Source organism: Primulina eburnea, chromosome 12 (assembly GCF_022965805.1).
Source record: "Primulina eburnea isolate SZY01 chromosome 12, ASM2296580v1, whole genome shotgun sequence".
NCBI classification, from domain to species: Eukaryota; Viridiplantae; Streptophyta; class Magnoliopsida; order Lamiales; family Gesneriaceae; genus Primulina; species Primulina eburnea.
Window position 1 is genome coordinate 6,178,819 of NC_133112.1, and position 144,179 is coordinate 6,322,997.

General features: G+C 34.6%; 11 protein-coding genes across 17 annotated transcripts; 4 read left to right on the top strand and 7 right to left on the bottom strand.

Moving 5' to 3' along the window:
* Positions 1-2,710: 2,710 nt before the first annotated feature.
* LOC140808442 (DET1- and DDB1-associated protein 1-like) lies at positions 2,711-10,854 on the bottom strand. The gene is made up of 5 exons (XM_073165585.1): positions 10,720-10,854; positions 6,400-6,548; positions 4,272-4,332; positions 3,487-3,548; positions 2,711-3,064 (listed from the first exon to the last, which is right to left on the bottom strand). Exons 2-5 carry the CDS (start codon positions 6,508-6,510, stop codon positions 2,957-2,959), a joined length of 342 nt encoding a protein of 113 aa, XP_073021686.1. The 5' UTR covers positions 6,511-6,548; positions 10,720-10,854; the 3' UTR covers positions 2,711-2,956.
* Positions 10,855-34,875: 24,021 nt separating this feature from the next.
* Positions 34,876-53,623, bottom strand: LOC140808050 (E4 SUMO-protein ligase PIAL2-like). Of its 2 annotated transcripts, XM_073165054.1 has the most exons (16): positions 53,377-53,623; positions 49,153-49,225; positions 48,489-48,554; positions 47,982-48,047; positions 47,813-47,895; positions 47,058-47,109; positions 46,898-46,969; positions 38,777-38,844; positions 38,619-38,667; positions 38,455-38,539; positions 38,267-38,368; positions 38,033-38,084; positions 37,629-37,680; positions 36,935-37,051; positions 36,039-36,857; positions 34,876-35,785 (listed from the first exon to the last, which is right to left on the bottom strand). In XM_073165054.1, the coding sequence occupies exons 1-16, from the start codon at positions 53,529-53,531 to the stop codon at positions 35,111-35,113; spliced, it is 2,586 nt and encodes an 861-aa protein (XP_073021155.1). In that variant the 5' UTR covers positions 53,532-53,623; the 3' UTR covers positions 34,876-35,110. The 2 variants fall into 2 exon arrangements, with proteins under 2 accessions (XP_073021155.1, XP_073021156.1); XM_073165055.1 differs by lacking the exon at positions 36,935-37,051.
* A 9,756-nt stretch (positions 53,624-63,379) lies between these two features.
* On the bottom strand, positions 63,380-64,933 carry LOC140808179 (probable membrane-associated kinase regulator 2). Its single transcript, XM_073165234.1, has 2 exons — positions 63,710-64,933; positions 63,380-63,611 (listed from the first exon to the last, which is right to left on the bottom strand). The coding sequence occupies exon 1, from the start codon at positions 64,831-64,833 to the stop codon at positions 63,712-63,714; it is 1,122 nt and encodes a 373-aa protein (XP_073021335.1). The 5' UTR covers positions 64,834-64,933; the 3' UTR covers positions 63,380-63,611; positions 63,710-63,711.
* A 3,056-nt stretch (positions 64,934-67,989) lies between these two features.
* Positions 67,990-68,955, top strand: LOC140806595 (uncharacterized). The gene has a single exon (XM_073163157.1). It carries the CDS (start codon positions 67,990-67,992, stop codon positions 68,953-68,955), a length of 966 nt encoding a protein of 321 aa, XP_073019258.1.
* Positions 68,956-75,350: 6,395 nt separating this feature from the next.
* LOC140808257 (uncharacterized) lies at positions 75,351-77,383 on the bottom strand. The gene is made up of 3 exons (XM_073165330.1): positions 76,901-77,383; positions 76,022-76,151; positions 75,351-75,818 (listed from the first exon to the last, which is right to left on the bottom strand). Exons 1-3 carry the CDS (start codon positions 77,324-77,326, stop codon positions 75,598-75,600), a joined length of 777 nt encoding a protein of 258 aa, XP_073021431.1. The 5' UTR covers positions 77,327-77,383; the 3' UTR covers positions 75,351-75,597.
* Positions 77,384-78,013: 630 nt separating this feature from the next.
* Positions 78,014-91,492, bottom strand: LOC140807688 (uncharacterized). Of its 3 annotated transcripts, XM_073164647.1 has the most exons (17): positions 91,023-91,492; positions 89,776-89,897; positions 89,604-89,692; positions 89,483-89,518; positions 89,219-89,312; positions 82,821-82,863; positions 82,649-82,746; positions 81,742-81,806; positions 81,175-81,671; positions 81,006-81,093; positions 80,829-80,918; positions 79,939-80,507; positions 79,539-79,677; positions 79,395-79,463; positions 79,195-79,323; positions 78,443-78,563; positions 78,015-78,333 (listed from the first exon to the last, which is right to left on the bottom strand). In XM_073164647.1, the coding sequence occupies exons 1-16, from the start codon at positions 91,232-91,234 to the stop codon at positions 78,450-78,452; spliced, it is 2,454 nt and encodes an 817-aa protein (XP_073020748.1). In that variant the 5' UTR covers positions 91,235-91,492; the 3' UTR covers positions 78,015-78,333; positions 78,443-78,449. The 3 variants fall into 3 exon arrangements, with proteins under 3 accessions (XP_073020749.1, XP_073020747.1, XP_073020748.1); XM_073164648.1 differs by having other exon boundaries at positions 78,014-78,563; positions 79,195-79,320; XM_073164646.1 differs by having other exon boundaries at positions 78,014-78,563.
* Positions 91,493-108,764: 17,272 nt separating this feature from the next.
* On the top strand, positions 108,765-114,245 carry LOC140807861 (cation/H(+) antiporter 18-like). 2 transcript variants are annotated; one of them, XM_073164820.1, is made up of 5 exons: positions 108,765-108,952; positions 109,369-109,478; positions 109,573-109,826; positions 111,785-112,786; positions 112,877-114,245. In XM_073164820.1, the coding sequence occupies exons 3-5, from the start codon at positions 109,632-109,634 to the stop codon at positions 114,068-114,070; spliced, it is 2,391 nt and encodes a 796-aa protein (XP_073020921.1). In that variant the 5' UTR covers positions 108,765-108,952; positions 109,369-109,478; positions 109,573-109,631; the 3' UTR covers positions 114,071-114,245. The 2 variants fall into 2 exon arrangements, with proteins under 2 accessions (XP_073020921.1, XP_073020922.1); XM_073164821.1 differs by having other exon boundaries at positions 109,393-109,478.
* Positions 114,246-114,745: 500 nt separating this feature from the next.
* Positions 114,746-119,062, bottom strand: LOC140808324 (cation/H(+) antiporter 18-like). Of its 3 annotated transcripts, none has more exons than XM_073165417.1 (4): positions 118,876-119,062; positions 117,488-117,735; positions 116,171-117,172; positions 114,746-116,086 (listed from the first exon to the last, which is right to left on the bottom strand). In XM_073165417.1, exons 2-4 carry the CDS (start codon positions 117,683-117,685, stop codon positions 114,881-114,883), a joined length of 2,406 nt encoding a protein of 801 aa, XP_073021518.1. In that variant the 5' UTR covers positions 117,686-117,735; positions 118,876-119,062; the 3' UTR covers positions 114,746-114,880. The 3 variants fall into 3 exon arrangements, with proteins under 3 accessions (XP_073021518.1, XP_073021520.1, XP_073021519.1); XM_073165419.1 differs by lacking the exon at positions 118,876-119,062 and adding an exon at positions 118,231-118,385; XM_073165418.1 differs by lacking the exon at positions 118,876-119,062 and having other exon boundaries at positions 117,488-118,186.
* An 8,948-nt stretch (positions 119,063-128,010) lies between these two features.
* On the top strand, positions 128,011-132,027 carry LOC140807732 (BTB/POZ domain-containing protein POB1-like). Its single transcript, XM_073164694.1, has 6 exons — positions 128,011-128,462; positions 129,283-129,444; positions 129,679-129,797; positions 129,887-129,950; positions 130,335-130,614; positions 130,911-132,027. The coding sequence occupies exons 1-6, from the start codon at positions 128,261-128,263 to the stop codon at positions 131,740-131,742; spliced, it is 1,659 nt and encodes a 552-aa protein (XP_073020795.1). The 5' UTR covers positions 128,011-128,260; the 3' UTR covers positions 131,743-132,027.
* Positions 132,028-133,581: 1,554 nt separating this feature from the next.
* LOC140806597 (uncharacterized) lies at positions 133,582-134,876 on the top strand (the record flags this gene model as incomplete). The annotated part of the gene is given in 2 exon segments (XM_073163158.1): positions 133,582-134,037; positions 134,039-134,876. Coding segments are annotated over 2 exon segments (825 nt in total), but the record flags the coding sequence as incomplete, so codon positions are not given.
* Positions 134,877-135,024: 148 nt separating this feature from the next.
* LOC140807733 (6-phosphogluconate dehydrogenase, decarboxylating 3, chloroplastic-like) lies at positions 135,025-136,863 on the bottom strand. Its single transcript, XM_073164695.1, has one exon. The coding sequence runs from the start codon at positions 136,727-136,729 to the stop codon at positions 135,251-135,253; it is 1,479 nt and encodes a 492-aa protein (XP_073020796.1). The 5' UTR covers positions 136,730-136,863; the 3' UTR covers positions 135,025-135,250.
* Positions 136,864-144,179: the final 7,316 nt, after the last annotated feature.

Genomic DNA, 144,179 nt, shown 5'->3' on the forward strand with positions numbered 1-144,179 from the left:
TATCATCACTGTTAAATGAGTCAAATGAATTTTTAGGATCTAAAGCTGTACTAAGAGAAAGAAGTTCCACCGATGACTCATTGAACCGAGTATTTAACTCCATCAAAATGAAATCTATTGATGCATTAAAAACATCAAAGTGGTAATGATAGCGACTGTTATTAGCTGTACTAATAGCGACTGTTATTAGCGACTGTTTGAATAAACCGTCGCTAGTAGCGACAGTGTAATTAAAACCGTAGCCGATCTACATCGGCGACGGTTTTACTAAAACCGTCGCAAATATTAGCGACGGTTGTTGAAAAACCGTCGCTAAATTATTAAAAAATAAAAAAAAAAGTGGGCTGGGCTACAACCCAGTACAGCCCTAGAATACATCCGTCTCTGACTGTAACTGAGACTAACTTTCCAATAAGCGTCTGATCTTTGTGACAATGGTTCCATTATAACCGAGATCCTCTTTAGGCCAAGTGACTGCTTGCACTGCCAGTAAAAGAATCTGAAGTAAATTGATGAATCCTTAAGTGATGATTTTGTGTCATTTGGATTCCTTCCTCAATGGCAAAGAGTTCCGCGGCAGTGACAGATGGTGGTTTGATAATATGCTTTCCAAATGCTAACACAGGCTGCCCATCATGATTCCGCACAATCCCCCCAATCGCATACATGTTTGAATTAATGTTGTAAGTCGCATCAACATCCAGACGCAAGTGATCAACTAGTGGTACCGTCCAAAACTTTGGTGATTGTTGATGTGTAAGCAAATTGGACAGATGGTATCACCGAAGCTCTTGCTGTATGATATACACATAGCAAACTATCACACCAATCAACATTAACCACACTTGTCCTAGCTTCAGAGCTATGAATAATACGATTTCTTTCCATCCAAATAGCATAAGTTCGTATGGTAAAGAATTCAAAGTCCTCTCGATTGAGCTTATCCCTCATACAAAGAGCAATTTCAAACACATCCAACTTACATACTTCTTTTAGCAGATGCCAAAACTTAGTACCCTTCCAGCAATGTCTGATAGCCTGGCACGAGAATATAGCATGGCTCGTTGACTCACTCGAAGCTCCACAAAGTGCGCATACTTCAATTGTAGGAACATGGTGATCCTTCAGGTTCCTTGTAGTAGGGATAATATGATGTAAGGCACGCCACCAGAATATGCGGACTTTCGGAGGGATTGAAAGAGACCACAAAAATTTCCACCAATTCTTTAATCGAATTTCCGAACAAGTAGCAGGAGGGTCATAGAGCCCAATAGCCAATTTATAGCCATCCCTTACAAAGTATTGGCCTTTTGGATCGAAAAACATGTACCTAATATCCTCTCCTCCCAAGCCATTAAGAGGGATTGATAAGATTTCTGCCACAACATGAGGAGAGAACTGTTCCCTCACAACTTGTTCATTCCATTTCCCTTGTCTGAGAAGAGTACTCACAGTAGGGAAGCTAAGATTGTTTTGTGTGGTGTTTTTCTGTAGGCCTACACCCGGAATCCATTTATCTGCAAATGTAGCGATCTTCTGGCCATTTCCCACACGCCAATGCAGCCCCTTCTCCAACAAAGGTCGGCTCCACAATAATGATCTCCATATATAAGATGGGTTACTTCCGAGATGGGCATCCATGATATCTCGATGGCGGAAATATCTTGCTTTAAGGACTTTAGCAACCAACGAATGGGGTTTAGCAATAATACGCCAAATTTGTTTAGCCAACATAGCCTTGTTAAAAGTCTCGACGTGGCGAAAACCCATTCCACCCAAGCACTTTAGGCCGGCAAAGCATTTTCCAAGATTTCCAGTGCATTCTCCTCGAGGCTTCATCCCCACCCCACCAAAAATTAGAGCACTCCCGTTCTATAGCAAAGGACGTATTTTGTATGTGGGTAACGAACTTGAGTGTATTATAAATATTGATACTAAATTTGCAAATCAACGTAGACACGTAATTTTTCACAGATTATTCAATAACAAATATTGTTTCACATTTTTTCTATCATTTCAAACAAACATGATTTAATTTCTCTAATATTTTTCTTGTTTATTTTTGAATCATTCATATCTTTTTCGAATTTTTTTGTTTGATTTCTTTTTCTTCATCTTTGTTCTATTAAATTCAACAATCTCATTGTCATATATGATTTCCATTTTTATTTTTCATCATTGGATTTGATGTTCGTTTTTTTTTTCGTTTATTTGAGTCGTTCACATTTTGAGTCTCATTCCATTTTATCTTCTCTTGTTTTTTTAAGTATCACTTGGAATTCCCACATTTTCATCACCATTGACAACACATCATTGTTCTTAACTAATTTGGTTAATTTAAGTGTTAAGTGACGGTATTTTACAAGTTCAAGTTTAGCATTTTTTTGAATTATATGCGAAAGGATTTTAAGAAAAAAATATTAAATTCATGCTTTTTTATATGTATGATATCTCTTATCTCCACAAAAACTTGTTGGACCTCTGTATTCACTAGTTTTCGCCAATGAATGTTAGAAAGATCGGGGTAGTGTTGGCTAGTGAGGATGACCAGTTCGTAGTGGACACTTATTCGAGCCATTTTAGTTTCCGCAAAACTGAATTTTATGGAGTTATCAAGGAAATTATGTAGTGCTGAATTCTTATTTCCCGCATTATATTTACGTTTCTGAAAATTGTTGATCAGTTAGTGTCTTTGAAGTTAAAGTTTCGAGTCAAGTTTAGACGAACAAATGGCACATCACTTTGATAATTTTTATTGGACTGTGATGACGAAGTTTGTAGCTTTTATGTTTCTATACACAAGATAAAGAAAATCTGAAATGGAGACAACCAAGGCCCCTGCTGTTCCTAACCAGTCAAGTTATACATCTCTACGTTTACAAAAATGCAAAACAGACAGACTTATTCACTGTAGTTTACCTCTAAATCCTGATGGCATTACAGACATAAAACAACCTCATGGTTCATATGCATGCTTAAAAGTATCTGAAGCAGAAGATGACCTCGGAAGCTTAGATGCACGCTCTGGGGTTGGACTGTCGCAAGAAGCTCTCTTGGGTCTCAACTGCAAAATCATATTATAAGATAAACAATCTTTGGGCATAAGATTCTTTAAACTAAGACGTAGACTTTGGCGTGAAATTCATGACCATAAGAATGGAGTCTTACATAAAAATGGATTGATAATGGAGTGGTTTTAACTAATGAAAACAAGATTAGAAATCCGTGTTTAACATGGTTTCACTTTTGATACAAACCGCTGGAGACACTGAAGTACAAAGGGATAGAAATTGTTGTATCAAAAATAAGAATACAGTTGAAAAATCAACTTGACATGAAGGCATTGAGCATTATTTGGCGATTAGGGATCACCAAGACACGGGTTTTTTTAGCACACCGTTAGAACTAAGGCTCAAAATAAAGATGATAATCAGAAAGCCATCTCATCACAAGATATGAAAAAGGAAAATCATGAAGTACGCTAACCTTTTCTTCAGCATGCTTGTAAAAGTGTCTTAAAAGTATGTTTTTTGCTTCGGCAGCTATCACTGCGAAATGAAATAGAAGAAAAGTTGAGAATACAGCGTGAAGAAACCATATTCATCCGTTATCAAAATTGCAAAATATTTGTGCAACCTACTCGAAATCACATCTATTAGATCGAACTTTCAATATTATTCTTGGCAATGCTAAAGCTTTCAATCACTTCGATGTATATTTATTTGATATAGGAGAAAATGGTGCAAATGTGCAGACTATGCGAATTCTCAAGAGATACAGGCTTTGTTTAATTGGTTTCTCATGGAAAAAGTTATCTGCTCCAAAAACAAAACCATTCTCACGTTATTTTCGTTTGTCTCCTTCAAAAATATTTTCACATTTTACATCTCTTAATATATCATAATGTTTAGTTCAAATTTTCATCGCTTATCAAAAATATTTTATTTTTGAATTATGCTCTAATATAGTATACTAAATTTATATATCAGTCATACTAGTAAAAAACTAAACAATTACATCACATTCTTAGATGATACAATATCTGCAGTAAAAATATCTTGCCGGAAAATAAAGTCATATATAAATTACGTCACCAAAAATATATTTTCAAAATAAAACTCCGGAAATGTCGAATATAAAACTAAACACTACCATGCTGAAATATTGGTTGTGGAAAGAACATGAGAAAGATGTAACATGCAAATTAAAATAAGAAAGATGGGAATCCACTCTCAAATGTGGAAAAGAGGTACGTCAAATTTTTTTATTACCTTGATTAGGCGGTGGAAGGGTGCGATCATGAGTTGGGTGATAAGTAGCGGGTGTCATTTTCTGGAGACACGAGTAACACAGCCAAAGTATATGAGAAACAATTGTTCGAGTTTCCCACAAACATGGCACAACTAAAAGGAAATTCGATATAGCTCTAGAAAATAAATAAGCAAATCATGCACTGCTAAGTAAAGGATAAACCTAAACATTAAAGTAGAAACATAAACTAAGTTGAAATCATGATCTCTGAGAACAAATGAAGTTCATTTCGCATTCAAATTTTTTGGGGAAGACTGAGAATCATAAATTCTAGGTCATCACAGACTTCATACGTAAAATAATATTATGCAAACCGATGAACCCAATGGTGAAGCAGTTGGTTTCCCAGGATTGTGGTCTCAAATGTAAGCCACGCCTAGTGCATGTGACAGAGACATTGAATTAGAAAAATCTATGAAAGAGTGTGCTTAGATACAATAGCTTGTCACATCTGTGCCCTGCAGTCTACTACAATGGAGGTGGACTAACCTACATTCTTGGGTACCTCAGGAAAAGAAAGGAACAAAAGAAAAACATGAAACACGTATTATGTATAAGTGTGTGTTTGTGTATGCAAATGTACGAAGACAAGCAGAGAAAGGAAAGCCCATAACCGACGACAACCATTTAAATGATATCATTTTAAATTGATTTTCTCTTTCGAATGAATTTATCTTCAACTGGAAAAATAAGGTAAATTTGCACTTGCTATAGAAATTTGTGCAGATTTTTCATACTAGACCAATCACCAGTATGTCCTATTTCAATAAATGAGCATCAAACATTAAATATGTAGCCAATGAAGTGGTGGACTGCGAAACAAGTTTGAATTCAAAAGTTAACTGAGGAAAATATTACTCATACTCTTGAAATTAGATCCATCTGAATATTGCATATTTTAACCTATCAAGTTAGAGAAGCTGCCTGGCGTGGCTTCCGTGAAATGAGGAAATGAAGACAACCAAGAAAAAACGTGAAAGACAATGCTTTCTTCGACAGTGTGACCCAAATCTTACAAGAAAGTTGAATCTTTAGAGAATCTTAAGTGGTTAATTATGTTTGCCAGTAATTACAAATGAACAAGGTGATGTGGTAGACAAGCACAATTTTCCATCTTCAAATCTCAGTCCAAATCGACCAAGTGAATGCGAGAGGGCAAGAAAAGTACGACACTTTGGGGATTTACACCCTGAAAAACAGAAAGAAACACTACTAATACCACACAAGAAACAAAATACAGAACGACGATGTTGTCTTATAGGCAACCTGTTGGTATGCAATTCTCATACACCTATGAGCTTCTAGATATGTACCCTTACTCGGTTTGTTAACCGCAAATTACGAAAGTGATCACAATTGGAAAACATTCACCACAGTTATCATTGGCAGGAAAATAGCTAGAATTGATATCCAACAACTGCCGTGTCCGTTATAATAAAAAACCAGTATCTAAATAAAGGAAGCCAATCCTTTACACAACAGACAACAATTCCATTACGCGACAGCCTGTTATAATAAAAAAAGCCATTATCTAAATAACGGAAGCCAATCCTTTACACAACAGACAACAATTCCGTTAAGCGACAGCAAGACACGTGCTCATCTAATCCAACATACACATCTCACACAAATCAAATTCCAATAGCACAATAAAAAAACATAAATGAATGCCGATCAAACTACTAGCAAACAGAGATAAACAACACAGTAAACTAAAATTAAGATCATAGAACTAAGCACAGTCCACTCGATAATTCTTCACCAAATCAAAGCTTTAACTGTCAAAGGCCACAGCATTCTTCCATAAAACCAAAAAACCCCAATTCTTGAACCAACAAGGTAATGCAGTAACACAACTCAAAACAACACTGTCAAAGGCAAAGCTGAGTCTTATAAAACGACACCGATGAACAAATACGCCCCAATTGCAAAAGGGACGATAAATCACAGCCTCACGAGTCCACTAAACAGTTAAAGATTCAATCATTTCAGCAAATCCATGTCTCAAACACTCACGCACTTAACTGATGGGATTCTACTAAAAAAACAAATGAGGTGCAACAAAAAGAAAATTGAGTCGAATATTACCGATGGGTTGGAAGGATCATTCGGTTTGAACTGGCTGAAGTTGTGAGGATCGATACAAGGCCAACTACCCAGCATTGGTGTCATCCGTCGTTCTACAAGAGATCTACTCATGTATGTATTGCTGTTTGTTGCCCGCAACTATTTTTTATCTTTATTTTTTGCGAAAACAATATAATTAAATAAAATTTCAGACATAAAGTTCCATGAACATTTTTAAGTGAAAATTTAGAATTATATTTTTCTATCAAACTTGATGTATACACACATACATGTCAAGAATGATTGGTATTATATCAATCCCGGGAACGTTAAAGCTTAGTTTGGAAGTTCGAAAGGAAGAGAAGATTATATAAGATACGAGAAAAGAAAAGAAAATAAGGAATGAGGAATGCAGAGGAGAAAAAAAAAATTTTTTACATTTTTAAGTAGGTGTATTGATTCTAGATTTTTAATGATTTTTATGAAGTTTAAAAGTTTAGAGATATTCAAAGTCTAAAGATATTCAATCTTGATCTATATATACTCTATAAAAATTGAGTAGATCTCATGTGAGACCGATCAACCCTACCTATATTCACAATAAAAAGTAATACTCTTAGCATAAAAAGTAATACTTTTTCATGGATGACCCAAATAAGAGATCCGTCTCACAAATACGACCCGTGAGACCGTCTCATACAAGTTTTTGCAATAAAAATTTAGTACTATTTAATGTAAACTTTTGTATAATTTTAAAAAGTAATGTGATATTTAAACTTAACTTTTAAAAACTCTATAAAGGTCTATACATATTCAAAATGTCAATAGAATTTTAATGACTCCATAAAATTCTTTTAAGTACAAGAATTAAAGCATAAGGTACCAAAATAAAATATCAAAAAATGTTTTTGATTCAACCTAAAGATTTGGATATATATTTATGTGATTAATATATAATTTTAGAAGTTTATCAACACATATATATAAGAATAACTATAATAAATTAAATATATTAAAATTTTATAAATTTACACTAATTAAAAATATTTTAACATACTTATTATTTATTTTCAGGTACAAATAATTGTCTTTTTTTTTGTTTGATATATTGTAAAAAACAAAATTGATATATTTTATATAAAGATTTATTTAAAATGAATGAATTTATTAATATTAAAAATATTATTATATATTTTTTAAAAAATATTAATTATTAAAATAAACGTGTAGAATTGACTTGCTTAATTAAAGTTTAATTGCAATAAATTTAGTATTGATTTATTTGTTATCTTTAGTAAAATCAATATATAAAAAATATTATATTGAGAGAGAGAAATATTTGAAATAAGTAAAAATTATATACGTTCATATATAAAAAATATTATATTGAAAGAGAGAAATATTTAAAATAAGTAAAAATTATATACGTTCATTTGTTAGTTCGAATAAATTTAAAAAAATCAAAAAAATAAATTATAAAATCCATAAGATTTTTTGAAAAAAAAAAATTACAAATATCAATAAAATTCATGCAAAATAAATCTACAAGATTTTATGAAAATCTTTAGAAATCTATGAGATTCTGTAATAGTCAATAAAATCTATAAAATGCACAAAAGTCTGTTATTTAAAAAAATAAGCAAATCTCTGCAACGAATATACCCCTAAATTATTACTTCTAAATTCTTTCTTTTCCTTCCTTTTTAACACTCCCAATTAAATGAAGCTTAAGTGATTTTTTTTTCATCCACTCGAGGGTACTCTACATATTCAAGAGATATAGATATGTAAATATTATTTTACATGAAAAAAATTTTATTTGAAAATTAAGAGCAAAAGTTGAATATTTATATTGGTGATATATTTTTAAGAGAAAATTATGGTCAATGGACCAACCTTATACTTAGGCTATGTTTGATAGCCATGATAAATGAATGATTATTAAATAATCATTCTTTATCTTGTGTTTGGTTCATTTTTTATTTAGTATTCAAGCCTTTGATTATGATTGAAAGCCCCTCACTAATCATGTTATTTGTGTTATATATCCCTCCTCAAATGTGTGATAATGTATATTTCTTAAATAGTGATCATGATAAGATTATATATTGACCATAACATCCTTGAATTGTCTTCTTCAATATAATATAAAAATTAAAATTAATAAAAATTTAATAATTAATATAATATTTAAATTTTTATTATATTTTTTTATAAATTAATGTCATATATTTTATTATTAATAAATGTCAAAATTAATTATAAATATTTAATTATCTATCAAATTATTTTAAGACTATTTATAATTATTTTAAAAAAACAATAATATTGTAATTATTACTAAATTTTATTTAACATAAACATTCAAAATATTATTGCTATTTTAATTATTAAAGAGAATGCATATCTATAAATTTATTTCTAATAAATAGATTTAAATTAATTTTAATAAATGTAAATTATAATTATAAATATTTAATTATCTATCCCATTATTTTAAGAATATATATTTAATTAGCATTTGAGAAATTTTGGTCATTACAATAAAATTTACAAAATTAATCCATCATTTTAAAATCATACCAAACACCATGTTATTTATCCCACCATACTATTAATCCATATATTTCATTTTTTAATCACTCTAATTATTAATCATTTACTTATCTCATCATACGTACCAAACGGAGCTTTAGTTAACTATTAGTCCTTGGAGATACCACAATTCTACGTATTCCCATGAAAAATGTAAAATTATATCATGAAAAGTTGAAAAGCTAAATTGACTAGAACAAGATTATAAACTAATTATAGTTTAAATGATTGATCTAAAATGTGAAATGATAAAAGTTGAGCAACTTTAAGTGGAGAAGAGAAATCAAGGTTCAAAGGCCTGCTGGTTCTAAAAGTTCATCTTAGAATGATAAGACAAGTCTCGGTAGCAAATCCAACCATATCTTTCTTTTAAAAAAAAATCCAACCATATCTTCCTACCATAAATTTTCTAGGAAGAACGAGAAAGAACTGCATTTTCAGTGACTTTCATCAACATTATAATCAGGGACGGATCCAGGAATAAAAGTTGGGGGGCTTGAACTCAATATGATAAGTTATATATTATTAAAAAAAAATTACATTATATCGTTCAACGAAGTTGTGCCCTACGAGATTTTAAAGCATAAAATTCATCAATAATAGATTTTACATCAATATGTTTAGCTAAATCTCATTCAATATAGAGTGTCAAACAATCGGCAAGAAAGTCATCCTCCATTTTATTGCAAAGTGCCGTCTTCACATGCTTCATTGCTGAAAAAGCTCGCTCAGTAGTGGCAGTAGACACAAGTAATGTCAAAACAAGATGAATCAATCTAGTCAACATAACATAAACACTTGACCGTCTACTCTCGGTCAATTGCTGACACAACTCAACAAGTGTAGAAACCTTTAAATTCTGCATCACATCAAGTTTATAATGTATCAATTCATACTCCAAAACAACAATTTCTTGAGCTGTGAAATCTCCAGGATAAAACTTCTTCGCAAGCTTGCAAATATCATCACTGTTAAATGAGTCAAATGAATTTTTAGGATCTAAAGCTGTACTAAGAGAAAGAAGTTCCACCGATAACTCATTGAACCGAGTATTTAACTACATCAAAATGAAATCTATTGCTTCATTAAAAACATCAAAGTGGTAATGATGTTCTATTGATGTTCCATTTTGAAATAGTTCAAGTTATAATCCTAAACAAGAATAAAATAATTATTAAACAAATAAACAAATAATAGTCAATCAACAACTCAACAACAAACAATCAAGAAACCACAAATCACGCACAGAGAAGCTATAAAAAACAAAATAAAAAATGTATAGCCGATTCTTACCTGGATTGTTGCCTTGCCGATGAGCAATTCGATTTCTTCGGGAGTCCGCAATTCTATTTTGTCGCTAAAGGGCTTGGGACTTGGGAGAAAAATTTTGTAGAATTGAGGTGGGGCGGATCAGAGGATATGGGATGAATTTGGTCTCATCTTTGTAAATGGACGGGACTTGATTGGACTAAGACATTGATGTACGACGGTTTTTGAAACAACCGTCGCTATTAGCAACGGTTTTTCAAAAAACAGTTGCTAATAGCGACTGTTTGAATTAACACCGTCGCCGATCCACATGGGCGACGGTTTTACTAAAACCGTCGCAAATATTAGCGACGGTTGCTGAAAAACCATCGCTAAAAAAAAAAGTGGGCTGGGCTACAGCCCAGTACAGCCCTAGAATAAATCCGTCTCTGATTATAATCACCTGACCTACAGAAAACAATTGTACAGAAATTTTACCAGCAAAATTTCTGAATTTTCCGAGCTTTTAGCTATTTGATGATCACGTGTCTTGAGTTGGATCAGTGATTCGTCAGGTATGAGTTGTTCAACATCATTCTTATGAAATCCCAGCCACTTGATATTGCAAGCTAAATTACAGAGATTAAGTCAAAGTGAAATATGTTAAAATGGTCACATCTTTGTACCTGACAGCAATGGCAACTGTGTGGCCATGTGGATAAGTACTCATTCATCAAATCTAAAAACAAATCTCAAATGCTACAAAACAAGTGCGATCTGTTGGTCCCACTTACGGTAATTTGAGATAATAAAACCCGAAAATAAAGAATAAACTGGACATCGAGATTTACATGAAAAACTCCTAAAAATTATTAGGGTAAAAAACCACGGGCAAGATGAAAAGAATTCCACTATAATATTTTACGGTGTACAACCACTCATTGTGTTTTTAAAGAGAACACACACTCTCTTAATACAGGAGAACAAACACATCACAAATATTATAAAACTAAGCACTCAAATGCTTATAAGATGAGAGAAAACTCGAAGAAGGAATGATTTCAGAATGAAAGGATGAGCTCTATTTATAGAGCCTTTGTCAGTGTGAAAACACGTATAAAAACGAGTTTTATCTTTTATCTGAAATTTCCACGAAGCTTCCGCCAACCACTTTCTTAGACCGGATGAATTCAACAAATGTGTGCTAATTTGTTTAGCTGACCCCATCAATAATTGTTTCCAACTTGATCTGCCGACATTTCTCCCACTTGGAGATTATATTGAGAATCAAACATATCTCCACACATCCTTTCAATCTTGTCATTCTCTGCTGCTTACGTTTCTGCTAGACCACTTGAGGGTCTACATCACTAAAACTTATCAGTGTTCACTGGCTTGGTCATAAAATCAGCTATGTTTTCTTTCGTATGGATCTTCTGCATATCCACGCTTCCTTCTTCTACTACTTCTCGCACAAAATGAAATTGTACTCCAATGTGTTTCGTCCTGGAATGAAAGGCTGGATTCCTTGCAATGTGCAAGGCACTCTGGCTGTCACAAAACAAAAGAACATTCTCTTGTTTGTGTCCGATCTCCTCCAATAATCTTTTAATCCATATTGTTTCCTTGCAATCTTGAGTAGCTACCATGTATTCTGCCTCTGTTGTAGATAACGCCACAACTGTCTTCAGTTTTGAAATCCAGCTTATTGCTCCCCTCGCAAGTGTAAACACATAACCACTAGTAGATTTCCACTTATCAGGATCACCTGCATAATCTGAATCGACATAGTCCCTGAGTGTAAAATCTGATCCTCCATAACATAATACAGCATTCGAGGTACCCTTAATGTATCTAAGAATCCTCTTAACAGTGCTCCAATGCTCTCGTCCAGGATTCGCCATATACCGACTAACTGCTCCCACTGCTTGAGCAATGTCCGGTCTTGTACGTATCATAGCAAACATCAAACTTCCCACTGATGATGCATATGGTACTCGAGACATCTCCATCATATCTGCTTCACTGCTAGGACACATCTCGGAGGATAACTTGAACTTAACAGGAAGAGGGGTCAAAATTGGCTTACTATCTTTCATGTTGAAGCGTTGCAAGATTTTCTTCAAATAATTTTTCTGGGAAGCCCAATCTTTATGTTACTTCTGTTTCGGTGAACTTGCATCCCTAGAATCTTGTTTGCTGGTCCCAAGTCCTTCATATCAAATTCCCTAGCCAACTGTGCCTTAAATCCTTGGACCTGATCTTTGTTGGGGCCTGCTACCAACATGTCGTCCATATACAACAACAAAATGATATAATCATCAACAGACCTCTTGAAATACGTACAAGAGTCTGCACTCAGTCTGTTGTATCCAAGGCTCATGATATAGGAACCAAATCTCTTGTACCAACACCTCGGCGCATGTTTGAGACCATACAGAGATTTGTTCAACCTGCAGACCAAGTTCTCTTTGTCCTTTTCCGCAAAACCTTCTGGCTGGTGCATATAGATTTCTTCTTCAAGATCTCCGTGAAGAAACGTCGTTTTCACATCTAGCTGTTCTAGATGTAGGTCAAACATCGCACACAATGTCAGCACCACTCTGACTGTTGTAAGTCGAACCACAGGAGAAAATATCTCACTGAAGTCAATGTCTTCTTTCTGAGAATACTTTTTTACCACCAATCTAGCACGATACCGCTCCACTTGGTTATTGCCATCATGCTTGATCTTATAGACCCATCTTTTTCTAATGGTTTTCCTCCCTTGTGGTAGTGTAACAAGATCCCAAGTTTTATTCCTATATAATGCCTCCAACTCTTCTTGCATTGCTATCATCCACAAGGATACATCTGAGCTTTGAGTAGCCTCGTGAAAACTCGATGGCTCACCATCCTCTGATAATAGATAATATGCAATATTGCTTTCAGTAACATAATCTGAAAGCCAACCTGGTGGTCTTCTGTCTCGAGTTGACTGCCTCACATTGGAAACTTCAGACTCAACGTGTTCTTGTTCTTCGTGCTCTGGTACTGCTTCACAAGAAACTTGACCTTCATCCGTCTTATTTTCCACCTGAAAAATAGTAGTTTCTGAATTTGATGTGCCTTTGTCTCCCTTTACTTTATCTTCCTCGAAGATAACATCTCTGCTGATACAAGCTTGTGAACAGTAGGATCCCACAAGCGAAACCCTTTACTCCATCAGCATAACCCAAGAAGATACATTTTCTGGATTTCGAATCCAACTTTGATCTTTCTTGCTCATTGTACAGAACGTACATCGGACTTTCAAATGTATGCAAATACGAATAATCTTTCGGCTTCTTGGTCCACATCTCCATCGGAGTCTTCAGATCAATCGTCACTGAAGGAGAACGATTGATAATATAACAAGCGATTTTGAATGCTTCTACCCAAAATTACTTGTCTAGACCTGCAGTCCTCAACATAGCTCTTATTCTGTCCAACAAGGTTCCGTTCATCCGCTCCGCCACTCCATTCAGTTGAGGTTTGTAAGCCGTTGTGAACTGTCTTTTGATGCCCTCATGTTGACAATATGCATCAAATTCGTCACTGGTACATTCTCCTCCATTGTCAGTCCTCAGACACTTGATTTTCTTTTCTGAATCAAGTTCAACCCGCGCTTTGAAATCTTTGAAGACTTGGAAAACATCTGATTTCTTCTTCATTGGATACACCCAACATCTCCTAGAAAAATCATCAATAAACGAGACAAAGTATCTCGCTCCTCTTAGGGATACAACCGGTGCTTGCCAAACATCCGAATGAATCAGCTCCAATATGCTTTTGCTCCTGGCAGTAGAAGTGCCAAATTTAATCTGTGTTGTTTACTTGTAACACAATGCTCACAAAAGGGTAGTGACACTTTTGTAAGTCCCGGCAGCAGCTTCTGTTCTGAGAGAATTTTCAACCCTCGTTCTAATATATGCCCGAGCTTTCTATGCCATAACACTGTTAATTCTTCTCCTGAACCAATTGATGCAACAGCTAATTCCGCCTCTTTGTGTGTTTCTCCCAAAAGTACATACAGATTTGCAGCAACTTTTTCCGCCTTCATAACCACAAGCGCACCCTTCACAATTTTCATGATCTCGTTCTCGATCCGAGTTTTTCACCCGATGTCATCCAATTGCCCCAAGGACAAAAGAGTTTTCGTCAGTCCCTTCACATGTCGTACCTCATGTATGGTGCGAATGGTTCCATCAAACATTTTGATTTTGATAGTACAGACCCCAGCGATTTCCAAGGCATGATAATTTCCCATGTATACAGATCATCCTGAGACTGGTTCATAATGATCAAACCATTCTCTCCGAGACGTCATGTGCCACATTGCTCCTGAATCCATAATCCATGTGTCACAAAATCTGTGTCTGCCTTCTGCAACTGTTGCCGCTTCGCTGAATAATATTTCACCACTGCCTGAAATACTGGCCCATTTCCTTGAGAACTCTTCTCGATACTCGTACACTCTTTCTTGAAGTGCCCTTTACCGTCACATTTAAAGCAGTAAATATTTTTCTTCTTACTTCTCGACTTTGATCTACCTCGTCTTTGGCTTCATCTGGAGTCACGGTCCATAAATCTTCCTCTTATAATCGATAAGGCTTCTGCCTGCTTCGATGTTACCAACCTATCTTCCTTATTCTTACGACGGCTTTCTTCTCCAAGAACCGTAGTTAAGATATCGTCGAATTTAGAAAGCCATAAGAATATTGTTGGTAATGTTGATGATAAGTTGATCATATGAATCTGGTAGACTTTGAAGTAGAAGCTCCGCACGTTCATTTTTCCCTATTTTATGCCCCATGGAAGCGAGTTGAGCAAATAGGGTATTTAGTGTGTTGATATGATCGGTTATCGATGAGGATTCCAACATCCGAAGAGTATAAAGCCTTCTCTTTAAGAAAATCATGTTGTGTAGCAACTTGACCTCGTTCATCTTTGTCAGAGTATCCCAGATAACTTTGGCTGTTTTTATCTCAGAGATACTTGACAAAACTTCGTCTGCTATTGTCAAGTGTAAATTGACAACAGCATTATCATTCATCTCATTCCATTTTCTATCATCTATAATCTCCACCGGTCTATCTCCAATAGCTGCCAAGCTATTCTCCTTTCTTAAAACTGTTTGTATCTTTAATTTCCAAAGCATAAAATTGCTTCCATTGTACTTTGTTATCTCGTACCTTCCCGCTATTATGTCTACAAAAATTTTAGTAGATCGGACAAAATAATCTCGTCTTAAATAAAAAATCTCAAAAAATATTTTCTGATGTGGAAGATCAGTCTAGGCTGCAACCACAAAGCATACTCAGAATTTTAAGAAATTTTAAACCAAGGCTCTGATACCACTTGTTGGTCCCACTTGCGGTAATTTGAGATAATAAAACCCGAAAATAAAGAATAAACTGGACATCTAGATTCACGTGAAATACCCCTAAAAATTATTAGGGTAAAAAACCACGGGCAAGATGAAAAGAATTCCACTATGATATTTTGCGGTGTACAACCACTCATTGTGTTTCCAAAGAGAACACACACTCTCTTAATACATGAGAACAAACACCTCACAAATATTATATAACTAAGCACTCAAATGCTTATAAGATGAGAGAAAACTCGAAGAATGGATGATTTCAGAATGAAGGGGGAGCTCTATTTATAGAGCCCCTGTCAGTGTGAAAACGCGTATAAAAACGCGTTTTCTCTTTTATCTGAAATTTCCACAAAGCTTCCGCCAACCACTTTCTTTGACCGGATGAATTCAACAAATATGTTCTAATTTATTTAGCTGAACCCATCAATAATTGTTGCCAACTTGATCTGCCGACACAATCAACAGGCTAGTTTCTTGAATAAGAAATCAATCCCTCTTGGAAACTTGGTATCAAACCCCAACACCAATTCATTTGGATAAAAATTATTCATTCAACTACCAAAAAGGAAGAAGGTTACTTCTACACAAAAATGAAAAGAAATGCATTTGATCACCTTTAAAGATGTTCACTTCATGAAAACAATGGATAAAAAGTCTTATCACTGGTCATGAAAATATAGTTTCACTGCCGCAAATGACAATTTCCAAAATTATGAACTATGGTGAAGCCAATATCTTCTCATAATCAAGTAAAATTATAAAATAACTCCAGCAAATCACAATTAAACTCGGGCAAAATATAAATGTATTTCCTAATTTCATGGTCACATTACTAAATTTTTATCGCTCTTAAATTTTTTAATTTTTTGGTTTTGGATTTGTTGACAAATTGGAACCACTAACTGTTGATTGCTTATGCTTACGTCGAATTGTTACTTGACCAACCATCAGGAAAAACAAATATGATTAATCAATAAGTTTAATGAAGTAGCAACTAATGCAAAAACAAAATTTGATGAAAAATATTCAACTTGATAAGAAAAATTCAAATAGCATTAATTTTGCAGACAAAAGGATTGAGATTTCCAAGCAAATAAAACAGATCACAATGGAGATGAAAACACAAGTAAATAAATTGCTTTTAATGACACTCTTAAATCGCATAAAAAAGGAATCCCATCAACTTCTCCTTCTTCAATATTGGTGATTCATTGTATGGATAGTTTTTGAGATGAGAGGAGAGGCAAATTCAAGATGGGCGGTGAGTGTGAGAAGAGAGCAATGTGTCTTTGTTGGATTTGGAACGCGTTGGAGACCGTATCAGAAAATTGACTAATAGACGGCCTCGCTTTCTTAATTTGAATAATACTTTTATTATCTAGGGAATATAGTAATTTTTTTAAAAAAGCATAGATATTATAAAATTTTAGTAGCTTATTCTTGTATATTATTTTATTGTTTTAAATATTTTACCTAACACCTATTCATATATTTTGAAAATAAATAGCTTTAAAACATACTCTAAATTACACATGGATGTTCCATGAACAAATCAAGACAAATAGATGTCTTTCTTATTGTTATTGCTACTTGTTATTCATCAAAAGTTTATTTCAAAACATTTAAAATGACGGGATAGAAGTACATTTGAAAAACAAAATTAAATGGGATTAATTCTTTGGACGTTAATTGTTTATTCACTCCCCTCTAAATTTATTTTTGATCATAACAAGTGATATCAGAGAGGTTTATTCTTGTCTTTAAACACAATATTCTAAATAGAATCATTCAGCAAGATCCCGCAGTTCTCTAAAGAAAATTTTGATGACTGAAAGATCGGGATGCAAGCTCATCTAGCTGCACAAAATGATGATATGCAGTACATTATCACAGACGGACCAATGAATATCATGAAAGCAAACATTGTTATTGTCATTTCTGATGGTTCTCCTCACATGATTGGAAATCTAAGGATGGAATGGACTAGTGAGGACAAGAGGAGACAAATATAGACAACGTGGCCAATGACATATTGTACAAAACTTTGAACAAGAATACATTTATCAAGATTAAAATGTGTCACACTGCCAAAGATATATGAGATAAAATGATACAATTATGTGAAAGTAATTATCAAATCCTAGAATTTGATAGTATCTACATGAAAGATGGAGAATGGATGTCATACTTCGATGAAAGAGTGAGCAGTATGATTATTTAAATTGATGCTCTTGGGAAGGAATATAGAAATAGAGAGATAACCTTGAAAATTATGAGGGCACTTCCAAGAGAATAAGATGTCAAAACAATAGCTATGCGGGAATCAAATGACTTAACAAACTTGAACTCTACGATCTGTGTGTAGATCTCAAAGCTTATGAATTTAAATTGGAAAAAAGAACTAATAGTGAATCTTCAATCAGACTGACAAAGGCTCTAGCTGGTGCAACTATAGAATATATTGCCTCAAAAGAGAAGTCGGCTGAGCAATTGAGCAGTGATGCAGTGTCGTTGTTTGTAAATAAATTTGGGAAGTTCTTAAGAAAGAATCAAGGTAATTTTCAAAGCTCAAGAAAACAGAATCATCACAAGAATGAGTTCATCAGCGAAGAAAATTCATGTTTTAACTGTGGGGAAATCAAGCGTTTCATAGCCGATTCTCCCGAGCTAAAAAAGGATGAGAGGAGGCCAACTGACAAAGAAGAATGACTTCATGAAAAGAAGAAAAATTCCAAGGATGACAGGAGGTCATTCAGAAAGAAAGAAAATTAGAAAGTGCTTGCTGGTGAAGATAGTAGAGTCTAGTGGGCTGACTCTGACACTAACTCATCAGAGTCAGACTGCTCTACCAGTGAAAGTGATGAAGATGTGGTTCAATGCCTCAGGGCTGATGCTGAGTTGAAATCTACCTATGATGAGATATTTGACTTTAGCTCAAATGATTTTGAACGAAATGATCTCATCACTGCACTCAATGACATAGTAATAGAGTACAAGAGACTTTTTCAATCCTTCAAGAAATTGAAAGCAAAGCAAGCAAGCAAGCAAGCCAAACTGACAATGATGATGAGCCTAACTGGGAACAGTCAAGTGAAGTGTTAGGTCTTAAGGCAGAAATTGCGAAGCTGAAAACCTAGAATGAAATAGTACTGAATGAGCGTCAACTTATTTCTGAGATTAAAAAACTTGTTGAACTAATTAGCATTTGGAATAAGTCGTCAGTAAGTCTTGAGAAAATGCAAGAGCTATAGAAGCACCCAGGATCCAAAATGGGTCTTGGCATCAGCGGTAATGATAGCAATCGTAAAGAGTGTAGTACAATCAAAACTAAACATGTGCAAAAGGAAAAATATTTATTTTGTAAAATCTATTACGATATATGAACATCAGAAGTCAACTGATCAATTTGAGATACATGTCAAACTAATAAACAAAGACAAAAATTTCGGTATTAGGGATACACCAGAGATTTCATTTATTAAGCCCAATTGGTCTGATTATATATTCAGTCAGGCAAGACACAACTAAAAAATGGTTAAATCCTATCAATACTACAACTGCAAGCATGTTCAAAAAAGATACAGAGGAACTAATTATGACAGAAAGACTAAACAACATTCCATTTCACACACACACATGTTTCTGCACAACCCTTCCAAAACAAACGACGAGGTCGTCCTATCAAAATGATCCAAGTTTGGGTTCTCAAGGGACTAATCCTCTTTGGACCCAAATGGGATTAGATAACAGTTGATTTAATTTTTGTATGCAGTACAATGAATGAGAAGAACTAAAAAATTCAATTTGGTACGTGGACAGTAGATGTTCAAGATACTTGACTGGTCAAGCCAAACAACTATCAAACTTTATCAACTGTGAACGACACGAGATCACTTTTGGAGACCATGCCAAGGGTAAGACCGTGGATAAGGGTAATATTACCCGTGAAAATATGATTATTAATGATGTTTTACTGGTTGAAAAATTGTGCTATAATTTTATAATTATTAGTCAACTCTGTGTAATGGTTATTTAGCTTAATTTTGTAAAAAACAATTGACTGATCAAGGATGCTAATAATCAAATATTATTAACTGAAATTGGAAAGGATAACACTTACAAAATTGATTTGAATAGTAATTATTTAGTCTTACCAACCTGTAATCATATTGGGAGGAATGAGATATACACTTGTGATTGTTGATGATTTCTCTCTGGTTACTCGGGTGATATTTCTTAGTAGTATCAGGAGTGAATGAGGTACTAAGTTCACTAACAAATATCTGGATGAGTTATCATATCAAGGAATTCAACATGAATACTCTGCACCAAGAAACTTAGTTCATCAATGTGTTTTTTAGGAAACTGAGTTGATCCATGTTAAAACTAATCTAGCTTATTTGAGCAATCAGAAGAAAGTTATTAATCTGGCAGATGACAGAGGAAATCAATATAAATAATAGGGTTCATCAGTCACGTGAACCAGAAATCTCATATCAGTCAGCTATGCAAAGAAATGAACAACTCGCGAACCAGACTGATCTAAACCAATATGACATGAACCAAACTAATGTTATCCAAGCTGATGAGAGTCAAACCATTGGAAACCTAGCTGAAGGGAACCAAACTGAAGAGAACCTAACCGATTCTACTCAACTCAATTCCGACAATAATACACTTGGACCAACTTACAAATGGAGTAAGACTCATCCACATTCATTGGTGATCGGTAACCCTTCTATATCTCTCAAAACTAGACAACAATATTAATGAATTATTGCATGCCACTTTTATTTCACAATTAGAACCTAAGAAAATTGATGATCTTTATTAGATAACAGTTGGATTGAAGCTAGGAACAAGTTTTGGTGCTTCGTACCTAGACTATCTCATCACAATATTTGAAACCCAGTGGGTTTACAGGAACAAACTTGATGAAAATGGTATTGTTATCAGGAACAAAGCTAGACTAATTGCATAAGGTTTCAGACATGAAGAATGAATTGATTATGACGAGATCTTTGCTCCAATAGCCAGATTGGGGGGTATTCGAATCTTTCTTGCTTATGCTGCATATAAAAACTTTGAAGTATTTCAGATCGATGTGAAGAATGTCTTCCTGAAAGGATAATTGCAGGCAGAAATATACGTGGAACAACCTATAGGTTTTATTAATCATATTTACATGATCAGGTGTTTAAATTAAACAAAACTTGTATGGATTAAAACAAGCATCATGTGCCTAGTATGACATTCTTTCACAATTCTTACTTGATCATTATTTTACAATAGGCTCAGTGGATAAGACTTTATTCACATTTATTAAAAATTATCAATTTGTTAGTTCAATTTTATGTTGATGATATAATATTTGGATCTACTTGTAACATACCGTACTTTTCATACTCAAAATTTGCGGAAAAATTAAAATTTTCTTGAATGTAAAAATACTTTCAACGTCTGCCATAAAATATCTCAACCAAGTCCCCCATAAGACATGGTTGTTCAAAATAACTACAATAAAAATTTGCTCACAAAAGGTTTGCTCAAAGTATTCCCATCAAAATATGAAATCAGAGTAATTTAACTTTTGCATAAAACTTAAACATGGCGGTCCTCGGGTTTAGCCTCCCGCTCAGTCCAAGCATGCCCCTTGGTCACCACCTCCTGTCTCCTAATCAAAATACTCATCTGCATCGATCAAGTCTAGTGAGTCTAAAGACTCAACACGTATAAACTGGTAGTAACGAGTAGTACATAATAAAATCACATGCAACTTTAAAATAGGACATACATACTTAAAACTTGAACTTGCATAACGAAACTTGAACATACGTACATACATACTTAGACGTGCCATCAACATAAACTTTCTTAAACGTGCTTGCATACATGAACATACTTGAACATACATAACTTCATCATTTTGCGTAGAGGATGTTTCAAAGCAAGTGACCCATAACATAATAAATGTCTGATCAGACAAACCACAGTACTGGGCCGACAGGGACGTATCCACTGCCACATACATGATATCCCCGTTCATAATTTAACGGGCTGGTTGGTCCCCGTTCATAATTTAACGCTTTCCAACCTCGATCTAACCCGTTCATAATTTAACGGGCGGATTGGTCCCCGTTCATAATTTAACGCTTTCCAATCCTAAACATACTTTGGTCACAAGACATTTAGCATACATCCAAAACTTAAAATATTTTCTTTGCACGTCATCATACTTACTTACTTGGCGTTGAGTGATTCGTTGGACTTCGACTGGGACAGTTGCTGCACATACTAACATGAATTTTTAAATACTTAACTTGCATGTCTTAGACGTAGGTACTCGAGCTCACCACCAAAGTGAATAAGTAGCTTATGACATTCTAGTTCGCTCAGGACTTGACCTCGCATAATCATCGTACTAAACCATGGCATAAAACCACAAAAAAAATCCTATATTTTACATAAATAAATTTTAACCAAGGTGTTAAACCATGATATAAAACCCCGAAGCAAATCCTAAAAATTTGTTTGAAAAGGGTGTACACGGACCCCGTGTAGGGGTCCGTGTACGGGTCCGGGTAGGCTCTGAAAATTCGTATTTTTGAAGGAAAAAGGACACGGACTCCGTGCCAGGGTCCGAGAAGGGGTCCGGGTACCCTCTGGACTTGCAAACTCACGAAAATTCACTAACTTATTCATTCACCCTTTCACTCCAAGCCTAAGGACCATGAACCAACACCTCAAAACTCATCCTAGGATGTTATTACATTGATTCAGACCCATACAAACACCTCGAACGTTCCCAAACATCGGCAAGTAACTTCAATACAACAATAACACGTAATTCGGCATCGTTTCGCTTCCTACGACTTCTATTATATCCCAAGCCAATCCCGACCCAAACGAACCACCAAATAATACCTAAATACATTACATAACATATCTAAATGCAGTAGCACAATCCCGTCGATGCCCAACGAAGCCTGCAACAAATAACTTCAAGAACACATCAACACATAATTTTCTGAAAAACGAAGTTTGAGCAGTCCCACAAAAAAGGTCATAACTCACTCAATATTTATCCAAATATTTCGAATTTACTGTCAAATCGAAGGTATCGAAAAGTTCTACAATTTTTACGTTTAAAGTTTTCTCAGAATCATGACCGACAAGTCGCAGTATTTAAAAATACAGTAAAAACGTGATTTTAGATCTAAAATTAATTCAAAACTGATCCGAATCGTTTTCTGCTCAAACGACGAACGTCACACATATATTTTTACGCATAAAACAACGCAACACATAATATGACATGATCGATGCAGAAAGAACAGATTATACGTGCCTTTGATGATTAAACAATACCGAAACGACGACACCGAAGCGGAGACGGAGCGAAAGACGATCCGGGACGAACGTGGCTCGATTTTCTTGAAATAAACTCAACCAAATTTTTCTGGAAATATCAGAGAATAGATGCTTGTTGAAGGAAAAGGGGAAGAGGAAGAAATGGAGAGAATAATTGAGAGAGGAGAGTTTTAAAAAAACTTCCCTTCTCTAGTCAAAAACTTTGAAAAAATGTGTTGTGTTTGGTGTGTGTGTGTGTGTGATACGTGTATGAGTGTGTGTGAAAGTGTGAGTGGGTGTGAGTTTAGTTAATTAGGGGAATATAATATGCTAAATTAATAATTAAAAATATTATTAAAAGTTAATCTTCTCTATTTTACAAAATCCTCAAATTTAACAAAATAAAATACACAAATACTAAATTTATAAAAGTTTTAAAATTATAAAATCTCCTAATAATTAAATTAGGCTTTTTAAATGCTAAGAATTAAATAAATTATTTAAAATGTCCCTTCCTCAACTTAAAATAAAATGTCACAATTAAAATCACTAAAAATCATCCTGGTCTTCTTTCCTCGATCCCGCCTCGAGTAATCGTCTGAAACATAAAACTCAAGAAAACATTTTAACGTGCATCATATAAACATAAATAATTAAAATAATGAAATTTCATAAATTATGCATCTCTAAAAATCATTTTAAATTTTAATAATTAAATTTAACAATTTAAATAAATACATGTGTTTTACGTGTACTGATTTTGGGCTCTACAGTTTCTCCCCCACTTATAAAAATTTCGTTCTCGAAATTAAGTCTTACTGAACAACTCCGGGTAGCGAAGTCTCATGTCTGATTCAGCTTCCCAAGTGGCCTCCTCCACTGATTGATTCAGCCACTGAACTTTGACTAGCTTAGTCGTCTTGTTCCGAAGCCTACGCTCTTGCCTGTCTAAGATTTGAATCGGTCTTTCCTCATAAGACAGATTTGGAGTCAACTGCAATGGCTCATGGCTTATAGCATGCGAAGGATTAGCTAGATACTTCCTCAACATCAACAATGTGAAACACGTTGTGCACTCCGACCAAATTCGGCGGAAGGGCAATACGATAAGCTAGTGTCCCAACTCTGTCAAGAATTTCGAACGGTCCAATAAATCTCGGACTTAGCTTGCCTCTTTTCCCAAATCTCATAACACCCTTCATAGGTGCTATCTTGACGAATACTTGATCACCTACGGCAAACTCAAGATCCCTTCTTCTCTTCTCAGCATAACTCTTTTGACGGCTCTGGGCGGTCTTCATTCTATCACGAATCTTGACCACCACTTCTGCAGTCTGCTGAACTATTTCTGGACCAAGTTCTGCTCTCTCCCCAACTTCATCCCAATGAACTGGTGACCTGCACTTGCTTCCATACGACGCCTCATAGGGAGCCATACCAATGGATGCTTGGAAGCTGTTGTATTATGTGAACTCCACTAGAGGTAGTCTAGACTCCCAAGTTTCTTGAAAATCAATCATGCAGGCTCTCAGCAAATCCTCCAAAATCTGTATCACACGCTCAGACTGGCCGTCTATCTGCGGGTGAAACGCTGTACTATATAGCAAATTCGTCCCCATAGCTGCATGTAGGCTCTTCAAAAAGGACGATGTAAATCTCGGGTCTCTGTCGGACACGATAGAAACTGGGATTCCATGTAATCGAACAATCTCCCGGATATAAAACTCCGCGTACTGCGTCATGGAGAAAGTCGTCTTCACTGGCAAAAAGTGCGCTGACTTAGTGAGTCGATCCCCAATAACCCAAATGGCATTAAAGCCTCTGACTGATCTAGGCAATCCGACGACGAAGTCCATCGTGATGTTATCCCATTTCCACTCTGGGATTGGGAGTGGCTTAACCAATCCTGCTGCCCTCTGATGCTCTGCCTTCACCTCCTGACAAGTGAGGCATTCAGACACAAATCTGCGGATGTCTCTCTCATCCCTGGCCACCAATACAGAATCTGTAGGTCCTTATACATCTTGGTACCTCCTGGGTGAATAGAATATGGAGATGCGTGCGCCTCTGTTAGAATATCCTATCTGATCGAATCAACACTAGGCACCCACATTCTATCTATGTACCTCACAATACCACCTGACACGGTGTAGATAACACTGCCCTTAGCTTCATCCTTCAGTCTCCATTTCTGTAATTGCTCATCTGAAGACTGACCTGCACGAATGCGGTCTAGCAGAGAAGATTGGACTGTCAGATTAGACAGTCTCAGAGCTCTGCCCTTGCGGTAAACTTCTAAATCAAACATCTGAATCTCAGACTGAAGAGGTTTCTGTACTGACAACTGTGCTACAACATCCACTTTCCTGCTCAAGGCGTCTGTGACAACATTAGCCTTTCCTGGATGGTAGCTAATCTCGCAGTCGTAGTCCTTTACCAACACTAACCACCGTCTCTGTCTCATGTTCAGTTCTTTCTGTATGAAGAAATATTTGAGGCTCTTGTGATCCGTGAATATCTGACATTTCTCGCCGTACAAGTAGTGTCTCCAAATCTTCAATGCAAAGACGACGATGGCTAATTCTATGTCATCCGTCGGATAGTTCTTCTCATGCACCTTTAGCTGTCTGGAAGCATAAGCTATCACCCGACCCTGCTGCATCAACATTGCGCCTAATCCGAGCTTAGATGCATCGGTAAAAAGCACAAATTCGTCTTGCCCTGTCGGCATGGCTAGCACTGGCGCTGAAATAAGAGCTTGCTTCAACGTATCAAAGCTCTTCTGACATTCATCACTCCACACAAACTTAGCATTGGTCAGTGCCGTGAGTGGCACTGCTATTGATGAAAATCCTTGGATGAACTTACAGTAGTAACCGGCTAAACCCAAAACACTGCGGATTTCTGATGCATTCTTCGGTTCAACCCAATACTTAACTGCCACTACCTTGGTTGGGTCCACCTCAATCCCACTGCTAGAAATAATATGACCCAAAAACGCTACCTTCTCCAACCAAAACTCGCACTTCCTTAACTTCGCAAACAACTTGCGACCCTACAAAACCTGCAACATTGTCCTCAAATGCTAGCTATGCTCCTCATGGCTCTTCGAGTAAATGAGAATATCGTCATTTAATACTATGACGAGTTGATCAAGGTAAGGCTGAAATACTCGGTTCATTAGGTCCATGAAAGTCGCTGGAGCATTCGTTAGTCCAAATGGCATCACTAAGAAATCGTAATGTCCTAATCTAGTTCTGAAAGCTGTTTTAGTTTTACTTTACTATGACCTCGAGTTCTGACTTTTCTCACAATTCCCAATATTAGAAATAGAGGTTTAAACTTATCTTATCTCACTTTCCTTATACTATACCCGTAATGTTCATCGATCTATTACCTTAGCATTTATGTAGTTCAACATAAGAAATCTTAGCACCAAAAGTTACTGATCAACTTCTATCCTTGGTTCTACCCTCAAAAGTTAAACCTTATCTTAACCCAGTAATAACATTGAACTACGATCCTTGAATCGAATCTTTATCTTACGACACCCAACTTACGTAACTTAGCCATTTATAAGTACATCCCAAATAAAGATTGTTGCAAATCTTAAATTTCGAGTAACATGAATCCATAAAACCCCAAAATATATATTATCGATATTCTGCTTAGATAATAAAACCTTCCTAGCATCAAACACATGCTTGAACTATTTCCTTCCCAATTACATTATAGTTGAGGCCTAAGAAACTTAAACCTTCCTCATTAGAACGAATGTCACACTTTGACGTATCCTCAATACTTAATTCATTCTAACGTATAGAGCTTAATAAGTTTCCCCATGTTAATGATGGACTAATTCTAATAAATAAACTTCATTTATAACCCATAGAATTCTAGAATCCTCATATAAAGATTTTAGATTTCGAACTCGGTAAAAAAAAAAATTAATATTCGACAATTGATAACCTATTTTGAATAAAACTAATTCTCTTTTGTTTTTATTTAACCCAATATCCCCGTATGAAAATCTATTTCATAAACTTGAAATTAAAACTTACACAACCTAAGTAGTCTTATATAACCTAATTCCAGTACTCATATCCACTTAATCCTAAGTTTCTTAATGACTTACAAAGATTACTCAAGACAAGGTGCCTGATAGGGCCTCTTGCAATGCCTATCGACCTCAATGTCCCTCTGGTCCTGCCCTGCCGCCAAAGCTCTCGACAAGGCAACCGCATAAATTGTAGGACCAGCAACCCTGACATCGCGATGCAAGATCGGCCGCAACCCATCAATAAAATGCCTCAGCTTCTTCGGGCATCATTCGCAATCAGGGGTACAAAGTGACACCCCTTCTCGAACTTCCTCAAGAACTCAGCTACGCTTCTGTCTCCTTGACGTAACGTCATAAACTCCCAAGTCAATCTGGATCGTACTTCTTCAGTGAAGTACTTGGAGTAAAAGACCTCCTTAAAGCCATCCCAAGACAGAGTCTGCATATTAACTGACATGGACGCGCTCTCCCACCAAAGCATGCGTCCTCTTTCAACAAAAAGGTGACACATCTAACACTGTCTGCATCCTGCAGCTCCATAGAAGCGAAAATCACCTCGATGGACTTAATCCATCCTTTAGCTATCATCGGGTCAGTAGTCCCCTAGAAATCCTTAGGATCCATCCTCCTAAACCTTTTGTACACTGCCTCCGGTATGGGTCTCACCCCTGTATCATCTATAGCTTGATTCCCCGCAAAATGTGCGAAGAAATGAGTCATCCCTGCAAACATCTGAGCCTGCATATCTAGGGGTGGACAAGGAGGAGTGGCCCTCTCCCCTTCACAAGTCTCTCTGTCCTCATCTCTTGCTTCACGGCCAACCAAATGTCTAGGAGGCATATCGTTCTAAAAACTTTACCCAACACATAACCCAGCATACAATAACCTTATATCAGTATCGTTGGATGCACGAAATTTGAAATTAAAACATGTACATGCTGAAATCGTAACTTGATGCTTACTACATAAAAGACTTTAAAATTTTAAAACTTACTGACTTAAGGTGTGACTTCGTGAGCTTCTCGCAACTGGCAGAAGGCATAACCCTTTACAAGAACACCGCTCTGATACTAACTGTAACGTACCGTACTTTTCATACTCAAAATTTGCGGAAAAATTAAAAATTTTCTTGAATGTAAAAATACTTTCAATGTCTGCCATAAAATATCTCAACCAAGTCCCCCATAAGACATGGTTGTTCAAAATAACTACAATAAAAATTTGCTCACAAAAGGTTTGCTCAAAGTATTCCCATCAAAATATGAAATCAGAGTAATTTAACTTTTGCATAAAACTTAAACATGGCGGTCCTCGGGTTTAGCCTCCCGCTCAGTCCAAGCCTGCCCCTTGGTCACCACCTCATGTCTCCTCATCAACATACTCATCTGCATCGATCAAGTCTAGTGAGTCTAAAGACTCAACACGTATAAACTGGTAGTAACGAGTAGTACATAATAAAATCACATGCAACTTTAAAATAGGACATACATACTTAAAACTTGAACTTGCATAACGAAACTTGAACATACGTACATACATACTTAGACGTGCCATCAACATAAACTTTCTTAAACGTGCTTGCATACATGAACATACTTGAACATACATAACTTCATCATTTTGCGTAGAGGATGTTTCAAAGCAAGTGACCCATAACATAATAAATGCCTGATCATACAAGCCACAGTACTGGGCCGACAGGGACATATCCACTGCCACATACATGAGATCCCCGTTCATAATTTAACGGGCTGGTTGGTCCCCGTTCATAATTTAACGCTTTCCAACCTCGATCTAACCCGTTCATAATTTAACGGGCGGATTGGTCCCCGTTCATAATTTAACGCTTTCCAATCCTAAACATACTTTGGTCACAAGACATTTAGCATACCTCCAAAACTTAAAATATTTTCTTTGCACGTCATCATACTTACTTACTTGGCGTTGAGGGATTCGTTGGACTTCGACTGGGGCAGTTGCTGCACATACTAACATGAATTTTTAAGTACTTAACTTGCATATCTTAGACGTAGGTACTCGAGCTCACCACCAAAGTGAATAAGTAGCTTATGACATTCTAGTTCGCTCAGGACTTGACCTCGCATAATCATCGTACTAAACCATGGCATAAAACCACAAAACAAATCCTATATTTTACATAAATAAATTTTAACCAAGGTGCTAAACCATGATATAAAACCCCGAAGCAAATCCTAAAAATTTGTTTGAAAAGGGTGTACACGAGGGGTCCGTGTACGGGTCCGGGTAGGCTCTGAAAATTCGTATTTTTGAAGGAAAAAGGACACGGACTCCATGCCAGGGTCTGAGAAGGGGTCCGGGTACCCTCTGGACTTGCAAACTCACGAAAATTCACTAACTTATTCATTCACCCTTTCACTCCAAGCCTAAGGACCATGAAACAACACCTCAAAACTCATCCTAGTATGTTATTACATTGATTCAGACCCATACAAACACCTCGAACGTTTCCAAACATCGGCAAGTAACTTCAATACAACAATAATACGTAATTCGGCATCGTTTCGCTTCCTACGACTTCTATTATATCCCAAGCCAATCCCGACCGAACGAACCACCAATTAACACCTAAATACATTCCATAACATATCTAAATATAGTAGCACAATCCCGTCGATGCCCAACGAAGCCTGCAACAAATAACTTCAAGAACACATCAACACATAATTTTCTGAAAAACGAAGTTTGCGCAGTCCCACGAAAAAGGTCATAACTCACTCAATTTTTATCCAAATATTTCGAATTTACTGTCAAATCGAAGGTATCGAAAAGTTCTACAATTTTTACGTTTAAAGTTTTCTAAGAATCATGACCGAAAAGTCGCAGTATTTAAAAAGACAGTAAAAACATGATTTTAGATCTAAAATTAATTCAAAACTGATCTGAATCGTTTTCTGCTCAAACGACGAACGTCACACATATATTTTTACGCATAAAACAACGCAACACATAATATGACATGATCGATGCAGAAAGAACAGATTATACGTGCCTTTGATGATTAAACAATACCGAAACGACGACACCGAAGTGGAGACGAAGCGAAAGACGATCCGGGACGAACGTGGCTCGATTTTCTTGAAATAAACTCAACCAAATTTTTCTGGAAATATCAGAGAATAGATGCTTGTTGAAGGAAAAGGGGAAGAGGAAGAAATGGAGAGAATAATTGAGAGAGGAGAGTTTTAAAAAAACTTCCCTTCTCTAGTCAAAAACTTTGAAAAAATGTGTTGTGTTTGGTGTGTGTGTGATACGTGTATGAGTATGTGTGAAAGTGTGAGTGTGTGTGAGTTTAGTTAATTAGGGGAATATAATATGCTAAATTAATAATTAAAAATATTATTAAAAGTTAATCTTCTCTATTTTACAAAATCCTCAAATTTAACAAAATAAAATACACAAATACTAAATTCATAAAAGTTTTAAAATTATAAAATCACCTAATAATTAAATTAGGCTTTTTAAAATGCTAAGAATTAAATAAATTATTTAAAATGTCCCTTCCTCAACTTAAAATAAAATGTCACAATTAAAATCACTAAAAATCATCCCGGTCTTCTTTCCTCGATCCCGCCTCGAGTAATCGTCTGAAACATAAAACTCAAGAAAACATTTTAACGTGCATCATATAAACATAAATAATTAAAATAATGAAATTTCATAAATCATGCATCTCTAAAAATCATTTGAAATTTTAATAATTAAATTTAACAATTTAAATAAATGCATTTGTTTTACGTGTACTGATTTTGGGCTCTACACTACTAGCTCAAAGATCTACGAGAAATTTGCTAAACTAATGCATGATAAGTTCGAAATGAGCATCATGGGTGAACTGAACTTATTTCTAAGTCGATGTAACATTGTATCGATGTTTGATAAATTCACGATTGTACTTAACTGTTAGTCAACCTGATATCATGTTTGCAGTTTTTATGTGTGCACATTTTTAGTCTGATCCAAAACAATCTCATCACTCAACCAAAAAAAAATCTTAAATATTAAAGAAACTCAAAATATTGGATTATGATATGCTAAAAACTCATTGTTCAATCTAGTTGGATATTCTGATGCAAACTATGCAGGGTGTTAGCCTGACAAGAAGAGTACAAGTGGATCATGTCAGTTTCTCGGATACCGACTGCTTTCTTGGTTCAATAAGAAGCAAACATCAATTGTCACTTCTACTGCAGAAGCTAAATACCTATCTGCTAGGAGCTGTTGTGCTCAACTGTTGTGAATTCAACAACTAAAAAACTATTGAATTAATGCCAAAGAGTCACCAATTTTCTACGACAATACAAATGCAATAGCCATCACATACAACCCAATTTTGCACTCTCGAAATAAACACATTGACATATATCATCACTTCATTTGAGATCATGTATTGAAGAAGGATATAAATTGGAATAACTCTTAAATGAACTACAAACAGTGGATATTTTCACCGAATCACTCTTAAAGAATAAATTTTCTTATTTCAGAAATATTTTAGGACTTAATGATTTATCATGAATGCATTAATTTAAGGGGAATGCTGAATCACTAATCTCTATTGATAAGATAATTTTCAGTTAGTCTTTGAGTGTTAAACTAACAGTTAGCCTCACAATCTAACTGATAGAAAGTGCCCTCAATCTAATTGATCTTATCATTTAGTATTGTTTTTTAATAATTCATTTTAATTTTTTTATTAACCATTATGAGCGACTTAATTATAAAAACCAGACCAGTGCATACACCAATCAAGGCATTACCTATTACAAAGAAGGGAAGCAAAGTAACAGGACTCAAGTCAAAAGAGGAAAGTAATTCTATAATCGAGCGACTATGAGGTACCAACTTTTTCTCCTCTTTCAAAAAAAGGCCATAACAACAAAAATCAGGCCATTACATACACTAATCAAGGAATTAACCATTTCTCACGTACAAGTGGTCGAGGACATGGCTACTGACCAGCCAGCAGGAAAACTGAAACTGATAACGGCGACAGCTCCACTCAGAAAAATCAGTGCGCCAATGGATATATCTTTTCAAGACCAACAAAATAAGTAATCATCTGAGATCCCATCCAATCCACCATGTCAGGACTGGTCTCTACCTTCTCCACAATCAAGGGGAAAGGAAAAACTAAGTGACTGAAGCTCAAGTTTCGGAACCAATATCAGCAATTCAAACTCAAATAAACCTGTTAATAGGTAAAATTAATGAATTTGCTACATAAAAGATAAAATTCTTTGATGAATGGGTGGAATTCAGAACAATCATCTTTGCAAGAAAATTGAAGAAAGTGGATTTGCTGAAAAGGTACATAGCACTATAAAAAGTTGTTATACATCAAGTCAAAATTGTGTTCATAACTGAAGCTCTTCAAGGACAAGATTATCTTCTGGATCTTCTAAAGATTCAAAAGCTGACAACAGTTTTTGTGGGACAAAGATCCAACTATGATCCTTCATGCCCACTCGCATTTGATGACATAGTTGTGCTCAATCAACTTTATATGGACCTGATCTCCCTGCAGATGAAAGTTAAATTATGGGAGAATGATCACAAATTGTTTGAGACAGTGGATTCCAAGGAGCATAGAGTGGGTGGTTCTTCATCTCAGTCTGTCTCTGAGAAGCCAACTGACATTGACTCCAAGGAAGCCAAACTGCCTTCTCAATCAAATCTTATAACCTCTCCACCACGGAAGCAAATCACTTTAGCCAATGTTGAGGAAGTTGTGCAATTCATTGCACAACAAGAAGATGATGATGATGATGATGATGATGATGATGATGATTTTTAATGGAGCTGACCACTTTCCACATCTCCCTTGACTAAGAAAACTGATGCAGTGATATCTAATGCAGAAATCATCATATCTGAGGATCTACTTATGATTGAATCTAACGAAGCTTTTTTTGTTGGAGTAATTATACATGAAGTAGTTGAGAGAGATAAATATGATTGAGCAAGATGATCCGGAACCTGAAGAACAAATCAGTCAGACCATAGATGAACAGGTTGAGGTACCTATCAGCCAAACTGAATCAAAAGTCCTAATGATTGGACAAGCAGGACCTTTTAGCACTCAGACTCTTGAACTACCAGTTACTGCATCCAAAGAACTACTAAGAGTATATTCATCCTCTCCTGATTTGGACTTAACTGATGAAATGACTCTGGATAAGATCAGTTCAAGTCTCATTGGCATATCCTCTTATATAACAGTTATGAAAAGAAGCAATCTGAATACTAAGGAAGCCTTAGAATCTTTCAAAGATAAAATGCTCAAAAAAGTGTTAGATCTATCCAGGGGAATGATCGACATATTTAACAGAATGGAGCAGATAAAAAAGGCCGAGACAGCTTGCTACTCATCTTGGTGGGAAAATGCAAGCCAACAACTTTCAAATATGCACAAAGATAGAGAAAGTTAAAGCAAATTTTAATGACAAGATTGACAGCATCGGTTCTCAGTTAGCTTCTTTTCTTGCCTACCTAAGCCATCATCTGGTGTTGACAAAAAAGGAGAAGAGAATAGGTCAACTGGCTCCAATCAGCCTAAAACAACTTACGCGCAAAAGAAGCCCACTGAAAAATACTTTGGTCAATTTAGAAGATGATACATGAATAACAATGTCTACATAGTCAATTAGATAATTAGTTTCATATATTGTCGAGAATAATGAATTCAATTTTTTTCCCGCATAATTTTGTCAAACACAAAAAAGAGAAATTGTTGGAACATTTTAAGTTTGGTGATTGAATAATGTTGCTAATCCAACGGAAAATTACAGAATCTAAGCGAACTGAATTCAATGAGAAAAATTGAATTTTCATAAGAATATGTTTTCTAAGAAGCCTAGCTGATTACAAAGACGGACTAATAAAACATAATAAGGATACCAATAGCCAAACAATTTAAAGTTGATTGATAAAGCCCAATTGACAGTCTATCTAGTATAAGTCAGTTCAAATCCATACATTCCCTGAAACAATCAGTATAATCAGTGATTAAAGATCAGAGCTTAGCTGAAATAACGGATAAAGTTTTCCGTAACCGTTCTAACAATCATTGAACATTAACAGAATGTCAGGTTTCGGAGCACTACTAGAACATGTCAGAAAGGATGATGATATGGCAACGACGACATATGCATTTAGAAACGGATACATTTTGAAAAAATTACCATTGTAGATTAAACAATAAATAGATCAATTGGACAAGCTTTGAAGATTACAGAGTTACGCCATCTATATTTGGAATATCAAAAACAAATTGATTTTCTCTAAAGAAATTTTACTTGAGTCAAACTGAAATAGTCAACACACGCTTATAAATCATTATCTGCTCATTTTGAGAAAAAAATTTGTGCTTAAAATTTCGGTGTGAAATGTGTAACTGAGATTAAGTAATTGTACTACTGAAAGTGTTTAGATTGAAATTTTACTAAGAGTTTCAGTTAGATGATTATAATTCATACCCAAATAAGTGATTTCAAATTATTTGTAATTATCGAAATCGTTTAATGCAAACCTTTTGTGAGCAAGAAAGAGTAACATAAAAGTTTTGAAATCTCTATCATCCAAAAACAACTTTTGCTTGTTTACTTTTAACTCTACATATCTTTCTACTATTCAGCAAACCCCAACATTTGTTCAACATGTTTCAATAAGCATATTTCTGCATAATTAACACTTATTGATTTATTGAGAACTCAACTAACAAGAACAAAATTTCATTATTCATCCCTGTCTAAATTTATTTTCGATCCTAACGTATACATTACCCGCTTTTGTAATTTTTAAGTCAAAAGATGTTCGTTTTCCTTGGCAATGAATACATCCCCATTTTTTGAATATCTAACTAAAATATACTGAAATCCAAGTATAATATGTAGGCGACAAACAGACAATGCACACACGGGCGGAAGTTAATAAAAAAAACTACAATAATTCACGTGCATAAAGGCCTCAAGGGGCAAAACTGGCCTCTCTACATGCAAGCTGTACAACTAACTACTTCCCTTCAATCTTGCAAATCACTTTGTCCCGGATGATACCTCTGGTAATTTGCTTGAAACCTCGGGCCCAGCAACCGGGGCTCCAGAAGAATGGCTTAGTTCTACAGGCTGCTCAGTTGTATCGGTCATCAAGGATTGCAAATGTGCTGGGACATTAGCTGGGAGTGACGGCCTCGCTGCCTGAGCTTGCTGGTTAGGCCTAAGAATGTACTGGTTTAAAGCATCAGCGTAAGCCTGACCTGATAAGGCTCCACGCATACGGCCTGCCGGTCGCCAATTCTGCTCTGCTAAATCGATAGCAGCAGTGGTCTGACCTTGAGAAGATGTAATTTCTGGATTACTTACCTGGTCTCTTGATGGCATCCTATGACTATTTGGAATCATGTATGAGGGTGTTGTTCTAGATGCCTCGACAGGCCTAGCCATCTGTCCACTTGCGGGCACAGATAACGACATACCAACTTGTTGACTAGTGACTGCCCCTGCCGGGAGATTGGTTTGGTCCCGTGAAACTCCAACTTGGCTTTGAGGCCTAGAGAAGTTCGCAGGTGACTGAGCAGATGATGGCATCCTCGGGCCACCAAGGTGAGGTGGAGTTGAACTACGACGTTCATTCAAAGCACTAAAAGAATTCCCGCCTTGATCTGGAACACTTGGTTGAAATGATTGAACGGAAGGAAATGAGTTATTTTGCTGCCCACAATTCCAAAAAAGAGTTTGAGAAGGGTATAGATGTTACAGAATAAGTGTATTTGTGGGTGTATGAGCCTTCATACTGTGTTAGAAGCATAGAACACAGATCCCATTTTGAGCCCATTTTGAGTTGAAAAATCTCCCATAGATTTTTTTAATAATAAAAACAATCTGAACTATCAGGAAATCTATAAGGAAATCACTTGGCTACATTGCAAAATACTGCTAAATCAGGTAAAGAGCACAAGTTTACCTGCATACCCATGTACTGATGCAATGGAGATGAAGACCTCTGTGAAGCGTAAAATGGATTTATATGAACTGAGTTGGGAATCATTTGGGCCCGTGGTGAGGCTTGAGAAGTTGCTAATGAACTATTCTGGGTAAATGTGCTCCCATTATTTCTTGGCCGTTTTTGAAGGACAGAATATAATGTCTGCGCAGGAAGGGCCTGAACCGCTGTTGCTGTTCGGGTAACATTCCTGGTTAGAGACGGGAACCTTCCATACTCGTTAGTGACAGATGAATTTCCAAATTGGTGCTGCTGAAATGGTGGAGTAGTTGATAAAGAAGTTTCACTTTGTGGCACGGAGGATGTAACAAGTGAATTGCCATAGACAGCCTCAAGTTCTTGATTTGGAGTATTAGGACCAACTGGATGGATTAAAACAGGAGTCTGCACAATTTTGTTTGAAGCGGTGGCAGAAATACCGTCAACAGGTGCGTTTGATAGTGATGACACCTGTCCAAAGTCTGGCAGAACGAATCCAGACCAGAAGTCATCATCAAGACATGCATTACTTTGGTTAGCATCATTTGTTGGGGTAAGTATCCCGTCTTGAATTTCATCATCAGAAATAGAACATATTTCATCAATGGCAGTCAGATCAAGAACATCTACAGGAGCTTTCGACAATGGAACAAATTCAAATAGTGTATGCTCATCCTGCGCATTATCGGAGATCTTGGCCACTGATTTCTGTAAAGAGTCATCTGTTCCCGCCGCAACATTCCAAGATCCATCTGAGGCAAAAATTACCTCGGTATCATTTGTCCCAACCTCTTCCAGGATCTGAAAAGGCTCCAAACATATAAACCTAATAATAAAACTATTCAAGAATACAACAAAAATGCAGATAATATACTTGCCTTGACCATCTTACTGTCAATGCGTATATCAGTGAAGCAAACATGTTGATTACAATGAGGGCAGCGCCAGAATGGTGCTCTTGAATTCATGCTCACATAGTTGTCAAAATCAAAACACTAGCGCAAAATGAAAACGCAAGACTTCAAACTTACTAACAATGTTAAATCAAACTTACTAACAATGTCAAAAACTTAGATTTTCTTAGCTCAACAGAATTATGGTTTCACCTCCCCACGTTATTAATCTTAGATTTATCATTGCATCAAATGACCGCCAGTTGCACACATTTTAAAAGTTACAAATCAATTATAACAAACACATCAAACAACCACTAGTTGCATACATACACAGGTCTTAAAAGTATAAATCAATGGTAACAATCATCACAAAAATCAACAAATCAGAAGTTGTAAATGGTACAGCATATCAGATAAAGGGGTCAAAGTAGAAACTAGACCAATACTGTAATGGTCTGATAACGTTAAAAGAAACTCAGTATCCACGAGGTCAAAATGGGATTAGAGTGGAGAAATTATGCTTGTATATTAAACTATCACACAACTTTAAAAATAAAAGGTACGGTCTTTGTAATGACATTTGTCAGTAAGTGCAACTTCTTTCAACTAACTTTGTGATCACATTTGACAGTCAAGTGCAACTTCTTTGAACTAACCATGTGATACTTAAAATTACCTGAATATGTTTGCATGAATATCCTTTGACAGGAATTTTAATTCGCTTGAAGCTGTTCAAGATTAAAAGGGATGTAAGAAATCTGCAGTGAAAAAGGTGCAGTAAAACCTGAAGAAAAATGTGAAAACAAGAAAGACGAAGGTAGTTTTTAGAGTTGAAGTCAAAATTCAAATTCAGAACCGATTAGCAACATAGATCAAAACTGTAGATGATACATCTCATAATGTTTTCAACGATTGGTGGTGTTGTGACCAGATATCACATTGTGTCTTTTGCTTTGTCGCGATGAATAAAAACCAACAAAAGAATGAGGTGCCCGGTGAAATTGTTAAGTTCCATGTAAATGGTGCATGAATGAATGTTAAAGAACATTATTGAGTTGAGCAACGAAAATCAAGGTTTACCTAATAGGACAATTAAGCGATATCCTTGATGGCCCTTCAATTATTTCAGAATCTACACAGAGGAAATTAAAGTTTGCAAACTAACATGAGCAGTTAAAGAGCACAGGCATTCCACTAAGGAACAGATGTTATCATGCATGTTATTCTAGAATGAATGCTATTCCGACTAAAAAGTAGCAAAACAATGGCCAACTTGACACCAATAATAAGTTCCAGAAATTTTACTAACGGTACCTGAATCCACAGCTGTGAGAGCATGCTGCTCATAATCTTGAAGGGCACTACTCTCAAGGTTTGGCATCTCACTCATGAAAGCAAGTGCTATAGTATAATTCCCTTCACAAATGTCGACATTGGGTGTAAACACCTTTACATATTGAACTCAAAACAAAATTTTCAGACATACAACCTGAGGCTTATACCATTAAATTCACCCACAGCCTGAAGAAGATTCGACCCGTATTTCAGCATTTGTGTCACATCTGTCGGGATTTGAGGTCCTGTATCCTGGTTGAGAGAAAAAATACAAGTTTCTCAATACAATTAGCTTAAATATAAAAGATTGTCCAAAGTTAAGTTAAACAACCATGGAAACAGTAGTCCTCTTCTCCACTCCCTTCCCATTCACGAGAAAGCTGCAGACATAAATATAGAAAATGCTAAATTATTTCATTTTGAAGAAAAAAACAACTCTAATTATGCTCAAAATGAAAATATTGACGAAGTAGCAAAAGAATAAATTACTTGACTTTGGAGGGGGTAGTGAGGCAGGAAGATGTCATTATATTATCTGCTTGCGCAACAAATAACATCTGTAGATAAAATGAATTATCATCCAGAAAAAATTAAAGATATCTCTGAAACTTTATTCATGATTTAAAGAATAACATAATACAGTAAAAGAAAACATCTCGCTTCAACGAGTTGTGCTCTACACTTATGAATGGATACTCTCTGTCCACAAGATGTCCTAGAACAAGCACCAAGAACAAGATAAAGGACTTCAAAACACATATTCACCCTGTATTTTATTATTGTGCTGAGGCTTAAGCTGTGTACTTCATTATATAAGTGGATTATAATGAACTGCTAATAAATTACAATTGGTCAAATCAGTAAATCAGAGAACCCTGTTGTAGCTTCAATTATTCAAGCAAATGAGATTACCATTCCACAGCTTTAAGATGGTAATTAAATAAGGCCGGGTCCAGCGGATCAAGTTAAATTAATAAATGACTATAACAAGGTGGGTTCTATTTAGGGTCAACATAACCCAAAGAGAGTCACTGAGTAAGCTCAAAGCAGGTTCTTTCTGTTGCTTCCAATTACAATAGAACTTTCAAGATCTTTTGATATATAGGCTACTCATGATATGTAAAAATAATCTTGAGAAGCAAATTTGTTGATGCTCAGTAAAACAGGTAGTGTGAATAACAATAGGAATAAAGCTCGTCTCAAAGTATCAGGTCTTAAAGAGCTCAGCTAGATATTCTAAGTTCCATTTTTCTTCAATGTCAGCATTTGTGGACAGGATGGGTCTTCAAACTATGGAAGCAAATTGAGGGGAGGGGTTGCAGCTCTACAGATATACAAAATATATTTATTGGTCCAACCGTGCCACCCCCACCCCCAAATTAGCATATCATTATATAAAGGTCTTATACATGAAATATGCAGAGTAAGCACTATCCCGCTAAAAAGTTCACAAGATCGCAAAACCAAAAGATAAAATAATCTCAAATATAAAATCTATTATTTTTGTGAATTCACTAATTCAGAGTTGCACAAGGTGCTGTTTATGTCACCAAAAACAAGATGGCGAGTAAGAGAAACCCAAGACAGAACCAATAGCATGATCATACAGATTATTTAAGTAGATAATTGTAATATCGATGCACACTAATAAAGGGTAAAACAATTAAAAGTTAAAGAAAAAGTAGATGCGGAAATAATTTCATCAATACTAGGTGCACGGAAGGAAAAGAAACTCCAATAATGATGCAAACCAGCAAAATTGTAAAACAATTAAAAGTTATAAGAAAAACAAAAGAAGGCACAGAAAGAATTTTATCTATAATAGTGCAAGTAAGGAATAAAGACTATTTGTGTCCCATAATTAAACTCTATAGGAAGATACCCTTAGGTATTTTATACTCTTCATTCTTCGTCATGCATTGAAGGAAACCCTTACTTTGGTCGCTTTACTTTCCGATACACATCATTCCAAAAAACCCAGGGTCAAAAAGAAAAAAAAGTATTTTATGGTCCAGTATAAGGTAAAGTCACAAGTCACCAGCCATTAGTGCCTCGTGAAAGCTCAAACCAGCAAAGATTTAATTAATGCATCCCTAAGAAAGTGTTCTGACAAAAATGAACAACATATGCTGTAGTTAAGGTTGAAGGGAAAAACTGTCGATTATATCACTAGAAGTTAGGGATTGGTATCTTGGTAATCTAGGCTATATTTAGCATGTGTATATTTTATTCAAGGTAAGTTAGCGGTCCCTAATTTTATGGTCTATCAATTAGGGCTAAACTTTAGGAGTCAGATTTTATTCTTCCTGTCAATCTCTGTGTATATATATTCTCTTGGTTTAATCAAAAAGTAAGAAGAAGATTTCTGATAATTTAAATCTTCATGGTATCAGAGCTACGGCTCTTTTCTCTCAAATCGCAATCTCCTCCCCTATAGCCTCATTCTCGTGTAGCCATCCTCAACCATGGTGAAACATGGCATGGCAACCGAAACCTCAAAATCAGAAACTCTAAACCCTAGCCCCACCGAAAACAATTCCCTTGTCATCACAAGCCACAAATTAAATGGCCACAATTATCTTCAGTGGTCTAAGTCGGTTAGAATGTTTATTTGCGGTAGAGGGAAGGAGGAGTACTTGATGAGCGAGTCGGCCATCCCAGAGAAGACGGATCCAGGCTTCAAGAAGTGGAACATCGAGAATCACATGATTATGGCGTGGCTTATCAATTCTATGACAGTGGAAATTGGAGAGAATTTCCTGTTATATGAAACAGCCCTTGAGATGTGGCAGGCCGCAAGGGAAACACACTCTAGCTCAGATAATACCTCAGAGCTATTCGCTGTAGAATCGGTACTATATGACTTGCGGCAAAGAGATCAGCCAGTCACTCTATATTACAACGCCCTTGTCCGACAGTGGCAGCAGCTCGATGCATTTGAAAACCATGAATGGAAGTGCGCCAGGATGGTCAGCGATTCCTCAAAATTCAGGAGCAGAAGAGGACATTCAAGTTCTTACTAGGTCTCAACAAAGACTTAGATGAAGTCCGAGGCAGAATAATGGGTGGAAAGCCACTCCTGAACCTGAGAGAAGCATTTGCTGAGGTTTGAAGGGAAGAGAGTAGAAAGCGGGTGATGATGGGCACTCAGAATAGCTCGGTCAGCGTAGAAGGATCTACACTTGCATCATATGGTGAACATCCTGCCAGCCAACAGGATACTCGTTCTCAGCGCAAAACTCGACCATACTGCGATCATTGTGCCAAGCCAGGCCATACAAAAGACACATGTTGGAAGATTCACGGGAAACCTGCTGATTGGAAGCCTTCTAGATCGTTCAATGAGCGAAATAGCCGCGCAAATTCAGCCACTTCCACGGAAGTCACTTCATTCTCAAAGGAGCAGATCGAGGCCTTACAGAAGGCATTAGCCACCACTCTAACACACCACGATACCACGAGCCAACATGTCAGTTTGCATGCAAGTAAAGGTAACAAGTATTATGCTTTGTCTACTTGGAATACTCTATCTCGTCATTGGATTATTGACTCAGGAGCATCAGACCATATGACGGGAGACCGGTCCCTGTTTCAAGAATACCAACCGAGCCAAACCCAAGTGACCGTGCGGATTGCTGACGGTTCTAAATCCCGAGTTGCCGGGATTGGAAAAATCTACCTAACCTCAACTCTCACCCTACAATCGGTGTTGCATGTTCCGAAATTAGATTGCAACTTGTTATCAATAAATAAGTTAACATCTGATCATAATTGCTCCGCTGAATTTTTCCAAAATATGTGCATTTTTCAGGAATTGGGATCGAGGAAGATGATTGGCAGTGCTAGGGTGTGCTCAGGACTCTACTTGCTTAACTCGCCAACGGAATCCACATCAAGCCATGTCACCCTTAGTCAGCCTAATCATGAGTCAACCAAATCCAAGGTTTCAAAATCTGTTTTAGTTTCTAGAGTCAATAAGGATACTGAAGTCATGTGTTAGCACTATCGACTAGGACATCCAAGTTTTTATTATCTTGAAAAGTTATTCCCTCAATTGTTTATGAATAAAAGACCACAACATTTTCATTGCGAAATTTGTCAACTTGCAAAGCACACACGCTCAGTTTATCGAAGCATTCCTTACAATCCATCGCAACCCTTCACTTTAATCCATAGTGACATATGGGGAGCATCAAGGATAGCTAATATAAATGGTGCCAAATGGTTTGTCACTTTTATCGATGACCACACTAGGCTCACATGGGTATTTCTCATGAAAGAAAAATCAGAACTTGAAAAAGTCTTTCTAGCATTCGAAGCCATGGTTCAAACTCAGTTTATGTCAAAAATCCGCGTACTAAAATCTGACAATGCCAGGGAATATTTCAACCTAATTTTAGGAGACTATTTCTCTAAACATGGGATAGTTCAAATCAGTTCATGTGTAAATACACCCCAACAAAATGGTATAGCCGAACGAAAAAATCGTCACCTATTAGAAGTTGCCCGATCCATTATGTTTTCAACTGGTGTCCCAAAATATTTATGGGGCGAGGCGGTGTTGACTGCTGCCTACCTTATAAATAGGATGCCATCCCGAGTCTTGAAGTTTGCTACGCCATATCAAACCCTAATCAAAGCTTATCCCCATGCAGCCATCCTATCCTCCAACTTACCAACAAAAATCTTCGGATGCTCCGCATTTGTTCACATCTATCCACACGACCGTAGCAAACTCGATCCTCGATCCACTAAGTGTGTCTTTATCGGCTATTCTTCCAATAAGAAAGGGTACAAGTGTTTTTGTCCTAGGACTACAAAGATCTTTAACACTATGGATGTTACGTTTCTCGAAGAGACTCCCTATTTCACCAAAACTGTTCTTCAGGGGGAGAACTCGAGGGAAGTACAGCCTTGGTCTTGGGATTCTCTCCTCATTACTATACCAAATATGCCACAAAATGACTCGAATCCACCTCCTACACTTGTTTATGACCAGGTCCAATCCCCACAGCCCCAACCAGACATACAAGTATACACCCGTCGGCCGAGACCCACTCCAAGAATAAGTGAGCCACTGACACATCCTACTGTTGAGCCGTCATCAAACTCGGTTCCGATTCCAAGCACGGAGCCACACACCCCGGAACTTCCACCTCTCGAAGAGTCCGAAGAGTTACCTATTGCTCTACGAAAAGGTACCCGGAGTTGCACTAATCATCCAATACAGAGGTTTGTTTCCTACGGTGGTTTGTCACAGAAATACAGGGCTTACATCACAAACCTTGACACGGTACATATTCCGGGATCAATACAAGAAGCTTTGAAGCACCCGGGATGGACTCAGGCGGTCCAAGAAGAATTGAGGGCTATGGAAAAGAATGACACGTGGACTATCACAGATTTACCTCCCGGGAAGAAAACCGTGAGTTGTAAGTGGTTATTCACCGTGAAATGCAAGGCGGATGGAAGTGTTGAACGGTTAAAGGCCCGACTAGTGGCTCGAGGATTTACTCAATCCTACGGAATCGACTATCAGGAGACATTCGCACCTGTAGCTAAACTTAACACCGTGCGAATTCTCTTGTCCGTGGCTGCGAATCTAGAATGGAAGCTGCAACAACTTGATATTAAGAATGCATTTCTTAATGGGGAATTGGAGGAAGAAGTCTACATGGAAATTCCAACCGGGCTTTATGTCAATGAGAGTAGCAATAAGGTGTGTAAGTTGCTGAAATCGATTTATGGGCTGAAACAATCACCAAGGGTATGGTTCGGGAGGTTCTCTACTGTGGTAAAGGAACAAGGGTTTCAGCAATGTCAATCCGATCACACCCTCTTTGTCAAACGATCTACCGATCATAGAGTTGCCATCCTCATTGTCTATGTGGATGACATTATCTTGACCGGGGACTATGAAGTGGCGATTGTGAATATTAAACGGTCATTGGCTCAGTCATTTGAGGTGAAAGACCTTGGGTTGCTGCGGTACTTCTTGGGTATGGAAGTATCAAGGTCAAAGAAGGGAATTGTTTTGTCACAACGCAAACATGTCTTGGATTTACTCAGTGAGACAGGGATGCTTGGCTGTAAACCAGCAAGTACTCCCATGGAAGCTATCAAACCAAGGGAGAAAAAAGATGAAGAGATCTTGTCCGATAAAGAGAGGTATCAACAGCTCGTAGGGAGGCTTATTTATTTGTCTCATACACGGCCAGACATCGGGTTCGCAGTGAGTTATGTGAGCCAATTCATGAACTGTCGCACTCAGAAACACATGGAAGTCGTATATCGAATTCTCCGATACTTGAAGAAGTGCCCGGGTAAAGGAATCTTATTTGGGAAACACGAAGATAGAAGTGTTGTATTGTATTCTGACGCGGATTGGGCTGGAAGCCACACGGACCGAAGATCAACAACGGGGTATTGTTCATTTGTATGGGGAAATCTTGTAACTTGGAGAAGCAAGAAACAACCGGTGGTCTCCCGAAGCAGTGCAGAAGCTGAACTTAGGGCTCTAGCATTAGCTATTTGTGAAGGAATATGGATACGTCGTGTCTTGGAAGATTTGGGAATAAAACAGGAAGGATCAGTAACCCACATATGTGACAACCAAGCTACCATTAGCATGGCGAAAGACCGGGTTCATCATGACCGTACAAAACACGTCGAAATAGACCGACATTTTATTGCCGAGAAGCTCAAGAACTCCGATGTTCAGATTCTCTACACACCTACTCGAGAGCAACTTGCAGATGTTCTCACTAAAGCCGTTCTAGGTCCTAACTTTGATGAAATATGTAACAAGTTGGGCATGTACGATATGTACTACCCAACTTGAGGGGGAGTGTCGATTATATCACTAGAAGTTAGGGATTGGTATCTTGGTAATCTAGGCTATATTTAGCATGTGTATATTTTATTCAAGGTAAGTTAGCAGTCCCTAATTTTATGGTCTATCAATTAGGGCTACACTTTAGGAGTCAGATTTTATTCTTCCTGTCAATCTCTGTGTATATATATTCTCTTGGTTTAATCAAAAAGTAAGAAGAAGATTTCTGATAATTTAAATCTTCAAAAACAATCAGTTTTGTAGTTATCCATTTCTACAACCCACACCAAAAGTAATGTTTGCACAAATAAAGAAGCTAAAAGACAGTGTTAATGCTAAATGCTCTTGAGTTTATACACAATATTATAATTGATATAGAACAAATACAATTCATAGAATCCCCTAAACTAGAATTTTTTATTGTAATATATGTACCGATATCATAAATTTTCATCATTTAATATTTATTTTGTAAACAACTGTTAGTTTTTGTAGTAAGTTTACTTTAAATTTTTTACAAGTAGACTTTTAAATTAATGAATTTGTTCATAAATGAGGATTCTTGATCAAATATTTATTTTGTAAACTATTGATTTTTTAAACAATTTATTGAAAGTTAATTTTTGAAGATTGAACAATTTTTTTTATTGTTATTGACCTCATAAATTATAATCAAGTAATATTTATTTTGTGAAGTATTTGAATTTTCTAAACAATTGTTTCTAATATGGAGTAATTAATAGTTTACACAACTTCTAGTCTTAAAATTAAATATTTATATCCGAAACATAATTATCATATATTTAGGAGATATTTTGATGTTATATATTTAAACTAAAATATTTATTGTGTGTTTTGAATTTTATTTAATTATTTTGTTAAATAATAGAATAATAATGTTGCATGATAAAAAATCACATATCTAAAAAAAAATTCAAAAAAAATAAATAAATCGGGATGGTCAGGTGGGCCGGGTTTGTACGAGCTCGGGTTAATAGTTTTCAGGTTTGTTCAGGTTTGGGTTGGGAATTTTTTTTAAATACTCATGCTTCAACCCGACACGAAACCACCAGAATTGATCGACACCCCCTGCATTTTCTTTGTTTGGTTATAAGAGAAAACATGAAGGATGTTCAAATATGTTTTCATGTACATCTTTGCTAATTTACTCTCATTCATTTCTTGACATTTTATTTAATTAAGCTTAAAACATGATAAATTGACTTTGATTTTTCTTTCCACTTTCCACCACAAAATCTTGAACCATAGCATAAACCATAAGATCTTGCATCTGTCGGACCAGAGAAAAAACAGACAATAGTATGCATAATATGATTCCATATAATCAAAGGTTATAAGATAAGCAGTACAAGGTTAAGGAACAATGTGTACAAGATGACAGTTATTTAGTATTTTTTTTCTTTCTACTTTATTCAATTGTTTTTATCTATGGAACGTGAAGGCAACTGAAAACTCTGTTTAAACAAGTCGCCAAGTGTTGCTAGAGAAACACCATTTGCAACTTATATTTGAAAATCAACTTCGGCCCAAAAAAACAGAAAAAAAAAAAATTGAAATCAACTCACATGTTTTAGTGATTATTTTTTCTTCCCATAGATCATATACTACGCGATCAAACAGTCAAGCTAATTTAAAAGAAACATCAGGTAATGTGATTCAGCAAAATTACAGAAACAATACACTTTGTCTAGTTGTCGCACAATCACAGAATTGTTCCTGAATATAAAATATTGCACTCGAGAGCTTTGCATGCTTACTATTTTTTGGCCCGGAGAAGGCTTTAAAGTTTTTGGAATCTGGAAGCCACTCACATAAGCATTGAACCCAGGCTACAAAGCAAACACAAAGTGCACTAATGATATCAGCAGTTAAAATGATACGAGGGCAAAGCATGCGGAGGGAAGGCAAAATAGCCACCTTGACTTCAAGGAAAACTAATTTATGACCCATCCTCATTCTCGGGTAGAACCTGTGGACACACATACACCCAAATTCTTTCAGTTGCAGGTTTTGAATGGCAAAAAACCCTTGACAAGACACATAAACGTAGTTTACAAAAATTAAAGAAAGAAAATAGAAAGCCAAGTATGCAAATGGGAGTAACAAAGTAACCACAACATGTTCAGAAATATTAGAGGTTCAATACAAGATATAAATATCATGACCACAATGGATCAGATGCTTTGGCGCATATACAATTTCACATAAAACTGTGGAGTACTTATCCTCTCTTGTAACTGGACATGGTTACAAGACTTAATACCACAATCACCTTGCCAACTGAGTTGAAGTAATAATATCAAAATATGTCAAGCTCAACAATATAGATTATTGACAGTTGAATCAAAGGATTAATAGCATGTTAACATCTCCCAATGGAGCTACGGAGGACATAAGGCAAAGAATTTGAACCATCCCACTCCAGCAAAAAAAAAAGTGCTTATGTTATCTTAAGTCAATCCCTCTGTAAAAGAATTTGTCAAGATGCATTGCTTGCATACCGCACTTTTACTCATCACTGTAAGTCTTGGAGAAGCAAATAATGTGTGTGCGCTTATACCCAGAGACCTAAATTCCAGTTAAGTCGGAAATTTAACAACAGGCGTGCAATTGTTTCTGACAAGTTTGAACCACAGTGTCACTTCTTAAAAGATTAGACACGAATATTTTACCTTGACATAATTGTGGAGGTAACAGAAAGAGAGCAGGTAGCCTTGTCACCAAAATTTGATGAGCCACAGAAATTCCTTGCCATCTACAAGTGAAGAAATAAATTTTAACATGAATCCAACCAACAGGAAAAATTGTGGTGTATAAAATAATACTCAATTGTTGATCAACCTCCTTCGCCAGGTTAATTAGTTCATCAGAATCTTTATTTGAAAACCAGCCACATTCACAAGCGTTCTGCCAGCCAAATAATGAAGTGTCAGAATTGAAAAATGAAGAATAAAGTTGTTTTCTAGGTGATTTTTATCCAACACTCCTTCATGTGAACATAGGATTCAAAACGGGAAAATGAGATATCTTACTACAAAGATACAATGCGAGAAGTAGGAAAGCTGAATTATTTCATAATGCAATGTACTTCAGAGGTTAATAATCACTCCAGAAAAAGGCTTCTTTAAGCAGGGTGCACTCGGGCATGAAAAATTCATTTCCACTGCCTTACGAGTGAAGGATGATGTTTGGCTGCATGGAGTGGTCCAAATACTTTATACATATATATACAACTCCTCGCACTTTCAAATGAATGGAGTCCATAAAAAGATCACTTCAAAGTTCAAACACTAATAAAAATGAAGCACAACACGGTACGATCACACCAAATATTGTCTGGTAACTAACCTTAACAGAAATCATCAAAACCATTATAGCTGACTGCAGGAGGGCATTGTTCTTAAATCGGCACACCTAAACAGAAGATCAACAAGAAAAATGATAAAATCCTTATATCATCATATCAAGGAAATAAAAAGAATGGCATCAAAAGCTCATAAACAATGAAGCATGAGTTCATGAAAGTGTAAGACAGAACTCTGGTGTTCGAGACAACATGCAGTCATACATATAAACAATGCAAGTAACCAGAAGATAAGAGACATTCAGGCTAATGAACCAAATAAAACAAAGCCAGGACTAACTAATTTACTCGGGACTTAGAGAAAAAGCAATGCAGAACTCAAATTTTACATAATGCTTTGATGAAAAATAACATAAAATCAGAACTGAGCATGCAAATTTTATGGAATAGTATTAGAATTCAGCAGTGCAACATAAATGTCCAAAAGACATGTATCGACTTTATTACAATTTATAATGGATATTAATTGCCAGAATTTGAAACGAACTATTGGTCTTCCTACAGATCATGATGTTGATTTAAGGGCATTTAAATATAATTAATGATTTGTGACCAAAAAAAATAAAATTATAGGGTACAAGTATTCTGCCAGTGCAAATCAAGTCCTCTTGCAAGACACAAAGAAACAGCACTTTTATCCAAAGTCACCTGATTTAACAGAGAAGGTAACTCTTGCACTCTGCTTGGAACCTCGTAGTGTAAAACAGCAAAATCAATACCTCTGCAGTTGCCAATGTACAAAAATAACTCAGTAAAACTACTAGTTAAATACGGTACTTTGTTAGTGTTATCTCCTATATAACACTCTGCCACAGATACAATTCCAGAGCAAATGTTGTTGATACCACTTTCATTGGCTCAAAGCCTCAAACTTTTAATAAAAGTGGTTTTTTAACAATATCATAACAGAAAGTACTCAATTTGAACCCCCTGCACTCCCTCATTTATTTCAACACATGAGTCTTTGGAGTTGCTCATGTGTCAGGATAACACGTGCAGAAAATCGAATCAAAATTCAACTCTCTATGACTGCTATGTGTCCCACAGTGATTGCACAACAAAATGCAGAGCACTTATAATGTTTACGAAGCTCTTCAATCTAATAGGCAATTCTTTTGGGTGTTGTGTTCTTCTCTTGAAATCATGGGCCTATAACATTGGTTCCTTGGTTGAGAGTCGACGATGTGAAAGGAGATTCTTGGGAATGGACAACACTGGGTCAGTATTGGTAAAGTGGTTCGTGTTTACCTTATATATTGAGTTAAGATATTAACTCAAATACCGGTAAATGATTATCAACAAGAAAAGAAAATGTCGTATTGTGTATAATTTTGTGTCGTTTTCATGCTTATCTGGCTTATGTGCATCCGATTTTCACAGTTATCCGTAGTGTTTTAAATTGTTTTGTAGTGTTGACTGAAGCTTGGAAAAGCAAATAAAATATGCCAAAAAGTCAACAAAAGGATGCCACATAAGCAAAGCCCTAGGGAAGTTCCTAAAAAAACCGAAAAAGTAATGGTCAAAATCAAGTCAAAGGCCAAGAAAGAACCCACGTGGCCGTGCCCTAATGCTTGGTTTTTTCTTGAATTTTACTTCATAAATTGATGCATTGATTTATTTCCTTGTTTATTATTTAGGGGGTAAATTTCTTTTGAATGTGGCCACGACAGATCCAAAGCCAGACAATGTTTGATATTTGATTTTAATTTCAGCGAAATTATTTTTTCCAGATTTTAATTATTAATTGATATTAGTTTATTATTGCCTGTGAATAATATGGTCTGTTGTTTACATAGTTATTGTTTGTTCACAAACCAAAAGGCGAAGGATTAAAATTTGCTTCATAATATTGATCAACATATGGTTAAACTTTGATTCCATAGTTGAATCAATTCCATACTGGTTACTAGAAACATCATTCGAGTTTAGTGTGAGTTTTTAGGTGAAAACTCGGATTCCAAAAAATTTAAAGTGTTTTTATTTAATTAAATTTAAATAAAAATATAAAAACAGCTGAATAAAAATGGGCTAATTAATTCTATAAACATATTGATAAATGTTTAAGGGGATTTCATCAGGTACGAGTTTCAATGATTAAATTGAATTATAAAATGTGTCATATAGTTGAGTCCAGCAGCATCGTGTGCTTTGGTAATTTTATTTGAATTTAATGTATTCCTCAATAATTCCCTGTGACTCAATTTGATTTGGCAAAGTGTATTCGGTTATATTGAAAAAGGGATTTTGATGTGGAGCCCTAGAGAGAATTTTTTCAAAAACGCTCTCTCCATCCATTATTGACAAGAAGCGGCAGATGACCTTTACCCACCATTTCAGATCACCTCCTTCATTTCTGTCCACTGGAGCAGCACTTTTTGGAGCGTGGTAGTCCATTGCATTTTGTAGTCGATTTGGTTGGAGAGAAACAACAGGATTTTCAACAATGCAGCAGAGTCAATTGACGAGTGTTGGAATAACATCAGATTTAGAGCTACAACGTGGACTAGAAATATTTCAGTTTTCAAACATTTATAGATTTCAGACTTGATTAAGGATTGGAGTTTCATTCAATGATGTTGTGATCAAATTGTTTTTTATTTTCTACGAACTTGTGGATATCTTGCCCGTCGTTTTGAAACTTGATCCTTTTTATATTATATAGAATATCGTATCTTTTAAAAAAAAATTGATTTGGCAAATTTTATTAGTTTAGTTTTGTTAGTTTAAATTTAAATTAATAATTTCAGTTACTCGTTTAATTTGATTTGTCTATATTAGGTTTTATTAATAATAATCCTTGTACATGTTATTCAATATATGCGGGAACGACTCAAACTCCAACTCAACCTACTGTGTTTGGTAGGCCCAACCAATTTTGACAGTCCATGAATTAAAACCATTCAAAGCGGATCACCTTGTGTGCCGACTTCATGAGAGTTGAACATTGTGCTTGCACTTATGTTTTATGTGTTTTAACTTGGATTTGCGTAGTTCTCAAGCAGTATTATGTGTTTTGGTGTTTGTTTGTCTTCTGCAGGAATTTAGGCAACAATCGTTTTGTGATGTAAAAACGCGTGGAAAGGGATGAAGATATGGAAGAGAAAGCCTGAAGGAGGAAAGATGAGAATTCAAAAGCAGTAGCGCACCCGCGTTACCTTGCATAGCGCACCCGCTCTTATCTTCACAAAATAATATTTCCGGACAAATTCAATAGTGCACCCATGCTTCTCAGCAATTCCGAAAAAAAGTAATGTTTCCAGAGTCCCAGACAAATTCAGGTGCATAAGGAAATTTAAGCGGCTACGGTTTTAAAAACGACTTTTAACATATTTTTAAGGACTTTTGGACGGGTTTTGAAGGGACGACGGCTGAGAAACTCAAGGAGACATTTTTTATCATCCTTTCACCCTAGAACATCCAACAATACAACACACAACTACGCATTCAAGGAGGCTTGGGACACGAATTTTGGATGTGAGAGCGATCGACAAGGGATAGTTGAATCACAAGACGAAAGAAATTCATTTGGGGACGAAGAATAAACTTTAATCTATGATTTTTATTCCCTTTCTTGACTTATAATGATATTTTTGAATACGTCTGTGTAATTATTTCATCATAATCTTATTGGTTTTTCTAGATATTAACGTAACTATTTGAATTTCATGTTTGAATATTATTTTTTCTATTATTATTTGTTCTAAACAATTTATTTGTTTATTCCTATTTTATTTGCTTTTCAATTCAATGATCACAATTTAGATGTTAACTTTATCCGAAATCTGACACTCGGGAGAGGAGTGTTAAATAGGATCATAGAAAGAGACGACCTAGGATTTTTGTAGAGTTCGAAGGCTTAGATGAGCCACATAATTTGATTAAATTATTTTGATGTTTGATTTATGATAGGAATATCGATATTGACATTAAAATGATAATGTTTACTCGGCACTCCAGAGAGCAACAAATAACACTTACTGGTTTTTGGCTATAAATTGGAATAGGTGATATCATCAATTAATATGATTTACATTAATAAAATTGAGTAAAATCTTGTATCTGGAACCCATCTCAGATCGTGTACCCAAAGTTGTCCTTGAAATTCTGAATTATTTAATTTATTTTAGTTTATTGAAATTTTAAGTCTTGATTTTCAGGTTATTTTAGTTATATTAGTTAGTGTGAATATAAATTTTCAATCCTCATAACAATACTCTACTCATCATATACTAAAGCTTGACATTGTGCCCTTGGGAGCAAAAATCACACAACAATCACGATAGAAAATTGTAATAAATATATACTTAGCAATATTAGGGATGGACAAATTGATGTTATTGATGTAGAATTACTATGATAAGTAGTTTGTTAGAATATTAGAATAAGGCTATAAAAATAAAAAATATTGCATTTTGAGACTAAAGAGAATTGACAGATTTCTTCCTTTTCCTCAGCTTTTCTCTTAGTCTTATCCCTTTGCTCGAGACTTCGGTTTTCTTTCTACACAAAATTCCCTTCTTCCTTTTCAATTCTAAGCTAAATTTCTACAGTTTGAACTAAATCGACGAGTGTTATCACGGCAATTTAAGGTCACATCAGAGTTGAAGTAGCCCAACTAGCAAGAGACGAGCTTGATTGTTACCCCCCAATACAACAATTTTTATGGGTAATGATCTAAAGAATGCAGATTTGGCTCTAATAATGCTTTTATTTTACTAGCTAACCTCCTATATCAAAAATCCCATTTCATCCCTCGCAATACGTATTATAATTTATAATAAAAATTATTTGTCATACAGCAATATACCACAAAAATATTAAAAGTCGATAGTAAAAAATTGATTTTCAAGTAAAATGGACTGGATGAATTACCTGGACAGGGAAAGGCAAAGATTTAAGAACTCCGTGTCGTTTTTAATGGTGTTGCGGACGTGACCTAGGAGACCATCCATCACCACGGAAATTCGGAACGCGTTCAGTTCCGACGCATCGAGGACAGCGCCACCAACGCCGACCGTATCGGCCATCTTTTCAAACTTTTTCCGTCGTCAGAATTGGAAAACCCCTTTTATTCCACCCCTACTAAACTGGGCTCATGATATTCAAGTTCGCGAGGAAAATGAAGAGTGCAACTGCTCGAAATTGAAATTTAGGTTCGGTTTTTAAAAAAATCGGTCCACTCAGTTTAATCGGTTCGATTTTAAATGTAAAAAAATGTTTTAAACCAATTAAATCGATATTATTATAAGTCATAAACCATTATAATTATTCAACAATTTATTATTTTATTTAATTAAGTGTTTGGTTTAGGTTAAATTAGATGAGGTTTTAAAATTTTAAAAATAAATTAATATCGGTTATTTAGGTTATCGATTTATCGGCTAACCGAATCGGTAACTGAAATAATCGATATTTCTATTTAATTGGTTTTAATGGCTAAAATCGGTCAGTTTGGTTGGTCGAAAAAAAATTGTTTTCTTTAGTTTCGGTTCGGTCCAATTTCACTTCCTAAGGAAAAATTAACATTGTTTGGAATTTAGATGAATAAAAAATATTTAAATTTGAAATTAAATTGGAATTGAAATTAGATTTTGATTTCATAATTTAGAATTTCATTTTTAAAATGATTTAGAATTTATTTTGTTTTTGCAAAAAAAATAAAATATTATTTGATAATTGGATTCGAAATTAAAAACTAATTATTTAAGAATGAGTTAAATCAAATATCATATTAAAAAATGTGTGTGGATTTGCTTTACGTGGTTTCATAAATATCATTTTTTTTGCAAAATAATATAAAATTTTTGAGAAAGATATATAAATTAATATTAAAATCAAATATCATGAAAAATAATTAAGAATTGGTGAAATTTGTTTAATAACTTTATGTATGATCTTTTTTTCGGTAACTTTAAGGCCCGTTTCTTTTGGATGGATGAGATTGGATGCGATAAAAAAATAGTAGGTCTCTTATGAGACAGTTTTACGAATTTTTTATTCGTGAAACATGTCAGTCTTGTTGATATTTACAATAATAAGTAATAATTTGTCATAAAAAGTAATATTTTCTCATAGATGATCCAAATAAAAAAATTTCTTACAAAATTGACTCGTGAGACCGTCTTTCAAATTTTTTTGTGTAAAAAAATTGTGTGAGTTTTAAAAAATTTGAGTTGGATGTGGAATATTAATCGGTAAATAATAACATGTTTCGTTTGATTTATTAAATTTATGATAAGATATTAAATTACAAATTTTTTTTAAATAATTAATAAATATAATTTTAAAAATATATGAAGATAATATTGTAATTTTATACTCAATTATTTGATTGATCTGAGATAGATAATTAATTTGATTGATACAAGATAAATAATCAATACTTAAATTCGCAACCAAATGTTAAAATTCATAAGTCAAATGTATTTTTTTATATTCAATAATTTAATTGATGTAAAATAAATAATTAATTATTTGATTGATGTGATAAATAATCAATGCTTAAATTCGCAATCAAACATTAAACTTTATAAGTCAAATATATTTTTGTAGCACAGCACAATATTAGAGACACCATAACATGGGCAGAGGCCAATGTGGGTAGAAGCAGCGGAGACAGAAATTTGATAATATTCGGGTTAAATTTTTTAACGAAATACAAAATAATGCATGTCAGTTAACTTCATATCATCTAGATTTTATGGCCTGAATTTTTTTTCTGTGTCTTTCATTTTCTACTTTGGCTACTGCATCAAATACAAATATTTTAAATTTTCTAGGCACTATTTTTCTTTTTCTACTAGAGCTACCTGGACTAAATACAAGTTCGGCTAAAATCTCAATGTAAAAAATAAAAATAGAGGCATACATGTGGCTCGTCCACCCATGCACTGATTCCAGAAAGAAACATATTTTTTTTTAGTAAAAATGCATATCCTTATATTGTTTCTATTAAATTTGCTCATGGTGTCCTGGGTAGTTCTCAGCCCCACTAAGACCTAGAACAAGTTCTTGGGACTAACTAAGAAGGCACCTGAGGTGAATGGTCTCCGAAGAAGAGGAGGTCGGATGGTTTGCAGGAGAAAATAAAAGGTTGAACTCGGATATTTGGTGACCGGGTTCCAGGATTTAGCGATATAGGGTTATGTTAGACACACGTTGTGGGCTTTTTAAAAAAAAAAACAATATAATTTTAAAAAATATATATTAAAATATTACAAAATTTGGATTTTTGTAAAAATATGACAATCCGGAAATTAGAACCCCGGATTCAATCATTTTTTTTATAAAAAAATTAACGCTTCACTGGTTCTATTTCTGTATGAAGTTTAATAAAAATGAAATACACCATAACAATCATAGATGATTTCTCTAGATTTATCTGGATAGTTTTCTTCAATAGAAAAATAAAACAAGTGATCAACCGATTAAATTTCTAAAATGTGCTCAAAATGAACAATCATGTATGATTTAAAAATTTTGAATTGATTAAGGTACTGAATTTATTAACAAAATTCTTGAGCTCTAGTTAGATGAATGTTGAATCAGATATCAGTACTTTGTTGCTATAACTCCCCAAAACAATGGTGTTGCAAAAGGAAGGAACGAGACTCTAAAAGAAACTGCAAGAACAATGCTAGAATATTTATCAACGTTTCTGGACAGAAACAGTAAATATCGCATGATATAATCAAAAGAAAACAATTGTAAACAAAAAAGTTAGTAAAACTTCAAATGAAATCTGGAATCATGTGAAACATGAGATTTCCTATATTCATGTATTTGGGTGTAAATATTTTATTCATAATAATGGTAAATCTCATCTATATGTCTTCCATATTAAGTTTGATGTTGGTTTTTATGGGATACTCTGCACTTAGTAAAGCTTTTAAGAAGATACTAAATGTGGAAGAAACAGTTCATGTAGTATTTGATGAATCAATTGATACTCTGTTTGAATCTAATTTACATTATTTGAGTAATAGAATGGAAAATATTCATTTAGACATACAGGATAGTGAGGATGAAGTAACTATGCCAAGAAGATCTCTTCAATCTCTTTAACCAGAAGTACCTGATCCAGAACCAGAAGAGAATAACAACAGAGAACAAAATAATGAAGAAGATAATAATACTGATCAAGAACCCCTTACTGAAGTTCCAATACATGGTACATATTGATGTTGATCTGCAAAAAGTAGAGGATATCTTTTATCCTCTTCTCCAGTGGAGTAAAAGTGTAAAACTCACTATCCTTATCTGGTAATAGGTAACCCTTCGACTCCTCTTAAAACTAGAAAACAAATGTAAATGAATATATGCGTACTACTTTCATATCTCAACTTGAACCTAAGAAGACATAAGACGCCCTTGATGATCCTAGTTGGATAGAAGCTATGAAGGAAGAGTTAAATCAGTTTGATTAAAATAAAGTATGGAATTTTGTATCTAGACCTAATCATCAATATGTTATAAGAACCAAATGAGTTTACAAAAATAAATTGAATCAAAAAAGATTAGTTATAAGAAATAAAAATAATAGTAGCACAAAGATTCAGACGAGAAGAATGAATAAATATTGATAAAACAATATCTTTTTTTTTGCTAGAATAGAAGCCATTGGAATAATTATTGTTTATGTCATTTCTAAGAACTTTAAATAGTTTCAAATGGATGTTAAAAGTGCATTCTTAAATAGATTGTTGCAAGAATAATTTTATGTTGAACAACCTCTTACATTTCTTGAGCACACACTTCTTAATCATGTATTCAAGTTGAACAAAGTTTTGTATGGATTGAAACAAGCACCTAGGGCACGTTGTAACACTCTATCTGAGTTCACGATTGATCATGAATTTACTATATCTCTATGAACAAGACTCTGTTTAAATTATGAAAAATGAGCATATGTATTCTATATGTGGCAAGACGATCATTTTGATGCAGCATAGCTCGCTTCGTGCTTCAAAATCTTCACTAAAGTGTTGTCTGGTATCTCTTCTTTATCCAAGACTACTGTGTCCTAAATGAAGATGAAATTTTTTGCTACTAGAGAAAGCATTTCAGTTTCATGCAAAAAGAAGCAGCGAAAATGGAGTTTCAAGTGCTCATTGATCGAGATTTTCTAACATATGAATTTATAACAATGATTTTCTAACACAATAGTTTATATCAGTTAAAAATCTCCAAGTTGTCAGATATCAGCGCAAGTGTACGGGTCAAGTTCTAATATAATGTAACAAGTACGAGTATCGTCTCACACATATTGATATATATGAAAAATTTACCTCAGACATAATTCTTTAGTAAACTTTATCGAATGGGTGAAATTTTATTAAACTAAACTAAATTTGAATAAAATGATGAAACAAACGATAATATAAAATAATAAATAGACAATTTTTAGGATTATAGTTTACCTACCCTTAATTTTCATTAATAATTGAATTTCAATTCTTAAGTTGTGCTATGATGAAACTCTTTAATATATCAATATACTATATTGAGTTATATTAAATTAATTCTATTAAATTAATTCAACAAAATACAGTAATCAAGTGTTCTTGCGTTATTTGTTAGCTTTCTATATATTGCGGCTGCATCATGTAGGTGACCCATTTTAATGTCTAGGTTTCACCTTTTTATAGAGTCCCAAGAGTCCACTTTCTTTTCTTTCCTTTCCCATTTCGCGCAGAATTATTCTTTTCTATTTCCATAATCGTGATGGGGCGGAATATATTTTTTGCCAGGGCATGTTCTTGTGCTTTTATTTCTTTCTCAGTTGCAAAATTAAGTGATTAAAGGAAATTTTAAAAATTATAAAAAGAGTAACCATAGTATGGATAATGTTCGGTGAGATAATTGTTCATGCTGAGGTAGAACAATGGAAACGTGATGTTTGAACTGCATCGTTATCATAAACTATAGATTTTGATAAAACGGCAACCGCTCGATCCTACAATTGTTATTGAAGTCAAGGTCATGAGTTCGATTTTCATTAAATGCAATGAGTACAATCATTTATAGAGAGATTGTTGGATGCAGTAATTGTTCATGTTGTGTAAAACAATCGAATTATGATGTTTAAGCTGCTGTGCAGTTTAAAAGATTTGAATTGTTTTGTTACCACTAGCTATAACATTTGATAAAACGATGTTACATATAATAATAAAAGATGTCGAGAATCTAGGATTTAAATTCTGAGTTCGATCCGAGGGCAAAAAAAAAAAATTTATTCCCCTTTCTCCATTTTTATACACTATATTTCTCTATGAGATGCATTAGTGGAACACTTTTGTCCTCTATTAGTATAATTACAAAGCCATTATAAAAAAAGACCCTCTTTTTTTCAATATCTGCCTACACATAAAAGATTTGAACACCTACCTTTGTCTCCTGCGGTGTCTTTTATTGAAAATTTAGGTGTTTTTGTTTTCCCTATTTCCCATCAATCTTATAAAGTCTGTGAGGAATCTAATTTAAGGTATCACTTTTGTAACCTTACCATTATTCTTATTTGTCATTCAAAATAGATAGGAAGAGAATAAATTAGTAAATTATTCAATTCATTAGATAAAAGAGTTATTGGTTAATCAATAAATTATTAAGACAAAAACTCGCGTGAGACGGTTTCACAGGTCATGTTTGTGAGATGGATCTATTATTTGTGTCATCCATGAAAATGTATTATTTTTTATGCTAAGAGTATTACTTTTTATTGTGAATATCGGTATGATTGACCCTTCTCACAGATAAAGATTCGTGAGACCGTCTCACAAGAGACCTACTCAATTATTAAATATTAATTATTTTATATATTTTTAGAAATCTAAACATTAATTGTCTTTTGTAGTTTAAATGTCCAATCAATTAAATTCAAAATAATCTACTATTTGGTATACAATGACCAAACATTTTATTGTGTACTTAATTCAATTTATTGCACTTAATCCCTTGTCTTTTGTAGTTTAATAGATTAAACATGCGTAGTTAGTTGTGTAGGTCAAATAATATTTCTTTACAAAATTTCATGAATAATTTGGAAAATAATAATTTGGATATAAAAATTCATATTTTCCATAATTATCAATTAAATCGTATATTTTATATTAAATTAATCAGTTCCCTATTCGGCTTTCCATCCACCATATATTAATTATTTATTTATTTAATTGTTGCTTGGGATTCACGTAGCCATTATTTTGATCGGTCAATGGCTAATAAACAATACATCGTGTTTTGAACAAATCAATTATTTGTGCTGGTTCGTGATTTTGTGATTTTGTTCGTTTTTATAGTGCTTGAATCGTGGTACGTACAAAAAAATACATGTCGGTAGACAAATATTTTATTATATGCAATTATGAAGTAAAAAATGTCATAATTTTTTTCAATTGGGAAAATTCGACGTTCGATTCTTTGAACATGTTATTGCATTTATTTTTATTACAAATTAATTTACCAATATTCATAATTGGAGGCTATGTTTTTTTCTTTTTTGAACATGAAACTGTGAGGCAAAGAAAAGAAGAGTGGCTTTGAGGCATATCATGTCCGCCGAGAAAGACAAATTTGACCTATCCCACCATTTTTCACGAATCCCCGTGTAACTAGGCAATCAAAAATCAACGACAGACAAAAAGAGGTTGAGATTTTTAAATCCCTTTTAAGATATTTTTATGTAATTCTTATCCATATCTTGATTTCAAATGTCATATGCAATAGAAACAAGAACATCTTACGGATCATAATTTGTGAGACGGGTCAACCATACTCATATTCATAATAAAAAGTAATACTCTTAGCATAAAGAGTAAGTACTTTTTCATGGGTGACCCAAATAAGAGATTCATCTCACAATTACGACCCGTGAGACCGTCTCACACAAATTTTTACCTAGAAACATACATTTCAAATTACCCGACTTCATTCTTTTAAAAAAATAAGTATTTTATGTGAATATTTCACGATTCGTAATATAGATAATTGTGTTCATATTTACAATAAAAAATAATGTTTTTGACATAAAAAATAATGTTTTTTAATGGATTACCCAAATAGAATATTCGTCTCCCAAAATTGACTCATGAAAACGTCTCACAAGAGTTTTTGTGAAAAAGAAATTAGAATATATGTTTTCAAATACTATACTTTCTCGAATATCGTTAGAGTACGAAAATTTCGTGCTATCTCTCACACAATATATCAATATAAAAATTCTTATGAAACGGTCTAATGAGTCAATGTTGTGATATGAATCTTTCATTTGATCAGTCATGAAAAAGTGTAAGTTTTTATTATAAATATTAGCATGGCTGATATGTTTCATGAATAAAAAATCATAAAATCGTCTCATAAAAAACATGCTCTTGTTTCGAATGTCATGTCTTTTGTGGACATTCATCCTTATTATACGATGTTCATTGAAAAAAATAATAATAATCATCATAAATATATTGATGAAAATTAATACTTAGATGTATTTTTAGAACAATACAGCAAAAATAACATCACATTAAATATATCGTCTAATAGAAACTGAACGGGCTATAATTGTGAAAATTGGACGTCCCCTACACATTAAAGTCGTAGGAATTAAATTTGCGAGAGAGAATATATAGTTGTGAAATTGAGTTATCCACGTCGCCACCTCGGTACGTACTTGCAGCATCCATCATCATAACTTAGATATCAAGGCACTAATTCCATCTCATTCAATTATTGGTTCAAGTCTAAATAATTTTAGAGTTAGTATCGTGTGAGACCGTCTCACGGATCTTAATCCGTGAGACGGGTCAACCCTATCCATATTCACAATAAAAAGTAATACTCTTAGCATAAAAAGTAATATTTTTTCATGGATGATCCAAATAAGAGATCTGTCTCACAAATACGACCCGTGAGACCATCTCATACAAGTTTTTGCCATAATTTTATTAGTCAATTGTGTGAGACTAATCTTTTATTTGAATCGTTCATAAAAAAAATATTTTTTATGTCAAAATATAACTTATTGTTATAAATAAAGATATAATAGACTCGTTTAACAGATAAATATATGTGAAATCAGACTGCTAGAATAGTTAATTGATCACAAAATATAATCTTATGTGAGACGGTCTCACATATCAATTTTATGAGACATATATTATATTTAATTGACTTATGAATAAAATTATTTTTATTTATTGTAAATATAGACAAAATTGACACATCTCATGAATAAATATACGCGACATCGTCTTACAAAAAAAAAACATACTCTTAATTGATAAGTGTCCTACATGATTAAATGAGAGGATATCATTAACACCGATATTTTGAGTAGTGGAATTAAGTAAGTGGTCCAGAAATTTCCAAGGGTAATCGCTCGTGAACTTGTGGCCAAGGCTAACCCACAACTTTTTAAAATATTTTATTAAAATAAATAGGGTCACTTGAAATTGATCAAGCTCATGCATCCATGAATATTGTATTAGACTATTGGTAAATCAAACTCCATAGGAAATCCAATTTCGAGCTTATATTTTAGCTAAAAGTTCTTTAAAATATGGGTTGAAAAGTTACAAAAATGTGACATATTATATATGTTTAATGAGGTTTTTTTTTTTGCACCAAATATTTTTGTGAAATGACAAAAATTCACGCTTGTGAAAATTAAATAATCATCTTAGACGTTAATTTTGTTTTATAAAAGTTGCACGAACACTCTCTGCGTCATTTGAAAATTTAATAAATTGAAATATTTTGATGATATCTCATAGATCAATTATCAAAATGACCGGTGACCAAAATAATTAAAAAAAAAACTCAATTTGATACAAATCATATTTCAAATCGGCTAGATTACTCAAAAAATTATATATAACGCTGCAAAATTGAACATATTGATACAGATAAAGCAATCGACGTCATCCAGTTAGTATAACAACGTCCCAATTATTCTAGAGGGGTTTAATGAAAAAGAAAAAAAAAACTCTTTTAATAATCTATAAAAGGATTACTCAATCCATATATATCACAAGCAAAAATACTAGCTTGTTTCGTGTGTGTGTGTATATATGAGAGACACACACACAAGCAAGGATTCTCTCTATTATGCGCTATTATGCTTTCATTTTTTTATTATAAATTTGCTTTTTTTATTTTTTTATTACAAATAATTATATTAAAAACTATAAATATTATTTAATTTATTAATAATATAATATTGATTATATAATATAAACATTATTAATAATTAAAAATATATTAAATAAAATATAATAATTAATATATGTAAAATAAAAAGAATATTTGGTGTAAGAATTGAATTAAAAGAGTTGGAGATTGATGTTGTATTTGGTACAGAAATCACACTATTTTAATGTAAAATTTACACAAAAATAGATTTTGTTGTTGGACATAACCTCAATAGTAACGAAGAAGCATATATGCACAAACCAAACAGTTAATAAGAGCTTAAATGTGAATAAAAATTGTGGAAAAACCAAAAAAATATAATACTTAACGTTCATTTTTAAGATAAATTGTTTGAAAATTAGATTGTACGTAGTACTCATCCCATGCATATATAACAGGGAAAAAAATTATGTTTCTGTGATTTAAAATATTACTAAAGCACGAACATTATATCAAACATTATATTTTAAGATAATGTTTGGTTGTTTTGTCAAGATCCGTGAGACGATCTCACATGAGACACACTCGTTTAATAATCACGATATTATTTATTTACACGTTCACCCAAAATGTCGACTTGCCTCAATTTCACATAAAGAGAACAAAAATTTTCAACGTTAACATACAGAGAATGAAGGATTCAATGTATTTAATTATTTTATTATAAACGAATTATTATATATAATATGGACATATAGGAAATCCATCATTTTAATTAATCACTACCTTCAAAGCATTCAAAGTTGAAAAGACCAAAACCTAAGTGCTTTTAACCCTAATTTAAGCACTTTGACCATCTATTTTATTTAATTTAATAATTTAATTTACAATAATAATAACTAAGTACTAATTAGCCAGTTCTCCACTGATCTTTCCAGAAAATATAAATGCTAAAAATCCAAGTTGGATCAGTCAACAAACGGGACCTGTAAAAATTCATCAGAGGAAAGAAATTATTTATTTATAAAATTATAATTATAACATAAGAAATTTTTAAATTTCAAGAAAGTGGAGATTAATTTACCTCTACAGGCGTTGAAAGGATCTCTTACAATGTAGAATGGCGTCTTGAATCCCATCCTGAACCTGTAACAGCGAGTCATCACGGCGGTCCGGTGCTGCCACCTTCACCGGCGGAGACGCTGCGACGGCTGCTGACGCTGACCGGCTTTTACCCAACTGTTTGTGCTCTACTTTCGGCCCTGTTTGCTGTAATACTCCATTAGCTTGAGTTACACGACTCTTCATTCTTTCGGCCGCCGCTTTAACGGCCTCAGCCGCTCCCGGTCCTTCCTCCATCGGCACACATGGAGGAGAAGATGCTGCGGTGCCGCCCTTCGAACCCGAGAAGCTCAACTGCCCAGAAAACTTCAGTTTCTCGACATAACGCTTTGAAACACGAATGTATAAAGGTTTAACCATTTTCAAATACTTTTGGATCAACTTTTTGTCATCTGAAACTCCACTTAAATCTAAATTTTCCTCGCTATTCTTTGGCCCTTTTCCCTGTTTTTCCTTAGAATTATTCTCTCTGGTAAACAGAGAGAAAAGTGGGCCTTTCACCTCCTCGACCTTAAATTTCACAGTAAAAAACTTACCACTTGTTTTAGTAACCTGATTTCCTTGAAATTTCAGGGTTTCCACATCTTCTCGCCCGGTTTTCTCGTTATTCTCCGTTTTTTCAGTTTTTGATCTCTTGAACTTGAGCAAAAGTACACGAATTTTGGTCGCTGACTTCAGTAAAGAAACTGGAAAGCTGTACGAGGTTTCTTCCGAAACGTTCAGCAAAATGCTTGAAGATTCAACTGTAAATTTCTGGTCTCCTCCATTATCATGCTCCGATTCTTCTTCCTCACGGGACCCATCTTCAGTTTCATCTCCAAGTTCCGTTTTTGGAGGTCTTGTATCATCATTTTCCTGGAATTTTGGCGTTGTCTCATCTTCTTCAGCGTCGGTTTCATCTTCAGGGAGCGTGAACTCGAGGTCGAAGTATGGACCATCTTCTCCGTCGGAGGAGCAAGGACTCACGGCGGCTGTGACGATTGTCGGGGTGGAGGCAGAGTCTTGTTCCACGACACCTGTAAGACATCCTCCTCCGCCACCGTCGCCGCCGCTTCTCCAGTACTTAAGTAAAGAGAAAGCTTCCATTATTGGTAGAAGAATCAGAACAACTAGTGTACTGACTATGTTGGGAATGTGTCGACTGTTGAATGTTCACTCCATTCATGGAGATTTTATAGACAGAGATATGTTTTTATGGGAAATTGTTCTTTTATTTTATTTTCTTTATTTTGGTCACAAAAAAATATTTTTCTCTTTTTTAAAAAATAAAAATTATTATTATTATTATTTTAAATAAATAAATAAATATTGGAAGTGAACAAAGTAGAGCTGGCGACGAAGCAGTGGGAACATCAATCAGTGGGAGTGTGGGTAAGTTAAACCATTCTCGGCACAGATTGACATTTTTTTCCAATATTTTTTTATTCCAATCGATACAATATATTAGTTTTTTTTTTAATTACTATGGATGGTAAAGATTTGATTTTACGTGAAAATTCAAAAACTTGTCTCTTGTAATTGTCTATCAGAAATATTAGTGTAGTTATCCACAAAACAAATTGAACTCGATATCAGTAAAATTTTAAGAGTAGGTGTAGGTTTTATATGAGACCGTCTCACGGATTTTAATCTGTGAGACGGATCAACCCTACTCATATTCATAATAAAAAGTAATACTTTTAGTATAAAAAATAATACATTTTCATGGAGGATCCAAATAAGAGATTCGTCTCACAAATACGACCAGTGAGACCGTCTCACACAAGTTTTTGTCAGATTTTAAAACTCAAATTAATAATATTTTAGCTCGAATTTGATTAGATGATTAAAATTTTAATTTTTTTTGTTTAAATTCAACTCAAAATGTTAGAATATGCATACGAGCTATTTAGATTATTGCTCGAATATTAAAGCTGAAGAATTAATGTTCAAAAGTTTAAAACGTGTATATATATATTAATAAAATATTAAAGTTCGTGAAATATTGAATAAGATAATTTTAGCTCGACTTCATTTCGGGAAAAGTTTGAAAATGTGTGAATTCGGCTTGAGTTCGATGATTTCGAATAAGAATCAAATATCTATCGAGTATGTTCAAAAAGCTCGCGAACCTGCTTAATTCGTTTATAACCCTATGTTTACGTCACTTCATCACACGAATGTATCCCATGAAACTTTAGGCTTTGATCAATCTCAAAAAAATTCCTTTTCGAAATTTTTGAAAAAATCACAAAAAATTTAATAGTATCTCAAAAATCGAAATTCATGTAAGATTTTAATCGGAATTCCACAAATTTATATGTTAGAATTCATTTGATGATATTTTTATTTATTTTGCTTATACATGCAATATTATTTATCGATAATATGGAAAGACTAAAAGCTCTTGTAAACTTTTTATTGTGTTTACTTCGATATTTAATTTTGAGTGGATACCAAGTTTTAAAATTAAGTTGAAAAAAACACAAGTTTAAGGTTTTTTTCTTGTATACGTGAAAATGGCCATTAAAAACTGTCAACAAACAGAATTTTCTAAGCAATACAAAAAGTAATACCAGTAGTAATAATGAACAAGAAGTGTTAATAACAAAATAAGAAGTGCACTTGTCAACTTTTAACAACTAATACAATTATAATCCAAACCTTGTTATATACAAACAAAATGAATGGTAATCTTATCGATCCGTTTTAGACTATTTTCTGATATTTGGATGCATAATTTTTGTGCTCTATGAAAATTTGTGTATGCCGAAAAGATTTCCTTTCAGATTTAATGTTAAGATCAGATATTGATTTAGAAGGAGTTAATAAATAAACTTAAAAAATTCTAAAAATATTTCGGTTAGGTAAACAACGCTAAAATAGAATTATTTTCAGCTGAGTATCAATAAGTCAACAAGTTGTTACTGCATGTAAATACCCTAGGGTTCTTTCGCTCTTAGGGTTGGAAAACCTACGCCGTGTAGGATTGTTTGGTTCGATCATCTTTTTGATCTGAACGTTGGCCTGTTTTCTCGTTATTATGGATCCAGATGAAATCTCTCGTCTAGTTGAAGCGATTAAACTCTCTCCGCCAAAGCCAAACGAGACTATTCTATTGGATGAATCAGAGATACACATGGGAAAGGAGCGACTATCTACGTGCTTGGTGGCTAAGGTCCATTCACCTAAAGCAATAAATAGAGACACCTTCCGGCAGCAGATGCCCCAGATTCTCCAAGCATCGCGGAAGATCAATATCGAGGCTATGGGGGACAATATATTTGTGTGCGATTTCAATTCCCAACGAGACAGGCACCGGGCACTCACGGATGGCCCTTGGAACTTCTTCCGCAGTCTGGTGATTTTTAAGGAACCTGTGGGTTGGAAAAATCCAACTGACATGGATTTTGACGAGATAGCGATCTGGGTTCAATGCCATAACCTTCCATTGGCCTTCATGCAAGGGGACCTACTGCACAAGGTGGGACGTCATATTGGTCGGGTAGAAGAGGTTGACTCGGGTGAAAATGGAATTTTTTTGGGCCGATTTGCGAGAATTCGGGTACGAATAAATATTACTCAACCTTTAATGAAATGTATTCGTATTAAGGCAAGGGGAGTGGAGGAAGACATTATAGTTTTGCTGGTCTACGAGCGCTTACCGGACTTCTGCTATGCATGTGGACGAATTGGGCATACGGCTCGGGATTGTGATGATATTGGGGCTGATAAAACCACCCATGCTTATGGAATTTGGCTACGTGCTTCGACTCATATCGGCAGCGGACGGAAAAACCCACCCCGAACAGATAATTCGGCCCCTAATCCCGATGAGGGCCATTTGCTTGAAGCCACTGGGGAGGAGGGCAATGCCAAAGAAGATAATATGGACTTAGAAAGCCAAGCACTTGTGACAACAAATAAAAGATCGGCCAGTGCCCTGATGACAAACCACGACCTGCTTAACACTCATTTGCCGACCATTGACACTTCGAATGAGAAGAAATCAGAGGAGACAAGAAATGTTGTTGGCACTACAAAGCAATGGAAACGTCGGGCAAGAGCAGTCGGTGAACATAAGACATCGAATATGATCTCTTCATCGGAAATATTGGCCAAATGTTGTCTATACACTACAGCTGATGAAAGTATCTCCCAGGAACATACAAGCCCACTGAAAAAGAAACTGAAAAATGGAACGGAGAATTCTAGTTCAAATGACATAGCGGCGGTGGTTGCCCAGCAACCCCGCCGATCATCATGAATCTTATATGTTGGAATGCTCGGGGGCTTGGGAACCCACGATCATTCCGTGAATTACGGCGACTCATCGCCGAAAAGGACCCAACTCTCTTTTTTTTGAGCGAAACAAAAATGAGAGCTACTAAGTGCAAGCTATGGAAGAGTATTCTGCGATTTACAGGATGTTTTATGGTGGACTGCAAAGGTAAAAGTGGGGGTCTTATACTGTTCTGGAAAAACCTAGCCGATGTATCAATCAAATCTTATTCTATGGGGCACATTGACTGTGTTATTCAGGAATCCGGAAACTTATGGCGTTTTACGGGTTTTTATGGCCAACCAGACGCATCATTACGTCATTTTTCATGGGACCTCCTAAAAAGACTTAAGAGTCTACGAGAACTTGATGGCATTCCTTGGTTAGTAGGTGGAGATTTTAATGAAATTTGTTACGAAAGTGAAAAGTTGGGGGGTAATCGAAGACCAATCCCACAAATGCAAGCCTTCCGGGACACACTGGAGGTATGTGAGCTCCAAGACATATTTTGTCACGGAGATGCATTTACATGGGTCAATCGACGAAGAACGGAAAATTTGGTTTTTGAAAGGCTGGACAAATTTGAAGGCAGCCTAAATTGGAGACTATTGTACCCGACGGCCCACGCTTCCTCTATGGAATTCTTTCACTCTGATCATCGGCCTATCTGTATGAAGTTGACTAGTGCGCATTCACAGGGGTCAGCAAAGAAGGCTTTCTCCAGAACCACGTTCAGGTTCGAACGATTCTGGTTGACAGAAGAGGATTGTGGAGAGATAGTTCAAATGGGTTGGGGAGAGGGTAACCATTCTATTCCACTACCAACGCGTATTCTCCAGTGCAAAGAATCACTACAAACTTGGGCTCGTGCAAAATTTCAGAATATACCAAAGAGACTAAAAGAGAAGCGATCATTACTCAATGGCCTACGCACAAGCAAAAAATAGGACTCATCTGTCAGTCAAATCCACAACCTTGAGGACGAAATTGAACAGCTGGACACAAAGGAGGAATTATATTGGCAACAACGAAGTCGAATATCTTGGCTGAATGATGGCGACCGAAATTCTAAATATTTCCACGCTACAGCAACACAACGGCGAGCTTGAAATTCCATTCCTGGTTTGACATCATCGCATGGAGATTGGTGCACTGACAGGGATGGCATGGAAAAAATTGTGTTAGATTATTTTGGCTCCTTATTCACCTCAGATACTCCTACAGAGGGCAACATGCAACCCATTCTTGAAGTCTTGCCGAGGAAAGTTGATGATCACATGAATAATCTTCTCTGTTCACTGTTCACTGCATCTGAGGTTAAGCGTGCATTGTTTGATATGCATCCGGACAAAGCTCCTGGCCCCGATGGGATTCCTTCTCTTTTCTATCAGAAATTCTGGCATGTTGTTGGTAAGGAAGTAACAGAATCAGTCTTACATATTCTGAACGACAATGCCGACTTTGAATCTTGGAATGAAATGATGGTTACACTGATTCCTAAAACGGCAAATCCGGTGCTTATGAAGGAATTCAGGCCGATTAGTTTACGCAATGTTTGTTACAAGATCATATCTAGAGCCATAACCAATCGGTTCAGGCCAATGCTTGAAAAGATTATTGATGAATTCCAGAGTGCGTTTATTCCTGGGCGACAGATCGCCGATAACATAATAGTCGGCTTTGAAACAATTCATTGGATGAGCAACAGAAAATCTGGAAGAACGGGTTGGGCTGCGCTAAAGCTGGACATGAGTAAAGCATATGACATGGTTGAGTGGGATTTCGTACAAAAACTTATGAATCGATTGGGTTTTGCCGATACATGGATTGATAAAGTCATGAGGTGTGTGCGATCATTCAAATATTACTTTCGACTCAATCAAGAAGTAGTAGGACCCATAACCCCTACACGAGGACTGAGACAAGGAGATCCACTATCACCTTATCTATTTGTTCTATGTGCGTACAGTTTATCTGCTCTATTTACATCGTATGAGGCAAGATGGTGGATCCGAGGTGTGCGTGTTGCTTCATCTAGTCCATCGGTCTCTCATCTCTTCTTTGCGGATGATAGTTTGGTGTTTTTCAGGGCATCGTTGGAGGAAGGGGCTCGGGTTAAAGAATGTCTACAGGCTTATGAAAGATCATCGGGCCAGTTGATCAACTATGATAAGTCAGCACTATCATTTAGCCCAAATACCAACCCATCTCTGATTGGGTCAATCAAAATGGTTTTGACTATTCCTGTCGTTCAAAGACATGATATATACTTGGGACTACCCACGGTTTCGATGAGAAGCAAGAGACTCCAATTCCGATATCTGGTGGACAGAGTGATTAAGAGAACCCAAGGATGGGGACATAAATGGTTCTCGGTCGGGGGAAAAGAAGTGCTTATCAAATCTGTACTCCAGTCTATTCCCACTTATGCTATGTCCTGCTTCAGAATTCCTAAATCAATCTGTGATGAGATCGAGAAAGAATGTGAGAATTTCTGGTGGGGAGTGGAGAATGGAAAGAGGAAATTGCACTGGAAAACATGGGATTTTCTTTGCAGACCGAAAATGAGGGGAGGACTCGGCTTCCGGAAAATGGCTGAGTTTAACCGAGCACTGTTGGCCAATCAATTCTGGAGGATATTGCGAAATCCTGAATCCCTAGCAGCCAAAGTCCTTAAGGGACGGCACTTTCGACACGGAGATATTATGACAGCAGGGACATGCACCAATCCGTCATTTATCTAGAGATATCTTATCTGGAGCAGAGAAATTCTTGAGAAAGGATTGATTTGGCGCGTTGGAAATGGACGCTCAATAAGAATCTTTGAGGATAATTGGATCCCAGGTTTGACATCAAAATTATGCATTCCCAATGAGACATGGCAGAATAATGCGAAAGTAGAATCCCTGATTATAAATGGCGGTTGGGACACTTCGGCGATAGTGCAAAACTTCAATCCATTCATTGCCGAGAAAATACTACACATTCCCATTCAAACTCAACATACTGTGGATACCAGATTTTGGCGGTTTGATACGAAAGGTCACTACTCCGCAAGGGATGGGTATCGTCTACAAATAGGTCTCTTTTCACCCCCGGAGAACCAATCAGAGCATTCAATGCAAAAATGGTGGTCCTTTATTTGGAGCCTCTCCATACCCCCGAAGGTACGCATTTTTTGGTGGCGGGTAGCCCATGATATTATTCCCACAAACATAAATCTACTCCACCACCATGTACCGGTCAGGGGACAGTGTTACTTATGCCACTCCCAGCATGATTCTACATGCCACTCATTATTTTTTTGTGAGGCTGTCAAGAAGATATGGAAGGACACAGAATACTACTCATTGCTGAAATATGTCAAAAAGTCCTGCACGATGGATTTATGCTGTTGGATGAGCGCACATTTATCCCATGAGAATTTTGAAAAGTTTGTTATACTATCCTGGGCAGTATGGAAAGAAAGGCTAAAGATCCTACATGGTAATGAAGGGCTACTGAATGAAAGGATAATTACTTGGAGTAGTACCTTCCTAACAGAATTCCAAGCTGCTAAATCGGCTGCTCGAAATCCTCCTCAAGGGCGAGCTCTGACCAGAAAATGGAAACCACCAGAAGCAAATTACTTAAAGTTGAACGTTGATGCCTGCTACAATGAACACCTAAATCATTACAGTGTAGGTGGAGCACTACGAGACAACCAAGGCAGACTGCTCCTGGCTTTTGGGAAACAAATTTTGAAACCCAACTCAGTGCTTATGGGAGAACTCGAGGCAATTCATGAAGGTATCAAGCTATTATATGACAAACATTTCCATGATGTCCAAGTTACAACAGATTCCTTATTGGCAGTGCAAGCAGTCACGACCTCTCAGGATGACATTAGCTATGTAGGATTACGGGCTTCGGTTATCAAAGACCTGGTCCAGGAACCGGTATTGTCTAGCTTTTTTTATGAGAATAGATTGGCTAATCATGTGGCCCATAGTATTGCTCTCTTTTCTTCTTGCTCCCACTCATCCTTTGTCTGGAAGAATGGCGAGTTCCCTCTGTGGCTAGTAAATCTTGTAACTCTTGATCTTTCTTAATAAAATTACAAGGCTTGCTGTCAAAAAAAATTAAAGCAACGCAATTTTCACCTCAAAAAAAAATAATGTTTGAGCACAAAATTGGCTTAAGGTAAGAATAATTAGGCTATCAAATTAAATATTGAACAAGAAAAGACAACATCAATTTGTTTATGAAAGTTCGGAGACTTCAATCACTCCAATGTTACCTCTTCTTCTTTGCTGAAAGACTTCGAAAATTACAACAATTTGCAACCGTCCCATTCGGCAAGACCACCGCTTAACTGAAAACTCTTAGTAACTCACTTAACATAAATGATAAATACACTTATTCTTATATTACAAGTATTTCATAAATATAATATTAAACACAAAATATCCTTAATGATCTAATTAAAACACTCAAGTGTGTGCTATGAAATTTTTATTAGTTGGGCACTTGAAAGCTTGAACTTTTCCGAAGATGCGAGAGAGTTGGACTGGCCGATATCTTCTTTGATCAAGCGGTAAGTAAAATCAAATATACGTTCCTAATAAAATGGTAGTTGGTCATGTAATTTTCCACGTCAATATCTTTTTTTGAAAATAATACACTACAAGTAATGCTAATAGAATTCAGACTTTCTAACAAATATCAGAGACTGCTTAAATACAAAAAACTTTATCTGACAATTTAGCGGAATATTTCACCCTACATGTGGGGGCAGTGCCTGTGTAGATCCATGGTCCAGATTTAGGCACAAGTACATATGGTCCACTATTTTTTTTAAAATCACAAATGTGGCTAAATCTGGACCATCTAAATCTTATGAACAGTGTTCCCACATGTACGATCGAACGATCCCAATTTAGCTGGGCCTCGATTATGACGGATTCAAGGTTGTTTATATGAGAAGTCTGATTGATTTATGATTTGATAAGCTTCTCAATTAAGCTACTATCTTCATTTCACCTAGTCTCGTAATTTATTTCGGTAGGCCTCGAGAGATGGTTCAGTAAATTTAATTGTCTTTTCGTTTAAAGACCTCTGTTGATCTTCGGTTTAAACCGTCAAAACTTAATTGATCTGATATTGAAGTTGCTCGAAATTTATCTATGATAAAATATATTACAAAAAAAATATTAAATGACTTTGTTATGTTATTCATCATGAAAAAAATGGTCGAAAACATTGATTATGAAAATTTAATCAATACTTTTGCTTACAAATCTATAAGATGAGCAATATTCAACTGATTATATACTGATTCAAAACATGAATTTACATTTTTTTATGATCTTATTATATTAGTTTTTTATTATAATATAATTTATCTGTCTTTTATTTCTATAATTTATTATATATATATTATCATATTTATCGATAAAAAAATATACATAAAAATTAAGCATTAAAGATATTTTTTTTTGCGCTAGTCTAAAACATAAAAAAATCTTGGGAATGATTATATTTTGAATAAAATATTCGAGAAGATAGAAGTGTCAAAATCCGACACGATCCACCAACCCGACACGACTCAACCCGAAAAAAATAAGGTTTGGGGTTTTCGGGTTCGGGTCAGATCGAGTTGGACCCGATAGCTGACTCGAAAAAAATGATCAGGTTGGGTTTGGGTTTGCGTTCGGTTGACCCAAAAATTTATTTTTTATATATTTATATCATAAATTTTCTAATTTAATATTTATTTTGAACATTTTTTATTTTTTAAAATAATTTTTTATTTGATTTAGTAAATATACTTTATTTTTCTACGATTAGACTTTCAAATTTAAATCATATATATGAGGGAGTTTTTGTTATTATGTGTTTAAATTAGAATATAAAAATTATTATTATTTGAATTTTATTTCATTTTCTTTTAAAAATTCAAAATCTGGTTATACGGGTTGATCGAGTTGATTCGAGTTCAGGTTCGGATTGAAAGTTTTCGGGTTGGTTTGGGTTCGGGTTGAGCAATGTTTGAATAGTATTATTTCTCACTCCGGTCCAAACCATCCGAATTGACACCTTAACGAGAAGCTGAAGTAAATAATATTAAAAAATAAAAAGTAAAAATACTTTTTTTTAAATTTTGTTGGTTGGATTGAATCTATTTATTATTGATAATTATAATGTTGTGCGATGGGCATGACAGAGGAGTCATGTGACTTAGCAGTCATTTTGTCAGTCATCGTAACCTATCAATCAACTGGTTCATCACGAATGTGCTGAGGGAGAGAGACTACGTTGTCTTGTATATCTAATAAATAAATATTATTTCAATCATATTAATATAAAATTATATTTATTTATTAAAAATAACAATTTTCAACGTACTTGAGAAACTATGCTTTAATTCATGCGATTTAATTATATCAGAGGGTGTGTAAAAGTAACATGGTAATATAAATTATTTATTAAGTAAATAATATAATTAATATTTTACACAAAAAAATCTATATTAAAGTTTAAACGATGTGCAAAATAACAAGAAAAACAAAAATTATTGATATCTCATACAATTTTAGTTTAGGGAAAATAACTTTTTTTTTTCATTCGTTATTTTGAGTTTAGATTGGTTAAATTTTCAAATTTTAATTTTGGTGTAATAAATTTTAATTCTTGGTATTCAATCATATTTCGTAAAGTAGCACTCGAAAATACTGATGTAAAACAATACAATACTGATGTGACATAAAAAATTGTTGACTTGTCTGATGTCACGTCAGCCGTTAGATCAAAATATCCAAAAATTAAAAATTACTATATGAAAATCAAAATTTGAAAAAGTAATAAATCAAAAATCCAAAATTGGATAAGTTGATGAAAAAAAAATCATTTTCAATTTAGCTCAATGACACATCACATGGAAAACATTTTTTCCAATTTTAATTTGTAATAATTTGAACATTTTAAAGATTTTAAAAGTGTTTGTAATTTCTAAAAAATGTTGCAAACTATCTCTATTTAAAGTTGAAAAAGAAGGTTACAAACAATCTCTAATAAAGTAGAAAGAATGAATTGAACGATAACAATATGTGATTGGTTAAAACAATTACTATTACAATTTTATTCACTTAAAAATCATGCCTCGTCTCCTCATTATAAATCTCCTCTATAGTTTATTCCAGGAAATTTTGGGAATAACCATGGTCAAAACTATTTTTTTCAAAAAATAACTTTGAATATTATTGAAAATTGCTCAATCAAATCTATTTTTTTTTGAAAAAAAAAAATAACATTTGAATATTATTGAAAATTGCTCAAATATCCTAATATAAGCACAAAAGACTTGAGGGTGAGTATATAATATCTTTCCAAGAAGCATAATACAGAGTAAATTTCCACATCTCTTGGACTGCTATCCATAATTAGCTTCATTTTGTTTAACAGGGTGCATTCAACCACAGGTTTCTTTAACAAGTGACAGATAAAAGAAAATCATGATCAAAATGAAGGAATCACTTTTTTTGGCAATGGCCTTGCACAATATTATGACATTGTTACAACCAATCAAAATTTGAAATAAAAATAGGTGCTCATTTGGATTTCTGTTGATCGGAAACTCTGGAGGGCGTAATCTTGCAAACGGCCTCATCCTTTGATCTTAGAAGCTTCAGAGCAGGATGAACTTTAAGATCTCCCGCGACTATCTTTTGCCCAACATCGAGCTCGCTCACATCCACATCAATATAAGGTGGAATAATATCTGCAGGACAAAGATATTCGACTGTTCTTTTGATGATGTTCAGAGGTGAACCTGCAGACCAGTGACAAAACAAAAGAAAAAGGCTCAGAAACGAGAGAAAATGTAGCTTCATACAGCAGAAAAATATCACAACACAAGAACAATGATCTACAATGCACGGAAATGGATATCAGGACACACTATATGATACGAATAAGGGATATGTTTCCAGAAAAGTAAAATACTGTGAAAATGAAACAATTTTCTGAATGCACCTTTTTTGAGTCCAGGGGAAACATCATCTCCTCTTAACACTAAAGGAATGTTGACCTTTAACAAAGCACTCGATGGAGCTCTTATAAATGTAACATTAAGCACAGCATCTGTCCTCGGATGCAGATGAAGCTGACATGCAGAAAGAAGAATTCAACCAGAGCATATCCAGAACTAAATAATTTGATATACAGAGTACATAACTGTTAAAAGCATTCAAAATCTTCATAAAAAATCCAAATCTGTATCTGCTTCTTCTATACTGTACATTTGAATGGCAATGGCTTAAAAAAAACAAATGGTCCACTCTATTATTTATTACCAGAACTCAGAAATAGTTTGATCCAATAAAAGGAGCACCACAACTCTCAGACATGAAAAAAATTGCTCACGCATCCAAAAATAAACTCGCCATGAGCTTCTAGAGAACACTTAAAGATATCCTTACTCCATCACTAGGAGCAAAGATTCCGCCTAGGACGGAAGTGAAATACAATAACAAGTCCTTATAATCTTGTTCCACCAAGTATCCGATGAATTCATCTGGATTTCCGGACACGATGACTACCTTATCTACTCAAGAAGTAATACATACAGTATGCCCGATCAGATTTAACAAAAAATTGTGATTACTAGTTGGAAACAAAGGGAAATCGGAGGCACTCTAATAACCATTTTCAAAGAAGCCCAAAAATTGCACAAGTTTTTTAACAAATCATTACACAAATTATAGACAAGCACATGAAAATTGTAAGGATCAGTTTACATTTAAATATCAGTTGTAGGTCAATAAGAATCGTTCGTGCAATTAATTGCAAATTCCTAGCTCACTAAAACTTCTTCTACTCGGATGAATAATGCAGTTAACACATAGAACATACATTTCTGGGCAAAACCCGGGCTTTTTCTACAATCTCATCCGAGCCAAATTGGGACACAACTTCGAGATCAAAAAGCCTAGAAAGGAAGAAAGATCGACCCAAATGGTTCACGAGTTTCTTAATCTGATTCGACTGAACCGAAAGTAGGCGCTTATTGCCCCCGTGCTGGCCATCTTCTTGCTCGAACACAATACTCGGCACGCGGCCAGCTTTCCTCTCCTTGGCGGCAATATTCTTTCCGGAGGTGGCGCGTGGAATCGCGTGGATGGTTTCATCGTATTTAGGGTCTGGTCTTGGGAATCCCTCAAGATAGAAGAACTGTGGAGGAGTAGTGTCAAGCTCTTGGAGGAGTGCGACGGAGGCATAACGGCGGAAGTGGTGGGGGAGAGTGGCTGTAGTCAAAGCTGCGGCTCGTCGGATCAGCATTTGGGTGGGTGAGGGAGGGGATTTGAAGGGTTTTGAAACACGATGAAATGGGGGACTGTGGAGTGACAGTAACCAAAAATAGAACTTGGACCCGTTTGATTTGGGCCTTCAGTAAGTTAGCAATAAGGACCGGCCCAATCCATTTCCTTTACTGAGCTATCAGTTGGGTCTGTTATGGGCCTCCTATTTTTCAAAGTTTACCTTCAGTGAACATATACGCATCCAATAATTATATGAATTGTATAAAAAAAACTTCGAACAATTCATTTTAAAAAAACAAATAAAATATCTCTCCAGTAATTTTGATACCTTTTATTTTTATACTTCTTTAAAAAAATATCTATCTATAAATTTTCCCAGGAATCTTTTTATTAAAATAAAAATCTAAAAGAAAAATCTTTTTAATTATTTTTGCATATTAATATTCTCATAACAATTTTTTTTATATGATTTTGTTATGTTCGATATAGTGAATGATGAAACAATCTACCCAACAAAACCAAAAAATATATATAGAAAATAAAGAACAAAATCAACACCAGATATTTATAGTGATTCATTAGACAAATCCGTCCTACATTCATTTGACCCTCCAAGAGTTCAATCTATTGTGAACCAGAAATTTTACATCAGCTAAAAGAATCATGTGATCAAGGAAATCAATCCTTTGCAGGGATGAAATCAAGGAAAGGACCATTTAACGTTAAATAGCAAATAGCAACAACTTTCTTATTTGCTTTTAAATACAACTGAGAGCCTTCCCCACTCCTATTTCTACATAGTACTATACTTAATATGTACATTGTATCAAAAAAGAAAAATGTACATGGAGACATTCATCGTTCCCATCGACTATTATTTTTTGTCAATAACTTTTTATTGCGGCGAAAAAAAAATAATACAAACATGGACACAAGACTACTGACGAATTACTTCACAGCTAACAAATATGCATTTCAATCTAACTTCTCTGAATCTGATGACAAGGCTCGAGGCTTTTAGTGCTTCTGCAGTACCTCATAGCGAATATTCATTGTTATAAATGTTTGCAAATAGATCAGTATTTGATCAACAGGAATATATGTGTATAATTCAAGAGATTGTCTGAATTCTGACCTGAATCTTACAAGAAGTAAGATAATTGATCCTTCTTCCTCGAACCACCTTCCCCAAATAATTGGTTCCATTGCTTCAATTCGGCCATGCCTGACCCTTCAGCTGAAAAGCTAGCTGCAATCTGCAACATTGCATGAAACATTTTCAATCTGATGTCAAATGCTACGTACATATCCACATACGGCAACCCGATTAATTGAATTAAGAAATAGCTGTTGCCAACACTTCCCTTGTTTTGGGGGGAAAAAAAACTATTCAGAGTTCACGATGCGATCTTACATTTTCATGTAGATATAAGTCAACGTCAGAATCCTTGGCAGTACATTTTTCATGAAGAATATATTGTAGCAAACGCTCAGAGGCTCCTCACAAAGTTCATTTAGCATAATTAAAAACAATAAAATCAAGCAACATACAGACATAATGAGTCAGTTCTGTTGGCTAAACTGTAACACCAATAGTTTAGGGGGGAAATTTTTTTTATCTGAAATTTGACATTGTGAAAAATGGCCAGTAAAGAATGAAGAAACAGGCATACAATGAGGTGAGCAAATGCAACACACTTGAAAATTGATAAAGCACAGTATAATTACCACAAAGTTGGTATTTTTCTTTTTATTGATTTATGATAATAATATTATTTTCTGTTTGATTTATTTATGGTCATTCTTGGAAATAACCTTTATGATTTTCAACGAAAGGGCTTCATGATACTACGGTGACAATTTTCATGTTAATAATGAATGTTTTACCTGATTTTTTGCCTCCTTAAAATCTTCCATGTTCAATGGCCTGATAATAAATTTCCTTTCCATATCATGTTCTTTGGCTGAATTTTCCCTACAATCTTGCCCTTCCTCAGTTCTAAGCTTCTTATCCTGGGTGAAACAAAAAGGTCAGAACACACAAAGTTACACTTCAAATACATAATTACCATGATTTTCATAGTTACCTGATCTTTTAGCCTATCTTGCTGTATAAATTCTCGAACTGGTCGATAAGCAGCAGTAACACAAAGGTTCTATTTCATAATATCTGGTTAAAATTTAGAAATATAACTAATAAACATATGAATCAAAAAATAGGCACAAAGAACCTTTAAATCACTTCCACAATATCCCTCTGCCATTTTTGCGAGCTCTGCAAAGTCTAATCCTTCATCAACTTTCTCTTTGGCAACTAGAGTCCTTAAAATCTTCTCTCTGTTCTCGACAGATGGTAAACCAACCATGATTCTGATTAATCATCAAAAGTTTTCATCAGTTGTCACTCTAGGCACGTGGAAGAAACATGATTCAAGTAAGTTGATGGTTATATGTGGTGAGTGATCTCCAAAATGGAATGTGACTACCAATTGAATAGAAATGTTTCAAGCATAGGCTTAGGTTCTTCTGCATAAATTAATTTGGACTAAACCAATGGCAGCTGAAACCTGAACCCAGCAATAATTTGCTCGAACCAAAAAAACCATGACTAACCAAAATTAGAATCCGTACCTTCTCTCAAAGCGTCTAATGATTGCTTCATCAAGGTCAAAAGGTCTATTGGTTGCTGCTAGCACTAAAATTCTTTCTCCAGGTTTTGTCAGTAATCCATCCCACTGAGTCATGAACTCATTCTTTATTTTCCGCATGGCCTCATGCTCCCCGCCTTTGCTTCGCTGCCCAAGCATGCTGTCTACTTCATCTACAAATATGATGGTTGGAGAGACCTTGGCTGCAAGAGTGAAAAGTGCTCTAACGTTCTTTTCATCTTCACCGAACCATTTAGAAGCAATAGTAGACATTGAAGCATTAATGAAACTCGCTCCAGCTTCATTAGCGATAGCTTTGGCCAGCATCGTCTTCCCAGTACCAGGAGGTCCAAAAAGCAATATGCCTCGGCAAGGCTTCAAAAGGCCGCCCTCAAAAAGATCTGGTCTACGAAGAGGCAGCATTACTAGTTCCTGAAGAGATTCCTTAATCTCATCTAAGGCACCTATGTCTGCAAATGTCACTCCAATTTCACTTGATGGTATGACTTCTTGCCGAATGCGCTTTTCAAATTCATTATCTGGAGGGCTTTCCTGATGAGATAAAAAAGAGCGAGTGCCACATTATTTATAAATGCAAAAAAAGAAAGAAAGGGGGAAGGTGTTAGGGTCTCACACTAAGAAGTGTATGCTCACTTATTGTCAACTAATAACTTAGGTAAAAGTGTAGCTCATTATTTGTTGCAGCTGCGTCATCATCATCAAAGTACTATGACATGATATTAATTAGGATTAGTTTTGAGTGACTGTCCGTGAGAGAAAAATAAAAGGATTTCTTGAACACCATTTTCAATCTCAAAGAAATCCACATAATACCATAATATATGAGTTGGAAAGCTGGATGATTTGACTTACTAAAGTTTTTGAAACTAAATCATCACCCTTGCTTTCAGGTTTGCAGGTTTCGTCTTTTGTTTCAGCGCTTGATCTCAGAGCTTCTCCATCCTGTATGTTCATTATCGTTGACCGACAAAGATGAAATTAAATTTTCTGTCAACCATACTTGCAAGTAGATAGAAAACTAAGGATAACCTTAGCCTTTTCTGTTTGGGCTTCAAGCTTCAACGAGTCCTTTCCACAATTTTTACCTTCCTGGAAAATGCTTAATCCACGCGACAAACTAATCCAAAGGCCAGGGCAGTACGTCAGCAGCTTTTACTCAGGTGCCCTTTTGAATAAGAAAAAAGGAGCTAACTTTTACCTGGTCGCTGATATAATGAGTTTGCCACCTCTGTACTCATGTTGCTTTGTATTCATCAGATGGTATGAGATGGCTGATACCACAATTTCTTCTATATATTTGCTTAGAACTTTTGTGTCTGCCACACAGATTGAACTCAGGTCATCACACTCAATGTCGTTTGCGGCAAGCACTTCAACTATGTGATTTCTGTTATCTTGATACTGAATCATCCTCATATCTTCCTCCAGCTGAGACTTCCAGCTGACATGATTATTTTCATCTTCTGGAGGTCTTATTTCAATATTGTAGGGGAATACAGAAGAAACTTTCTCATCTAATGATCCACATTCATTTCCGGGGCCAATGATTCTTGATCCAAGGATCAGGATAGATCCAGACAGTTTCGTGAGCATTTTCTGGAACAAGTTATAAACTCTCTGCGATTTGTAGAGGAGTTTCTCAACGTCCCTCAGATAAAGGACAACGGGACTGATCTTTGATACATTGATTAGAACCTGTATCATTTATATTAAGTTTAGAACATCAAATACGTACTTAAAAATTCTTCTGAAGAAAATGCTATACCTTGTAAAGTGTCTGTATAAAAAGCTTCTCATCAAAGCACCAGCTGCTCTTGCGCCTAAGAGGAGCTGAAAGATGAAGAATTTTGAGAAAGAAAAGAGAGAGAAAGCTTGAACTATCTTAGGAGGTTGAGTATAGTCCGGCTTGAATGCAGTGAACCCATACTTTTGGACTGATACATATTATTATCATTTTGCCCATGCAAGATATTGTTGCAACCACGATAATAATAGATGAACAGAGTGAAAATAATGTATAATCATACTGAAAATAAACCTAGAGATAGTCTTTGTATGTACACCCTAGCACAAGCTAGTCTCCACATTTAAGCAATCCCTCACATATTATTTATTGCCCTCTTTCAAAGGCTTTAAAATCATGGGTTTGTTTTATCCTAGGCCCATTATACATAGGGCCGTAACAGTTATCCTCTTGCAATTCATCTTTCAACTTTCGGCACTCAAATTTTCTTCTATCAAAGGTTTCAACTCGGAAAACAAGAATCACTTGGGTCCAATCAGTTAAGCCATTCTCTGCCTAAAGACAAATGAATCTCATTCACAATCCAACTGAAAAGGCGAAACACGTTACATATTTTTCTTTGCTTCATGACAGGACCGAACGCCGTTCTCTTTGGGAGAAAACATTGCACAACCTAATATATTAACTCGTATTCAAACTTGACAAATTCGAACTTCCATAATTTTTTTCTCTAAAGATGCCGTCTGTATCATATGATATCCAATCTTTGCAGAGAAAAAGTCTGGATATCACAATTACCATTGACCGGCAAAATGTTTTATGATGTTGTGTCCAACCTGTACATCTATAAAATATTTTCACCTCTATAAAATATTTTCACCATGAAGTGTTCTTCAATGTTATTCCGTGAATTAAATGATTTCAAGACCTGGAGTTGCAGTTGCACCGGTTGAAGCAAGTCTGTTCATGCTTGCAGAGGCAGATGAATTTCTCCGCAGCGGTGAAGAATTAGAGCCTTCCAGTCCACTGCACATACCGTACAATCAGATCACATGAGAATATAATGATAAGCTTTTAAAAGTGCTTAGAAAATAACACACTATGTTTGAAGATCGATTCCACTGCTTTGTCTGCGTATTGTGCCTGCAACATAATAGAAGGATAAAACGAAAATGAAAAAAAGAAGAAGTAAATAAATGCATTAGAAAAGAAAATTCAAAATACGATAAAATAATAAAACAATCAAGTGACAGCCAAGAAATGAATGTAGGTCAGGCATTAAATTTTCTAGTATATGGAGAGCAAGGAGCACTGAATGGATCTACGAAGTAGGAGATGGAAACTTTGTGTGTAAAATGAGATCACTAGATAAGAGGGCATGGATAAGAGTTATACTTTACCGTAGGACTGGAAGGTTGAATATTAAATCATGCTGCTCTGCTTTCCTATTATTATGTAGATAGTTTGCTTGGATACATCACAACAAGTAACAGAGGACAATTTGAGATTGATTATTGTTGAACTTGGTATGTGATACAAGAAATTTACGTGATTCGATAATTTGCATATGTCCACAGGAAATAGAGCAACAATCTTTATACTATGATGAAAATATTACAAGATAACTCTTCAATCACTCAAGATTTTCCTATCTCAAGCCTATACAAAGTAACTCAGTCAATTTTCGTCAAGAAGCTCTCTCAATTGCTTTTTATGTTTTTCACTTTGGAATGCTCTTCATGGCAATGGATGCAGCCTATTTACTGGAAAATTCGAGATGAAACATATGGTTCAAAATCCTCCACATCTTTCAACTAACAACCACCATATTTATTTTGCAAACCATCAACGACCATATTTATTAAGTTTTCCCAAACATCAACCAATGTATTTATAAATGTCAATTAGTCAACAAAACTCCACCTTGGCATAGATTAATAATATCCATGGTGTTTGATATGTTGTTCTCATTCATGTTTCTCATCTCCTGCAAGTATAAGGTGCACTTGAACTTGGTGGTGGAAGTGGCTTAGTCATCATGTCTGCTGGATTATCTGTTGTCGGTATTTTCTCCATTGTGATTGTTCTTTAAGAATCCAAATATCTTATGAAGTGTATTATGATATCGATATGTTTTGTCCTTCATTATACATAGGCTTTTTCGTCAAATGGAATGCACTCTGACTATCACAGTAGAGTATTGTCTTAACTAATAGTATAAAAAGCTCACCTAATAGTCCTTGAAGCGAAACAGTTTTTTTCACAACTTAAGTTGCTACGATTTACTCTGCCTCGGTGGTTGACAAAGCAACAATAGTCTACAAGGTTGCTTTCCAACTGATAATACATCTGCAGAGTTTGAACACATACCCAGTTAACGATCTTATTCTATCAAGATATCCAGCAAAATCTGAGTCGGCAAGTCCAACAATGCTTCCATCATTGTTTTTAGAATTTCCATAAGTCAACCCAACATCTACAGTTCCTCTAAAGTACCGCATAATCCATTTGATTGCCTGCCAATGTACTTTTCCAGGATTCGCCATGTACCTATTTACAACACCAACAGCTTGATAGATATCTGTTTAGTACATACCATGACATAATGAGCTCCCAACTGCATTTGTGTAAAGGCCATGAAACATTTACTCCAACTCTTCCTTAGTGTTGGGTGACAATGTTGCTAAGAGTTTAAAATGAGATGCTAATAGAGTTGCCACAGTTTTCACATCTTGCATGCCAAAACATTCAACTACCTTTGTAATGTACTTTTTTGTAAAAGAAGTAGTGTGCCTGCTTTCCTATCTCGATAGATCTCCATTACCAAAATTTTCTTAGCAACGCCCAAGTACTTCATCTAAAACTCTGTACTTAATTGTGCTTCTAGCCTTTTAATTTCTAATATGTTTTTGCAAGCAGTCAACATATAAGAGTAAATAGATGAATGTGTTTCTTCATGTATACACAGTTATCATACTTGCTCCTTGTGCAATGATTTGCATGCATAAGCATCAAACCGTTTGAATCAGTGTCTTGGGACTGTTTCAAGCCATACAAAGATTTCTTCAACAGACATGAACGATTTTCTTTGCCTAGAACATCTAATCCTTATTGTTGTTTCATGTAGATTTGTTCTTCCAGTTCACCATGTAAAAAAGTTGTTTTAACATCTAGTTGCTCAAGTTCCAAGTCAAAATAATCAACAATCGCAAGAAGTATATGGATTGAGCTATGTTTTACCACCAGAGAGGATATTCATTGTAGTAAATCCCTTCTTTTTTTGTAAAACCTTTTGCTTCAAGTCTTGCTTTGAATCTTGCATCTTCACCTTCTTTTTTTTTTTCTTTCGAAGATCCATTTCTTCCAACAACCTTTTGATTCTCCGATCTTTCAATAATCTCCCAAGTATGATTCTTGTCGAGTGATTCAATCTCCTCACTCATTGCCTTAATCATTCAGCAGATTCCTTGCTAGCAATTTCCTTTTGATACGTTTGTGGTTCATCAAGATTAATTTTTTGAGCAACACTTAGTGCATAAGATACTAGATCAGCATAACAACTATATCTTTGAGGAGTTTTCACATTTTTTCTCCATTTTCTGTCTTTAGCCAACTGATAATCCCGCAGATTATCAAATTCGGAATGTTCTTGCACATTTTCATCTTGATCTATTGACGGTTCTATTGTAGACTCCAACTCAAAGCTCTACCTTTTTCAAGATACTTTTTCAGATGCCGAATCTTTGTACTTTCAGCATTTTAGCTTCATTGAAAGTCACATCTCAATTAATGATGCATTTTCTTGTATCAGGATTCCACAACTTGTACCCTTTCACACCTTCAAGATATCATAGAAAATGCATTTCTTTGCCCTTAGTTCAAGCTTGCCTTCATTTACATGAGCATTAGCCAGACAACCAAATATCTTCAGATTGTCATTCTTGGCAGGAAAATCTGACCACATCTCCTAAGGATTCTTCAAATATATTGCTAAATATGGACATTTGTTCACAAGATAGCAAGCTGTATTGACGGCTTCAACCCAGAACTCTTTTGTTAAACCAGCATTTGAGAGCATGCATCGTGTTCTTTCTATCAGAGTTCTGTTCATTCATTCTGCAATACCATTTTGTTGTGTACTGTGTCTCACATTATGGTGTCTAATGATCACATGATCCTTGCAGAAATTATCAAAATCTCCTCCACATAATTTCAAACCATTGCCAGTTCTCAGACGTTTGAATTTTTTCTAGTATGCTTTTCGGCTAGTGATTTCCATTGTTTGAATTTCATAAAGACTCCATCTTTATGCTTCAGGGTGTATATCTAAACCTTCATTAAGTAGTCATCAATGAAGGTTAACATGTATCTGCCTCCTCCAAGAGAAGGAACTCGAAAAAGACTTCGTAGAGCAGAGTGGATGTAATCTAACGTGCCCTTAGTCCGATGTAATGTCGTGTTAAACTTCACTTGACACTGTTTTCTTAATATACAATCGCAAAAGTCTATTTTTCTGGTATTTTGGCCACAAAACAGTTTTTGCTTACGTAGTTTTGCCAGGCGTTTTTTGCTGATATGCCCAAGGCGCATGTGTCATAATTTGGTGATATCAAACTCAACCATTGATGAAACAACATCAGATCCGATAATTGTGCTTCCCTCAAGGGCACCTCTTGAAACCTTTATGACTCCACCATCTCCTTTGAAAATATACCCATTATGGCCAGGCATACCCAAGGATATCAGGTTCTTCTTCAACTCTAGAACATGTCTGACATCTGTCGGAGTCTTCAGGATTTCGTCGAACATTTTGATCTTTATTGTGCCTTTATCAACAACTTTATAGGCTTTGTTTTCACCTAGAAGAACCTTGCCCCCATCCAAGGATTGATAAGTTGCAAACCAATCCTTACGGGGACATATGTGATATCTGCAGCCTGAATCAAGGATCCATTCATCGCCTGAGTCATGTTCAGAAACTGTAAGAACATCTGCATTGTCATTTGCTACTGCTGCATTTCTAGAATCATAGACCTTCTCATTTACAGTACTTTTGCGTTCTGGACAATCCTTTCTAAGATGCCTTTCTTTTTTACAATTGATAGCACTTGAATGTTCTAAGTCTGAATTCAAATTTAGACCTAGACTTGCTCATCCCACGATATTCGTACATCATAGTATCGATGAAGTATTCCTAGGAGTTCGGCAAGGAGCATAGCAGAATAATGGCTTGGTCTTCGTCTTCGATTTTAACATCTATACTTTTTAGATCAAGTATAATTTTGTTAAAATCATTGAGATGTTCTTTGATGAGCTTTCCTCTATACATTTGAAGAATGTGAACTTTTCTTCAAATACAGTTGATTGGTGAGTGACTTCGCCGTATACAAGCTTTCAATTTTCGACCTTAATTTTTTGTTATATCTTCTTCAGCTACCTCTCGTAGAACCTCATTAGCCAAGCACAACAATATTGCACTGTGTGCTTTATCCATGATCACATCCTTCTCAACAACAGACGGAGATTCCGACAATTTTTCTTTACCTTCCATTGCTTTCGCTAAAACTTGATGAAGTAGTAGAGCTTTCCTTTTTACTCGCCATAAGGTAAAATCATTTGCTCCGTTAAATTTTGCCACATCGAACTTTGTACTTGCAATAGTTCTAGTAACACCTTAGACAAGTTCAAGACCAACCCTACTTCGGGAAATATTCTCAAGAATATCTTTTTTTATGTGGAAGATCAGCCACAAAGCACGCTTTGAAATTCAAGAAAAAATTACAAACAAAAGCTCTGATACCAGTTTGTTGAACTTGGTGGGATGCATCTTGTAAAAAATTATATTTGCGAGTAAATAATGAAATAAATGAGACAAAAGAATTTACGTGGTTCAGTAATTTGCCTACGTCCACAAGAAATAAATCAACAATCTTTATATTAATGGGAAAATATTTCAAAATAACTCTTCAATCACTTAAGATTTTCCTATCCCAACTTTATACAAAGAAACTCTGAATTTTTTCAAGAAGCTCTCACAATTGCTTCTATTTTTTCTCACTTCGGGATGCTCTTCAAGACAATGGATAAAACCTATTTATAGGCAATTTTGAGATAAAACATATGGCTCAAAATCATCTATATCTTTCAACTAACAACCACAATATTTATTTTGTCAACTATCAACCCCCATATTTATTAAGTTTTCCCAACCATCAACAAATATATTAATATATGCCAATTAGTCAAACAATTATGAACATTAATCATACTTAGATTCCAACACATACATTTGACATAAACTCTTGTGTGGTTTATCATTTACATACATCACTTTAATGCCCATGTATAATAATCATATATTTTAAGAAAGACACATGGCACACGGCAAGAAAGATACATGATGCGATTTAGGAAGAACATTTTAAGAAAGACACATGATACAGTAAAGAGAAATTCGGAATTAACTTAAGATCGTAAAATGTTGGCTCATACGAAGTCAACTTTATCCCGAGAGGAATAATTGTTGCAAACCTGATCTTATCTTATTTACTTAGTTGGATAGGAACTTATCAATTGGTTTATCTATCTCTATATTTGTATTTTTATGTTTTAAATTCTATTCTAACTACATGGTATCAGTTTTCCAGGGATATACATAACCAACACGGCAAGGCAACATCGAAAATATCTCAACCTTCAGAGTTCACCCATGCGGCGATCGATTTCCTTTCAGTACCCATTACTTGTCATCGATTGAATGACAAGAATTATCCGCAGTGGTCACAATCTGTTATGCTATTTATTTGTGGCCGTGGGAAAGATTGCTTCTTGTCCGATGACACGTTTTGTTCAGCATCTGATGATCCAAAATTTCGGATCAGGAATTTAGAGAATTGCAGTCAAGGGATGCACTCAGTCATACGGCATTTACTACCAAGAACCATTGCCCTTGTTGCTCATATAAACATTGTTCGAGTTATCCTATCAATTGTTGTTAACTCAGCCTAGCCACTGTATCAACTCGATGTCAAAAATGCATTTCTTAACGGTGATCTTGAGGAAGAAGTCTACATGAAAAAATCCCACATGGCTTGAATCTCAGCTGACAGTAAACAAGGTGTGCAGATTGCGAAAGTCCATTTATGGGCTTAAACAATCTCCTGGAGCTTGGTTTTATCGATTCATGAATGCGTTGAAAAAAGATGGCAACACTCAATGTCAGACCAACCACACCTTATTTGTGAATCACTATCAACTACATTCCTACTTAACTACAAGTGGCAGACATACTGAAAAATATCTGTTTCATCCGACATTTGATGAATTGTGTTCCAACCTGGGAATGATCAACCTATACGACCCAGCTTGAGGGAGAGTATTGCAACCTAATAGTATTTTATTTGCTTAGTTGATAGGAACTTATCTATCGGTTTATCTATCTCTTTATTTGTATTTTTGTATTTTAGATTCTAACTACAATAATTTATCCATATCATACCTTTATTTTCAGCAGTTGATCGAAGGAATGAAAAAGGTCCGAGAAACTCCGACATTCGACCCAGCCTTGTTTCAGATATGGACCTCTTGAAAGACTGCAATAAATATGTTGGGAACAATGCAGATTTCAAAAAATTTGTGCTCATTTGAGTCAATATTATATGCTTGAATATCAACTTGTGTACCAGCCAGGAAATAAAAAGTTTATTCTACTTAGATATAGGCCAGTGAGAACAGTGATAAAAAAGATACCAAGAGAACTTACAGTTAATTTATTAGAAGCCCCATATTTGCTTTGAATCTGTTTGATCAACCGCAGAAGCTTTAGCGAAAGAAAATTGAATATTATTTCCTGCTAAAAAGAAATTTGGGTGCTCTCAACTTACCTTAAGAGAAAAATCTGTTACATCTAGTAACAGTAGTTTGGCTTCAAAATAATGAGCTAAGGCCTTGGCAAGCATTTGCTGGTATGTCTCTGGAAAACAATATTTGTTGAAGTACAGAAAGCCTTTAAGGAAAGAAAAAATGAAAACAATGAAAATCTAAATGACAACCTACCAGCGGGACCAGAAAGCAAAATTGTTCTGCTTGCCGGAGAAAGATTCCGTGTGTGCTTAGTCAAATCACCTTTCTTTAAATGAACATAAGCCGCACTGGTTAACAAGACCCTTGTCTGCTCACTGTCCATTAATAAAAAAGTTTTATCAGTTTCACCATGCTTTCAGTGTTTCAAGAACAAAAGGAAAACCATGGTCTATAATGTTCAAAAGCTGGTGTCATCCTTTATTTCACTTGATGTTTTTCATTTTTTCCAGCCATATATTAAGATTCAGAATAGAGATGGTCATGATAGCACCTACATTGACCACAAATACGTGGGTATGAGATTAAAAAACATAGTTTTGATTTCTAAATGAGTTCAACAATGTAGAAGTTTCCGGATAAGTCAAGAACCAGTACAGCAATACGTTCACATTTAAATTTGGAACTGTCCACACTACATGATTACGAGAGGAGTGAAATCAATACTGATATACTTCAGACTCTGACTCATTAGAGCATGCAAACCTTTACCCTTTGATCAGTTTGATTGTTGCAAAGACAAGATGCTGGATCGCCCAAGATAGACTATCAACGAAACAATTCCAGAATTATATTGTGGAAAAAAGGAACCATATTTTGAGACTAGCCCCCAAGATTTTTGTAACTGATAATGTCAACTTTTACTCAATCGGATCATATGCTGAACCAAGTTATACATTAATAATTTAATATTCATTTGCTTCAGTCCCAGTCAAGTGTTAACTAAAATCAACATTATCAAAACCACTTCAAATAGGCTTGCACATTTCATTGCAGGCTTAGCCATGGTTTATTGCATGTGGTAAAGAATGAATCAACAAAATAATCTTAAGGGATATGTGACCATGCGGGCACCAAAACTAGGGGAAAAACGATGTGCATGAGTCGATTATTTGATTAATATCCATCTCATAGTGCTCTACCGCTACTAAACATAAAAAGTCACAGCTCCAAAATCCGAAGCTAGTAATGGTTGGATAAATTTGTTTCTCAAGGAAGAACGATAAAAAAAATTGTCGAAACTTTTAACACCAGCGAAGAATAATAACCAATAATTATACACTATAAGAAAATTATAATTTCGCCTAAAAGAAAAGACAGAAAATTCTAACAAAAACAATGTACTGTTTCAAGAAATTGATTGATTACATTCAACGGCAGACAGCAACAAACATAAATGAAAACAAATCCTCCTATGGAAAAAGGTATCGGACTAACTTTACCTAAGATAGTAGGGAAATTGATCAAAAGTGACGCTGCTATCCCTTCCGTTAACGATTACACCCAGAATTTCCTGTTCCATCATTAGTGGAGTGATACCGGTATCCCCACGTCTCAATCTGCCGACATTCTGCGATCCCGACGCTAATCCAAGCCCCAACCCAACTCCTATCCCGACTCCCAAAGCCGACATCAACATATGCTTCGATTCCATTTCTTCTCTCGATCCAGAAAAATTCTATCTCTATATACTGTGATTTGTCAGAAAACTACAACAACTATATGAAATTTACTAATATGTGATGACGTATTTATTTTGAAGTAGCGGTTTAAATTCTTTTTTTTCCACGGAAATAAAATGGAACAATGGTGAATATCAATGTATGGGTTGTGTTCTACACGGCGGTGAAATGGTGGCGGGACTAAAATGCGAGCGGCGCCGGTGGTGGCGGAGAGTGTTTAGTTTTTTTGCATAAAGGTTATTGGTTCCCGCTTCATGAGGCATAGGCTTCTCAAATTTTATTTAGTGCGGGGTGAAGACATGGGGGCCCACAGGTTTATTAACGGATAAGATTTTGTTAATAACGGAAATGACGTGGCTGTATCAACGGCGGTTTGGTCGATCCTGGGTGTGAGGCTTCTTTCATGGGGGGGAAATTTTTAAAAAATATATATATATAAGGGCCAGAATTTTTCTGGCCCTTGGATCTGCCCCTGCAGGCAGTGCCTGCAGGGGCAGGATGAAATATTCCATCAACGGCAGGGTGAGAGCATGTCGGACTTTTTGTAAAAACGAGGGAAATTTTAAATTTTGGTCATACAAATTCTATATTCCTAGTATACCAATATATGTTTTTACGATATTTTTTTATAATTTATTTGATTTATATTTAAATAAGAATCAAAATAGAGATTACACTATAATATTAATAGAAATTTTTTTGATGAATTTCTCCATAATGGAGGGACAAATATGGATATACATATTTTATTGTTTTTGACGGTTTCTATCATATCATCTGTTGGTCCCACGTGCGGAATTTGAGATAATAAAAGCCGAAAATAAAGAATAAACTGGACACCGAGATTTACGTGGAAAACCCCTAAAAATTATTAGGGTGAAAACCACGGGATAGATGAAAAGAATTTCCATTATAATATTTTGTGGTTTACAACTCACTCACTGTGTTTCCAAATAGAACACACTCTCTTAATACAGGAAAACAAACACCTCACAAATATTATAGAACTAAGCACTCAAATGCTTATAAGATGAGAGAAAACTCGAAGAAGGGATGATTTCAGAATGAAGAGGGGAGCTCTATTTATAAAGCCTCCTGTCAGTGTGAAAAACGCGTATTCTAATTCAACACGTATTTTCCTTTGAACTTTTGTCGTTTTACACTTTGAAAAAAGTTTTGTGCACCATTTTTGCCTTTTCTGTCGGTGTCTCCTCTGGCTGCCGACTTGGTTCACATTGTTCACTAGCATACAAGTCAAACAATTTTTGAAGAGAACGCATTATTAACTTTTTTTTATCTTCAACATTCTTCTCCAAAAATTTAGAATAATATTCGAAAAATATGTATAACTCGCCTTGACTTTGACTAGGATCAAGTAAAGTTGCTATACCATGAACAATTGGGGTTGTCTCCCAATATTTTAAAAATTTGTTTTCCATATTTGAAACAAATTCATGCATAACAACATCATCACGAAATTCAATAAACATATAAAGTGAAAATTAAAGGTAGAGACATGGTTGAAGTATGATAGTTAATACCAGAAAATTTTTCGGTTGCTTATTTAAAAATTTCTAACAAAGAAACACATTTACTCAAAATATTTCAATCATTATCAGTCAACATTAAAGACTCGACCGGAATATTATTGTAATATAGAGTAACTAAATCTTGAAAACGTAACAAAGACTGAAACAAATGATATAAAGAATTCCATCTAGTTATAATAGGGAGATGAGATTTTTAAAATTTAATCACATTTGTTTCGACTAATGTTTATCAATCACGTCTATGTCTTCTTTCACATAATAATTTTCCGCATACTTTGAATTTTTCTATTAAAATAGGCATTTGTTCATCACATTTACATTTAACACATAAGTTGATAATATGACATGAACATCTAACATGAAGCAAATTACAATATAAAGTTGGTTTTAATGAACCTTTAAGATATTTAATCGCAAGAGTATTGGCGCTAGCATTATCTAATGTGATCGACATTATTTTATTTTGTATCTCATAAATATTAACAACATTTAACACATATCAAGCTATAGTGTATGCGTTGTGTGTTAATTCTAAATGATCTAGCGCTAAAATTCTTTTTTGCATACCCAAGTTTCATCTATCCAATGACATGTAAAAATAAGATAAAATTCATATTTCGAATTAGTACAAATATTAGTTGTTAAACTAACTCTACAAGAACTATTTAAAAGATGTGCTATTAGTATTTCTTTATATTCCTTATGCTTATCAAAACAAAATTTCTCAAGCGTGTGTCTAGAAATATTATGAAAACCATGTTGAATAGTACTAGTAAATTTCACAAAACCTTATTGTTCAACTATTATAAAAGGTTGATAATATTTCATAACAAATTTGGCGAAAGTTTTTCGAGATATTTCTTTTGTAATCATGAAAGCTTTACCATATGAAAGATTAATTTGTTGTTTAGTTGTTTTCCTACCGAATGGTTGTAGAGTATCAGGGTCACGCTTATGTGCTTTGACTAAATGTTTTTTCAAAGTGTTGGTACCACCGGAACAACCACCTGTTTTATAAGAATATCTATTTTTTCAAATTCTACACACAGTGAAAGAGTCGTTTGTACCGGGTTTTTTTTCAATATCGAAGTGATCCCAAACTTTGCTTGACCCGTCGTCGTGCTCATCAGAATGTTGCTTCCTCCTGCGGATGATGATGATCGAAAATTCTCACCATCTTTGTTGGGAAGTTCAACAACATGTTCTTCCTCGTGACTGGGTTCGAAGTCTTCAAAATCGGGAATATGGGCAAAATCTTCAGTAAAATCTAAATTGTGGTTTGAAGACGATGACATTGAAAATATATTTAATACATATGTATAATGAATAATAACAAATAACGATTGTGTTGAAATATTAACAATTCGAGATTTCGTTCAAATTCTTGGGTGAACACTGAACATTATGAAAAATAAGCACATATTTGTACGGATGGGAAAAAAATATTTACAATTTTATCCCAAAAATAATGGCAATTTGACCCTTAAATTAGAGGCCTAATTGCAATTATTTCAAAAATCCGTTGGGCAACCGTTGCCAAACGGATAATCACTTTTTTATTTTATTTTTTCATTTTTTATTTTTTTTTTGGCCAACGGATATGTCATTTTGTATTTTTTTTCAAAAAAATTCAAACCAAAACCGTATTTGGTTCCGGTTCAGATTTTCGGAATCTACTTTGGCCGGGTTTTTTTTATTGAACTGTTCCAATCCATTTAAATATGGTTTTGGACTGGTATGGACAAACCGGTTCTGGTTCCGGTTTTTCTGGGTCGATTTCGAGTCGAACCGACCCAATAAGCATGTCTAATGTAACCCTATTAAAACTTGGGATAAACCTTTTGTCATTCTATATTTTATTTGTGTATGTTAAAAAATTGTGGCAAATTTTTTTTTTAAGATAAATCAAAATTCTACAACATAAGAAAAGTTAATGTAAGGATAAATTTTTCTAATTATTGATTAATTAGATAAAGTGGAGTATTATTAATTTTTTTGAGAGTAAAATAACATTCCCCATAAAATAATCATATTATTTTTAACTTTGGAAATTCAAATAATTAGTATAAAACACATAAAATTTAAAACAACAAAAAAAATATCTTATTTAAACAATTTTTTAGTTAACTACCAAAAACCTAATAAAATATCATCTTTAAAATTCTAAAGTAGTTTAAATGCAATCTTTAATTTTTTTACACAAAAATTACTTAACATAAAAATATTATACAGAAAAACAAATTTAGATACATATAAAGTGCCATATGACACTAGTTGGATACAAATTTGTAGGCACTCTCTTTTTAGTTATGGACATATTCATTGATTTTGGGTGTTCAACTACGGTTTGATTCGATTTTATACAAAAATTTGAACCAAATCATATATTATTGTTTTTAAAAACTTTGAAACAAACCGAACAATTAAATTTTTATAACCAAATCGACTCAAACCATGAATTCAGTTTCGTCTTGCTTTGATTGCTAATTTTAAGTTTTAAGTTTCATAGTAAATTGTTGAATGAAATATTAATTCGGGAAAAAATATCAATTGACACTTGATTGAAGTTGAATTAATATTTATATGATCGTGAACTATAAGTACTTAAACATATTAGTGAATTTTACAACTTATAAAAAACCAAAAAAAAAAAAAATAGTTTATTTATGCTAAAATACGCAATAACAAGATATGTGATAGCAGCCTTAATGGACCAAGAAATCAATGCTTGGGCCGTTAAGAAAATACTAAAAGAGGAAATAGCCCAACTTGAAGAAGCCCATCAAGTTATTTCAAAGCCTAATTTCATTTCACAAGGGAGTGGAGAGGCTATGGTGTCGTTTTACATCCACAGCATAATTTCCTTTTTTCCCCCCCTTTTTCCCCTTTTTATATATTTTAATTAATACTTTCTTTTTACATATTTTGGTCTTTTTTTTTCCTTTTTGACCTTTTTTTTATACATTCTATTTTTTTAAAAGTTATTTTTTACTTCTTTTTTTATTGTATCGTTTTTTCTTGTTATAATTTATAATTATATACTATATACTAATGTACCAACATATTAGATATGTCAATATGGAAACAAAAATAAATAATTATATATTTTACTCCCAAAATAAATAAATTTGGTAGCCAAAAAATTAGAAAAGAATTAAACATATAAATTATCAAGAAAAAGTAAATTTTTTTAACAAAATTAATGAGAAAAAAAATGAACGAATCAAAACCGTGAAAAATATTAAAATAAAAACATATTTTAATGTTTTACTCTCAAAACAAAGAGGTAAACAAAATGTCGAAAAAGAAATTGAGAAGAAAAAGGTGCAAAATAGCAAAAGAAAGAATTATAATATATTTACTTTCCAGCATTATATACATTAGCAAACATAGATTTTTTATTCATCTTCATGATCTTGTTTGCTGTCTTGTTAATGAATTGATCTAACTGTTCCAGGGTCAGGTTTCCCACTTTCTCATTGGGACGTGGTTGCTCGGCCCTCGTCTCAGGACGAGGTTGTTCCTGTCTCGTCTCAAGACGAGGTTGTTCATGTCTCGTCTTAGGACGAGATTGTTCGGGTCTCATCTGAGGACGTGACGATACCGAATTAGTTTTTCTGCTTCCTATCTGGGCTACCATCTCTACGTCTCAGATAAAATTTCCCATAGACGGCGTCATGTGGTACTCACTGAAAATTTAAGGTTCGGTTTCAACAGGTGATACTAGTCCAAATGCAGATCTCGAATTTTATCTAAACCAGAAATGACAAAAGAGACTGTTAGCACCTGTCAACAACAGATATTTAGGTCGGATGCTAATAAATCTCACGTCTTTCACACTGAAATAAATCAGGTTTGATAAACTTTTACCACCACCGACTCTAATAAAATAATCGAGAGAAATATATTTTTATGGTAAAAAAAGCAATTTGTTGAGCAAGAACAAACAGAGCAAGATTGGTTACACACAGTCAGATTTTTTTTGTTTCATTTTATTATCAATTTTCATGCTGAAGACGCAAATTTTCATCTTATTATCAATTTTCATGTGGAAGACGCAAATTTATACATACAATCATTATTTTACGAGATAATTGCGCAAAATACCTCACTGGAATTATTGTTGGGTTAATATTTCCCTGTGTAACGAATTGGAGCATTTCAGCCCCTATGTTAATATGCAAATTGTGTCGATACCTTCGAAAAAATTCTCGTTGGGCTAATACCCCATGTGTAACAGATTTTGAACATTTTAGTTTCTCTGTTATATTTTTTTAATATGCAGCCCCTGTCTTTAGAGAAAATTACGTCAAATACTCGCCAATGTTTTTTCATGTATTTTATTCTTTTTCTAGTTCAATATAAGATTTATTGACGCGATTAAATCAAAATAATTGTGGAAAATTGATTTGTAATAAAAAAAAGAGTGGGTCTCATGTGAGACCGTCTTACGGATCCTAATCTGTCAGACGGGTCAACACTACTCATATTCACAATAAAAAGTAATACTCTTAGCATAAAAATAATAAATTTTCATGGATGACCTAAATAAGAGATCCGTCTCACAAATATGATCCGTAAGACCGTCTCACACAAGTATTTGCCATAAAAAAATTAGATTTTTTTTAGAATTAATTGGTTAAGATGTTGAACAACTTCAAATTCTCGTTGAGCTAATATTGTCACAAATGGGGGTATTAGTTCAATATCTTAGTCAATTAATTCACAAAAATGCTCATCTTATAGAACAAATCATAGTTTCACCCAATTGTTTCGATTTAATTGTGTCAATTAATCATATATCGAACTCGAAAAAAGAATAACAAACACAAAAAAACATCGATGAGTATTTGACGTAATTTTCTCATAGAGATAGAGAAAAAAAAAAGAAATTGACTAAAATGCTCAAATCCGTTACACAATAATATTAGTTCAACGAGAATTTCACGAGAATATTTGATATAATTATATCTCATTTTGCACACAACGATTAATGTGTGTGTTGTTTGCTAGTGTATATAATGCTGGAAAGTAAATACAGTGCTTGATAAAAGAATTTCAAAGAATATTATCATTGAGTTGTTAACCTTATCCTATCCATCATTGCTTTGCTAGATGTGCATTAATTTCTCCTTTACTCAATTGCCGTTTTGACTTTCGATTTGGATTCACGCTCCCATCATTCAAAGTTAAATCGCCGATTAAAAAATAAATTATTATACATCTCTCGTAACTTTAGTGAATATGGAAGCTAATTGCACTACGACCCATAATTTTATGTAATTTTGTGATATCGGTCGTTTAATTTTCAACATGTATAATACACTGTGTTCTAAAAAACGATAAGCAGTAAGTGGACGATCACCAACGACTTAGCGCCTAAGGGCTTAGGCGTCTGTCTAAGCGAATTTTTAGATAGTCTTTTAGAATACTGATATTTATATGATAATATTCATTTATTTATTAGCCAAAGCCAGCATGTTACATATTGTGGCGCCCCAAACCTCGCCACGTAATCATGCAACATGTGACGTCATATGCATAAAAAAATTTCTTTTCGACGACGTAATAATATAATGCATATACGACAAAAATAGTGCAATCACCACACTATCAACGTCAATGCAGCAGAAACAGTATAATAAATACACACATACAACTCAAATAAGACAATAAGCTATATTGTCTCTATCTACTATCAACTACAGGACTGTTTGACTAGACACACCTAGTCCTTCATCACTATCCTGTCTCACGCATAGTCTTGTAACCTGCCCAACAGAAACAGCCCCTAAAGGGTGAGCATATACAACAATCATCATCGTAATACATAACAGTTATATTAACAACAACATAAGATATAACTGAAATGATAACAGAAATACCCCCTTTGTCGTTTCTGGACAATCAGCCATCAACAACCTCAACAACATCACAATGCAACAACATCGACGATACGTCGCACCCCAACACCGGCGACAGCAATATCGTCGAACGAACAACATCATCACCGATACGTCGCACCCCAACACCGGCGACAGCAATATCGTCGAACGAACAACAACATCGACGATACGTCGCACCCCAACACCGGCGACAGCAATATCGTCGAACGAATAACATCAACGATACGTCGCACCCCAACTCCGGCGACATCAATATCGTTGAACGAACAACATCAACGAGAAGTCTCCCAACAACGATAGTCAACAATATCAACAATAATAAACAACAACTATAATATCAAATCACCCAATTCCGGTGATTTATCATCGTTCAACGCAATAGTATTCATCAATACTAAACAATAACAACATATGCTCGTACGTCAACACGTACCTGATAATCGAGTATATATAAAATCTGGCTATTTCTTTGATCCCGAGGCTTGTGATGTATCTAAATAATTCAACGACAATATCAGATCATTCACCGTATCAATACAATAATAACAGCCTCAACATATAACATCAAATAGCCCAACAAAAATTAATTCAACAAAATATAAAACTCGATTATAAATTCTTATCGTTCAACAATTCAATATTCTGGTGTATTTAATTCACAATACTACCATCAAATACACCCTAATTAATTAACTTCAAATAATAGGCTATTTTACAACATCCGTCAAATTACGAAAACTTTATATCAACGTGTAGCTTATACTTCGTAGATTCCGAATATATAATCAGAATTAATAACAACTGACAAACAACTCTCCAATCTCAATCCAACGATTAAAAATCCCTAATTATAATAAATTAAGAATAATTCAAAACAACAACAAAATAATCTTCTCTACTTCGTTAAAATCATACACTACTAAACAATCTTCAATTTCAGTATGATTTAACAATTTATCGGATTTATTCCAGAAATTGACGAATTTCAAACATCACCAAAACTATAAAATTTATACCTCAAATCGAAGACCTCGTGTCAACGATCTCAGAACTGAAGTCGGTTCATCGATTGGATAAACCGATAAATCACACGATCGAAAAGAAAATTCAAAATCTATTTTCTCTCGGTTCTCAACTTTCTGTTGAAAATTTCTGGAATATGAATTTCATCACGTACGTATTCATATTTATCTTTTTCCTTTTTATTTTTTTATTTTTTTTAAATTATATTATATTATATTAATAAAATAATATAATATAATATAATATAATATATAATATTTAACATTTTAACATCGGTATATCCTTTTGGATCAGTCAAACGATCAAATTTATCAAAACTCAAAACATGAAACTTCTATATCTTTGAGTTTTCTACGTCATATCCAAATTTCAAATCATTTGGACTTCATATAACCAAACTATATCATATTTCTCTCTTTAAAAATCATTAAATATTTAGTAATCTCAAATTACTAAATCAACAAATTGTGATATTTACTTCAGGCATTACACATATACCCTTATAAACATAATGCATTTTATTTTATGTATTTTAATTTCTCAAACAATTCACTTTTGGCAAAAACTTATGTGAGACGGTCTCACGGGTATTATTTGTGAGACGGATCTCTTATTTGGGTCACCCATAAAAGAGTATTACTTTTTATGCTAAGAGTACTATTTTTTATTCTGAATATGGGTATTGTTGACCCGTCTCACAGATTATGATCCGTGAGACGGTCTCACATGAGACTCGCTCTTCACTTTTTTACATGGTTTCATATTATCTGTGTATGATCATTATTTTATGTTCAATTTTTCATAATTTTTGAAACAATTCTACAGTTATAATCATTAAATATATCTTGACATAACAAGATATCTTCAATAATTATTTTAAAAATCTTTAAAACATAACTGAAAGGAATATTTTATTTCTAATGAATCATTGTTTTAAATTGAAAATAAAAATTTTGCATTTCTAGACTAATTTGACTTTGATCTAATAATAAGATTTATTTCTAAACTTGGTTGACCTAATCTAATTTTTGTATTTATCTCATATGATTTGTTTTTGGTATTTATCTCTAGGATATAATATCTTATATTTGAATAGAGTCTTATTCCGAATAGACTCTTGTTTCTATATTTGTAGAATTTTGTTCTTATGGAATATTGAGAGAAGAAAAAAACGACTTTTGGAAGGGAACTTTTACGCAGCTGCTGGAGTTTTTCTGAACTTGCATAAGTCTAGTATTGGAGATTTTCGTGTGAAGACTGGTTTTGAAGACACGTGCATAACAACACTGACGCAGAGTGTTGATCGAAGAGTGTTCTTATATTGTTTTTAAGCAACTTCGGTTTATGCATCTAGTTTTGAGTTTGGTTGATTTTGATGCATTTTAATATCTTGGAGTGTCAAGAAATTTGGTTTAATTTTGTTATTTTCACTAGTATTGTTTTGTGTAAACAAATTACATAATTTCCTAGTGAATTTTTGTCGTGATGCGTTGCAAAAGTATTTGTACTTGTGCATAATTTAATTCTGGTGTTTATTTGTTTAAGGTTAAGAGTTTGTTAAATATTAATTTCCACTGCATGTTGTGTGCTGGTGTTGACAATATCAAAGCATAACAATAACTTCTGATATACACAAAATATATTTATTTCATGTACGTTTATGATCAACAACCCCATTTCAATAACCAAACAACATAATCACATTTTTATTTATTTTTCAAAAGTAATTATATCACGTAGGACCAAATGTGCTTAATTTGAAAACCATTATGGAATTCAACAACACACTTTGACAAATAATTAACACATGGTTTGAGTTAGTCAAAAATAGTTTGTTTGATTATGTAAGTGATGATATTTTATTTTTTGTTTTCTTATTTAAACTTCACTTATAAATATTTATTCATTCTTCATTTAAAATCAAATCAAAACCCAAAATTCTCGCATCTACAAATCATAAGTGTAGAGGTGTGATAGAGGATTTAGTGTGAGAGTTTTTAAAGAGTATTTTATCATTGGAAGAGTTTTTAAAGAGTATTTTATCATTGGAAGTACTATGATCAGTAAAGAAAAGTGTGTTAAAATCAAAGAGTGAAATAATTTTTATTCATAATTTATTTATCTTCTTTGTTATTAAAAAATATATGATCTCTTTGAGAGATTTCGAGTGAAGTAGCCCAATTTTGGGGTGAACCACTATAACTATTGGTGTCAATCTTATTCAATTGTTGATATTACTTGTGATATTCCGCCGCGAAGCTATCTCAATTATTTCCATGATATCCCAACAGCTGGTATCAGAGCGAGTTCTCAACTACTATAGGAAGTCTTTGTATGCTTCATGGTTGCAACTTGGTCCGAACTTATACATCAGAAAATGTTTTATACACGGTATTAGGGAATTGGTTCTATTGCATTCAGGCTTCGAAGATTAATTCATTGGTGACAATCACGAAAGATGGAGATACACAGAAGTAAGATAATTATCATCAATGGCTCGAACTATCATCATTTAAAAGTAACATGAAATATCTTCTATTCGTCACCGAGATGCACTTACCAATTTTCTCAAAACCAGATAATAAATATGACGTCAAATGGAACTTTGAGCATGAGCAAGTCTATGGGTACATTCGAAAATTTTTCGATGACAACGTTTATAATCAGATTTGTAACGAAACACATGCTCGTATGCTTTGGACGAAGTTGGAGACACTACATACCCCCAAAAATGGCAACAAAAAATTGTTCTATTTGAGCAAGCTTGTCCAGGTTCGATACAAAGAAGGAACTCTGGTCGCAGATTATTTGAACGAGATTCAAGGATTCGTGGAGCAATTATCAAGTATGAGAATAAAACTTTATTACGAGGTGATAGCTCTGATTGTACTAGCTTCATTGCCAGAGTCTTGGGAGACTCTGAAGGTATCACTCATGAAAACAACACCAATAGGAGTTGTGAGTATGAACTTCATCAAGAATAGTATATTGAATGAAGAGATGAGGCGAAGATCTCATACAACATTTACCTCACAATCAGACTGTTGAGTCAATGGGAAGAAGCAAATCGATAAAAACACAAATAGAACCAAGAAGAAGCAAGTCGTTAGGGACATATGCTAACGTAAAGTGTTATCGTTATAAAGAAAACAAACATATTAAAAAATATTGTCGTCAACCGAAAGACAAACATGAAACCGATGATGAGCAAACAAACGTCATTGATGAATTCAATATTGTTCATGAGCTAGATAACGAGTTTGTAAATTTGGAAACTCGATTAAATAGTTGGGTGATAGATAGTGGTGCAACAGTCAACGTCACATCTCGAAGAGAATGCTTTAAATCTTGCGCACAAGAGAACTTCGGTGTGGTCATGATGATGAATAACGACTTATCCAGAGTTGTGGGAAAGAGAGATGGATGTGAGCTTGACTACCATGGATGACTCTACACTAATCTTGAAAGACTCATGCATGTGCCAGATAAGCGCATGAGTCTGATGTCAGTCGAAATACTTGATGGAAAAGATTTCTGCACAACCTTCTGAAACATGGTATGTAAGATTTCAAGAGGGTGGCAAAGAGATTAAAGATGTCGAAGGTATATATGGTTCAGGAAAATCATTCCGAAGGTGTGAACTACGCTGGGAAAGAAAAGTTAACAGATTTGTGGCACCGACGTCTTGGCCACATAAGTGAAAAGAGTTTTACACGCCTTGTAAACAAGCAATTTTTGTCTGATATAAAGCAAGTTCATATGAAACAATGTACGAACTGCTAAGCCGAAAAACAAAACTAGTTATCATTCAAAAGTTCACATCTTAGCAGAGTCGATAAAATTCTAGATTTGGTGCACTCAAATCTATGTGGTCCTATGCCATTGTCACTCGGAAGAGTGAGGTACTGGTTAACTTTCATCAATGATCATTTTCGGAAAAATTGGGTGTGGACACTCAAAACCAACTACCAAGTAGCAGAAACATTCAAAAATTTTCTAAACTTGGTTAAATAACAAACATACATAAAACTCAAATATATTTGAACAGATAATGGAGGAGAATACATTAGAACATTTGATGAGATTTGAAAAAAGAACAGAATCAGTCATCAAACCAAACCACCAAAGACACCACAACTTAACGGATTAGCAGAGATAATGAATAGAACTTTGGCAAAAAGACTCTGAAGCATGCTCTCACATGCAAAGTTGAATAAGGAATTTTGGGGTGAGACCGTAGTTGCTGCTGCATATATATTGAATATCTCACTTGTTTTCCTCTCAATTACGATATCCTAGAGCAGATGTGGCAAGGTAAAAAAAATTTCTATAATCATTTGTGGGTATTTGGGTTTGTTGCTTATGTTCATATTTAAGGATGAAAGACAGAAGTTGGACGTTAAAACAAGAAAGTGCATATTTACAGGCTATGGCGATGATCAACTTAGTTACAAGTTTTATAATATAGATCTCAAAAAGCCAATAAGAAGTAGCGATGTCATATTTCAGGATAATAAATTCTTGGAGACTGTGGGAAAGGAGAATTTTGGATATGAACAAGATCTAGAATGTTGGCCTTCAACAATAAATCCAAAACCGACTGAATATGGATAATTGCAGAACGATCATGGGGTTGATGATGAGATCTCTGTTCACATTGAACCACTAGCAGAAAGTTTTGTGGTACAATGACCACTCGTTCTGGAAGAGAAGTATGACCCTCAACCAAATATTCCTCAAATGAATATATTCTGCTAACTGACGGGGGAGAAACAAAGAACTTCGAGAAAGCTATTATCAGTGAACACAAGGATAAGTGGATGGAGACCATGCAAGATGAAATGCAATCCTTGAATGAGAATAAGACATTTGAGCTAGTGAAGTTGCCAAAAAGCAAGAAATCTTTGAAATAATTGAGTGTTCAGGTTGAACCATGAAGAATACATTAGTCAACCAAGATTTAAAGCTAGGATTGTCGTCAAAGGTGTCGGACAGAATACGAGGTTGATTTTGACGAAATATTTTCACATGTGGTGAAGATGACATCCATTCGGATTGTGCTAGGGTTAACAACTGAGCTTGATCTGGGGGTGGAAAAAATAGACATCAAGACTGCATTCCTACATGGGTATATTGAGGAAGAAATCTACATGGAGCAACCAGAGGGGTTTGCAGAGAAGGGGAAGGAGGACCTCGTGTGCAGATTAAAGAAGAGTTTGTACGGTTTCAATAAAACACCAAGACAATAGTACAAGAAGTTTGAATCCGTGATAATTCAATAGGGATTCAAGAAAACTACTGCAGATTATTGTGTCTTTGTCAAAAATACCTCTAATGATGATTCAATTATGCTTCTTCTCTATGTAGATGACATGTTTTTTGTTGGCAAATATGCTTCTGAAATCAAAACCCTAAAGAATCAATTAACCAAGACATTTTCTACGAAATATTTGAGGACAACAAAAAGAATTATTGGCATAGAAATCCATCAAGACGGGTATGCCAAGAATATCTGGTTGTTGCAGAAGAAGTATAATGATAAGGTACTTCAGAGGTTCAACACGGACCAATCCAAAGTGGTTGGATTATCTGTAACGTCCCGAAAATTTGAAGGTCCACGCGAACCACATTTATGCAAGTTATCAAATTTCTTATGTATTTTAATTAAATTGTTTTAATTGCATGAATTAAATATGGTGTGTATGTTTACATGTTTAAAATATGGTTACAATTAGAATGCATAAAACTAGGTTTTAAAGGTTATTCAAGACACGATCGAGGAACGGAGATCGGGGATCCAAATGAAGGATAATATTTTTATTAAATAATTATTTTTAATTATTTAAAATATTTTAAATGGTATTTTTGAAAATGAAAACTTTTGAGATGTTTTTATACGCCGAGTCATATTTTCAACCAGTGGTCGATTTTCGACTAAAATATGAATTTTTCAAGAACTCGGCTAATATTTTCACGAACTTTCCTAAACAAAATATTTTAAATATTCACTAATGGACTTAATGAACCTATCATACTATGATTAATGGGTCTAAGCTTGCACTTATGTTTTAATTAAAATAAAAGGCCCTAAACCATACCCCAACCTCCACAAAACTCACGCCCCACCCCATGGAATTGTAGTAGGACTCTTCTTCTCCATCAGCAGCACACACCACACGAAATTCTTGAAGGAAAGCCATAAAAGTTGAAGGAAAAATCAGCAAGGTTGCATCCCTCGTATCCTCGCCGACGTTCTTTGCATCGCAAGTCGTTTTCGTGCGAAATAAACGAAAAGGCTCACCTTAATTCTAATTTTTCTCATCTATCACACCATAATATATGTTTGATGCATGTTTGCATGAAAATCATGTTGGTTTAGTAATTATTTTCGTTTTTATGCCATGCTATGTCAAAAACTCATGATTTCTTGATTCAAAACTTGTGTTAATGATGCATGAAGGGGCTACCATCACAGGGATATGGGAAATGACGAATTTTAGAGGGTTTAATGGCCTAGAAAATGTTGCACAAGGGCTTGACATGGGGGGTATCTAGGTTGCACAAAAATTAGGAACCTTGGAGGCAAGGACTAGGAGTCCTTGTTGGTTACCATTTCTAGTTACTGTTAGAGCATGACTAGGAGACCCAATATGGCTGCAGGATGGTCCCAAGATGGTGGCACGAGGGTTGGCTCGACGGCAAGGACGATCGCGTGAAGTGAGGAAACCATATTGTGAATGCGATGGTGATCGGGTTTGAGGGTCTGGGCTTCTAGGTCCTTTAGGCTCGGTCCAGTAGGGTCCATAAGGGTACAGTAGGGTCCTAGGGTGGAAAACGAGGGGCTGGTCTTGTTGCTAAAAAGCTAGGGTCGAAGGGTGCATGCATGTGAACTAGGGTTTCGGGAAAAATTTAAAATAGAGGCTGAAATTCAGAAGGTGTTCTAGGCTGATTCGAGGATCCAAATTGGATTATTTTGGATTGAATATGGTTTATTTAGGTGTTACTAAGCTTTGGTTCAAGTTTGGTTAAGTTTCGAGTCAATACGAGTCAAAACCGGGATGTACGTCTAAGTTTAAAAAACGAATCAAGGAGATTATCGAAAACCTAAATTTTAAGCCTAAGGAATGTTTAAGAGAGTGTTTTAAGGTAATAGGTTAAGTTTGGAATGATTTGGGATGTCGTTTCGAGGTCTAGGGATAAATAATTATGCTTCTATGGGTAAAACAGTCATTTTACACCAAAATTTTTTAGACGTCCTGACAGTGCTCTGAATGCTGTAATGTATGCTAAAATGTTTATTTTAAATGTTTATGGAATTTTTTGATGAAACTTTAAAGTTAAAAGATGTGTTGCATGCTTGGTTTAAATGAAAAATAATATATATATATATATATATATATATATATATGAACTCGATGATCGTATTTCCATCGACATGATATGATGATATGTAAGGCCAAGGCTCAGTTGACGGGTGAGAGTGTCGCTGATGTCCATGTCGCCCAGTACTGTGGTTATACGTAGATGGATCTATCGACCTTCAGCTGATACGAAAGTCACAATTAATGATCTGAATTCAATAAAAAGAAAATTTATACGTATATGATGAAAAAGAAAATGTTTATGATGAAAGGAAAAATGTTTAGCTTATGCATGTTCATGAAGTGTTATTTTATATAAAAGTATTTTAACTGTTGCATTTGATTGTATATGTATTACTCGCTATTATGATTATGGTTTGTTGAGTTAATAGACTCACTAGGTGTGATCGATGCAGATAAGCATGATGTTGATGTTGTTGAGGAACTTGATGGTTGATCCTGCTGGACTGAAGGTGGACACAACCCGACCGGAGCTAGTTTTCGTAAAATTAGATTAAGTTTATGATTTAAGTTTACGTTAAAGTTTTTTACGACTTATGATGATTTTGAGATGTTATGAGAGGATGTTCGAGTTAAGTTATTTTTGAAATAATATTAGTTTATGTTGGTGAACATTTAACGATTGCATGCGTTGAATTACCTTCTTTGGATTTTCAAATAATAATTGATTTATTTATTTAAAATGATGCAAAAGTATTTTAAAAATATATATATTTATATACATAGTAATTTCGGTCGAATAAATCAGAAAGAAAAAAATTCTATTACATTTTAAAGAAAAACGAGTAGTTGACGTTTCATGACCTCTTGTCAACCACTTCAGGTTGAACTTAAAGCAGAGTCCTATTATAGAGGATGAGAAAGAAGAAATGAAAAGTGTTTCATATGCTTCAATTGTAGGAAGTCTGATGGATGCCATTGTATGTACTAGGTTAGATTTATTTCATTCCGTAGGTGCAGTGAGTATATATTCCTTTCAAAACCGGGAAAAAAATTGGACTGCATTGGAAAGGTTATTCAGATATCTACGAGGCACCTCTAAACATAAATTGAGTTTTGAAGGATCCAAACATGAGCTTATAAGCTACACAGATGAAAATATGACATGAGATGTTGACTCCCGAAAATCCACATTAGGATATCTATTTACATTTTTCAGAAGGGGTGTATCATGATAATCAAAGTTGCAAAAATATATAGCATTATCAACCACTGAAAAGGAGTTCATTATAGCAACTGAGACATGCAAGGAGTTGTTATATATGAAAAGGTTTTTGGAGGAATTAATTTTTGTACTAGATCAATACAAGTTGTTATGTGAAGCTAGAATACAATTCATCTAGGGAAATTTTTTTTACAAGTGTTGAAATGAACTACAAGAACCAAATAAAGTAAGTACAAGATTGTATACAAGTTGTTATGTGACATGAAAAGTACTCTTAAATAACTCCCAAAACAGGATCCACAATTACAAATGTAGAAATGAACTAAAGGATTTAGTCTGAGAGTTATCAAAGAGTATTTTATCTTTGAAAAAAATATGATTAATAGAAAATAAATATTAAAATGAGTATGTTTTAAGTAAAATATTTTGTACTCATCGTACCATTATAAATATCGACATTCTTTTTGTTCCTCGTTCATAACACGTGAGCAAGTCTTCCGTTGCAGGACCGCCAAAACAAATCTTCCTGCTCTGCGATTTTTCCCTCTAACATCAAATTTTCATGTCTGAGAGAGAAGATTCTGAGAAATTATTGACTTGAGAGATGGTGTAAATGTTAGTGTTACGGCCATCTTCTCAGAACAAACTTCTCCTACATGTTCAGGTTTGTTCGAGCCCACTGCGTGATGATCTTTATGAATTTTTGCTCGAATCTGGGATGGATTAGAGAACAATTTCTGCATTTTCTTGAGTTTATGAAATGATTGTCGCTCATCTGAAATCTATTTGCACATGGGAATTGAGAATGTTCTGCTTTCGAAAAGTCAGATGAAAAGTCCATTTTTTCCTTTCATTCCTACTACGTTCCTAGTAATGTTTCTTGATGTTGATATGTATATTGCTGTTACGATCTGGAAAAAGGTTGTGAAATGGATTGTTAGATATTTTCTTGAAGTTGATCTTTTTACGTTTACGCTTATTAATCGTACATTTGACAACCGTAAGCTTTTCTGTATTGTAATTAGTTGATAACTTACTTCATTTGGTTCTTAAATGTGTGGGATCTGTTGTTGCATTTAGAGGGGAATCTTTGTGGTTCATCAGGGCTTCAGTTGCTTGGATCCCAAGAGCTGTAGGATGATTGATATATGTTAACAAGAATTCCGAGTCAATCGAATATTAACTATAAGGTGAAGTCTCGCTTTTTTGGATGGATCATTTGGTTTGGACGTCGGTATGATGTTCTTTTTAATCTGGATTTTTGTTGGTCATGTATGCGCGCAGGTTTGAACCAGAGAAATCAGTCATTCCTCTTTCGTTTGGTGTGTTTTTCCCCCTTCAATATGGCTTCTAGTTCCACAATCGAATGTCCGCCACCGATGAAGGCCTCCTCTAATGGGATCTTCCAAGGGGACAATCCTCTGCATTTTGCGCTTCCTCTTGTGATTGTGCAGATATGCCTTGTAGTTGTGCTCACACGAGTACTTGCATATATCCTAAGGCCGCTAAGACAGCCACGCGTGATTGCTGAGACCATTGTGAGTTTAGGTTTCCTTTGCTAATCTTTTTTACTTTGCGCCATTTTGTTGTCTTGATCTCTTACACTACCGGTTACAAGTTTCTCTGTTTTAAAATTCGAAATTTCAGATGTTACTTCTGTCAGAATTTTTCTCAAAATCATGTTTTTTACGTATACATGAACATGAAAAAATATATGCGGAAGCTTGAATCGAGTGTTACGTCCGGCCATTGAAAATTTTGATTTCTCTGCCTTTCTGATTTCTTTTCGATTGAAGCCTTCTAAACACTTTAACACTCTTTTAGACGGTGTATTTTCTGTATGAGATTGTATGTTTAGGGACCTCAATGCTTTCGGTATTTATAAGCACACTCATATCATCACCGAGTGTTTTGGGAGCTCGAGATTCAAATCAAATTTGTATACGCATCTCAATTTTCAAAATTTGAGGCTGCCGTGTACAAAATGTTTCAACAATTGTTGGCAATGACCGTCGTCATTTTCAATACGTTTATTTTACGGGTCACAATTTTCTTACAACTTCATCAGCCATTTTTTGTAGCAAGATTGTTGGTTTGAGATAGTGTTCTCACCAGTAACGTAATTAAGTTGGATGGACTGCTTTATTTTTGTTTGCCTGTTTGGGGAAGATTTTGACATCAGGACCTAAATTCCCTCTGAGTGAAATATATTCAACAAGAATAAAACACAATTCACATCTACCTAATCATGGATCAATATTTTTTATTTCCCAGAGATTGTTCAGTCTGAGATTGAGGTTGAGTTGGAAAAATAATATTGGATCAGCTGACCTTGAGAACTGAACTGCAATCAAATCAAGATTTTGAATTATTTTCATAATTTGTAGTGAAATTGATATTAAATTTATGGGTCTCCTTTAGCACTTGCAGTTGTATTTGTCAGTGTTCTAATAGGTTTGTAACTCAACAAAATCGTCCTGTTTCGGAGAAAAATGGAAAAAACGATTAAATTGTAGTTTGATCAAATTAAGAGTAATTAAAGTGTTTAATTAAAGAGTAGGTCTCTTGTGAGACGGTCTCACGGATCTTTATCTGTGAGACGGGTCAACCCTACTCATATTCACAATAAAAAGTAATATTTGTAGCATAAAATGTAATACTTTTTCATTAATGACCCAAATAGATATCCGTCTCACGAAATAAGACCTGTGAGACCGTCTCACACAAGTTTTTGTCTTAATTAAATGTGGTTAAGCACAATTAAACGTATCTATTTATTTTAATTTTTTTTTATTTTGAAGGTATGTCTTTTTATTTTAAAATAATAAATTAGGTTTATAATTTAGATGTTTATTTTAAATTTTAATTATGATTAAGCATGTCTGATAGTGATTTGACAAATATTTAGAATTTTTTAATGTGATCTAATTGCAAAAACAAATAAATATTGTAATTTTGAGATTTTTAAGCTTTTACAAATATGAGAATTAATACATCAGACTTAAATTTATCATATTTATATGTTATTTTATTTATTTATTGGTTTGAGATAATTACAATTATACTAAAGATTAAAAAAACATTTTTTTATGCTTAAACTTGTGCTACTCTTGCTTAAGTTTGAAAAGCTTGGAGCTCGACATCTCCGCTTCGAAGCGCTTCACATTTTTTTAGAACCTTGGTATTTGTCGAACTAATTTTTGTGACGGTGCACATTTTTTTGATTTATGTTTATATTTTCCGTCTCCAAATGTTTTTGCTATAAATAAATAAATATATTTCTTCCTTTCCTCCTTTTCTATTATTTTGTAATCCTAACAAGTTTTTACAAGCATAAAATTTCAGCGGCAATTAAAATTATGATTGTTTCCCTCAACAATATTGAGATTAGCGTCACAGAAAACGAAAATATTTGGAAAAATGCGTTACAGAAATCGTTTTAGTGGGTGATGGTAAGAAGTTGGTTTATGACAGTTTTACGGTGGGATGTTGGCAGGGAGGGATTTTGCTAGGGCCATCAGTTTTAGGACGCAACCAGAAGTATCTCAATGCTATTTTTCCACCTCGAAGCCTTACGGTTTTGGACACTCTTGCCAACCTTGGTCTCCTATTCTTTTTGTTCTTGGTTGGTCTTGAACTTGATCCAAAGGCTCTTCGGCGAACTGGGAAAAAAGCGATAAGCATCGCTGTGGCAGGAATTAGTCTCCCATTTGTCTTAGGAATCGGGACCTCATTTCTGCTCAGAGCTACCATATCCGAAGGTGTAAGCGAAGGCCCGTTTCTTGTATTCATGGGAGTAGCCCTCTCCATCACTGCCTTTCCTGTCTTGGCTCGTATTCTGGCCGAGCTCAAGCTATTAACTACCGATGTCGGGCGAATGGCCATGTCTGCCGCGGCAGTGAATGATATGGCGGCGTGGATTCTACTCGCTCTTGCTATTGCTCTATCTGGCACAGGTCGTTCTCCCGTTGTTTCGATATGGGTGTTCTTGTGTGGTTCTGGTTTCGTGTTGCTATGCATATTTGTGGCCCCGCATATTTTTAAATGGATGGCACAACGTTGCACTGAAGGTGAGCCAGTGGATGAGATATATGTCTGTGCTACATTGGTTTCCGTTTTGGCTGCTGGGTTTGTCACAGATACCATTGGAATTCACGCTCTTTTCGGTGCTTTTGTGCTCGGAGTTCTCGTTCCAAAAGAGGCACCTTTTGCCTTATCCCTCGTGGAAAAACTCGAGGACCTAGTTTCTGGTCTTTTTCTTCCTCTGTACTTTGTGTCGAGTGGGCTCAAGACAAACGTAGCCACCATTCAAGGAGCTCAGTCTTGGGGCCTTCTTGTTTTGGTCATATCAACAGCCTGTTTTGGGAAGGTTGTAGGTACGGTTTGCGTTTCGCTCTGCTGCAAAATCCCATTTAGAGAGGCATTAACGCTTGGTTTCCTGATGAACACTAAAGGTTTAGTCGAGCTCATTGTTCTTAACATCGGTAAAGACCGAGGGGTAAATTGCCATTCCATCACGATTAGCTGCTCTCTTTTCTAGTTTCTTGATTTGTTGGTCATATAAATCTGTCCTATTTTGACTGTGTAGGTCTTGAACGATCAAACATTTGCCATCATGGTTTTAATGGCCCTATTCACGACGTTTATTACAACTCCTCTTGTTGTAACAATTTACAAGCCAGCCAATATTACTAAATCAGAATACAAGCACAGAACAATTCAGAGGAAGGAATCCAGCACTCAACTTCGAATGTTGGCCTGTTTCCACAGTACAAGAAACATTCCCACATTGATCAATCTCATGGAAATCTCACGGGGTACAGGAAAAAGAGGGGGCCTTCACGTTTACGCGATGCACCTAATGGAGCTTTCTGAAAGATCGTCTACCATGTTAATGGCCCATAAGGTACGAAATAATGCAATGCCCTTTAGGAGAAAGGGTCACGTTTCTGATAAGAATCAAATTGTCGTTGCCTTTGAGGCATTCCAGCATCTTAGCCAAGTCTCTGTTCGGCCAACAACTGCTATCTCTGCAATGTCTACTATGCACGTGGACATATGCAAGAGCGCTCAAAGGAAAAGGCTGGCAATAATCATCCTTCCATTCCATAAGCACCCAAGAGTAGATGGACATTTGGAGACGACACGAGGTGATTTAAGATATGTAAACATAAGGGTTCTTGAAAATGCCCCTTGTTCCGTTGCCATTCTAGTTGATCGTGAGCTCGGTGGCTTATCCCACGTATCGGCAAGCAATGTTGCTTATGTCGTCACAGTCTTGTTCTTTGGTGGACCTGATGATCGCGAATCTCTTTCATATGGTGCACTTATGGCCGAGCACCCTGGGATTACTCTAAATGTTGTTCGGTTCATCGTAGACGCCGATATAATCGGAGACAGCATCCAACTTGATATGAACAGTGATCATCATGTCAAAGAAACTGAACCAGATGAACAATTTCTTAAAGAACTGAAGGAAAAAGTATCGAACAACGATACCATCAAGTTCAAAGATAATGTGGTAAGGGATTCTGAGGAAATGGTTAATTCGATTCGAACTTACAGTCGTTGTAACCTGTTTCTTGTTGGAAGAATACCCGAGGGTCAACTTGTGGAAGCTCTTAACAAGAAAGGGGAATGCCCGGAACTCGGTCCTGTTGGGAATTTGTTGATTTCTGCTGATTTTTCGACCTCAGCATCTGTTCTTGTTGTGCAGCAGTATCGTAGCAAGTTACCTGGAGATTCATTGAATTCACTCGTGGCAGAGAATACGAAGGAATAAGCTGACTAAAGTTTTGATAACAAGAAGATGTGTATGGATATGTTTAAGTCATATTGTAGTTTAAGCCATACTAAATTGAAAGAAAAACAATTAGAAAGTATTTTTATTTTTATGGGTATTTTATGTCCTTGTGAATTTGTTGAGTTTATGATGTCAAATCATACTTATTTAGTTTGTTTAATAGCAAAAATTTGTGTTAGATCGTTTCACGAGTCGTATTTTGTAAGACAGATATCTTATTTAGGTCATCCATGAAAAAGTATTATTTTTTATGTTAAGAGTATTATTTTTTATTGTGAATATCGGAAAGGTTGACCGGTCTCAAAAATAAAGATTCGTGAGACCGTCTCACAAGAAATCTACTCTAATTTAATTTAATATATTCTATTTAATGGTATATGGATTTTAGATTTTGAAATAATGAGTCGAATTAAAACATCATACAATAATATTATGTAAAAATAAAATATGTTTGGGAAAATTGAGAAGTCAAATGCGTGTTTTCATATTGTGTTTGTTGTGAAAGAAAAATGGAAATATGCAACCATATTTTAATACAATATTTCGTTCTCAAGCAAAATTTTTTTTTATTATAGAAAAGCATGGTTTGATTTCAAATGCTTATGAGAAATATTAGAACATTTAAATATTCAAAAAGCATAATTTGATTTCAAATGGTAAATATAGTCTATATATTTGAACTTCATAATAATATGAATTACTGATAAAATAAAATAAAATAACCGAATGGAAGTTATATGAATCCACGCACAGCCCATGCAATATGAGTTCGTAGTTTTACGTTATCTATCAAACCATGGGAACACTGTGTGAGTGTGTGTGTTGGTTTAGCTCCTCTTCTTTCAAAGATTTCAGAGAAAGCTTACTCCGATACTGCTGCACCACCAGGACCGACGCTGTCCCAGATGAAATCAACAAGTTGCCGATCGGGCCTAGCTCGGAGCATTCGCTTCTTTTGTTAAGAGCTGCAGCAAGTTGACCCTCAGGCATCCTCCCGACGATAAACAGGTTGCAACGGCTGTGTGCACGCATCGCCTCTACTGTTTCAGCATCGTCCCTTACCACGATCTCTTCGAGATTGATCGAGCCGTCTTTCGAAGCTCTTTTCTTGAAATCTTCGAGAAATTCTTGATCATCTGACCTTGACTCGGGGCCGTTGCGGTCGTTTATGTCCAGGTGGATTCTTCCTCCGACAACCTTGGGGTCGACAATGAAATGAACGACGTTGAAATTGATGCCTGGGTGCTCGGCCATGAGGGCACCGTAGGAGAGAGCTTCACGATCATCATGCCCACCGAAGTAGAAAGACGTGATGGTGTAGTCCACGTTGCTTGCGGAGACGTGGGATGTCCCGCCCAGCCCGCGATCGATGAATATGCCGACTGAGCATGGGGCACGTTCCAGGACCTTCAGGTTAACATGCCTCAGATCAGCTCGTGTCGTCTCCAGCTGTCCATCCAGTCTTTGATGCTTGTGGAACGGTAGGATGATCATGGCTATCCTCTTCCTTGCGGCGCTGGAACATATATCCTCGTGCATCGTTGACATTCGTGAAATCGCAGTTGTTGGTGTCACAGAGACTTGGCTGAGGTTCTGGAAAGTCTCGAAAGCAACAACAATCTGATTTGAATCAGAATCACCCCCCTTGTTCCAGAACGGCAAACCGTTCTTTCTGGCCTTGTGGACCATACGTATCGCAGATGACCTTTCGGAAAGCTCCATCAAATGCATCGCATAGATGCGTAATCCTCCCTTTTTTCCAGTGCCTCGTGAAGCTTCCATGAGATTGATCAAGGAGGGGACGTTTCGAGTGCTGTGGAAACAGGCCAGCATTCTGAGTTGGGTACTTGCTTCTTTCCTCCAAATGGTTCTGTGCTTGAAGTCTGATATAGCCATTTGTGCTGGCTTGTATATAGCTATGACTATAGGCGTCGTTATGAAAGTCGTGAATAAAGCCATTAAAACCATAATGGCGAATGTTTGGTCGTTCAAAACCTACAAATTCAAAACAAGACATGTATCAGATGAAGAACCAAGATGCCAGAAAATGGAGGATTTATCGATTAGAACGAATTTTACCCCTCGATCTTTTCCAATGTTAAGGACAATGAGCTCAACCAAACCTTTTGTGTTCATCAGGAAACCGAGGGTTAACGCATCTTTGAAGGGAACCTTGCAGCAGAGTGAGACGACAAGAGTGCCAACAATCTTTCCAAAACAAGCCGTGAATATGACCAAAACGAGAAGACCCCATGACTGGGGCCCCTGAATGGTAGCTATGTTCGTCTTGAGTCCGCTCGATACAAAGTACAGAGGAAGAAACAGGCTGGACACAAGATCCTCGATTTTTTCCACGAGGGCTCCAGCAAACGGTCCCTCTTTTGGAACAAGAACTCCAAGCACAAACGCCCCGAAAAGAGCATGAATTCCAATTGTATCGGTCACAAATCCAGCAGCCAAAACAGCAGCCAGTGTAGCACATATATATATTTCGTCCACCGGCTCGCCTTCAGGACATCGTCGTACCATCCATTTGAAAACAGGAGGTCCAACAATTATGCAGAACAATATAAAACCACACCCACACAAGAAAACCCACAAGGCCACAACTGGTGAATGGCCCGTGCTAGATAGAGCGATAGCCAGAGCAAGTAGAATCCATGCTGCCACATCATTAATGGCAGCAGCAGACATGGCCATTCGGCCAACATCAGTAGTTAAGAGCTTCAGTTCAGCAAGAATACGAGCCAACACAGGAAACGCGGTAATTGAGAGGGCCACTCCCATGAATACGAGAAACGGGGCTTGGCTTACTCCTTTGGAAACTGTTGCTCGAAGTGCAAAGGAGGTCCCGATTCCTATAAGGAAGGGGACGCTGATTCCTGTAAGTGCAATGGCTAGTGCCTTCTTCCCAGTTTTTTTGAGAGCTCTTGGATCCAACTCAAGCCCTACCAAGAATAGAAAGAATATAAGACCCAGATTGGCAAGAGTGTCAAGAACCGTCAGGCTCCTCGCAGGAAAAATAGCCTGAAGGTATTTCTGGTTGCGGCCTAAAGCAGATGGACCAAGTAGAATCCCTCCCTGCCAAAATCGTAGAATTTGTTAATTCCTTTCCAGAACTTCATGGTTATTGATCACACATCCACAGAGGACTTATTGTGAGACTAGAGAAGTAAATATTGTTCAGTGATGTCAAAGATCAGTAATAGCTCACAAAGGAAGTTCAAGAGAAGCTCAAAATACATGAAAGCATAACATGTAATTTTCCATTAGAAGTGTAGTTTTTATTCTCGAGGAAGATCATCGAAAAATATATAGCTGCAAGCTTTGCAAGAGCCTTTTAAGTCTCACTAACAAATAAAGACTAACAGAATTTTATCACATGAGTCTACTCACAATAACTTCGGCAATGACACGCGGCTGTCTTAGTGGCCTGAGAAGATAAGCAAGTCCTCGTGTCAGAACAACAACAAGGCATATCTGTACAATCACAAGAGGAAGTGCAAAATTGAGAGGATCATCTCCTTGGAAGACACCGTTAGATGTAGGCTTCATGGGTGATGGACATTTGACGACTGTTGCATTCGAAGCCATTTTGCAGCATAACAACCCTTAACCAGAAGCGGCTGATCTCAATTCAACACCTGCGAGTTATTATAATCAAAAACAACAAATTCCTCTAACATAAAAAGTGATCTTTCATATTATCTACTGTGTACACTCCAAAGTCGAAATAAAAGAAAAACTCAATGAAAATTCCTTGGCTTGTTGGATTTGGATGCAGAAACAGCAGAAATTCAGTAAAGGGTACAAACAAATGCTCTCAAAATATGTTCCTTGCACTCTCAAAAAAAGTTTTTTTCTTGCACCTCACATTTTTTGGTGTATGGATTCCAAGAATAAAATTGTGGATCATATTCATCGGCACCCTTTGCAGAATAAGATAACCAAAGGTGAAATGGAGGACTTTCGTCATCCGAAAACTACATGACCACAAATGAACTAAAACGCCTAAAGTTCTTATTCAAAATAAACAAAATGTATTTTTTCAGGATGAGCAAACACCAATACCTGACCTAATATTCTTAATCAGAGGTTAAAAAAAAATAAAAGTTAACACCTTTTGAAGTCTAACCTACCTTTCTCAACCAGGAATCCACAACTTGCTGCTTTATGTTTTCTCAATATTTAAGCATTGAAAACCATGTGGCTGGCTGTCATAGATTGCACCCAGCAGCAAGAATAAAAAACCAAGTCCATAGAAACTTTTATTTCCCTCAAAAAGGTCAACTAAAGGTAATCAAATGGCCTATTCTCACATATATTACTCCAAGATTATGCACAATTGATAAGTATATCAAGCATCCATTGGACTAAATTTAGAATATTACATACATCATTTTCAAGATCGTGTATGGGAAATTACTCGAATCCCATTTTCCTCACCACCAAGAACTTGAAATATTCATAGATTAATGCTCAATCATCAAAGAGAAAAACCTCACATCAATTCATCGAAGGTTTGAAAATTGAGAAATTAATATCCACAGTAAACTCATACGCATATATAACAACAACAAAAATTTATACTCGGAACATTAAGAATTGGTGCACCGAATCTAAAATCTGGGAAACCCTATTCAACCCATTCGCGAATTTCTTCACGTGCATGCATTGATGTGTATGTATACACACGTGGGTCGCATTCAAATTTGCTTCAAATCATCACCATCCTTATGATATTATATGCATAAAACGTAAACGTGAAAAAAAAAAAAAATTACTCGAATTTCTGGAAATTTGGGGAAAGCGGGCAGCCAGAAACCCGAAACGTCGCAAAAGATGAGACGAGATCTTTTTAAAATGAAAGGATTTGTACTCGCATTAATGGATGAAGAATCGTAGGAGATACGAAGAATGGATTATGGAGAAATATATCGAGTGAGAGAGAAGGTGGCTGAAGCAACACGGATGTCAATCGAGGATTTTTAAGATAATTTAAATATTAATTTGATTTGTTTAGATTGGGATAAAAATTAAATCGAATTACAATTTATATTTTTTTGTATTATTATTTTTCGTATGAAAATTATAATAAATGATAGAAAATTCTTATAAATAAGTAATTCTATGACAAAAACTTGTGTGAAACGATACAAGTCGTATTTTGTGAGACGTGTCTCTTATTTGGGTCATCCATGAAAAATATTACCTTTTATACTAAGGCTACGTTTGGTACGAGGGATTATGCGGGTTTATGGTTTTTTAACCAACATATAATCTCATGTTTGGTAAAAATTTTATTTAATCGAGTCAATCCCTCCTATAAATTATTATGTCATATTAACTGGGATAAAATAATCATTCCTCACGCCCTAGAATTATTTATCCAACTCGTAACTCATCCTATTTTTTTAATTTTACACTTCTCTTATATTCAAACTCACCACAATTTCCCGCCACCAATCGCCACCACCGACTGCCTGCCGACCGCCGGCAGGCCGACCGCCTACAGCAATAGCCGCTGACTACCGACCGCCCGCCCGCCCACCGCCACCGAAGTGGATGGGCAATTTTGTCAATTCATCAAAATATTTTTAATTATCTCATTTTTAACAATCATACCAAGCATAATATTATTTTATCATCATATATTATATTTTTACTACAATAATTCTTTTTATCATTTATCTCTTAATCATTTCATAATTTTTTCATCCAATCAAACATACCCTAAGAGTATTACTTTTTATTGTGAATATCGATAGGGTTGACCCGTCGCACAGATAAAAATTCGTGAAACCGTATCACAAGATACCTACTCTAATTTTATATATTTTTCGTGTTGGTTAGGTATTGGATCACATAAATTACCACGATCAGAAAATCAACTATTTCGAATATATTAATATTTTGTGTGTACGATGAAGCCTAAAATACTCTCATTATGTAAAGGCCCGAAATTTCATGCTTGAAAATTTGCGGAAAATTAAAAATTTTCTTTTTAAATAATAAAAATGTCTCATTCATAACTAAACCAATAAACAAAGTTTGATATTCAAAATGGCAGCGGAAGTAAATATTTGTTTGCAAAAATAACAAGTTATAAATATTCAACAACGAATAAAAATGTTTGCATAAAATGGTAAGTGCTGAAAATGAAGTCCTCGGGTGCCACTACTGTCGACCCAAGCTGGCTCACTGGTCCCCACCCTCGGCCCCATGCTCATTAGTACCTACAACAATCAAGTCTAGTGAGCCTAAAGACTCAGCATGCATATATCGTAGATAACGAGTAAATACTATATTAAAATTCGCATGTGAAAAATTATCATGTCATGAGGCATACGTGAAAATAACTTGTCATGAGCAATTATAATACGTGCATAATTGAACTGAAAATCATAGTAAAATATTTGCTCCTTGGAGCCCTGTAGTGAAATAGCTTGCAATAAATTTTCTGGTGAGATTATGGTCTACGCAAGTGGTCCCTGAACTGAACTGAGCTGACCGATACTGGGGATCGGATTTACGTCTGATCAGACTACTGCCACAGTACTGGGTGAAACAACTGAACTAACCGGTAACTGGTGACCGGACCGATACTAGGGACCGGATTTAATACTGATAGTAAAGTGACCACAAGCAATAACGCATAAATCTCAAAATGAATATTTTTGCACGTAATATAATTAACCACATAATTAAATATGAATAATTTCGATTTCCTTGCATTAAAATCATGTACTTGCGATATTTAAAAATACTTATATGACTTGATTGAAGAGTGAAAGAAGATATAAACATGCCTTGGTTTGTTTTGACAGAAAACAAACAAAATAACGACGCGGCACGGCGGAGACGGAGTGCTCTTCACTTTCTCACTTAATTCCTTTAAATTAAGCATGCACCATAATTATTACAATAGCGTTAAAAAAATCGTAAACGTGATGCATGAATATTTAAAATATCATATATTTGTGCTCAGGGCGCTGCTAGGAACAAAATCTTACTCCGGGTGCAAAATGACCATTTTGCCCCTGGAAACCCGAAAATTATCATTTCAACACTGGACCTCTAAAATTGACCCGAAGCTTACCAAACTCTTAAAATATTCCAAAACATAAATAAAAACATTCATAGACGTAAACCCGCGCCAAAACCAGGACTTAAACGATTCGTTTTAAAACTTGGACCGGATCCCGGTTTTAATCCGAATTGACTCGAAACACAACCCAATTTTTCCTAACTTTTTAACCCACTTTACAAACATCAATAAGCTCCTAAAACTAAAATCTCAGCCCCTAAAACCACGGCTGAAACTTCCAAGAAATTTCCTAACTCGCGGCCAACCCATTTCCTAAAATCCTATCACAACACATGGCCCCCAAACCACAATTTCGGTCCTCCCTTCCCCATCCACCTGTCCAACCATTAAACTCACCATTAGAAACCTAACTACCTTTCTAAACTAAGCCAAATCCAAGCATGACGCTGCACCGCCCCTAAAACCCACGCTGCACACCAAACCCACAGCAGTACCCCTTTCGATCTTCCCTTAGTATTGTCCTCCCTCCGTTCCAGCCGAGTGATACCATCACTCACAGTCCTCGCAACCCACAGCAACCTTACAAGACAGGCCCCTTGCAAACACATCGAGAAAACCATGAGATGGACGCACATGCAGCGTGTTTCATAAAATAATGAACCAAACATGCAAGCATGCACTAGATCAAGACATACACGCTCAAACACATACATATCAATATACTAATGGCATATGTGATGAGAAAAAGAATGCAAGCGTGCCTTATGATGTTGATGATAAAAAAAACGTGAAGATGAAAGCTTCCTTTACAAGAACAAGAGGCCACCGAAGATTTTCCTCAAAGAAAAGCTCTGAACTCGAGGGATGAATGCTGCTGGGTAGGAGGGTGTCGGCTGAACACTCTTAGGTTTAGGTTAAACAACACTTAGTAGCTTAATTATATAAGTAATATTAGTTTATGGGCCATAATTTACATTTTAAAAGTTTTTAAAAAGGTTTTAAGCCCAATAAACTAATGGGTAGGCCCAAACGCTCTTCCGAAAAATATTTCGAGTTGGAAAGATTATGAAAATATTAGCCGAATCATAAAAAAAATCCTTCGATTTGATAAAATTAGCGTACCGTAAAAATTAAATGTTCTGCGGGTAAAATACCCAAAAATTCCTATTTATGAAAAATACCCTAAAAATGATTTAACTTAATTTATAAAAATAGATCGTGTAGTAAAATAATTTTCCTAAAAATTCCCCGGTCTCCGATCCCCGCTCGAACGTGAAATGCAACTTAAAAATCTTAATGCACGAACTTTTTAAAATTTCATGAAGCAAATCCTATCATTCATGAATTATACCTAAAATGCATAAAAATAGTTAAACATAAATTAATAAAATAAACATGGATTTAATGCTTTAAAAACAATTAAATAAAATACTAATGAAGTTTAATAACTTGCATGCATGCCAACTTTTTAAAATACATTTACTAACATGCTAAATTACCACTTCTTAAATAAGTCTTTATTAGCTTATCTCAATACTCCATCTCCAGTCCGGCCTCACTTATTTAATTGAAAAGGTAACAATTAAACTACTGCGTAAAATAAATAAATTTAAAGAAAAAAAATTTAAATACTCATGCAATAAAAATCATTTTAATTTAAATACTAGAATTATGCATGGCTTCTACGCAGTCCAATTTACGGGTTCTACACATTAATTTTTAATCTTCTCTCCTATTTTAAAGGAATCAAAATTAATAATTATTTTTAAAAATTATTTAAAATAATCTAGATCATTTATTATTTTATTAGATCTCTTTATAGTATATATTTTCTAGTAATATTGTTTTTCCAATAGTATAGATTGTAACAAATAAAAAAAAAAAATTATATCAGTTATCTTCTCTATATATTGTTGAAAGAGGAGTCTGCTTTAAAATTATCTGTCTTGCACCCACTTTGAGTATATGAATCAAATAAGGATATGTTAAAAACATATGATAAAAGAGTAGGTCTCATATGAGACCGTCTCACGGATCATAATCTGTGAGACGGGTCAATCCTACTCATATTCATAATAAAAAGTAATACTTTTGCATAGGTGACCCAAATAAAAGATCCGTCTCACAGATACGACCCGTAAGACCGTCTCACACAAGTTTTTGTCATGATAAAATGTGTATATATATGTCATGCATCCAGCAGATCAGGTGCATTGTCTGTTCAGTGTTTTTGACACTAAACATTCAAAAAAATGGCAAAAACTTGTGTGAGACGGTCTCAGATCGTATTTTGTGAGACAGATCTCTTATTTGTATCATCCATGAAAAATTATTACTTTTTATGCTAAGAGTATTACTTTTTATTGTGAATATCGGTTGGGTTAACTCGTCTCACAGATAAAAATTCGTGAGTCGATCATGATCGAAGCTTGCCATGATAGTAGCTAATGCCCTTCAATCGATATGAACTAGTAGCAGTCACATGATCATAAAATCTCAAAAACGTGTTTGCCAACTAGATCGAATACAAATAGAGACGATATTCGGGTTATTTTAAATTAAATCAAAACCTTAATCTCACCCTAGCTATTTGCCTACTTATCCAAGATCATGCAAAAATGTTACTTGAATTCTGGAAATTTTGGAGAAGAGTTGGGAGGGAACCAACTCTTTGTTTCTGCCACTGTTATTAAATATTACGCCACTCTTTTTTTTATCATGAATTTTAATGTGAGTAATATGAGTTTTATTTTCGTTATTTGTGCCACGTAGGAGATAACCAGTGACAAATAGACCATATTCGATTAATTTAGTAGTTTCGAGAAGAAAAACTAAAACCATAAAAACTATAAGTTATTATATGAAAACCAAATTTTGACAAGATACATTAATACAACTCAAAACAAATCGACTTACAAGACTAAAACGGTAATTTTTCCTCGATATTATATTTACTTTATACTATTATATATATAATAATAATAAAATTCATTTTGGTATACATACTATTAATACATTGACAAATTAGTGTACATGAACTATTGTAAACGACTTAATTTATAATAGACTATTTATAAATTGACACATGTGTGCATTAACTAATGTAAATTGTTTAATTGGTAGACGATAAAGCTAAAAAGTCAATTTATCTAACTTAAATTGATTTTTAAGTCCAATTATAATTAATAAATTCAATTAGATACACATTTTTATTTAGAAGATTATTTAATTTATTTTAATGATTAACTTTTTTTAAAAAAACATTATATTTATTTTAAAAAATATGACGATAAATAATTATCAACTCGGATATATAACTAATTTTTTTTATCATATTGATAAAAATACAAGAAATAAGTATCTCTCAATAGGGACCCAAGGTACTGTTTCAGACTAAGAAGCAAAAATAATCATCTCTTTTATTTCAAAATCTGATATTAATTCGTTGAAATAGGAAAAATGTTCGAAGAAAGTTATAAATCATGAAAAAGAGAAATCTTTTGGGAAAAAAACGATGGTGTTTGGCGGTCGAGGTACCGATACGATAACACATGAAAAATCTCACTTATTTTTTATTTATGTAACTCCAATGGCCGGAAGTTTTTGCACTTGATATTGAATTTTCGGTAAGTTCCATGGTTTTTCGACTTGTACTTTAAAATAAATATAAATATAAATAAAGAAAATATTTATTTTGTTATATTTTTTTCAGTATATTAAAATATATTTTCGATGTATATATAATTTGTTTACTACGTAGGCCGTGTTTGATGAATGAGATAAAACCAAGATTGTTGACTAATCAGCACTCATCTCACGTTCGGTTAGTTGTTAAAAGGCCCGACCGCGATACTTAACCCAACAATATCTAATATTTTTGCTTCATAAGGCATCCCAAAGGCGACAAAAATATGTGTGATACAATATTATAGGTCATATTTTGTGATACAGATCTTTTATTTGGATCGTCTATGAAAAAATATTACTTTTTTATGCTAATAGTATTACTTTTTATTGTAAATATCAGTAGGGTTAACCCGTCTCACAGATAAATATTCGTGAGACCGTCTCACAAGAGACATACTCTCCAAAGACATGGTGGATGGTTGTCAACCAAAATAAATTAAATAAATAAATAAAAGAATAAATTAACTAAGAGTAGGACTTTTGTGAGACGCTTTCACGAATTTTTATCTGTGAGACATGTCAATCCTACCGATATTCACAATAAAAAATTAATTCTTAGCATAAAAGTAATATTTTTTAATGGATGACCCAAATAATAGATCCGTCTCACAAAATATGTCATGTGAGACTGTCTCACACAAATTTAGAAAGGAAAAAAAAGGAAAGAAAGGAAAAAATTCTCCGAAAGAAGCCAAAATTGAAATGGATTTAAAGGTATTTTGATCATTATGTTAAATAAAGAATTTGATCGAACATTTTATATCCAGACCACACACCATATACTTTATCGCACAATATTATATATATATATTTTTTGTGTTAATTAATAATTTACCATTTTATACCAAGATACTTATATAATATAATATAATTTTTAAATAAATATAAATATTTACTATTTTAATCATAAAATAGATTTTAAAAATAAAATATGTATTTAGTTAAATTAAGGACAAAATTGATTTTTTAGTTGGATTATATATTAAGTCATTTACAATAAATAGCTCATGCATCAATTTGTCAATTTATCAATAGTTGTGTATCAATTAAGTTTGTGGTGGTCAATATAGAAAAAATATTTGAATAAACTCTAGTTCGGAAAATGACAACGAAACTTCTCGGCGATCCAATCAAGCAAGGGAAAAAACTACTAGTCCAAGGGATCAGATCGATTTATCTCGCAAATATAGATATGTGAGACAATCTCTTAGTTATTATAGTATTTATCTTTTGGTAGGATGAAATGACAACTTTCTTATTAAAAAACAACACTCATGTTTTTTTTATTAATTTATAATCTATTTTATATATATATCTTAACTCACATAAAAAATTTTTTTGCTCTAATCCTCAATTGTCTTTTTATTATAATGTTTTTAAAAATATTTTTTAAATAATTAAATTGTATTAACATGTGGAAACCACGTGTGATTATAGTCTTCTTTATAAGATATAGTCAATCTTAAATATGTATATTATGAGTTTTATCATAATGCCAAAATTTCTATTATTAATTTTTTTAATTATGTAAAAACTCCTGTGAGAATGTCTCACATGTTAATTATGTGAAATAGATTTTTGTCAACCCAACTCATGAAAAAATATCATTTTTATGTCAGAAATATTATTTTTCATTTTAATTATGGGTCCAGTCAACCATCTCATGGATAAAAATCGGTGAGATTGTCTCAAAAGATATATACTTTTATGATAATAATAATTTTCAACATTTGGAACCCGTATCCGATATCTTTGGTGCGCTTTGGGGAAATCTCAATGATCAACGTAATAATATGCAAATTATCGGGTAAGCCACAAGCTTAGTGTGACATGTTCAAAGATGAGATGACAGAGAAACAAAGAGATTGAATATCTTACCTTTTGGCAAGAGGTCACCATACCTACCATTCAAGCAACCTCTTGGGAACCCTACTTCTATAATTATTGCTCCAAAAGGTGAAATCGCTCACCTTAGACGTCTCTCACCCTACTTCTATAATTATTGAAATGATTGAAGGTTGTGCTTGCAATATTGATAAATTTGATATGATGAATGACTTTCAAAATTATTGATGTCAAATCACTTTATTTGCTGATGATAAATTTGACATGATCCTTTATGATTTGCTTTATTGGAAAATGGATTTTCAAATCGACTTCGTATTAAGATAAACAATTTTAATGATAATTGTGATATATTTTAAATACAAATAAGATATGTATTATTTGAAATACATCTTTCAAATTCTTTCACAACCAAATGCATCAATTCAAACATAATCGAAGTGATTTTCCAATCTACTCTGAATTATATTATATGATTTCAAGAATAATTTGGTGAATTTCAAATATAATTTATATGAGTGTCATTTAAAATATATTCATCAATTTTTTTAAAAATAAAATTAATTTCTCCAAAATCAAATTCATTTATTTAAATACAATCAAAAAGAAAATTCATAACCTAGCCTTGTTTTTTTTTTTTTGGGGTCATATTCGAAAAATAATTATTATTAACAATCCATTTATAATAATAAAAATAGTGAATACAAGCGAATAATTGTAAATTATAAATATATAGAAAGCAATGATTGAATGAGATAAATATACTTAAATGGTGTTCGAATATTTGATCAAAGGTGTACAAAACTGTACTCTATAAAAAAATAATTGGGATATTTTAGGTTTAGGGCGTTAATTACAATTTGTTTTATTATTTATATATATAATATAATAGAAAGCAATGATTGAATGAGATAAAATTGATCAAAGGTGTGGAAAACTATACTCTATATAAAAATAATAATTAAGATATACATATATATATATATATATATATATATATATTATAATATGTTATCAACTCAACGAGTTTATTTATGTATCCATGTATTCAACGATGATGATGACACTCATTTGTTGAAGACAAAAATTTGTGGATCTATTATTTGGGTTATCAATGAAAAATTATTATTTTTTATTGTAAATATCGGTATAGTTGACCCGTTTCACAGATAAAGATTAATGAGACCATCTCATAATAGATTAAATCTTTATTGGAATATCAAACATGTATAAAATGTCATATTAAATTTAAAATGATAATGAAGAAGGCAATGTGAAATTAATAAAATAAAGTAAAATTTGGTGAAAATTTGATAAAACACAAAGGCTAAAAAACACACAAAATGAGGATAAACCTACAAATACAAAACCTAAAACAACTTCCAATTTCTTCACCAATTCACTGAACTTTCCGTTGCGTCTATCTCTTTTTCCATGTTTTCTTCTGCCCAAATCGTCAGCTTCTCGAAAAATCTGGGAAAATCCGTACTCATTTGTGTTGATACAGTCATATACGACTGTCTAAGTGTGTAGAGCCTTGCAATTTTGGGCGAATTAAAGTGGGTTTTTTTAATCCGAATATAATTGTTATGGAATCGGGCAGTTCGTTTGGAAGTGGGTTGCCGGAAAAGTTGTCGGACTTTGCGTTCGCATTCAATGACGTCAATTTCTCTGATAGGGTTCTTCGGATTGAGGTCTTACTCGATGTGCCCGAATTCAAACCCGGCCCCGATGACAGCCTCGCTGTTTGGGCGTGTAACCGGAAGAGGCGTCGCGATGATCAGCTCAATGGTATAACTTTGTAATTTCTCTTTTATGTTGTGGCTAATTTGAATAAATTTGGATTTTATGGTTACGAACGTGTGTAATAAAGTATTTGTGGTTGCGATGTATTTGTTTAAATGCATTTCGTTATATTTGCTATTTGGTACATTTTGTTTTTCTATGGATGTTCTCTTTCTAGCTTGTGATGAGGTAAACTCTGAAGTTTTGTGGGGCTTTAGGGTTCGGTCAGAGGTATTGTTATTGTGCATGTGTTTTATTTTAATTTTTTCTTTTTTTATGGCTTTTTTTGGTCTGTGGGATTTATTTTTGGAGAGTTATTTTAGTAATTTATGTCAAATATTTAATATTTTGGGGAATCATTGACGATTGCTGAATGTGAATTAATGGGTTTTCTTGGTGTTTGTAGAGTTGAATGTTGCGTGTGAAACTGGACATAGAAATAAAATCCTTTTATTTAAGGAGTGTGATTCATGTCTGTGTGATTTTTTAAATCAAGTTGTAGAATCATGTTTTGTTCATTCGAAACTGCAAAGAAGCTTTACCATTTTTGTGAAGTTTGCTGAGTTCGTTTATGATCAAGGATGGACCACTGGGGCACAGGGTCGATGCTGGGGCTATTCAGCCGAAAGTAACAGTTTTTGATATGTGTGTTCCCTGTATCAGTTTAACCTTTGGCTCCTGCTGTTTCAATAATATGTGTTCCACTTCCAAAATTTTATGTTTAGAAATGTAATTTTCATGGTTTAATACTCGTTTATGAAGACTTAGCCGTGTAATCTTTGAGGCTACCAAGTTCTTTTTATTAATTGTGATACATTGATCTCAGCTTTAGAGTTGACGGTGCAACGTGAAGAACAGATCATGAGTGGCAATATCCCAGATATGGAAGACGGTGTTACTTATGAAAATGTAGAGGAAGCTGTCGCAATGATTGAGGAGCCACCTGTAAATGTAGCAGTGATTATGAATCTCCAGCCTGACATGACAAGTGTTTCCTCATTTGAAGTTGCTCTTTTTTGTTCCCATCTCATGTTGCCCTTTAAAATTCTTCATAGATTTTCAAAAGTTCCTTTAACAATTTGTCATGAATATTACAAAATGGTTTTGCTCCTCTGCTCAACTTTTTTCTGATCTATTATTTTGGGTTTACGATATTACATTAACATTGGAATTATGGAGACTATGATTCCAACCATTTGACACATCTATCTGACACTTGTAGGTAATGAAGCTACACAGGTCAAAGAAATATCTTCTGGAATGGACTACTCAGCTATCATAGTGAAGACCATTCACATTAGCTCTCCTATTTTGGCGGCAAAGAGTCCATTCTTTTACAAGGTAGGTCATCCAGAATGTATTTTATTGTTTTCTTGTTGATTCTTTGTTTTATATTTATATTTATTTTTTCGTTGTTTATTTCTTTCTAGTTGTTCTCAAACGGTATGAGAGAGTCAGAGCAACGACATGTAACTCTACGCGTCCATGCCTCTGGTAAACATAGATACACATCAAGTGTTTATTGCTGCTTATTTTTGGTAATTAGATTGACTAGGACCTTTTATTTATATTGTTTGAATCTTCAAGTGTTGGATATATCCGGTACTTTGATTGTATTCTATTCCACATAGGGCTTTGTGAAATTGTGTGCCTTTTGAAACTGGATGTCCATTTGTACATTCTTGCTTTTTTTACGTAATCTTTTAAACGTAAGGCAACAGTAAATTGATATAACCGCGACATTATATTCCAATTCAAAAACTGGTATTTTATTGTCCTTGAAGTTCATTAGTGTGACATCATTGCTTTCTCGTTATGTATGATTCCAATGTACATGCTGAACTTTCCTGTTGTTTCGGTCCCCTCTTTGGTGAGCAGAGGAAGCTGCCCTCATGGATTTGCTAAATTTTATTTATAGCAATTCTTTAACAAGAACAACACCATCTGCTTTGTTGGATGTGTTAATGGCTGCGGACAAATATGAGGTTGCATCATGCATGAGGTATTGCAGCCGTCTATTGCGGAACATGCCGATGACTTGTGAATCAGCATTGCTTTATTTGGATCTTCCTTCGACTGTTTTGATGGCTGATACAGTTCAGCCACTTACAGATGCTGCCAAGCAATTTCTTGCTGAGCGCTTCAAAGACATGAGCAAGTAAGCTCCTGGCTATTGTGTTAAAGATATGCATTTTTCAATTTGTGGTTTACTATTTACTTTCTTTATATTTGATTTGCAATTTGTGTCTGCTAATTAAAGTAGTGATTTTGTTTCTCTCTGAATTACATTCCATGTCATTTGATTTCTCTTCAACAATACAATCTGATTAGATTAGATTGCCTTGCCAGGAAAAGAAAGAATGTCTCTGACTATTACTTAGTTTACCTTGGATTGTTCAGTGCAATTTTTTAAAGGTTTTACTGCCTGAAGAGGCTATTTTGTACAATTACCAGGTTTCAGGAAGAAGTTCTCAACCTGCCTTTATCTGGTATCGAGGCAATTCTGGCCAGTGATTATCTTCAGGTAGCTTCAGAGGATGCTATCTTAGATTTTGTGCTGAAATGGGCTCGAATACATTACCCAAAGCTGGAGGAACGCCGTGAAATATTGAGCACACGTCTCATTCGCCTGATTCGTTTTCCATGCATGAGTTGCCGAAAGCTGAAAAAGGTACTAACTTGCAGTGACTTTGACCCGGAACTAACTTCCAAGGTTGTACTAGATGCCCTTTTTTTCAAGGCAGAAGCTCCATACCGGCAACGCTCTCTGGTGGTAGAGGGCAATGCTTCATTCCGCCGTTTTGCAGAGCGTGCATATAAATACCGACCCGTCAAGATTGTTGAATTTGAGTTACCTCGTCAACAGTGTACAGTGTATCTGGATCTAAAGCGAGAGGAGTGTACAAACCTCTTTCCTTCTGGTCGAGTCTACTCCCAAGCTTTTCACTTGGGAGGGCAAGGATTTTTCTTGTCGGCCCATTGCAATATGGACCAACAGAGTTCTTTCCATTGTTTCGGGCTGTTTTTAGGCATGCAAGAGAAGGGATCGGACACCTTCACAGTTGACTACGAGTTCGCGTCTAGGACAAAGCCCTCCGAGGAGTTTGTGAGCAAGTATAAAGGAAATTACAACTTTACTGGAGGAAAGGCTGTTGGATACAGAAACTTATTTGGTGTTCCATGGACCGCTTTCATAGCAGAAGACAGCCCTTTTTTCATCAATAGGATTCTCCATCTAAGGGCAGACCTGACTATCAAACCACGAGTTTTTCTTGATAATATGTGAGGAAAGCTTTGTTTATCGATTTGATCGACAGTGTTTTTAGGTCGAGAGATTGGGTTGCGATTTTTGTATGCCTCAGTCTGCCTGGGATTGTTGAGAGAACTTTTGTTGGAACTTGTACATATATCCCATGAAGGTAGTTTTGCCTTAGCTTTCATTTTACTTGCGCGGTCGGGCGTGGGTTGTGCGCATCTTTAGGTAATTCGTCTTCCATGTATACAATATAATTGCCAGAGGCATGATGTTGAGTAATCCATCCTCTAAATTTTAAAATTTTCTATTTAAGAATATCTTTTCTGGAAGTATAGAGGAAAATATAATTGGCAGAAATTTGTGTGAGACGGTCTCACGGATCGTATGTTGTGAGACATATTTTATTTGGGTCATTTATGAAAAGATATTATTTTTTATGTCAAGAGCGTTATTTTTTTTATTGTGAATATCGGTACGGTTGACCTGTTTTACAGATAAAGATTCGTGAGTACGTATCATAAATGACTTACTCGATATAATTTAGGCTCTCTAATACGGGGAACTTTTTTTAAAAAAAATTAGGGTTTTGCCTCCTATAATGAATTGATCATTGCATGTGCTATAGATAGTTACGTGCCATATAATATGAGTTAGTTAATGTTTAAATATTAGAGATATTTGATTTTTTATCTGTTCTTTTTTTCTCTCTAAAAATAATAAAAATGTTATTTAAAGATTTCTTTGGAGCATTATGGATTATTAAGAAAATTAATCATTTTTATTGATAAATTATTGTTTGATGGGTAGTTACAAAGATGAATATGGAAATAAATTTAATGCACTGATTTATTATCCTTAAAAAAAGTTTAGATGCGATTAAATTTTTTAATAAGTAAAATTACGATATTTTACATACAAGGTGTATGTTCAAAGTGCTGGTTTCAAACATCTTCACTTAGCTCGTGCAATTATTAACATGGTGAAAAGAAGACAAATGTGGAATTCTTTAGGGGGGAGGTCTCTTGTGAGACGGTCTCACGAATTTTTATCTGTGAGACGGGTCAACCCTATCGATATTCACAAAAAAAATACTCTTAACATAAAAAATAGCAAAAACTTGTGTGAGAGTGAGACAGTCTCACGTGTCGTAGTTTGTGAGACAGATCTTTTATTTAGGTCATCCATGATAAAATATCACTTTTTATGTTAAGAGTATTATTTTTTATTATAAATATCGGTAAGATTGACCCATCTCACAGATAAAGATTCGTGAGACTATCTAATTTATTTATCGTTCATCAATTAAATCAGTGAATAAAAAACACATCTTTATCCATAATATATAACTTTTATTTATATTCATTAATTAAAGAAAACGTAAATTTAAATTTACGACCTTATCGTAAATTTAATCGGTCAAATCTAAGTCTGTTTTTGATTTCACTACTTAAGTCAACATTTTTGACTTTAAATACATAAGTCAACATTTTGACTTTAATTTTTTCTTTTTTTTTTTGTATATAAAAGATCAAATTGTATGGTGATGATAAGTTTCGGATTTTTTTGCAAATATTCTTTATCTTCGGAAATATATCCAAATATGATTATCTTATTTTCAAATGTTTTAAGAAAAATACTTTTGAAGGTGCATATTTTTCTCTTTTTTTTTATATATTTTTATCTTATTTTATATCCGATACAAAAAAGTATCTAATGCAAATCGATACAAATTTCATAAAATAGAGATTTTTTTTCTTTCTAAAAGTTACATTTTCAATCAACTTGTGTTGGGCATTTCCTACTTCATCTTTCTTTTTCTCTCAATTTCTCACTTGCCTTCGATGAAACTTTAGAATCAGTTCTTCGTGATCATGCCTTAAAAATTTTCTGATTCATCACCGCCCGCATACCCGTGCCCTACACAGTGCTCATCTCCCTCCAAATCTATCAGGAATCAAGGTTTCAGTTGTAGGCCTAAGAAGCAGAACCCTTTGGAGGAAAGGTGCCAACTTCAGTGACTTCATAATCCCCCCTAAGACCTTGCCGGTACCGTATTCGAAAAGGGTTCTCATACTTTACCATAATCTTGGCAACTGGTCTTCTTTCTACTACACTTTACCAGGCTACACAGTGATGAGCCCCGTCATTGGTTTTCTTGTGTACGACGAATCTTTCTCGAGCAGGAAAAAACCATCGAAACTATCAAAACTTGAGCTCGACACAAAGGGAAAGCCTATAATGATTCAATTCAAGAACTGGACGTTTCCCAGGAAAGGGGGCAATCGCGACAAAAGATGTGCTGCATTCGATGAAAATGGGAATTTGAGTATATATAAGTGATATAAGCATGACTAGCGAGTGTCAAAGTAGAATCCAAAGCCATTTCTCAGTAGATATTCCTGTCAATGAAACAGAAGCAAGCGTGGCCCTTTTGGATTGTAGGCTTTTTGGGTGGATTTGTGTGATTGATTTTGGTGGAAATCTGGCTGTGAGATGTTTAGTCGGGAAAAGGAGACAAGACACGATGGAAAAAGATGCAGACAATGGAGAGTTTCTGCAGACATATTGTATTCATAGCAGCAAAATGCCTAGAGCAAAAGTGACAATAACTCAGCCTGTTCTTGAGAGTGCAACTCTCCCAAATCCAAAACTTTCATGGTTCGACTACTCGAACAGAAACCAAAGTCAGAAATAGTGATTCCGGGAGACACGGATCAAAAGGCAAGTTCCGGACAAGAGGAAGGTGACTCAAAAGAAGATTTTTTCTTTTGGTTTGGTGTTTTTCTTTATGCCGGGATCTGTATTCAACATGTGCGAATGTTCTGACATATTTAAACTTGAAATTGAAGTAAAGAGAATGGAGTTCTTAACCAGTTCTACCTGGTACAGTCACTGCTGGAATTCAAAAGAATATTTGATCACTAGTCTTTTAAATAATGGTAATTTAATTTCATTATTTGTTCAGACTGCAAACTATGCTCTATTTGGTGACACACATTTCCCTATAATTTAAACCAAGAATTTCGCACATTTAGTTAATCCCTTTTAGAAAAACAACTCATCTACGCCAATTGTGATATCTCAAATAAAGGTTTTTTTTTTTGTTTTTGGAGTTGGAGAGGAAATTATTACAATAGAATTTAGAATCTAAGAACACCACCTCCCAAACTTGGACATTGGTGCCATATACAGCACAAGTAGAACATTGAAAGCTGCATTGGCAGAGGTTTAATACATAAATGACCACAAATTGCACAACATAAGAATCTGTAATAGTTAGTGCAGTGATTGATAAACTAAGGAAGAAGTAAATGAACAATTCGTGCTAAGGCACGTTATAACATATCAAAATTGACCATGAGGTGCGCTACAAGGGATATAATGCTCAAATAGGTATTGCCCCATTATTAACTGTAAAAGTAACATTGAGAAAGCAAGAAAATTAACGATGATATAACTCAAACTGAAATAAATCGCTCGAGGAAATCCAATGTATAACAACTTCAATGACCAGATTATAACAACAGACCAGACCTCTCTACCTGGCCACTCTGGTCTTTCGAGCAAGCTTGGACCACTCGGTGTGGTACGATCCAGGGCGATCGATCCTCTCGTATGTATGCGCCCCAAAATAATCCCTCTGAGCCTGCACAAGGTTGGCGGGCAGCCTACTACGTCTATAAGTATCAAAATATTGCAAACTCGCAGACATCCCGGGGACACTAATTCCCTTCTGAATAGCCAACCCCACGACTCTCCTCCATGCTGCCTGTCTCTGCACCATTTCCCTTGCAAACTCAGGGTCCACCAGTAAATTGGCCAGCCCCGGATTCCTCTGATAAGCTTGCTTAATCCTATCCAAGAAAACTGCCCTGATGATGCACCCACCTTTCCAAATCCTCGCCAACTCCCCCAAGTTCAAACCCCATCCTTTCTCCACACTCTTTGACCTCAACAAATTCATCCCTTGGGCGTAACTACAAATCTTGGATGCGTAGAGAGCCTGCCGGACATCGTCAATCAACTTTTTCTTATCCACTGCGGCCACATTATTAATCAACTCCTCCTTCAACCCTTCTTTCTCGAAAATCTCTGCAGCCGCCTCCCTCTCCTCCTTTAAACCACTCATGTACCTACTATCCAATGAAGCGGCGATCGTGGGAGCTGCGATGGACAGCTCAGCCGCCTGCTGCACCGTCCATTTCCCCGTTCCTTTCATCCCGGTCTTATCCAAAATCTTATCCACCAAATACCCACCGCCAGTGTCCTCATCCTCCACCTTAAAGATATCTGCGGTAATCTCAACCAGGAAACTCTCCAACTCCCCCCTATTCCAGTCATAAAATATCGCCGCTAACTCGTCATTCCCTAGTCCCCCAACGTTCTTCAGCACATCATAAGCTTCTGAAATCAGCTGCATATCACCATACTCAATTCCATTATGCACCATCTTCACAAAATTCCCCGACCCTCCTTCGCCAATGTAAGTAACACAAGGGCCATCATCCACCTGCGCGGCGACCTTATCAAGAATGTGATGAATATTCAAATAGGCCCGGTGGGACCCTCCTGGCATCAAAGAAGGCCCATTTCGTGCCCCGTCTTCACCCCCGGAAACTCCCATCCCAAGATAAAGTAAGCCCTTCCCAGAAACCTCCGAAATACGGCGTTCAGTGTTCTCGTACCACTCATTACCCCCATCGATGATCGTATCACCGGGCTCCATGTACGCAGACAGAGCATCGATGGTCTGGTCAACAGGGGCCCCAGCTTTCACAAGAATGATCACAGATCTGGGCTTTTTAATAGAAAGGACGAAATCTTTGGGGTTGTACTGGCCGAAGAGAGGCAGATTACCTTCCCGTTGAGCTCGATCCTTAGTTTCATCAACTTTGGAAGTCGTCCGATTGTAGACGGAAATCGGGAAGCCTTTCTCCGCGATGTTCAGGGCCAAGTTCTGACCCATCACTGCGAGGCCCGCAAGCCCGATTTGGGACAGCGTCGCTGCTGATTCCATTTGTTCTTCGATTGTCAATTTCTCCAGATATCCGCTGTGGCGGGGAAGAAGAAAAAGTTGGCTTCTCGAAAATGGAGAAACGGAAGTCACACAACAATGCCGGGAGCCCGATGCTTACGATGGCCGAGTAGAAGATATTACAAGACCAGCCAGATTACGTAGTTAAATGACTATTATAACCTCCGCATTACCTCATTTCACACCTAGCCACTACAAAAATGCAGAAAAAAAATATTATATTTTTTATTTATTATAAAATATAAATAATGTAACATTAAATCTTTTTCCCTTTTAAAAATATAAATAATAAATAATTATATATTCCGTGAAAAAATTAATGAAAATTTTTATATTTGTTATTCTTCTAAAGTGATGGGGGTGGCGGAATAGTCGAGGCTAATGTTTCGATGACTTGAAGGATGCTCCAAACGCTGTCGTTTCGCGGGCACCAACACAGTTCTGGGACATGTTTGGTTGGTCAGCCAAATGAATATATCTTTGGACTTTTGGTGTGCGGCGTGGAACATTATTCGAGTCAAAAAAGGCTCCATGCAAATAAATATATAAGGTGGATTCAGTGGAAAATCACAAGTTTGCTTCATCTACGTCCCCTCTGGTATATTTTTCCGGGTATCGTTTAGTTTGGAAAATATGATTATAAGAGCATGATATATGGAAATATATGTCCAATTATCATAAAAATCGAGCAAAATGTTAGTTGAAACAAGAATACAACATCAATTTGTAGTTAAAGTTATACAACTTTTTGTTTATATCGATCAGTGTTAAAGATCGGAGTGAGAGTCTCTGTCAGAAGTCACCCGATGTCATAAAAGACGATGAATTGACAAACATTTGTAGTTATGAACATATATTCCTTCTACAAATTATCGTTGAAAATTGATACTATGTATTAGATTAGTTGAATCATCCACAAGACAATCCTAGACTGAAAGTAAAAGCCAAATCTTTTAGCTGAAATATTATAGTCAGATTAAAGAAGGAGCACAAACCGATTTGTTATTTATCTGGTCATTATGATCATATATTGTTGAACAAAATTCTTCTGTGTACATCATGTAAGCTGTGAGCAAGGAACTCTAGTGCTCTAAGTCCTCATTTTCGGTTTCACTAAGAATTTCAATTAGACAGTGTTAAGTTCTAACTGAAGTGGGTAATTTCAAATCACTTGTAGTTACAAAAGTCTTTTAGTACAACTCGTCTTCTTTCTACCACACTTGACCAGGGTACACTTTACCGAAGCCCTACCAAACAACGGCGTAAATATAACAATCCTAAGGTAGTGAAATTCCTTGTCGGATAAGTTCCGACCAACACGAAAATTTGCGTACTTATACATTTTGTTTTTTTTAAAAAAATGCAAAAATGTGACGTTTTCATAAGCAAATAGTTACCAAAACCCAAATAGATACATCAATTTTATTATTTTTACAAAGACGAGTGATGTTTTCCTAAATTTAAAAACACTAATTGACACAAACTTAGTGTTATTTTGATAAATAAGAAAAATATCCAATAGCTAAAATAAGAGGTCATATAAAATGACTAATCTGTCTATTAATTTTATTTTTGTTGGAAATTAAGTTAAGATATAATCATAATTTCATCTCAATATTCACCAATTACTTGTAAACCAGTTAATTAATATCAACTATAATAATATAATAACATAATAAGATATTAAGAACATTTCAGTATATTTCGTTATATTTATTACAACTCACTCATAAGACTTGGTACAATCAATTTCATCTTGTTCAAGAAATGAAATTCACACTTAATACTAGGAACGAAGAGTTACATTCGTAAAACAAAAAACAAAAAAAAAAAAATACAAACAAACAATGTGTGTATTTTCCTTCCAAATTAAATGCCGATTCTTTGTTAAAATAATTTTGCTCATTTCTTCATCAAACCCATTCGAGCAAAAAAGCTGGAAAATCTTCTTTTGTAGAGAATTTTCGTCTTTTGATCATATCTTGTTCTTCTACTAGAAAAATCATCCTTTATCCTCGAATCGATTCCATCTTTCTCAAATCTTGACGGAGATACGGGCAAAGAAATCGTGGTGTGCTTCTCGATAATATTTGTTAGCTCGGCTAACTCGTAAGAGTCGTATAGTTCACTCCCACAATCCCACACTATTTTAACTTTTACTTCTTCTCTTCTCTCCATAGATATTTCGTATACACCTGCAAGATAATCCTACTCAAAAACATATGTATTCAAATTTTTTTTTTATCACAGGCAGTTTTACTATGTGCAGTATATATATATATATATATATATATATATATATATATATATATATATATATATATATATATATATATATATATATATACACATATTTTCCACATTAATAATGTAATAATGATATCCTTGTTGTATGATCATACTACAATATTGAATCAATATTATTTATATAAAATGTTGTCTCATTTGCAAGTTTTTTTTTTAATGATAAGTAATTAAAGAATTTCATAACATAATTATATATTTCCATATACTAAATATTACGTCGATACAATATTTATGTGCAATAAGTAAACAATCAACACAAAACTCTAATGAGATCGTCTCACTTATCAATTTTGTGAGATAAATCTTCAGTTCGACTTGATCCATGAAAAGTATTACTTTTTTATTGTAAATAAGATCGAATCAACTCATCTAATATCTAACGGATATAGACATGTGAAGTGATTACAAGACACTACTCAACAAGCAAATTGCTTATGAAATGCGTAACCTGGAAAATGAAGGAGAGAATAGATAGCCCAGTCGACCCGACAGATCAATATGAATTGGATTTGAGAGCTTTTGCAGTTTATGGGTTTCTCTCTTATTTATAGGTAAATAAACCATTCTTTATATATATATATATATATATATATATATATATATATATATATATATATATATATGAATAAATTATTTTTAGGCTTTTCAGGGCAAACGGCCCCTTAGCCGCCAAAAGAATTTGCTATTGCAATATTTTGTGGCTTGAGGTTTCTAGATTGTCTCCCGTCAAAAAATACATGCTACTTGTCGAAAACATGCATATTTGAGCTACAAAAATGCAAGAAACTTTGTATTCTGGTATAACAGCTGCTGAATCCATAATAATCTTGCATATACTTTAATTCTAAAGACGGGTATATTGTTTGGATTTTTATTCTTCGATTTGAACGTCGGAAGAATTTTACTTCTTTTTATTAATGTTAGAACGAAATAATGTTCTACCTTTTAAAAAAAATAGCAATAGCCAAACAAATTGAGAAAAAAACAAAACATGAGTTCTAGATGGTTTCATTCTAAGGATGAATCAATTTGATTGATTATTGCTCCATATTTTAAAAGATCGAGCATTATTTTGTTCCAATATATATATATACTATATTATTAAATGTAAAACCTTATCTGTTCGTTTTAAATCTAATATTGATATAAAAACCAAACATGACCTTTGTTTTGTAGTCAAATCCAAGGAATCTGTGTGTTTTTACACCTAAAACAAGATTTTCCCCAAATGCAAACAAACAAGACCGTTCTGATTAAACAGTTCGAACATGGATCGAATCAAATCATGTAAATCGATCCCAAAAATTTCGGGATCGATGTCTCCTTCTGGGTTCTTTTTATTAAAAAAAATGTTTTCCTCGACCTGCTTACGGATTCAATAAGTGGTATAGTGTATATAAATTTACAGATATTAAAGTAACTGGATAAACTTGACCCGTCTCACAGATAAAAATTCGTGAGACCGTATCACAAGAGACCTTCTCAAAATTATAATAGACTAAAGAAGGTGAGTTCCGGATACATAAAGTATAGGAGAGGTGAATACAAATTAACTCATAAAAAATACAGTTAACATGTATTTTGAATAGAACAGTGATTAAGCTCACGGAAAAAAATAAGTTGAGCACAATCCGTGAACAAAAACCTATTAAAGCCAAACAACTAAGGGAGTGTTTGTAGCAACTTCCGCTTTTAAAAAAGTGATTAAATTTATAAACTGCGAAGAATTGGAAAAAAAAATCATAAGTGAGTATTATTTAAAAACAAAAGTGAAAAGATGAAAACCAGAAGTTGATAGGGCTTGTTAAATAATTGATTATGATACTAACTTGTTACTAGAATCACTTACGAGGAAGATGTATCAATATCTCACCAGCTTCTGAATTTCAGTTAAATTAAGCACAAATTAACTCAAAATACGGATTTAAGAAACACACAAAACAACATTTTTTACGTCAAAATCCTAACATCTTTTTTTTTTTTTTAGTAATCACAAACACTGTCTACGATTAGCTAAACTTGATTATGAACATAAGACTTCTCTCATTCAGAAAAACAACCAAGTAAAAAAGTGCGGACTATGCTTTATTGGGTGTAAAACTCGGTGTGATACGAGCTTTGAATTTCCTTGATGGTAGTGGCCTCTTTCCATATGAGCATACTTTTGCCCCAAGTAAAATTTATTGACTCAGCCAAAATAACATAAAATAATCTATTAATTATCACTTCCATATACTTGTGCTTATGAACATAAGCCTTTGTTTAGAAATGTAAACGAATCGAATCGAGCCAAAAAATTAAAAAACATTTAGACTCGAAGAAGGCTGAAAATCTAGTTGGGCCTATTCAACTGTTGAGTACATTTACCAAATTACTTGTCTCGTTTATTTGTACTACACATGTATCAGAGTTTTCATCAATTATTTATGAACAATGTTTACCACTGTGAAAATTACGGGGATCGAGGGGGGCAGAGCCACCTCGTGGGGGCTTGGGGACAACACCCCCAACAGTTCTTCAAAAACCGCACAATCATTTGTAATGGGTAAGACAACTCTTTCGAAACAACACAATGTTTGATGAATGATTTTCATGAAAATGTGCAATGTTTGATGAAGAATCGCGTCTGTTTTGAATCGAATTTTCGTTTCTCTATATATGACATCATAAGATCAATAAATTATATTGTTTTTTTGTTGGGTTCTGATTTGATTTAATCACCTGCAAACACAGAATATATATACATTGTATCCTGATAGATATTATTCATATCCATTTGACTAAAGCGAGGAGAAAACATTTCTTAAAAGAAAGCATTGCAAACGTGCCTTGGAGTTCATTCACAAATTATTTATATTCGAAATATTTGCTCCACATGTAACAAGGAAATTTGTTAATATCTTTTACCATTTGGATCTACTGAAGTACTGAAGACTTCTTGATTTTGATACAAATCATGAAAGTAGGCATAAAAATATGTTAACGAGTTTTGATATTTGAATAAGGTTGAGAGGGAAAAGCGTGGATTTGGTATGAGAGTTCAATAGGTCAATTGCAGAGTTGGATGTTGGTGTTGATTAAAAATCATAAACTTTTTTTATTGCATAAAATTCCTACAGAGTGTTGATTAAAAGTCTGGTTTCTCATTACTAAAATTTGTGGAAAATTATTATAATAATCCTTGTTAATGTGTTATTTTAAAAAAATCATTCAATCTCAACAATATTCAGATTTTTTTATAGTTCTCCCACTTTAACCAAATTAATGCATATATTTTAGGAAAAATTGAACCTAAAAAAGGGAAAAACCTATTTTTTCCACTAAAATAAGCTGAAAATCATCGTATAAGTTTCAAAAACTGTTTTTTCCATACACAAAAATGCATCACACACGTATAGCTGCTGGCGGGCTGCCGATCACCAAGTAATTATTTAAATTTTATCTCACATGTTCTCACACATGACAAAAACTTGTGTGAGACGGTCTCACGGGTTGTATCTGTGAGACGGATCTCTTATTTGGGTCATCCATGAAAAAATATTATTTTTTATGCTACGAGTAATACTTTTTATTGTGAATATCGGTAGGGTTGGCCCGTCTCATAGATTAAGATCCGTGATACGCTCTCACACGAGACTCATTCTTCGTACATATATTTTAGGTTAATTATATCAGTAATTATTATTTTAAAAAAAATATATTATAAAATATATTGAATTATACACATTGTCCTATTACATATTTTGCTTGTATCATTAACATAATTCCACCCTCGTTCAATTTTGAATTTTATTTGAAAAGAAAAGTGATTACTAAAAATTAATAACTTGCGTAAATAATCCACTATTTTAATTTAATTTTTAACATATTTTAAAAAATGATATTTTTTCGGGTAAAATGCCCTAAAATATATTGAATTACACACAATGTCACATTATATTTTTTGCTGTATTTGAAAAGAGAAGTGATTACTAAATATTGAATAACTTCTATAAAATAATCTAATAATTTAATTTAATTTTTTTTATTGATATCTCAGAATGGGCCGGTCGTTCTCAAGTCATGCTAAAATCAAGACGCGGGTCTCGAAAAGTCATTGTAAAATTTGTTATGAAATATTATCAACATTTTATAAAAGCCGAACAATAATGTTTTTTGTTTTTAATTTACTATTAATATTCAACCTGATTTTCACAATATTTCTAAGCATACATTTAAGAAATATTGCTTTGATTTTTGTAAAGAATATAAAAAATACTAAAATCGCATCTTTCAAATATTTCTTGTAGAGTTAGTTTGACAACTGATATTTGGACTAATTTGAAATGTGAATCTTATATTGTTGTTACATGTCATTGGATTGATGAAATTTGGACCATGCAAAAAAGAGTTTTAGCAATAGGTCATTTAGAATCGTCACACAACGCATACATTATAGCTAGATATGGTTAAGATTTATAAGTCGATCACATTAGATAATGTGAGTGCCAATACTATTGCGATTAAATATTTTAAAGATTCGTTAAAACCGATTTTAAATGGTGATTTGCTTCATGTTAGATATGCATAATATTATCAATTTATGTGTCACATGTGTATGTGATGAAGAAAAATTCAAAGTATTAAAAAATTATTACATGAAAGAAGACATGGACATGATTAGAAAACACTAGTCAAATCAAATAGGAATAAATTTAAAAAACTTCATCTTCTTGTTGAAACTAGATAAAATTATTTTTATCACTTGCTTTATACTTTGTTACGTTTTCAGGATTTAGTTACTACATATTACAATAATATTGTGGTAGAGTATTTAATGTCGACTGACGATTATTGAAATATTTGAGCAACTGCATTTCTTTGTTAGAAATTTTTTAAGAAGCAACTAGAGTTTTTTTACATTGACTATTATATTTCAACCATGTTTTTACATTTTCTTTCAATATATTTTTTATCAATTTATCAAATATTGTGATGGTACTGTTATGTATGATTTTGTTTCATATATGGAAAATAAAATTTTAAAATATTGGAAGAATATCTCAACTGCATAGCTTTGAAACATTACTTGAATGTTGGTGATCAGAAGAATGTTGACGATCAAAAGAAGTAAATCATGTATTCT

Coding starts and splice junctions, on each gene's coding strand:
- LOC140808442 (XM_073165585.1), bottom strand. CDS start 6,510: ATGAGTAGATCTCTTGTAGAACGACGGATGACACCAATGCTGGGTAGT. Junction 4,333..6,399: donor ATGATCCTTCCAACCCATCG/GTAATATTCGAC, acceptor TCGTGTCTCCAG/AAAATGACACCCGCTACTTA. Junction 3,549..4,271: donor CCTTCCACCGCCTAATCAAG/GTAATAAAAAAA, acceptor TTCATTTCGCAG/TGATAGCTGCCGAAGCAAAA.
- LOC140808050 (XM_073165054.1), bottom strand. CDS start 53,531: ATGGCCGATACGGTCGGCGTTGGTGGCGCTGTCCTCGATGCGTCGGAA. Junction 47,896..47,981: donor TAATTAACCTGGCGAAGGAG/GTTGATCAACAA, acceptor CTTCACTTGTAG/ATGGCAAGGAATTTCTGTGG. Junction 36,858..36,934: donor TTGACAGTAAGATGGTCAAG/GCAAGTATATTA, acceptor GAGCCTTTTCAG/ATCCTGGAAGAGGTTGGGAC.
- LOC140808179 (XM_073165234.1), bottom strand. CDS start 64,833: ATGGAAGCTTTCTCTTTACTTAAGTACTGGAGAAGCGGCGGCGACGGT.
- LOC140806595 (XM_073163157.1), top strand. CDS start 67,990: ATGAATCTTATATGTTGGAATGCTCGGGGGCTTGGGAACCCACGATCA.
- LOC140808257 (XM_073165330.1), bottom strand. CDS start 77,326: ATGCTGATCCGACGAGCCGCAGCTTTGACTACAGCCACTCTCCCCCAC. Junction 76,152..76,900: donor CCCGGGTTTTGCCCAGAAAT/GTATGTTCTATG, acceptor TCTGCATGTCAG/CTTCATCTGCATCCGAGGAC. Junction 75,819..76,021: donor TTCCCCTGGACTCAAAAAAG/GTGCATTCAGAA, acceptor ACTGGTCTGCAG/GTTCACCTCTGAACATCATC.
- LOC140807688 (XM_073164646.1), bottom strand. CDS start 91,234: ATGGAATCGAAGCATATGTTGATGTCGGCTTTGGGAGTCGGGATAGGA. Junction 89,898..91,022: donor CAATTTCCCTACTATCTTAG/GTAAAGTTAGTC, acceptor ATTAATGGACAG/TGAGCAGACAAGGGTCTTGT. Junction 79,324..79,394: donor AAGATAGGCTAAAAGATCAG/GTAACTATGAAA, acceptor TTTTGTTTCACC/CAGGATAAGAAGCTTAGAAC.
- LOC140807861 (XM_073164820.1), top strand. CDS start 109,632: ATGGCTTCTAGTTCCACAATCGAATGTCCGCCACCGATGAAGGCCTCC. Junction 109,827..111,784: donor GCGTGATTGCTGAGACCATT/GTGAGTTTAGGT, acceptor GGATGTTGGCAG/GGAGGGATTTTGCTAGGGCC. Junction 112,787..112,876: donor ACATCGGTAAAGACCGAGGG/GTAAATTGCCAT, acceptor TTGACTGTGTAG/GTCTTGAACGATCAAACATT.
- LOC140808324 (XM_073165417.1), bottom strand. CDS start 117,685: ATGGCTTCGAATGCAACAGTCGTCAAATGTCCATCACCCATGAAGCCT. Junction 117,173..117,487: donor GTGTCATTGCCGAAGTTATT/GTGAGTAGACTC, acceptor CGATTTTGGCAG/GGAGGGATTCTACTTGGTCC. Junction 116,087..116,170: donor ACATTGGAAAAGATCGAGGG/GTAAAATTCGTT, acceptor TTGAATTTGTAG/GTTTTGAACGACCAAACATT.
- LOC140807732 (XM_073164694.1), top strand. CDS start 128,261: ATGGAATCGGGCAGTTCGTTTGGAAGTGGGTTGCCGGAAAAGTTGTCG. Junction 129,951..130,334: donor TCTACGCGTCCATGCCTCTG/GTAAACATAGAT, acceptor TTTGGTGAGCAG/AGGAAGCTGCCCTCATGGAT. Junction 130,615..130,910: donor CGCTTCAAAGACATGAGCAA/GTAAGCTCCTGG, acceptor TACAATTACCAG/GTTTCAGGAAGAAGTTCTCA.
- LOC140807733 (XM_073164695.1), bottom strand. CDS start 136,729: ATGGAATCAGCAGCGACGCTGTCCCAAATCGGGCTTGCGGGCCTCGCA.